Source organism: Brassica napus, chromosome A8 (assembly GCF_020379485.1).
Source record: "Brassica napus cultivar Da-Ae chromosome A8, Da-Ae, whole genome shotgun sequence".
Lineage (NCBI taxonomy): Eukaryota > Viridiplantae > Streptophyta > Magnoliopsida > Brassicales > Brassicaceae > Brassica > Brassica napus.
This window is the reverse complement of record NC_063441.1, coordinates 8,334,126-8,477,918: the sequence shown is the minus strand read 5'-3', so window position 1 is coordinate 8,477,918 and position 143,793 is coordinate 8,334,126. Positions and strand designations below refer to the sequence as shown.

The following is a 143,793-nucleotide window of genomic DNA, read 5'->3' as shown; positions in this document are numbered from 1 at the left end:
AAAATAGAGTGGGGTTGGAGATGCTCTTAGGAAGCGATGAGATTAGTTCATGCTTCCATCCTAAATTCAGAAACCCAGAGGAAGTAATAAAAGGGATACCTTTTCATCCGTTTTTACAGCCAAGTCGGAGATTTGAGATGCACCAGAGGACATTTCGACTACTGGATGAAATCTATGCGGGTTTCAAAAATGTGAGTTGATTTGAGATGCACGGCCCTGGTGTATGACATGAACTATATATAGGTGAGAAGTTTGAAGCGGTTATGAAATCCACCCATTATTGAGGGTCTGAGTGATGAACAAAAAAAAACAAATTAGTAAACCTATTTTTCACTCTATTATAGAGTGAAAAATAGAGTACCATTGGAGCATTTTTTATTCTAAACTCTATTTTAGAGTAAAAAATAGAGTGAGGTTGGAGATGCTCTTAGGAAGCAATGAGATTAGTTCATGCTTCCATCCTAAATTCAGAAACCCAGAGGAAGTAATAAAAGGGATACCTTTTCATCCGTTTTTACAGCCAAGTCGGAGATTTGAGATGCACCAGAGGACATTTCGACTACTGGATGAAATCTATGAGGGTTTCAAAAATGTGAGTTGATTTGAGATGCACGGCCCTGGTGTATGACATGAACTATATATAGGTGAGAAGTTTGAAGCGGTTATGAAATCCACCCATTATTGAGGGTCTGAGTAAAGATTGGGAGATCGTGAGATGTATAGATAGAGGAAGACTAACAGTTAATGTGTTTAATTGGAGAAGTAGAAACGATAATGTATGTGAGTGTGAGAAAGTTAGGATATGCAGCATTCAGCCATTCTCGTCGCGATCCGTTACAGGATACCGAGCACAATCGATCGTCGTACTCGCCGCCGTAGTCAGAGAAACGAAGAAGACAATTAGGTTAGCGTCATATGAGATGTTCCAGGGCCTTAAAAAGTACGAAATAAAGCCCATTATCGCAGCACACGCACATCAAACTTAAGCCCATACGGTCCCTAAATTATTGAAGCGCTGCATTTCATTTAACAGGACAAGTGTCAGCTAGGCAGCTAGGCAGCTTATGAACTTGTGCGCTGGCAGCTGAGGTGGACACCCTAGGAGTGCAGGAAAAGTGTACTTTATAGTTTTGGATATACATTTTTTGGAATATTAACATTTAATTTGATTTGTCATATTTTTACTGGTGGTTTTAAATCCTATATGAACGCGTCCTATGGATTATAGTCTTTTTACTTTTTCTTTTTCATTTTATTATAACAATTAACATTTTAAAACAAGTTAGAAAATTTTAATATTTATTCTTTAGTTTAAATTATATATGGATTATTAATTTCGTTTTCAATACAATTTTGGAAATTTTGACATTTTAAAAACTATTAAACTAAAATGCTGATTTGTCATCATACTATTAGTCGTTTTAAATCCTACGTGGACGCCCTCAATGGCTTATAGCTTCAATTTTTATAGAGTATAGATTCATAGCTCCGAAATTAATAAATACACATTAATAAACAAAAAAAATATCAAAATTCATTTTGAATTTTGTGAAAAAGCATGTCTTTTAAAATTAATAGAGAAGTTCTCACATGAAGTATGAATAAACAATATATTGTTAATCTCGTCATTATAAAATATACTAGGTTACACAATTTGTTCATAATTTCCCCAATTCACAACAAACACGAATGAACAAAAAAAAATGTTCAAATTCATTTTCAATTTAGAGAAAATTCAAATTTACAAAATTAACAGGGATACTAAGTTTTATTTTTAGGTTATTTTTGCAATTTCAAATTAAAGAAAAAAAGGTTTCTCAGTGAGTAGACTTCTTGAGAAGTCTCAATTTCTAAACTAGTGGGTTAATTTTTTATTTGAAAAAAAAAACAAGTTGCTTAGAACAGTCCTTTGATAATTTTTGACTTTTCGTAGCTTTTGAAGAAATTTAAATTTTCATAGAATACATCAAGTTTTCTTCTAGGTCCTTGTTGTCACTAAATCTTCACAGCGCCTTGATAAGTTTATTCTGGTTTATTTTGCCATTGAATTTTTTTTTAACGTTAGATAATTATGCTATTACAAACTTTGAGAAATATTACAGACGATTCTACAGCCGACAATTCTACTTGTTTTATTAGGATTCACGTCTAACTGCATCATCTGAGCTCCCTATCGGATCCACGCTTGAAGGTACTCCTTGCGCCATGCTGCAGATCTCTTGTAAGCATTTTCTCCATTAATTCGCATACTTTCGCCTTTTCTGGAAATCGAAACCCAGACCTCCTGGTGTAGAAGTATTAATGAACCTTTAGTCAAACCACTGGTCCAAGGGGACTTCCACCAGTTAATTTTGCAATTGAATGTACTTAATTTTATACGAGTAGACCTCGGGAGAAAAAGACTTTCCTTGAGTAGATTTCTTGGTATCTAACTATCTATGAAAGAAGACTTGTCGATGAATAGACTCTTTGGTGTCTATGATAACTGTTTAGAAATTAGAATGAGAAGACTTCTTGGTATCTATTATAACTGTTTAGAAATTAATATCAAAATATAATAATAAAACAACATGTCGTAAAATATGTTAAATCCTAAAAAATCATATACATTCAGATATTTAACAGATAAATCAAATAAAATAGCTAACCTAATGATTTAAAAAAAATTAACTTAAACTTTAGTATATAAAATTTTCTGTTTAAAAAAATTTGTTCCTGGTTATAAATAATTATCTTAATTTAAAATCGAGTACAGAAATTTCTAAAACAAACTTAAGCAATTGGTGGTTTTACTTTCTTTTTTTTGTACATATCTTTTTTGGCTTTTAACAGTTTTACAAAAATATTTCATTAAGAAATCATTTAGATAAGAGATGTCTAACACGTAGTTTATTTATGAGATTTATATTACTTTTTATCTATTAAGATGAATTAACAAATTTTTTATTCATCACCAATTAAATTTTTATCACTACTATTACATTCTGGTTTTAACAAACATAAATATAGTCAACTACAGTACGCTGTAGTCTACAAGAAAAATGTATGGTCGAACAAAAAAAATACATATTGTTTTTTCATAAATTTATAATTCAATCTCTACTATATAAAATGAACCATTTTCAAATCTTCTTAGACTGTCCACATTGGATGAAATATTCATAGCCAATCATTTGTCCATGTCATCAAAAATTCTTAGGCCATGAATCTGTGTTTTCATTTGGGCTGTGTTTACATTTATTAAACTACCCGAGTCAAACCCATCTCGCCATTTCTGAAGCGTGACTCTTCCCCGACTATTCCTCTTCGTCATTACTGATCAATTTCTCAGCACCAAACACTTCGCCGCTACAGTTATCCTTCTTCATTAGTATATTATCTCTTTAATATTGATTTAATGGTTTCGTTCCACCTTCCCCCTTTCTCTCCTTCTATATAAAGGACTCCATCTCATCGTCATCCCAGCCCTAATTGAAACTCTGTGTTGGGGTCAAAAACGGTTACGACGGAATTACCACCCGAAAATCCTCAGAGATCGTATTTCCGAAAGAGTTAGTAAAAGAAGGGATATAATTTCCTCAGCCAAGCTCGGTCGCTACGTAGCGACCGAGCGATCGTCCCGCTCGGTCGCTACGTAGCGACCGAGCTCGAGCCAAAGCTCGGTCGCTACGTAGCGACCGAGCGATCGTCCCGCTCGGTCGCTACGTAGCGACCGAGCGATCGTCCCGTTCGGTCGCTACGTAGCGACCGAGCACTCGTTTCGCTCGGTCGCTACATAGCGACCGGGCTCGAGCCAAAGATCGGTCGCTGTATAGCGATTGAACCTTTCCGAACATCGATACGACACCAGTCATTGCATTCTCGTCAAACCTTCGAATGCTATCTCCCGAAGACCGTGGCAAGCTCAGTCTATGTTTCCCGCTATTCTAATTCATCGATCAAACTTCGCGGATTAGAAACCGCGGAAAACTCGTAGTAAACGTGTCGAGTCGGAAGACGGCCCAAAGGGACCTAAAACACGACTCGAGGCCCATCCTACGATTTTTCCTAACCAAAAGCCCGTGAACCACAGCATGGTTCACGCTTGGCCCGCGAGGAAGGATAAATGTCAAGTTTCCGCGGATAAATACGGAAGTTTTGAAGATAATTGTGAAGATCGGGAAAAATGGAATATCTCCATTTTTATGCTATGACGGCTTAAGGGCAGAAGAGTAAAAGCGTAAACCGACCTTGGAGCTAGTATATAAGGAGTCCTAGGCGAGGAGCAGAGGGAGAACTTTTCAGAGCAAACTTAGCACTTAGAGCGATTTAGGCAACTTTCCGTTTTTGTTATTTCGAGCTGCGACTCAATTAGGTTTAGCCGTCTTAGGGTTGCTAGAACTAGGAATCTCGCCGACAGCTCTCGAGCCCAGGCTTATACCTTGTTGTAACGCTCATACGCAGATTCGGAATAAGATCTACTTTGCTCTCTTTTCGATTTCTTATTTTTATCGTTGTTATTCTCGTGTTCTGATTGCTTGACGTGTGGCAATTAACAGATATCCGGGTCCTCTGGGAAACTAGGATCTTCTTAGTTTCCTTATTTAAACGGAAATCGACAGTGCGAATTTCGGTTCCCACAGTTTGGCGCTAGAAGGAGGGGGACTTACGGATCAATCTAACCCGCAAAAGCCACACACAGTCAGACATGTCAACCAACGACGCGGATAACGTGCAAACTCCCCTTAACGGAGGCAGCTGCACCAATCTCCACACTCCGGTAGCGGATGTACCTGCGGCCAACGCGCAAGCCAACGCCGCGACTCTCGAGGAGTTTAAAAAGATGTTCGCCACCTATGAAAAAAGGTCGGAAGAACAGGATAAGCTCGTGAATACCTTGACCAAACAGGTTGAAACCTTAACGGCAAGGACCCAAGCTATCCGTCCCCGCGGAACCACCAAAATCCGCGGGAAGAGGCTCGATTTCGCCACCCCACTCGATAGGGCAGGAGTCGCGCGGGAACGACCTTCCGGTCAAAACCCCAGCGAGAAATCTCCCATCGAGAAGGGGAACGCTGAAAATCTTCCGCTCCCTGCAAAGGACTCGGAAGCCGAACACATTGACTTGGATCCTAGCGATGTCTCCAACGACAGCGACGAGGATGTCGACAGACATCCAAGAAGGACCAGAAGCCGATCCGCTCGGGAAGGCTCCCCGTTCGAAAAACCAATGACGGAAGAAGAAGAAGTCGCCTATTGGAACGAACAAGAGGAGTTGGCCGAAAGGCAAACCGAGCTCACTCGCAGTAAGCACCGACAGGCTCGGAAATCCACTGACGAGACATCGGATATCCGCGATCTTCGCGACTACATCACCAAGACTGCGGCAGAAGTGAGAGCCGTAAAGTCTCAAATCCATCATGCTACTAGTGCTGCCCCCGAGATCGATCGACTGCTGGAAGGAGCTCGAAAGACCCCCTTTACCAGTCGCATTTCGGACATGAGGGTGTCCGATCCGGGAAAGATCAAAGTACCAAAGTACGATGGTACGGCCGATCCAAAAGCGCACCTTCAGGCTTTCCACATCGCGATGGGAAGAGCAAGACTGAAGGACGGCGAAAAGGATGCCGGCTATTGCCGCCTGTTCGTCGAAAATCTTGAAGGAGCAGCGCTCGAATGGTTCGCACGCCTTCGTCGCAACACCATCGGGAGTTTTCGACAGCTCGCATCGGAATTCCTCAAACAGTACTCTGTATTCATAGACAGGGAAACCTCCGATGTTGATCTCTGGAGTCTCTCCCAGAGGGAAGACGAACCCCTCCGCGAGTTTATCAGCCGGTTCAAACTGATAATGTCCAGGGTCAGCGGGATAAGCGACAAAGTGGCCATCGACGCGCTGAGAAAGACGCTCTGGTACAAGTCGAAATTCAGAAAATGGATAACTCTCGACAAACCGCGAACGATCCAGGACGCCCTCCACAAAGCAACAGACTATATCATAGTGGAGGAAGAAACTAAAGTCTTATCGCAAAAACATAAGCCGACAAGACCATCCTCGAAAGACGCAGATCCGAAGGGGAAAAAGAAGAACTCTCGTAACGACAAGTACGTCCATCACGAGGGGGAAGATGGCCGGACCACGGGCAACACATGGACTCGCAATCAAGGGTATGACGAGAACACCTTCTGCGAGTTCCACCAATCCCGAGGACACTCCACGACTAATTGCAAAGTCTTAGGAGCAAGACTGGCCGCGAAGCTGCTCGCTGGAGAGCTTTCGGAAGTAACTAGCGTCAAGGATCTCATCCTCGATTCTGATCGGCCTCCAAAGACGGACAGAAATCCGCCCGCCGAAAAATCTCCTCAACGAAACCAACCTGGGGATAAACGCGGTAGGAGGCCGGATGACAAAGGGAACGATAACAATCGTCGCAGAGTCAATATGATCATCGGAGGATCTCAATACTGCGGCGATACCGTGTCAGCTATCAAGGCTTACCAACGGAAGGCAGAATCAAGCGCAAAATGGCCTACATGGTCTCCTCCTCGAGACGGCCAAAATTGCTCGATCACCTTCACGGAGGAAGAAGCCGGCGGTATCGACCAACCTCACTGCGACCCGCTCGTCATAGATCTCGTCATACGAGATTTAGAAGTCGGAAGGGTACTCGTCGATACGGGAAGCACGGTCAACGTAATCTTCCGCGACACTCTCAATCGGATGAGTATCGAACTCGGAGAAGTGATTCCGACGCCAAAACCACTCACGGGTTTTTCAGGCGAAGTGTCGATGACTCTCGGGTCAATCCAATTGCCAGTCATGGCCAAGGAGATCACGAAAATCGTCGAATTCGCGGTAGTCGACCATCCCGCTATCTACAACGTGATCATGGGAACCCCATGGCTCAACGCCATGCAGGCAGTTCCGTCAACTTACCACCTGGGTCTCAAGTTCCCAACGCCGAGCGGAGTCGCGGCCATCTGGGGATGCCAAAAACAGTCGCGACTATGCTTCCTCGCGGAGCATAAGTTAAGGCAAATCACGGCTTCTGCAAACGGCAAACGCGCGAAGATAGATCGATCTTCGGCCAAAAGCACCCCGCACAAGGACGAAGTAAAATCGTCTGTCAACGCAAACGCGTCGGACGTCGAAGCTCGACATAAATCCGAAGCCCACGCGACAACTCAACCGGAACATCCGGAAAATAGCGTCGACCCAGCCACGATCGACACGGTCAAGGCGGACATCGCGACAGCAACCGCCGAGTAAGAACACTCGCGGCATGAAACAGAACTACGAGATGGCTTGATCCTCGAAAGGGGTACGTAGGCAGCTTGTCAAAAGACGAGTTCAGCTATCCCCCTCTCTAAAAAGGGGGGGGGGGAGTGGGTGCGTATACTCGTATACTCCCACAATCGCCATTATTGTAATCGAGTTTTTAGAAACAAAAAAAAATTTTACAATATACACTGTCTTTTTATCGAAAACGCTTACGCTTCAGTTTACGCTCGTCTGCGGCCTCATCCGGCCCAAAAATCGTAAAGATTATCACCATTCAAACACGCATAATCCTCGAAAATAACTGCGAGACGTCGCAAAAAGTTAAAATTCGAGGACAATGCTAAACAAATTGTCCGAACGCGACCACCAAAAACCTTACACCCCGTTCGTCGATTGGCCCCGACGAACACGCCAGCCGTCTTAAACAAACGCAATCCGATCACTCTTTTGATCTTTAAAAATGTCCAGCACAAGGACAAAAGCGCGCTACAACAAAAATCCGAAATTTTGGTTTAGCACTTCCAGTTGATTCTGAGAAGATGCTCGATTCGTACCATACAAGTCATATAAGCCGAGAACATATCGCGGACTTTAAATCGGTGCGAGTCAGGAAGAAATCGCAACAGGAAAAACGATAGCCGGCTAGTCACCGCACAAACCTTAACCGAAAGTAAACCTAGGTCTTGCCCTAAACCCAACGCTCTGGTCTCAAACATCTCAAGGCATGATATCTAAAAGATACGAGATCATAAACCATGCCTCTCCGTTCGTGTCTCAATGTTCTCAGAATCGTAAAGACAGATAAATTTTACGAAAATCACGAACGAACCAACAGATTGAACGTCTAATTAGAACTACATACGAGACGACAACTCGTATTTACTTCAACCCTACTCAGGAAAAACTCGAAACGAAACATTTATCATATAAATAAACCGCATAAAGCGGCAAGGGATTCAAAGCCACCAACGGCCAGTCCCCGAAATACAAATACGGCCATCTTGACCTAAACGAAATCCAAATTCAAAGGGCCATATTCGGCAAAAACAAGGATAACTAATCCATCCCTCATAATCCAAAGTCGAAGTCCCCGGACAACGAAGCACCAAACGCATCCGCGGGACGATCCACTTCCTCGCCACCGCCCTGAAAATCGATCGGGACCTCCTCGGTATCAGGAGAAACCGGGATGGAATCCCAGAACCCTTGAATCCTCTCGTCGATCGGAGGGATAAGCGCCTCAGCGTGGGCACGGTCACTCATCCCACTCTTCATCAAGCTCATTTCCTCTTCAAACACATAGTCGTCGGCTTGCGTCCTCCAAAGACTTCCGACCGAACCACGGCACTCGCGAAAGTCGCCCACCGAGTTAAAGGCATTCTTAAGATTCCCGTACTCAATCTGGAACTGAGATGCGCGAGTCTTCATCACCTCGCCGATCTCTCTTTTGCCTTTCCTCTCCGATCTGCGAACAGCCCGCGCATGATCACGAGTAAGCTGTGCCTCCCGCTCCAGCATCTCGCCTTGCACACGGGCGAGATCCCGCTCCGCTTTCTCCGCCTTGAAACGGTAGACCATGGCTTCTCTATGACCCGCCTCGATGGCCGAGCCCAGCAAGCTCAGGCCCTGCAAAATCAATAGGCGTGTTACAAATCCATACATAGGATAATCACTTAAAAATTCCCAAGAAAAAACTAACCCCATTGATGATGCGAGATCCTTCCGCAACGACTCTCGGCCTCGCCGATTCTTTCGTAGGAGGAGGAGCATCGAAACCCGATGGCAGCCCAGCAAAGAAATCATCGAAGTCCGGAATGGGGGCTTCGCTCGAACCGCTTCCGTCGCCGTAAGCAAGGTTCGGATCCCATCCTGGAAGCATAGAGTCATCCATCGAAAACTCTATGTCGCCGAGATCGACGTCTTTTCCCTTCCAAGAGCTCGACTCCGGCGCGGCTGTCGGAGCTTCAACGGGACTCTGGCCGTCGGGTTCGGAGTCACTTCCCGTATCCGCGTCCAAAGCTGGACCAGGTTGCACAAATTTCAGCGCCTTCCGAACCCTTCTCGGCGTGAAAGAAGTCCAGAAGAAGGGACCATTCCTGAGAAGATCCCTCACCGCGATAATATCCTCAGGGAACGGAGCAAGAGGATTGATGAAGGGACGATTGTTCGGCAACCTCCGGAACAGTGGAATGCAACTCTCTTCGACGGACGCAGCGTCCAAACGAACAAAGAAAAAGAACTTCTTCCACGAGTTGAAGTTCGAAATGAACTTCTTAACCACCGACATAAATTTCCGAGGGACAAACCTATGCTTATCCGTATCCTTGACAAGTTGAAGCCTCAAAAGCGCTTCATAATGATCGACGGAAAGGGAAAGGCCATGCTCATAGCTTAGGATCAAGATCCCAATAAGGTGCTGAATGGCAAGGGGTGTCAGCTGACTTATCGCAACTTCAAAACGGTCCAACACTCGGACGAGAATTTCGGGTATGGGGAACCAGAGGCGACAACGCACTATGAACACCTCATAACAAGTAAAGTAACCCTCCGGGGGGTTGTTAGCACATTCCCCGCGGCAGGGAACCCGGAACTCCACAACATCCGGGATGCGGTAGAACGACCGCATCGTCGCGAGAAACTCGTCAGTGGTCCTACTTGCGTCCTTTCCCTCGACTCCACGATGGACCAGGACCGGGAATGGCTTCTCCTTGGGAGGGATCAACGAGCCGTAATGAGCAACCCACCATGCCTCGTTCTCGGCAGGATGCACCGAGTGAGGCACGAACTCCGTCTTCGGAACGACGAGCACTTCGTAAGGACTCGCGGACGAAGACCCTTTTTTCGCAATCTTTTTCTTGCTCGACATCTTTACACTTCTCTTAAGAGAATAGAGGAAAAGGGTGGAGAGAAAGATAGAAAGTTTTTGAAAGATCTTAGAGAAAAACAAGAAAGTGAAAAAATTATGGAACAAGTTACCTCTCTTCTTATAAGACATGAGGATTTACTATTCAAGCTCGGACTTTCGTATATTAATTCCATCCATCACGCCTAACTTGCCAAACATGCCTAACCGCACGCTAGGATCCCCCATGCATGATCCTAACGGGCTGGGGGGCTAACTGTTGGGGTCAAAAACGGTTACGACGGAATTACCACCCGAAAATCCTCAGAGATCGTATTTCCGAAAGAGTTAGTAAAAGAAGGGATATAATTTTCGTAAAAATAACCTATACGAGGTTATTTCTACGAAGAAGTATTCTTTGGGATTCAAACCAAACGATCGTCCCGCTCGGTCGAGCTCAGCCAAGCTCGGTCGCTACGTAGCGACCGAGCGATCGTCCCGCTCGGTCGCTACGTAGCGACCGAGCTCAGCCAAGCTCGGTCGCTACGTAGCGACCGAGCGATCGTCCCGCTCGGTCGCTACGTAGCGACCGAGCGATCGTCCCGCTCGGTCGCTACGTAGCGACCGAGCTCGAGCCAAAGCTCGGTCGCTACGTAGCGACCGAGCGATCGTCCCGCTCGGTCGCTACGTAGCGACCGAGCTCGAGCCAAAGCTCGGTCGCTACGTAGCGACCGAGCGATCGTCCCGCTCGGTCGCTACGTAGCGACCGAGCTCAGCCAAGCTCGGTCGCTACGTAGCGACCGAGCGATCGTCCCGCTCGGTCGCTACGTAGCGACCGAGCTCGAGCCAAAGCTCGGTCGCTACGTAGCGACCGAGCGATCGTCCCGCTCGGTCGCTACGTAGCGACCGAGCTCAGCCAAGCTCGGTCGCTACATAGCGACCGAGCGATCGTCCCGCTCGGTCGCTACGTAGCGACCGAGCTCGAGCCAAAGCTCGGTCGCTACGTAGCGACCGAGCGATCGTCCCGCTCGGTTGCTACGTAGCGACCGAGCTCAGCCAAGCTCGGTCGCTACGTAGCGACCGAGCGATCGTCCCGCTCGGTCGCTACGTAGCGACCGAGCTCGAGCCAAAGCTCGGTCGCTACGTAGCGACCGAGCGATCGTCCCGCTCGGTCGCTACGTAGCGACCGAGCTCGAGCCAAAGCTCGGTCGCTACGTAGCGACCGAGCGATCGTCCCGTTCGGTCGCTACGTAGCGACCGAGCTCAAGCCGAAGCTCGGTCGCTACGTAGCGACCGAGCACTCGTTTCGCTCGGTCGCTACATAGCGACCGGGCTCGAGCCAAAGATCGGTCGCTGTATAGCGATTGAACCTTTCCGAACATCGATACGACACCAGTCCTTGCATTCTCGTCAAACCTTCGAATGCTATCTCCCGAAGACCGTGGCAAGCTCAGTCTATGTTTCCCGCTATTCTAATTCATCGATCAAACTTCGCGGATTAGAAACCGCGGAAAACTCGTAGTAAACGTGTCGAGTCGGAAGACGGCCCAAAGGGACCTAAAACACGACTCGAGGCCCATCCTACGATTTTTCCTAACCAAAAGCCCGTGAACCACAGCATGGTTCACGCTTGGCCCGCGAGGAAGGATAAATGTCAAGTTTCCGCGGATAAATACGGAAGTTTTGAAGATAATTGTGAAGATCGGGAAAATGGAATATCTCCATTTTTATGCTATGACGGCTTAAGGGCAGAAGAGTAAAAGCGTAAACCGACCTTGGAGCTAGTATATAAGGAGTCCTAGGCGAGGAGCAGAGGGAGAACTTTTCAGAGCAAACTTAGCACTTAGAGCGATTTAGGCAACTTTCCGTTTTTGTTATTTCGAGCTGCGACTCAATTAGGTTTAGCCGTCTTAGGGTTGCTAGAACTAGGAATCTCGCCGACAGCTCTCGAGCCCAGGCTTATACCTTGTTGTAACGCTCATACGCAGATTCGGAATAAGATCTACTTTGCTCTCTTTTCGATTTCTTATTTTTATCGTTGTTATTCTCGTGTTCTGATTGCTTGACGTGTGGTAATTAACAGATATCCGGGTCCTCTGGGAAACTAGGGTCTTCTTAGTTTCCTTATTTAAACGGAAATCGACAGTGCGAATTTCGGTTCCCACACTCTGCTGAAACAGCTACATTTACCGGCATGAAATCCACTGGGTACTCTCCCCTCTCCACCGACATGTCTTCTGTTGCTGTTTCTCTCTCCAATTAAAAATGACGGGCTCAAACGAGGAGGACCATCTTAAAAGAAGGAGGAGATGAAGAATCTACTCCTCCGTGATGATGATAGCCCGAGAAGTAGAAAAAAAAAACATTTCGATCCAACTTCTTTTGGTATGTTTTCTACTGTTTCATATGATCAAATTTCAGTTAAGTTTCAAATTTTGTGTTAGATTGTGGTGACAAAATATGATTTCGGGTTTTGAACCTATCCTCCAAAATAAGTTAAGAGGCTACACGATGGGTTATAAAGTTTATGATTTTAGCATTGGTCATTTTAATTATGTCGTCATAGCTTACAAGTTCTAACCATTTTTTGTCTTCTCAGTTTTCAAGATCATTGACTTGGATGGATATGGACCTCCACCTAGACGTTTCCAACCAAACACACGAGCAAGTTGAGTGATGAAGAGCTTACCTACTTACAAAAACATTTTTCTCAAGCTTTACCATTTCATTTCATCCTTGGTAATTTGCTTTACCTTATTTTTACCCAACTTCCTCGCCACTTTGTGTGTCTTCTCTATAGTTAAGCTTCTGGGAGAGTTGTGCATAAGCATCTTGAAGAATTCATGAGAGAGTGAGGTAACTTGCTCAAACGAGTTCTTTTCAGAAAAATAAATCAGTTCATGAGTAGGTTTATAGAATGGGAAGAGATAAGATCATGAAATGGTTCTAATGGTTTATACAAGTTGCAATATTTCAATATTTGTGTTTAAATTTCTGCCTTTTGATTTGATGATACTAATCTTTGTTCTCTTTACTTTGGTATTAACTAAGTTATGATTCTTCTGCATTTGGCCTGAGGTTTTCTTCCTAACAGTCTTTTCCTTTTTCCTTAATCTGTAAAGGGAAGAATAACGGGCTAGCTTCTGCCATCGTGAAACTGTGGAAGAAATGTGTTACTGCAATCAATTAATTACTGTTTATCGTCTTTATATTTTGTTACGCACATAAATACAGAACTGTTAGAATAGATATTCGGTAGAATATTGTATATGTCTATGAGTTATGGTATTTACCATATATAGACATATACAATATTCTACCGAATATCTATTTTAACAAGAACAAATACAGAACGGCAAGGCATCAACCGGAGACTTCAGAGGCTACCGGTATATACTTTCACATAACAATTTTGTGTTTTTCTGAACTATTAACCACACATGTCTCTAGAAAGTTGCTTACTCTTTCGAAAGCTAAAGTCTCGAAGGCAAAACATATTACAAATATTTCTCTTTTTTTTTTCTTTCACAGGAGAACCTCAAGTGAAAGAAGAAAAAGATGACATCTATCAAAATATCAAATCTCTTGACATTAAAACTTAAATTTCTATCAAAGATTTCAAATCTCTTGATATTCTTTCGTATTTGTTCAGAATTTAATTGTTATAATATTACTTACATGTTTAATTTTGTCACTCTTTCTTTACAAGGAGCTTCGAGATCACATAAGCTCCAATGTCACAAGTGGAAGCTTAGACCATCTCCAATGTATTTTGCTATTTTCACCTCTAAAATAGGGGAACTCTATAATAGAGGTGAGATATGCTCCAATGTATTTCCCTAAAATAGCAATCTCTAAAATATAGAGTAAAAAATAGAGATCTCTATTATAGAGGAAGAAATAGAGCACTACAAGAAAACACAAGTTTTACGAGGGCAGTTTTCCTCGTTACTTCGTCGTAAAAGCAGTGTTACAACGAATTAGCGAGGAAACCCGTTTCGTCGTTATACGTTTGTCGTAACGCATATATCCTCGCTAATTCGTCGTAAGGTAGCGAGGAAATAATTTTGTCATAAAAGCGAAGGAGGATATTTCGTCGTAAAGACCACGTAAAGATTCCACGTAAGGACGTCGCTAAGTTTCCTCGTAAATACCACGAAAAACTTTCCTCGTAAAACCCACGTAAATAAATACTCGTAAAATAAACGTAAATACCTTGACAGCTTTCCACGTAAAGAAAACGTAAAAACCTTGAAAGATTTCCACGTTATTTCCTTGTAAATGTTTCCTCGTAAAAACCACGTTAAGCTTCCACGTAAAGAAGCCGCAAAATTAGCTACGAATTTACTTCGTTTCATTATTTTATAGAAATATAAAAAATTATAATTATAAATATAATTTAAATTATTTAAATTATTAATAAAATTAAAATTCTAAAAAAATCAAAACCAAAATATTTTATATAAAAATAAGTTTTGAATTCATAATACAAGAACCGAAATTAAAAAGAACTAAGGGTGGTCGTTAATTAATCGCCTCGTAGAATTCATCACTCCTCGCCTGAACATCTGCCTCGGCATGTGAGTCGTCGGTCGGTGACTGGCCTGGGATAGGATTTTGTTGTCGCATGGTCCTCAACAAAGTCGCCCATTCCGGATTTGTGGCCGCTACAACGTCCAAGAAGCCCTCGAGTCCACCCATACGAGATCGCAGCTGAGTAGACTCTCTACGCAGCTGAGTAGACTCTCTACGCAGCTCTTCGGACTCCCTACGCAGCTGAGAGACTTCATCATCCCGTCGCTGAACATAAGACGATGTCGCTCTCGGAACATCGTTGACGGAACCAATCCCCAACGTCCGTCCCTTTTTTTAGGGACAACCTTAAAAACAAAAAATAAATTTTGTTAGTAAAAATTTAAAGTTAAATTAAATGAATATTTAAAAAAATTAAAATTTTAGAAAATTTACCTCCTCGTAAAGCTTATCCACTTCAGGTGTGGATAAGGTGACGGGTAATCCATCGGTGGACTGTTGGGTCAGCTGGGTCTGGCGTTCTTCAACCCGAGCAGCCAAATCGTTGTAGATTTGCTCGGACTTGCCATCTATAAATCGGCCCGCCTTGTTCTTGTGGGTCCTCTCGTAAAGTTGCATAAGAGACGGGAGAATCTTTGGCCTAAAAAAACATTTAAGAAAGTTGTTAATTAGAATATATATAAAAATATACTAAAAATTTAATATAATTAAATTTTTAATTACCATTTCCAAACGGACACCGGCGTGGGGTTTTTGGCCCGTAGTGTGAAGCATCGGCCCGTTCCCGTGCTCATCGACTGTGTTACGGGAGTTAGAGCAAGACTGGGCGATTCTAATGGAATCAGGAAGACGCCAATATCGGATGAGGCCATCCCAGACATCCGTGGTGAGCTCAGCGGGTTTGCCACGCTCATACCCCTTCACGATCCAGTCACCCTTCCAGTTGGAGACCGTGTCCAACAAGCGAACTTTCGCCTTCGCGACAAACTTCTTCCTCACCCTCTCAGTGATCCCCAAGGCCCAATTATATTTTTGCTGTTGGAAAAAAAAAATTATAATTAGTTTTTCAGAAAAAAATATATATATAAATAATAAAAAAATTTAAAGATATATATTTAATTAATAGAACTTACAGCGTAAATTTTGAACCACGTCTTTCTGACGTAGTGGGGCGTCGTTTTCCAGTTCGGATGTGGCATGGAGAAGTAACCTTTTATCGTGTCGGTTACGTCCGATGCAAGACATCCGTCAATCCCCCACCTGAAAAATACAAATTTAAAATATAAATTATTTTTTAAAGTTATAAAAGAATTTAAAAAGAATAAAAAAATAATGAAACATACCATAAAGTTCCGTCCGGTCGGTCGGGGTCGATGACTGGTAAACCTTCTCTGCCTGGCAGACGGAGAATGTCCTCTACGGTGTACTGCGAGTAAGGAGCACTCGGAGGCACCATCAAATCGGGATGAATCTCGGCCGCGGGCATCGGAGGTGCCGGCATCGTAGGAGGCACAGGAGGAGGAGCCATCTGGGGAGGCACGTGAGGAACCGATGGTGCACTAGAAGAAGGAGATCCAATGACTCTCTGAGTGTACTGAGTCTCGGGGACAGTCTCCTGACCCGAAGAACCGGGAGCTGAAGAAGACGACGGGTCTAAACGACTACCCGGCTCACCGAACATCTCTCTGTAATGGGCAGTAAGTCTACCTTTTCGAACCTGAGAAAAAAATTTAATTTTTTAAATTTTCGTGAACAATATACTTCCCAACATTATCCACCTAATCAACACTAAATAACATAAGATCCGTAAACCTATCTAAATTCCCTATACTAACCACCTAATCTATCCTAAACTAATCAAACTAGAGAGGAATTAGAGAGACTTACCATTGCTACGAATTAGGGAGGAAGTGGAGAGGAAGTGGAGAGGAAAGACGGAGCGAGCTCGCTCGGGATATATATAAGATTACTTGTCCTCGTAATTTCCTCGTAAACTTACGAGGAATTACAGAGGCCCGCGTTTTCATTTACGACGAAATAGCGACGAAATACAAAGGCCCGCGTTTTCGTTAACGACGTTTTTACGACGAAATAGTTACGAGGAATTAGCGAGCCTTTATTTTCTATAAATACCCACAACTTTCCTTCTCAAACCACACACACAAACTCACAAAACACACCCTATCTCAAATCACACTCCTCACCAAAATACTTTTCAAATTAGAAATATTTGAAAAAAAAAAGAAGAAAAGAAGATATTAGAATTTATGTGGGTGAGACTTAAGTCTCGCCACATATAATTCTAGTATCTTTCTTTTTTTCTTTTTTTCTAGTTTTTATACTATGAGGAAGTAGCTAGTCTCGCTTTTCACCAAATTAGAAATATTTGGAAAAAAAGAAAGAGAAGAAGATATTAGAATTTATGTGGGCGAGACTTAAGTATTATAATTGCTGGAAGTCTTGCCACATGTAAATCTGGTGTCTCTCTTCTTTTCCTTTTTTTTCTAGTTTTTAAGTCTACGAGGTTTTTACGACGATTTCTGTTACGAGGTGTTTACGACGAAATCATCCTACGTGGAATTAAAGAGTGCCTCCTTCGTCATTTACTTTACGTGGTATTTACGTCAATTTACCTTACGAGGTCTTTACGACGATTCCGTCCTACGTGGAATTAAAGAGTGCCTCCTTCGTCATTTACTTTACGTGGTATTTACGTCAATTTACCTTACGAGGTCTTTACGACGATTCCGTCCTACGTGGAATTAACGGGTTTCGCTTTCTTTTTTTTTTTACTTTCGTCGTTATTTCCACGTAAGCTAACGAGTTCTTTACGACGATTCTGTCCTACGTGGAATAAACGAGGATTACGTCGTACATTCGACGTCAAATTACGAGGAATTAACGAGCAGTACGTTTAAATCCCTAAAATCCGAAACCCCAAACCCCAAAACCCCATATTCCTTATCTTCTACTTCATATATTCCAAACCCCATCTTTATTTCCATTCCAAACCACAATTCCCACATTTACTTATTTATAAAACAAACTCCCACAATTTCTTATTCATAAAACAAACTCCCACATTACCTTATTCATAAAACAAACTCTCACATTACCTTATTCATAAAACAAACTACACAAAATCAAATACATCAATCGGATACATCGACATTCTCGTCATCACTAGAAATATCATCATTTTCATTAAACTCGTCTTCTACAGCTTCGTCTGTGGCATCATCGGTAAGATCTTCGTATTCGTGATTATGCGGATCAATGAGAAGGATGTCATCAACTTCTTGTTCAGGTTCCTCGACTTCATTTATCTGTTCTTCTTGCAATGGTGGTTCTTCTCCACTGATGATTCGTCCTCGAGGTGTAACTTTGATCACTGCTAACCAATTTATACCCGAATCTCTCATCCGAGGGTATGGAAGGAAGCTAACTTGGTCTGCTTGTGAAGCTAAGATGAAAGGCTCGAATTTGTTGTACCGACGTCCACCGTTGACATCAACTACACCAAATTTGTTAGACCGAACACCTCTGTTGACGACGGGGTCGAACCATTCACATTTGAAGATGACGCATTTCAGCTTCAGTATCCCTGGAAATTCGACTTCAATAATCTCCGTCAAGATCCCGTAGAAATCTGTTTCCCCTTTCACACATATTCCATAGTTACTGGTCGCCCGCTGTCTACCATACTCATATGTGTGAAAAGTGTAGCCTCGTGTGAAATACATCTGTGATGTGGTGACCTTTACAAGTGGAGATTGAATTACTTCGTGTAACCACTTAGGATAATCTGCATCGTCGTCATAATCAACCTGCAAAAATAAAGAGAACATTAAAATACAAATCATGTATGAAAAAATAGTTTGAGTTATAATACCTGATTCCGCAACCACTTAATGAAGTGCTGATCTTTCCTTTTGTCTACGTCACTTGTGGATATACCAGGAAATGTTTCTTCGACTTGAGAAACAAATAGGCTGTAAAATTAATCACATTTCATAGGAATGAATCTCTTGCAATTATATAATTAATTATATGTGTTTTGAAGTGTCCATATATGTTACCTTTCAAAATAACGCATCAATGGATCCTCGCAATTGAGTAGAATATAGGTGTGTGCACTATGAGCGTCTTGTTCACTCGACCACCAAACCTCTTTAGACTTCCCACCGAGTCGTCCAATCTGGCTAAAGATGTCTGGAACACCAGCAACTGCATATGTTGGCGCAACTCCACCATCATCATATCTTCTTGGAGCTCTTCTACGGGTACGTACTTTTGACGCAAAGTAGTACGATGTGAAGTGAGAAACTTCTTCCGTCAAACTTCCAGCAATTATAGAACCTTCAACTTTGGCGAGGTTCTTTGCTTTTCCCTTCAAATATTTCATGGCTCGCTCATACTGATACATCCATCCGTAATGTACAGGTCCACGAAGCAATGCTTCATATGGGAGGTGGACAGCTAGATGCTCCATGACGTCAAAAAATCCAGGAGGAAATATCTTCTCCAAGTTGCACAATAAGATGGGAATGTTCTCCTGAAGCTGTTCTACAACTTCTTCTTTAAGAGTGCGTGTGCTCAGATCCCTGAAAAATGCTCCAATGCCTTTTATATTCCAAAAACAATTAAACACATTGTTAGTCGTATATTATTTTGCAAACTAGACCGTTATAAAATTATTGTGATATAAAACACTACGAACCTGCAAGTGCTTCATGTACGTTTGTTGGAAGTAGCTCCGCAAATGCAAAGGGCAGTAGTCGTTGCATAAAGACATGACAATCATGACTCTTCATCCCAGAGAACTTTTGACCCTTTTCAACACATCTAGAGAGATTTGAAACATACCCATCGGGGAACTTCACTTCTGATGCCACCCAGTTGAACAACACCGACTTTTTTTCTGAAGACAGTCTGAATATCGGAACGGGAACTTGTCCATTGCTTTTAATATGTAACTCGCTTCTTGAGCAAATATCCGGCAAGTCCAACCTCGATTTTATGTTGTCTTTTGTCTTCCCTGGGACATTCAATATTGTATTCATGATGTTCTCAAAGAAATTCTTCTCTATATGCATCACATCGAGGTTGTGGCGCAGAAGAAGATCCTTCCAATATGGCAACTCCCAAAATATACTCTTCTTGTGCCAGTTGTGATGAACACCGTAAGAATCAGGCATATTACGAGGGACATGCCAATTACCACCCCAACGAACTGTTTCGTTAGCTCCGTAGTAGTCGATTTGTGCTTCAATTTGTTCTCCAGTTAGATATGGTGGAGGAGTGTCTCTCACAACCCTTTTGTGCCTAAACAAATTCTTGTTTCTTCGGTAAGGATGGCCAATGGGAAGAAATCGACGATGACAATCAAACCAACTTGTCTTCCTACCATTCTTCAGTTGAAACGCATCTGTCGTTCCATTACAATATGGACAAGCTAATCTCCCATGTGTAGTCCATCCAGACAACATCCCATATGCAGGAAAGTCACTTATGGTCCACAAAAGCATAGCTCGCATCGTAAAATTCGTCTTCGTTGAACAGTCATACGTCCTCACCCCTGTTGACCACAAATCCTTCAACTCTTTTATCAGTGGTTGTAGGAAAACATCCAGGGACCTTTTTGGATGGTTCGGACCAGGTATCAATATCGTCAAGAATAGCAACTCCCGTTGCATGCACATCTCCGGTGGCAGGTTGTATGGCGTAAGAAAGACTGGCCACAATGAATATTGTCTCCCTGACATTCCGAACGGACTAAATCCATCTGTGCATAATCCGAGATACACATTCCGGCTATTGCTAGCAAAATCCGGATGTACTTTGTTGAAATGTTTCCAGGCTCTTGCATCTGATGGATGAGTCATCTCACCATCCGTCTGAGTATGCTCGGCATGCCATCTCATCTTTGCAGCAGTCTGCTCTGATTGATACAATCTTTTCAATCTGTCTGTAATTGGTAGGTACCACATCCTTTGGTACGGTACCCTATTACGTCCCCGTCCTTGCGGCTTGAATCGTGGCTTCTTGCAGAATCGACATACTTCTAGCTTCTCATCATCTCCCCAATAGATCATGCAGTTGTCGATGCAGACATCTATCATCTCCGAAGGCAACCCAAGACTATAAACTAATTTCTGAATCTCATAATAAGAATCAGCAGACACATTGTCTTCCGGCAAATACTCTTTAAACAAGTCCGCCCATTCGTTCATGCAACTTTCAGGTAGATTGTGATCAGTTTTAATATTCATCATTCTAGCAGCCAACGACAATTTAGAGAGACCTTCTCTACAACCACTGTAAAGTGGTTGATTCGCCGCGTTTAACATTCCGTAAAACTTTTTTGCATCTATATTAGGTTCTTCATCTTCATCATGAGCTACGAATGCATCAGCTACCATATCATGAACCCTATCATAATCTACCATCTCCTCCTGATGGTAACTATGTTCATTATGCAAATGATGATTAACCGGTTCTTCCTGAAAATTGCTATTACTACTACTAGCTTCATTCTGATCATAATTATAACCTTCCCCATGTTGAAACCAGATATAGTAATTTGGCGTGAAACCTCTATTTATTAAATGCTTCCAAACATTTTCACGGTTTGCCAATTTCGAATTGTTGCATTTCCGACAAGGACAGAACATCTTACCACTTTCTTGGGCGAGCGGTGTTGAATCTGCTTGGTGCATAAATGTCTCCAGCCCCGCAAGGTATTCTTTCGTCACTCTCCCGTTAGCATCTCTATGCATATACATCCAATTCCGCAACTCGTAAATAGTCCCAGAGCCAGCCATTTTTTTTTCTTTCACGTTTTTTGTTGTTGGTGTGTTTAAAATGATGTTCCAACATCCATATTTATAGAAAATTTCGAATCTGGTAGTTGTAATTTTACTATGAAATTACGACGAAAATTAATTGTATGGCCAAAAAAAAAACGTGAGCCACCTACTAAGTTGGTGGATTCAAAATTTCCTCGTTAAGTACACGTAAAATATTTCGTCGTAAAGCACTCGCAAAATTTACGTGGCTTTTACGAGGAAAAACTATTTCCTCGTAAAAGCCACGTCAATTTACATCGTCTTTACGACGAATATGTTTTGTCGTTACCTTAGGACGAAATAACGATGCTTTTCTTTCTCCACGTACTTTCCTCGCAAAATCAACGTTTTTTTACGAGGATTATTTTTCCTCGTTAAACTTCCTCGTTAAAGTTACGTTTTCTTGTAGTGGAGGTGGGTTGGAGCAATTTCACCTCTAAATGCTATTATAGAAGTGAAAATAGCAATGGGTTGGAGATGCTCTTAGAAACGTTTCTTTGAGCTGATCGAGGTAATTATATCACATGCATGGCTGCCAAAAATAACCTTTGTCTGCTTTCTAACCAAAAAGAGCATCAGTCCTATTATATTTGATGTTGTTTTTTTATATGCCCCATATTCAAAGCTCCTTGCAAATACAAATTGAAAACTGGGTGGTACCTACAGATGATGTTGAAGAAACAACAGAAGTTACAAGAGACCCACGAGCTTTTCCTCAATGACATCGCCAAAGCAATGCAATGTCATATTTGCCGCATTCGAATTTGGTTTCAAGACAAACTGTGAACCAAACTGAATCTTCTTTGGTATCAATGAAACTAAGTCCATTCAATTATTATTTTTCAATTCAGGTACAATTAAGGAAATATTTTATGTTGGAAAAATGAAAATACATATATATACACATTGGTATAACAGTCCATATAAGAGAACACAACAAAGAAGCTAGGTTTTTTTATATGTGTGTATACTTAGAAGTAATATAGAGCTCAAAGGTTAAGAATGTGTGGAAGTTCAGTTAGACAAGTTTTTGTCTAAACCGAGAAGAAACAACTACAAAAACAAGACAAAGATAACAAGACACCACACATAACCAGAGAATATTAGTACATTAACATTTAAGGTTGATTTTGTTTGGCTAAACATGTTTAGTGGGAATTATTTTAGATGGTTTGTTAAAATTGAGAGATTCAACAATACCATTTGTGTTATAAGAAAATTGCCTTTTCTTTGCTTTGAAGCTCATGCAACACAACTGAAGTAGTGAAGATGAGCACCAACACTACTAAAACTTTATATATATTATTAATATTTAAATAAGTCACTCTTTTGTTTATCTTATTATGATATTTATATTTCATCTTATAAATAATATTAGATTCATATAATATACTAGCTAATTTTCTATTTATAAAGTAACCACACTACAATGATTACTTTAAACAATATTATGTTATTTTAATTAGACATGTGCTTTGCATATAAAGTATTTGGTCGGTTTGGTTATTATTAAGGTATGTTAGATTATATATATTTTTATGAATTCAACCATGATATTATAATTTTTATAAATTTGATTATTTTTGTTAATGCATTTAGTTTAGTTATTTTGTCTTAGATTTGTAAATTTGATAGAATTATATATGATTTGATATATTTTGTAGTGAGAATTGAATATACAAATTAAATTATTGATCAATTTAAAATTTATAATCTCATGCTTATATATAAATTTTCAAAAGAATTAAATCATAACAATTTAATTAAAAGTTCATTTTCATTTATCAATGTATCTTGAGTCATTTTGTAATTTATATGTATGAAATAAAAAAATATAATAAAGTTAATTTTTTTATTTTTTATAAGAATCTAGATTGATTCGGTTATTCATTTTCAGATATATTGAATTACATATCTCTCTAAACGGAATTAAAATATTTCTGATAATAATTCGGCAAAATCAGATTAGTTTTATTCATTGCATTTAGTTAAGTTCTTTATCTAAGATATGAATCTATCTTTTCATAAAAAAAAATTGAAATTTATATTTACTGATATTTTTAGTTGATATATTTTGAAAAAAATATATAAGAAAAATGTATGTTTTTTGAAAATTAATATGCAAAATAAATAAGTATATCCAAAAAATACTTACATAATTAAAAAAAAAATCAAATAGTTATTATTTTAGTATACAAAGTAAATATTTTAATAGACGTGTTTAAGTAAAAGATAATAAGTTGCTATATTTTCAAAAAAAAGTTATAAATTCATTAAGCTTTAGATAGTTTTAGAACTAATTAACAATAAACCAAATAATTAACCCAAAAATACTATGTTAATTATTTTGCTTCTGCAAAGCACACATGTCACAACATAAAGTTGTCTTCGCCGCAAGCTAATCAAAAATTATGAAAATTAAAGCATATTAGTTTTCAACCTTAAACAATATCTTCTAACTACTTTCATTAATATTAGGGAAATTAATATCCTCTTCTATTTAAGAGCTCCAATTGGTGTTCTACCCACTGGAATTCTAAACTTGCCATAAATATATATGTATATATTGTATATGTGTATATAGATGTGGGGTCCATTATTTTGTGGAGAATCCCTCCAAAATCTCTTAAAATCTCTTAAGGAACCTGATTTTACTTCAACAAGAAGATGGAGAATGCTTCATACAAATTTGTGAAGATAAAACCAGAAATAAAAACAATGGAACTAAAGTCTACTCCACCACAAATCCACAACTTGATTTAACAAAGCCAATGTTTTCGGCATAATTTCTTTCACTATCCTATGTTCTTTATATTTTGACATCATGTATTGATATTATTCTTTGCTTAACAAAAATTCTATAATAATTTTTACTTTTATGCAAGACCAAGTAGAATCACTAACCATCTCTGACCAATTATATAATTTATTTCTCACTCAACCCTATTCAAAATGAGCAATACTAAGTTTACTCTACCATTATGTGCAGATTGGTACTTATATACATGAATTTAGCGTTACAAATAAAATTTACGCCCATATGAAATCGTCAACAAAACATTAACAAAATAGAACCCAAAATCTTATCGTACTTTTCATGTACAAAGTTTGTAGGTTTTTTTGATACAAAATGATAAAACTGTCAATAACACATATTCATATTTTTCTAAACAGAAAAAAATATAAATATATAATCCGCGCGTGGCGCTGATACAAACCTAATTTATTAATAAAAGTAGATATAACTAAAAGGAAAATACCCAAGGATAGCACTAAAATGGTTTTGGCCACAAATATAGATTCTAAGAATCAAAATGATCAAAATGTTTCGTTAAAGAAGTAAATATACATTTATATCCCTAGGGTTAACTAATCCAAACCTTAGGGTTTAGAGTTAAGGGGTTTGGTTTTGAGATTGAGGTTTAAAATTTTATAAAATAAAAAATAAATATTAAAAATTTGAAAATAAAAATTTTAAAAATAGTTTCAAAAATTATTTTCGAATTACAAAAAGAAAATTTGAAAATAAAAATTAAAAAAATTCAAAAAAAACAAAATTTAAAAAAAAAATTTATAAAAAATTCAAATTTGAAAACATATGATCTAAAACTATAAAAAAAGTTAATTTATTTTTATTATTTTTATATATCTAGGGTATTAGGGTCTTTTTACCTATTAAATGGAACATTTTGGTCACTTTCTTCCTTGTGGTGTATTTTTGTGACCAAAATTTGAAAATTGTCTATTTATGAGAATTGCCCTAGCTAAAATGTATGATGAAAATAATCACAATAGTGTACAAGCAGATTTTATGCATCGAACCATCTATATAATATTAGGGAGTAAAATTTATATTTTATAAATAATATAATTATATGTATAAATATAAATAAAGAAATAGCTAGAACTAATTATTTTAAAGAATATAAAATAATGGAGAAATTTTATGTTTATCACTTTCAAGGTACCACTTTTCATCTTTACCACCACTAAAGAGACATTTTCAAAAATATCGTTTTTATTAAGTGGCAATACACTCTTAGACCCTTGTTATCTATATATATAATAAATTATTATATAAATAAATAAATAAAATAATTAAAATTAAAAAATAAAAATAAAATATTTTTTTTTATATTTTAGAATTATACTTTTTCAAATTTGAACTTTTTCTATTTTTTTTTATTTTTTTTTTCCAAATTTCTTTTTGAAAATCGAAAAATTATGTTTGAAACTATTATTTTATTTTATTTTTATATATTTTTTAAGTACTTATTTAAATATTTATTATAATCTTAAATTTTTTATTCTAAAAATCCTACTCCACCCTTCAACTCTAAACCCTAAGTTTAAATTAGTTAACCCTAGAAATATAAATGTTTTTTACATTTCATTAAAATTGAGGATAAAAGTAGTTAGTGTAAACGTGAAAAGTGGTACTATGAATGTGTTATTTGTGGCAATTTCCCTAAAATTATAAAAAAATAAAAAAATTAAGAAATAAGAAAAATTAATTTATAAATATTTTGGTATTAATATTAATTTATAAAAGTTACTAATATTTTGGTTTAAAAATTGTAGTTTTAGTATTAAAATAAGCATAGATTTAAAAGTAAATGTTATAAAAATGAGTGAAATAATTAGTTTGAATTAAACTGAATATTTAAAAGTTTAATAAAATTTATTTGGAGTATGGAATTTTCTAGTTATTATTATAAATAACCACGTAGCGTGCAGGGCGGGGTGAATAATCTAGTGGTAATAACATGACTAGGTTTTTCAGTTGTCTTTTTCCTCTTGGTAGCTCAAGAAAAGTTGGTCGCGTTTACTCAGGACCTTGACTTTCTTATAGTCACGCGTCAACGCGTCGTAACTCGCCACAACCCCCATTATCGGTTTCGCGCCAATATCAACTTTTATTTCATATGAATTTTCCACAAACGCAAATCGAAGACACCCGAATCATGTCTTCTTGCGCCTCTTTGATTTTCCTTTTTCTTTTCTTGTTCCTCAGAGCTTCTGCTCAAGATCCCACTTACCTGGGATACAACTGTCCAGACACGGCAACTTATTCCAGCCGCAGCACCTACTTCACCAATCTTAGAACCGTCCTGTCTTCTCTCTCTTCCCAAAACGCCTCCTACTCCACAGGGTTCCAAAACGCCACCGCCGGGGAAGACCCGGACATGGTCAACGGACTTTTCCTTTGCCGGGGAGATGTCTCGGCGGAAGTTTGCCGTAACTGCGTAGCCTTTGTCGTCAAAGACACCTTAGATCGGTGTCCCGAGGAGGAAAATGTCGTGCTCTATTACGATCAGTGCATGGTCAGATACTCTAACCGAAATATTCTCTCGACCGTAAACACCGAGGGATCTCTAGTGTTAAAGAACACCAAAAATGTTACATCTAACCAAAAAGACAGGTTCAGAGATTTGGTCTTGTCGACGCTGAACCCAGCCGCCGTTGAAGCCGCGAGCAGTTCCAGAAAATTCGATGCGAGAAAAGCCAATTGGACTGCATCCCAGACTTTGTACGGGTTGGTTCAGTGCACTCCAGATCTGTCCAGAGAAGACTGTTTGAGTTGCCTGCAACAGAGCATCAATCAGTTATCCATTGACAGAACTGGAGAAAGATTTGTTGTGCCTAGCTGTTCCGCAAGATACGAGCTTTACCTGTTTTACAATGAATCAGCCACTATAAAACCATCACCACCACCACAGCTGCTTTCTACTCCTCCGCAACCTGGTCAGAGCTTTGTCTTCTTCCTCTGTTTATTCATGTTTCAGAAATTAATGTACACAGTTTCGTCCTTTCCATTGTTATTCGTTGATGAAACACAAAATTACCAAACCTCAGCACGCTAATTTTTATTTTTATTAGGAATTTTGAAGATGTTTACAACACCCTTACTTGAGTTTACACACCGGCTAGGGACACACAGTAGCTTGTGACCAAACGATCTCTAACTTAACTTTTAACACCAAATCTTGTAAGCATGTTTCGTTTAACAACCAAACTTGTGTTCCAACAAGTAATTCACTTGTATTTTTACTATCTATAAGAAAGCAACAACTACTTTTTCAATATTTTCGGCTAACCTTAGCAATACACGCCTCCTTTATATCTTATATCTATGATCCCATAAGCTCATAAATGCAATATTACATTCATCTAGGTATAAAAGAAAAAAAAATTCTCCAAAATTAAAGGAATACATCATAAACTAAATATTTTCTAAACATATCTATAGTTGCACGTTTTCTTCGATTAAACTCTCCAAATATCTTATTGACATTTCTCTCTCTCAACTTCACGTGCTACATTATCATCTTCATCGATACCTTGAATGATTGCCTTCATATACACCTTCCAATATCTATAGTTTCAGTGTCAACTTAAGATTTTTTTGAAGCGAACCCATCAATCGTACTATATCATCCATCTCTTTCTCCAGGGTCCTCACATGTGTATTGAGTTAAACTTTCTACAGATGCCCACTTTGATACCAATCGAAAGTGCAAGTGATATAAGTTTCCACCTCATTTTTATTTGTTATTGATCTACATTGTTGTTTGGAAAGCAGAGAAAGGTGGGAGTTCAACTGGGTTAGTGGTAGCCATTGTTGTGGCTATTATGGTGGCTGTTCTGCTTTTCATAGCTGGTTATTGTTTCCTTGCAAAGGGGTCAAATAAGGCTTATCACATATCATATGCACTCGATGGTAAATATTTCTAGTATTAACATTCTTTTTTGGGTTTGAACTTTCAGTGGTATCAATCCTCAGCATCTTTTTCTTGCATCTAAGAGTTTCACTGTGCAACAGGAGATAATATAACAACCGCAGACTCACTACAAATAGACTATAGATCAATTCAAACTGCAACAGCTGATTTTTCAGAGAATAATAAGATTGGTCAAGGTGGATTTGGTGAGGTATACAAGGTAATATTTGCTCCTTAACTGCCTTAAGTTGTGTTTTGTCTTCAAATTTTGTGCCAGCACGTTTAGATAATGGGATGATGCTGATGAAAACGGTAGGGTACACTATTGGATGGGACTGATGTTGCGGTGAAGAAACTGTCAAAGTCATCAGGACAAGGCGAAGCAGAGTTCAAGAATGAGGTTGTCCTTGTTGCAAAGCTACAGCACAGGAATCTGGTTAAACTTCTCGGATTTTGTCTACAAGGAGAAGAAAGAGTACTAGTCTACGAGTATGTGCCGAATAAAAGCCTTGATTGCGTTCTCTTTGGTTAGTTTCATTTAATACTTTGTTTCAATGATTCTTGAGTCTTGGGATGCATATCATTATAGCTAACTGTAATATATGGCTGTGCACAGACCCTGAAAAGCAAGTCCATCTTGATTGGACTCGACGATACAATATTATAGGTGGAGTTGCTCGAGGGATTTTGTATCTTCATCAAGATTCACGACTCAAAATCATACACCGTGATCTCAAAGCAAGTAACATTCTCTTAGATACGGATATGAATCCTAAAATTTCAGATTTTGGAATGGCTCGGATCTTTGGATTAGATCAAACCCAACAAAACACAAACATAATAGTTGGTACCTGGTAAGTCTTTTTCTTAACTTCTCATACATTATGTTTTTGTTTTTTTTTTTTTTTTTTTTTTAAATTTTGGAGACTTAGTTTTTGTTGTGAGTTTCAGTGGTTACATGTCTCCCGAGTATGCAATGCATGGTCAATACTCAATGAAGTCTGATGTGTATAGCTTCGGTGTGTTAGTTCTTGAGATTCTAAGCGGCAAGAGGAATAGCAGCTTCTACCCAACCGATGGGATACATAACTTTGTCTCTTACGTAAGTTTTGAGCTAATCAAGTTCTATATTTACCTGACCATGATTGTAAGTATTGATTGATAGATTAATAATCTAGGCGTGGAGGCTTTGGACTAATGGGACACCTCTTGACCTCCTGGATCCAGTTATCGTAGATAATTGCCAAAGGAATGAAGTTGTTCGATGTATCCATATTAGTCTTTTGTGTATTCAAGAAGATCCTGTAGATCGTCCTACCTTGTCAAACATTGTTCTGATGCTCACTAGTAATACTGTGACATTGCCCGTGCCTAGGAAACCAAGTATTTTCTTTCAGAGTAGACCCAGAAAAGACCCACTTGATTCTGTTGATGATGCCTCGATCACAGATCTATATCCTCGCTGAAGACGAATGTTTGTTTACCATCATGCCTGAATCCTAAATCAATCGTTGTTGTAAAATAAGTGGAAAAGTTGTCTATTACTGTAGTTGCTCTCCATAGCCACAATTATACGCACAACTCTAAATCTACACTAATTTTGATTTATATATTTTTTTTTAACTCCCAGTCTTTTTTTTTAAGTTCACAGCATTTCTTTAAATCTATGTCTTTATAATTTCTCTGCAAAGACAAATTTTTACAGCCCAAATTGAAATATTTTTAAAAGTTAAAAATTTAGAGCCAAAGCCAAAAAAGTCACAGCAATATTTTTACAGCCAAAAAATGAAATTACAGCTCTTACCAATCACACCGGTTATTGCTATTTGTAGTGTAACTGTAAGCATAACATGTATGTGATGTAATACTATTTACGTGGTTTTCGGAGTATTGAGATCCCAATGCAATCTATGAGGTATTCATTATGTTTTGGGTACATTTTCCTGGAAATAAATATGTGTACCTTGTTCACTTCGAGGATGAGGATCTTTGATGCTCAATCTTACAAATCTTATGTTAAGTGTAAGGCATGTTTATTTCACCATATAGATGAATCATCTGGACGAAGATGAAAGTTTTGTTTGCTTAGATGTAAAATTGTAACTTATCTGAATGATTCATCTGAATGAGTTTCAGAAATTTAGGTTAATTTTAAAATTCATCCAGCTGAACCAATTTGAACATTTGGATGAAGATGAATCTGTCAAAATGGTATAATGTCTATTATACCCCTAATATGATTTACAAACTACAAACATAAACCTAATATTATTTTGTTATTCACAGAAATGACAAAACCGCCAAAAACGAAAAACGCGTTTTTACGCCAGAACCGAAAAATACGTTTTCCCGCCAAACAGAAAAATATGTTTTCCCGCAAAATAAAAAAATGTATTCTCCCGCCAAAAACGAAAAAACACGTTTTCCTGCCATATACGGAAAATATATTTTCTCGCCAAAACGCAAAAATGCGTTTTTCCGCCAAAAACTGAAAAATAAGTTTTCCCGCCAAAAACTAAACAACATGTTTTCCCACCAAAAAAACTGAAAAACGAGTTTTCGTACCAAAAAGAGAAATATGTGTTTTCCGCCAAAAATGAAAAACATGTTTTCCCGCCAAAAACAAAAAAATGTGTTTTCCCGCCAAAAATGCGTTTTCCCGTCAAATTGCAAAACATGTTTTCTCATTAAATTCGCAAAATCAAATTTCTGCTCAAACTGAAAAATTTTATTTCCCTCCAAAACTATTTTTATATTTTAGACAATTAAGAAAAATTAATTATGAAAAAAAAATAAAAAAATCAATAAATCAAAACAAGGATATTTTAGTCATTTGTTTACTAAATTCATTAAGATGGAAATGAAAATAAAGAAACAAACATAAGTCTATTTAGATGATTCATCTAGATGAACCATCTAGACATACAAACAAACAGTCTCATAAAATCTGGATAGATCATATAAATGGATCATCTGGATGAAGATGACATATGGTGAAACAAACATCCGATCCCCTAACTCGATTGCACTGGAGTTTTCTTAGAGCTTACTGACTCCAGGTGGGATTATGAAAGCATCTCCAACTTGGCATTGTAGTTAGGCAGGTCTATTACCTTGTTTAACCCTTCTATAATTAAGTCTCATGTTCTTGGACCATTTCATTGGAGCTTCCTTAGCCTCTGGTATATGCTCTTGATCCATACATGTGTCATTCAACACAACTCTCTCTCTCTCTCTCTCTCTCTCTCTCTCTCTCTCTCTCTCTCTCTCTCTCTCTCTCTCTCTCTCTCTCTCTCTCTCTCTCTCTCTCTCTCTCTCTCTCTCTCTCTCTCTCTCTCTCTCTCTCTCTCTCTCTCTCTCTCTCTCTCTCTCAATTTCTCTCTCTCTCTCTAAAATCTCTCTAGAACTTCTCTCTCTCTCTGTCTGGGACTTTGAATTTTTATTAATTTATAGAGATATTAATTTACAAAAGTTAATAGAGTTATTTGATTTTGATCAACAATAATTGTCATGTGGTAAAATGCAGTATTTACATCACCATCAACCGTCCACTGAATCCTTGAGTGTTTTTGTAGGAAAGAGTCTTCAGCCTTTGCAAGGATTAGCCATTTACCTCTTATTGTCGCCTCAGCCTCAACAGCCTGGGGTGAGGGAGAAGACAGAGAAACCTATTGGCAGATGGCTCTTCAGCACCTTTAGATTCTTAACTGTTTTGAACCAAAGAAAGGAATGTCCTTCAGCAACCACTTATCAGTTCTGAAAAACCAAGGCGGTTGTTTAGATGCACATAAAACTTGAGAGGCCTTTTTGTTTATTGTTTAGCTGATCCAAAAACACACAACATGTTCTGTGATCTGAAATTCCGGGCTAGCTAAAGACCCTAGTAGATTCCGAAAATTTTGTGAAACAAACATCATTAGTAAGAATTTTGCTTAGTTTCTTATATATATGGCGGTTTGACCAAGTAAAAGAATTGGTCAAATAGATCCCTTTGAAGACAATCCCTAAAGTCAAGTGTGCCTCTATGTGAAGAGAAAGAAGCAGAGCTAAAGTGATCCTTTGTAGAAATAACCTCGTTGAAATCCTTCAAAACAATCCATGGAGTATCAAAAACATTTTGTATGTTAATAGGGTTTCAATTTTTTTTAATTAGTTTCTTATTCTGATTTGTTAAAAAAGAGTTCATTGTAGTATGAGATATGAATAAGATTTAAGTTATTTGAATGAGTTGGCTAAATATTTTCTAAAATAATTGAGATCTGTCAAGCGTTGTTAAAATAGATTTGGAACTTTCAGTTTCCACTGGGATTGACCTAATATGAGTTACCATAATAATTGTTCAGGTAACAAATTATTGTGTTTTAGCCAACAAAAAAGTACTCTCTGCATTTCACAAATATACTATTTTTTTCGTTTGTTTCTCACATATTAAAAAAATACATTAAGTATTTATATCACAAATGCATCATTTTGTGTATCAATTTTCAGTAAAAATAATAGCAACTCAACAAAATCAATTAATTGTTTGAAATTTACGATTCACTATTATTCATAATAGAAATTTACAGAAAAAAAGTCCATATTGCAGTAAATTTAGCACTTTCTTTTGTTTAAATTGATTTGGAAAAGATTACATTATAGAAGAATTAAAAAATAATAATATTTTTGCACTAGAAACTAGCAAGGACAAGCATCATTGATTTTACCCTTTAGTTATGCTGGTTTGTTTCGAAATAAGGTGTATTAGGTGTTTTCGTTTGAACAATAGCAGACAGACTTCAGATACCATTAACATAACACGACACTAATTCTCATAGTTATATAGGTTTTTCTATTATGTTGATTTTATCAATTTTGTTTCAAGTTAATTTTAGTTAAGATACAGTTGAACGAGGTATGGGCTGCAAAGAACAAATCAATATATAGTCAGGCTTGACAGTTCCCATCCAATATCACCATTGCAGAAACACAATATAAAAACCAAATCGTTCCCAAAATGAAACTTGATCCATTTCCGGAAAGATGTTCCACAATGAGAGATTTCAGAAAGAAAAAAAAAACTTAAACACAAGCTACTAGTCAGTGCCGGCTTAACGTTTTACAATGCCCTAATCCAATTTAAAACTATGCCCTTTAATATATTTATCTAAATTATAGAACCACTAATATAAAAGTAACTGGAATTTGAATAAAACAATCGAATCACATCAACTGTTTATAAAAAATAATAAACTTTAAACAATAAATTATATATATATATCTTTTTTTTGCAATTGTCCTTGCAAAACCATTCATTAAACTAATGTAATAAAAAAATTAACCATAGCAATCTTTTGTTTACAAGAAAATTAATCTACTCCATGTAATCCCTTGTGTAACATGTTATACCACAAATAACTATTTATTAGTTTTAACTTAGAAAAACTCCTTTTACATATGGTTATAGATATTAAAATATTCAACATGAGACACTTAACAATTTATGTATGTTAGATAGTGACAAAAAACAATCATCCATTTACAAAAAAATATATATTTTAATAGGATTTCTAACTTTTTGGTATTGATCCTCATAAAAAATTTAGTTCCATAAACATATCATCAGTAGGTATGTTTGAATGCATATCATTTAAAAAAACATCAAATTCAAACATCGTGAATTCAAATTATCATAACTAAAAATGTCCAATATATATTATTTTAACTAAAACTTAATCAATTTTATTTATTTGTAAATATTAATAAAAAAATAAAACTAAAATTCAGTAGAACCTCTATAAATTAATAATGTTGGGACTTTGAATTTTATTAATTTATAGAGATATTAATTTACAAAAGTTTCCTTAATTTAGATTTTTATTTTAAGATATATTTATTCTATGATAAGAAAAATATTTGATTTTACTGTATAAATATTAATTGTTATTTTTTTGAAATTTCACATTTATTTTAATTTTATTATATTATTTAGTGTATATAATATATATTGCATATAACTTAAATGTGGTTTTAGATATAATATTACTAAATCTAATAAAAAATATATTAAGTGTTAAGAAAATATGTATACATATAAATGATTAATTTATAATTTTAATGGAACCATATATTATATAAAATTTTCTAAAAATTATTATCTTATTATTTTATCAATATATATATCAAATTTTGAACCGGTCCAAATTGGGACCGGCATAATTTATTAATTTATAAAAATTATTAATTTATCGAGTATTAATTTATATAAGTTTTACTGTATGTCCATTTAAATTTAATGATATAATCGATTTTTTGGATGAATTATCCTCTAGGCCGGCCCAACTAGAAGTCGAGCAATCGATGTTTTGGATTACTTGTCTTCTGGACTGGCCCTTATAGCAATGGTTACTCAACATCCATGTGAAAATATAATAAAATTATCTCTTATAAAATATAAATAAAATATATGTAGAAAGGGAATTAAAATATTTGTTACACTATTTTATAAATAAAATATATGTAGAAAGGGAATTAAAATATTTGTCACACTATTTTATTAATAAAATATATGTAGAAAGGGTATTAAAATATTAAAATTTTGACTAAATATTTTAATTCCCTTTTTACATATATTTTATTTATATTTCATAAGAGATAATGGTGAAATGCAAGTTTTACACAATGAGCTTGCAAGAAACATATATGTAAAAAAGGTAAAATATCATCAAAGATATTGACTAAAACAGGTGAAATATGTAAAATATCTTTCTTAAACAGGTAAAATATCCTCAAAGATTTGACTAAAACATGTCTTTTTATGCTAACATATTTATGCAAAAAGGGAATTAAATCATTTTATATCTCTCTCTCTTTTTATTTATATGTCTCGACAACAGCACCCAACAAATCTAAAAGCTCTTGTTCGAATTGGTTCCCTGAGATTGTCGGATTATCAAAATCTGTAGAGGGAGCCTTAGCGGATTCTCTCCGAAACCCATCTTCTCTTCGTGTAATGATCCTTCTTCTCCTTCTCCTTGAACATTTAATCTTTAGATGATATGTGTAGGGATCTCGTCCTCTCTTGTTGGTTCCATTTATATGGGGTTGATGTCAAAATCATTTTGAATGAATCTGTTCATTTTAGGGTTTAACTCGTAACGAATGAGCTGATTCTATATTTTCAGTGTGTTTCTTGCATACATGATGTGAACTCTTTTTTTTTTTTTTTATCATTTTATTACAGGAGGTGGTTCTGTATTGAGTATGTCGTCGCAATCGTGCCATGGGAATGAATCAAACAGTGTAAACAAGGAAGGAAATGTTGCCCCTTCCTCTGTGAGCGAGAATCAGTTGGTTCTGTATGACCCCAGGGGGAATGAAACCGAAGAAGAAGGAGCCGAACCTAACCAGTCTCAGACATCTTCGCACAAAACACAGTGTCCTTCCATTGGGGCTTTTACGGTCCAGTGCGCAACTTGTTTGAAATGGAGGCTGATGCCTTCGATGGAGAAGTATGAAGAGATTAGGGAACAGATTCTCGAAAAGCCGTTTTACTGCGAAACAGCTTGCGAGTGGAAGGCGAATGTGACTTGTGATGTTGCTGAAGATATCTCTCAAGATGGAACCCGTGTCTGGGCTATCGATAGGCCTAGTATATCTCGCCCACCCGCTGGCTGGCAACGCCAACTCAGGATTAGAGGTGAAGGTGGTACCAAATTTGCTGATGTGTACGTTTCTTTCCCCCTCCTCCTCTCTTGTCGTTTATATGTTACTCTTCGTAATTCTTTTTGTTTTTTTTGTTTTCAGATATTATGTTACTCCTTCAGGAAAGAAGCTTCGATCGAATGTGGAGGTCCAAAAGTTAGTTTTGTGACAGCTTTATTTATGATTGATTACCAATTTTGTATTGTTGTTAGATAGCACCCTAGTAATAAGCTCATTACTGGCTTGCAGGTACTTGAATGAGAACCCGGAATACATAACCCAAGGAGTGAAGCTTTCCCAGTTTTCGTTCCAAATCCCCAAACCTCTGCGGGAGAACTATGTAAGGAAGCGCCCAGCTCGGCCAATGGAACCAAGCGACGCCCCTGTACCTATTGAAGGTATGTTCCCCCTCACCTGACTTGTTCTGTATCCAACTGTTTTGTTGAGAGTTTTTATAAGGAAATATCGGAAAACCCACATCCTTTATTTTGTTCTTTTTTTTTCATGCAAATATCACTACTTGTATGAGTTGGAAAACTTTACAAACCACTTAGTTCTCTTCAGCAGCTTCATCTTGATTTTTGTGATAGTCTTAGGAAATGTACTTAAGAACTTTGCTTGTACAAGTTCTCAACATCTGGGTTGTTTTGCTTCTTTTCAGCTAACCCACTCGCATTGGTATCCCCAGATGCTCAGACACCATTGCAGCCAACCGAGCCTGGACTTTGCACGCACTTGAAAAAGGCAAGAAGATCAGAGCCATCTAGCTAGACAAGACTCAACTATCCCTCTTCGTTGTTCTTCGATGTAAATTGAGCATATATTTAATTTTTTTGGGTTGGGTACATTGAAGAAATTGAAGAGGACATGTGGGTTTTAGCTTGTTTTGTGTGTATTATCTATTTCAAACTCCTTTAATAGGCAGAATATTCGTCTTTTGTTACAAAGTTTCTGGATATCCATGGAACTTTTTTCTTTCGTTAATGTTTTTATTAAACTCAAACTTGATAGATTGCCAAATTTAACTGAATTCACAAACCCCCTAAACCCTTGTATCTGCATATAAGGTCTAGATAGCTTTAGGAAAAGTGATTTACTTGGTTGATTGCTTCTTTTGTTTCCACCCTTTAGTGATCATGTCATAGAACATATTTTCTACAGCTTTGAAATGCTTCAAGCCTCTCTAAATTGAAGAAACCATCGAAGAAAAAAAAAATGAAAATATCCCTTCTTAAAAAGAAAAGTTTACTGTTTGACCCAAAAAAAAGAAAAAAAAAAAGAAAAGTTAACTAACACTTAAAATTGAGGTCTTGTTTTATGCTGGTTTAAGTCTGTGGGAGTTCTATAACTCGCTAGCTTTGTATTTTCCCTTGTGTAATCACTATGTCAGTCGTATTAAACGCATAGCATCGTCCGTTTCCGAAATTTCTCACACATGCATGATGCGTTATGTCAGAAATTCATACAACTAAGTGTTCCTCTCAGGCAGTGTCTTAAGAAAGTTATCAACAAGAAAACACCGATATTTCCTTGTAATCCAGGTCTTAAATTCTATAACACTTGTGACGTTTTCTTATTCACCACTGACATGGACATCCTCAGATTATCAGGTAGCATTTAGGCTAGGTAAGCCAGCCGAGCTTAGGCTTCACATTTCATGTCAAGAATCCTAAAGTGGTAAAATATTATTGTATTTTTTAGCTCACGAGGCAGATTCTTATAAACAATTATTCAAACAATGATATTCACATGACCTAGGTTATGAGTAAAAAAGTTGATTTTAACATTGCCGCCTAGGTTCCAGTATCCCCTATCCCCTCAAGGTGGATCTTGAATTAATGTTACAGTTATCCAGCTTGAGAAGAAAATATCGAAATTATGTGTCCCAATACCTTAGTCAATATATCCGCAAGTTGAAATTATTCTAAACATGCTTGGTAATCATGGCACCACAAATGAGTTTGTCCCTATGAAATAACAACCCATATCAACATGTTTAATATGAGCATAAAATATTGGATTGTAGCAAGATGAATTGCGGATAGACTGTCAGAATGCAAAGATGTTAATTTTAGATTCGGGTTTATTACGAGCTGGAAGAAGATTGTGTAACACTTGTACAGTGGACACCAATATCTGGAAGAAGATTGTGTAACCAAAACATTTCAGTGACAGTATCAGCCATGTCCCTATATTCAGCCTTTGCAGACCATTTGATAAATACCTCGGGGAAGAAGCGGGGTAGAGGAATTGGTCAACTCTTTTTGAAGGTTGAGTAACCTACCGATGAAGATTCTCTCTACCAACGAATTCTTGTTTTGTTGTCTTCCTTGATTATGGAGAACCCCGCATTGAATGGACCAATGATGTAGCGTACATCATAATCTGATTGAGCGTTGGTTTTATATTTTCTTTTTCTATCATTAGTATTTTTTTTATAAAACAATACTTTCTTAATATTGTAGAGATAAAGAATAAGACTTTAGGATAGAAAGTTAGATCTTAATCTTTTAGGACTTAGAGCTTAAGTTTGCATTGATATTTTATAAAACTTAGAGCTTTGCGTTAAAACAACTCTTGAATCCTTACTTCTGGTATTCTCTAAAAATTCAATAGACTTATGATAAAAATTCAATAGACTTAAGAAGGCTAAGATAACAGGCATTCTCAAATTTTAACGTTACTTTCACATTAATGACTAACGGTTATTTCCGCTCCGTCACCCAACAACTGAATGACCGTCGTGACATAGGGCATGCACCCCAATAAGAATCACACCACACACTAAGAGTAAGTGGATTGATAGTACATTTTTGAATATCTTGTACTTGACTATTTTCCAAGTATATAACAACTCTTAAAGCAGCCTCATAATGATCTGGAGTGCTACATAGAGGAAAATAACCGTATGTTGAGGAAGAATCAGAAAATTTGGTATTTGGCATTGATATTTGGGCGAAACTGATATGACTTTAGGTGTAGACCACTCGGAAGAAAAACTAACCCTCTATGATCACACAGTTGATCAAGGCAACCATCATTCATAAGAAGAAGAGGAACATAGCATTAAAGATGATGCAACAAATACACCAAGAGTTAATCGATTTATTACAGAAGAAAGCTATCACTTTGCTCGATACAGAGCATTGATAAGATGTAAGAGCACCAAGAAGGTTTGATATAAAGATACTTAAGTGAAGATACTTATGTTGAGAGGGCTACTTCGATTTTAAAGCTCTCATTACCACAGTTGATGTAGATTCTATCGAGCTTGCAAATTATAAGAATGCTTGAGGAATGTCAATTGGGTATAACTGAAAATAGGAATGGGTGAAGAAATGAACTTTCTAACTAAGAATCACATATGGGCGGTCGTTTCCAAACCCAAAGTGCAACATGTTGGAAATATCAGTTTGATTTATGAGCCATTGTTGCCTCAAGTGTTTCTATGGCCGTTTCGTTGTCCTCATCAACAATATGTAGGGTTGCATGATTAGCATCCAGAGTTTGTCCATCTACGGCTTGTTCTATTTTCCCATTGGAGTCTAGTGGAGGACGTTCCCTGGGTCATTTATAAGGCTATTAGGGTTTGCATGGGTCAAACTCGAGTTCAACCTCTGAGCCGTTACGGGCTTCTTCTAAGGCGGAGTTCTCTCCTTGAGGAGCCACGTTATCTGGCTCGAGTTGGGCTAGACTTTGTGTGCTTTCTTCCATCCTTCTGGAATATCTCTCCATTTTCTCATCCAGGGTTTGGACCTTTCACCTTCGTGACGATCCATTGGTTGCAAGTGGTGGCATTTTTCATATTTCTATAGCTGAGAACATTTCTAAGTCTTGCTTTCAAGGGCTCAAAATGTTATTTCAAGTCGGTGTGTGTCGTGATGGCCACATTTTGATCATCTTTGATTACACTCATCATCATTAGTTTCGGCTATCCTCCTTCCTTTACCGACAAACTATTAGGGTCAAATAAAGTCAGTTCTTGGTGATACTACGAAAGACAAGAGATGAAAGATCAAAGTAATTTTTATTGATCAAATAGAAAATGTACAACACATAAGAGTAAGAAAACTTGTTTTAGCCGCTTGCTTTTTGTAAAAATAGGTCAAATGTGCTAACCTCACTTCTTAGGTTTTCGAGCTTGTATTTATAGTATATAATCATGTGTACCCCCTTGGATTAAGAAAGATTCATATATATCTTTAGATATAATAAGATTTCCATTTATCTACATGAACTCCTTTTATCCTTAGGCGTGAGTTTCCTTCCGTCCAATAGGCATTACGAATTCCTTCTAGCCAGTAGAATAGCGTCTGGCATATTACTTTTAACCAATAGGATTTTTATGGTTTAGTTTATACCCAACAGGACCCACATTTGGATATCTTTTGGTGGTGATTAGGCATGTTGATCATATGTTAGATGCAAGTGATTTCAAGTCATTTGAGTCTGTGGTTAAAAAGAAAAATGTGGAGGAATAAGACATTCATTTCAGCCAAATGCACCTCACCCGGAGCATGCATTATCATTAGCCCAAGGAGAAGATCACCTTGGTAAGAAGCAGCATGCCTCGGTCTACCAAGTTACCAGATCGATGTAAAGACACTTTTGGGGATTTTTTGGTCCAAACTTAACCCTAGCCAACTTAGATAATTTTTTTTTTGAACATTTCCAACTTAGGTACCTATAACACATGTAAACTATCCCTTCACTAAAAGAAATTTTTTTTTTGATGAAATGTTAATTTATTAACATCACAAAAAGAATATATGTACAACTATAAAGAGTTCAAAAACTGAAAATTGAAATCTGTTCAGAAAACTAAAGGAATCTATTGAAATAGTTAATGATTTATTTTGTAGCTATCAAACACAATTTGTCGCTAAAAATAGTCGGAAAACGGATAACCCACAAATAAATTTGCTGGCCTTACCTCCACCGCTATTTATGACCATATAGCCAATCTGTTGCCAAATAGCAATGAATTAGCAAGATCAAGTTCCGTAGCTACGAGCGACAATATAGCTGGAGCTTGTTATGTTTCTCATTAGCGATAGTTTTAGCTACCGATTTTTCTTTTCTAGGTGGCTACATAAATTAATGAGTAATTCTTCTGGAATATTTGTAGCAAATATGGCCACAAATTTAGCTAAATATTATTTTGGCTATATATTATTTCAGATGTAGCAACAATTATTCTAATATATCATCTTTCTTGACAATATATAGTTTTCAGTTAAAACATATAAACAATAAATTCCAAATATTTAAGCATAATATAAATTCTTAAGCATTAGAAAAGTGAACAATCTTGTTGTAAAAAAATGTACCTGAAAAGTCAAAACACATACATAGAAAAAGTTCAAACTGAAAAGTATCATAACAACCTATCATTTCAAGCTTCAGCATAATTTTTTGGAGAACATATTTGCATATTATGATATGTAAAACCTGCGATTTTTGTCCTGGAAAAACAGACACCAAATAAGAAACTAAATCAGTCACTAATTTCAGTGGAATTCAAACGTCCATGAAGACTGATCTCATTAAGTTACAAAATATTGAGAATTTCTATTCTAGTTGATGAAGGAAACACAGAAATAAATTCTGTTCAGCAAGTTTAGTTGAGAAATTACTTTCATGCAATTGCACTTCTCATTTGTTTTCTTTCATTACCCACTATAATCACACGACCATAGACACGGCAATTCCTCTCTCTTAGGTGGAGCAGGGCCAGCATTAACCCGCAAGCTATAACCCTCAAGCGTCAGCCTTCAAATGCCTGGAATGTTAATGCTGCCAACATGATTAACAAAAATAGGCACAATGTAAAAATCTAAAAAGATTATCTTGCAAAATATGAACAACAAACATATTCGACAAAAAAAAAAATCCCTGCAACTTGTATCGCTAAGTTGACAAACAAGGAACAACCTAGAAGTTTGACAGCTTTCAGTAAGGAAGAAATTGCATCTTATAAGCATGATACAGAACAACATAACAATGAAGTCTAGCCTAACCAAATAGAGGATAAACAACGATTCGCACAAGCCAAGAACAAAAAAAATGACACAAGTAATTCAATTAACAATAAATCCTATGAATATATAAACAAGCAAAGATATAGTAAATATTCCTTACAAGCAAAGATATAGTAAATATTCCTTATTTATAATTCAATTAACAATAAATCCAAAATGGAGTAAGGTTTTACTCCAATGTATTACTCCATTTTTTACTCTAAAAATAATATTTCTTAAATAATTTTATTTTATTTTATTAATAATTGCAAATAAAATCTTATACTTATAAAAAATTTACCAATTAACCCCAACTATTTTATGTTTACGATAAATAATTAAAATACAAATTATTTGAATTAAATATTTATTATTAAAAAGTACAAGAAATCATTAAAAAGACAACATATATGTGGGTTCAACAATGAGCATTAGAATATTTTTCCCACAAATGATCAACTAATGCATTTCGTAATAAAAATGAGCTTCTTTATCTTTGATATTCCTAAATCGAGCAAGAAAATTTTGAAATCGGACATTTTCATCTTCTCCAATTTTGATACCCGAATGTGGAGCTTCTCTTCCAAGTTCAATTAGTGCATCGAGTTCACGCTCATCCATACAAGATCCACATCTTCGTGCGTATATTCAAGCTCAACAAATACAAATAATATCAAAGCGAAATGTTGAATCACAAGATCAACAAGCTCTTTCTCAGACTTCTCCGTTTGGGCAATATTTCACCGACTTTAGCGAATCCGGAACGGATTTTCTAGATTATTAAATTACTTATTTTATGTTATTTTTATTTTTATTTTAATTATTTATTTTTTCTGTTATTTTTATTATTTTTTAAAAATTATTAAATAATCATTTGTGGAATATACTATTTTCATGTTAATGTATCATTTTAAATATTATTTAAGTAAGAAATAAAAACATTAAAAATTGAAAGGACCATTTTATAAATAAAAAAGTTCAACTCCAAAATGGAGTAATGAGTAAGATTACTCCATAAATGGAGTAACCCTAGCCATTACTCCATTTTGGAGTTAAAAATGAAGTGGGATTGGAGAAGATTTTACTCCATAATGATGTTTGAAGTTGAAAATGGAGTAGAGTTGGAGATGCCCTTAGGATTCATCTCATCGTCTTCTTCTTTCTGTAACTAGGTGGACCAAAATGAAGTTTCTTCAGCTTATGGGAGAAGAAACTTCATGACGAATCTCTTTAGCTATCTCCGTTCGTCGTCTCAGATTCTTCTCCCCCCGGACATTACGGGATTCATTGATTCAGCGCCATTGAAGACCGTCTTAACTCCTTAGCCAAGATCAAACTTCAGTTACTCATTCAAGGCATCTTCTCTTTCTTCAAGGCAGTGGAACTCTTGCTATAAAAAGGTAAGCCTTCGTCCCTTAAACGTCATCCTCACAATTCTTTGAAACACTAGAAACTTGTTTTTAAAGGCGGGTTCCAATAGTAAATTTGTATATATGCATTTCAGTTTCTATTCTATTGGTGACGTTACAAACACCAACTTCTAAGAAAAGCTCAAATCTGTACTTAGTAGTTAATATCTCATCTCTTTGCACATAAATAAATATTGTTCGTAGTTGTTTTACTTAGAGATTAAAAGCTTTGAGAGGTATAAGAAACAAGCCCCGAATTCCTGTACATACGAATCATGTTTCTTAGTAAAAACCTTTTACTCTTTGTCTTTGCTGTGTTCTGCTCAGGTTCAGTGATCTCAATTTTCTTTTTCTTTTTCTTACAGAGCAAGACAGAGACCATGAATGGGTAATTCAAGGAGAGAATCAGAAACTGAGTCTTCATCAAGCCTTGAGTCTTGAGACCCTCCTCGCAGATCATCTGCTTCTGATAGCTTACGAAGGCACACATATCTCCCAACATCATCTTATACATTAACTGACACTTTTCTCACGCACCATGGAAAGGAACACTATCCAAGCAACACTGGTTTTGGCCATAGCTGCAACAGACGATCAAATCTATGACATCAACCTCCACCCGTTGACTGTCACTCCATAGTGTATGTTGTATGTTTACATGAATTAAACATAGCATGTATGCTGTGTATGGCCAAAACCAGTGATGTGTATGGTTCATCATTTATGTGTACATCAATTAATATTATTATATGTCATCTAATATTATATTTGACATTTTAATATTTTTGAAGTTCAAACTTTCTATTTTAATAAAGCGATTCAAATGTAGTACACAATTAATATATCTTCTAAATAAAATATATATTATTAAAATAAAAATTATTTAAAAAGATAAATATGGTCAAAAATTTAAAGTAAATAATAAATTAATTATATATATTGGATAAGACAAATGTACAAAAATATTCTGTAAAATCTAATTAAATAAAAGTAAAAAAATCAATCATACTCTAAATCTAGCAATAATATTTTATTTTTTTTAAATCTAATCAGTTAGCATGATATAGTACTTTATTTAAAAGTTTCTAAAAGTATGTATATTTTAAAATAGCAACAATAAATATTAGATTGTTATACTATCTACCTAATTTAAAAATCTAATCAGTTTGCATGACATAGTACTTTGTTTATTATCAATTCACTTTGAATACTCCCTCCGTTTCAGAATGATCTTTTTTCGACTAAAATGGTTTATATTGATTGATCTGTCATTACATTGGAGATTAAAATTTTCAGACAAGTACCGAACACACTCCATAGATTTTCAGAATTAACTGACTTCCTAGCTAATAGATCAGCACATGAGTTTGAGGCTCGATTCCTATAAACAAATTGAGTTGCTTCAAAATGATCCTTCCAAGCTGGGATGGTATGAATAAATTGAGCAAGGATTAAGTTGAAAGCTTGACCCTGGATGCATTTATTCACATGGATATTATCTCCTTCAAAAATAACTTTCTTGTAACCCAAGGAAAATGTAGCTTGCATAGCCCAAATCAATGTCGTTGATTCTCCTTCTTCCACTGTGTGACGTCCTTCAAATTTACCCATACCACATTCATGTACATTTCCTAAATGGTTTCAGAATGATCTATGTTTTAGAGTTTTCACACTTATTAAGAAAACATGTAAATTTTTGATAATAAATGTATTACTTTCCATGTTTAGTTATTTCCTATAACATTTAACCAATTAAAATTCAGTAAATATAATTAATATTTTTGAAGTTTACAATTTTACACTATTATATACATTGAAAATGTAAAATATTGATCTTTTAGAAACAAAATATTTTTCTAAAACATGGATCATTTAGAAACGGAGTGAGTATTATCTAAATCGATATATTTAAAAGAAAATATATAAGAGAAAAAAGTAACAATACATTCAGAAACAAATGTATAAGATAGAAAAATAATTCCTAATTTATGCATTGAACTTCAAATTAATTCCTTATTTATGTATTGAACTTTATATTTTCATAATATAAGTAAAATAAACATTACAATGAAAATATTTAAAAAAAATATATTTTCTATTGTTTTTTATTTACTCACCCGCACACCGTAGGGTGGGTTTTCCCTAGCATGTAAATATATAAGTGAGTTAAAAGTGTCAATGCATCTCTCTTCAAATTTTTAAGTATGAGCAGTGGATTGATTGCCTGTTCTAAATTGCGGGCGATGAGCCGCTTAATCGGCCGCTAACTCGTGAAAGTATAGACTCCCTGTGGCGAGTTGAGCCAATACAGTTGGGTTCTACGCCAGACCGAGTTATATCCGCCTAGAAGTTATTTTTGTGTTACGCGGCCGTAGAATTTGAAAATCGTGTGAGTTAAAGTCGGTTATATTGTGTTCCCATCTGTACAATTTGGGTCGAGATAGTGTTTTGGTTTACAAAAAACTTTTGATTTCTTCTCTTTTTCACCTCTGCTTATTGTTTTCACAGTCTTCATTTTCCATAAAACAATGGAGGATGGAGAAGAGGAGTTAGAAGAAAGTGGTGTGACTATTTTATTTTTGTTAGAGTTTTATTTTTATATGGACTTAAATATTTTCAATGGGTTCTAGTTCCCATTAACTCAGTCCATGTGTCTTTTTAGAGACGTTAGATTTTTGCCATTTCCCCAAGACCATTAATTTAAAGGAATTCTCTAGAACTAATAATTCATATTTGTAGGAAACCTTTTTTTTTTTTCTCATTCTCAAGTTTAGGCCATGGTGTATGAATAAATTTCACATATGACATCTATGAATGAAAAAGCAAAATTATGATATATGATTTAAGTTGGTAACTATATTTTTTGTATAATTAAAATTAATAATTTGTTAAAAATTACTTTCCGCGTACGATTTTTTCCCGATTTTTCAATAATTCGCTAGGCTCGTGGTTGCTGCACGGATAGCGCGTAGAGTTTCCAAATAGGGAGTCTATACTACTATATAAAAACTTAACCTGTAAAGGTTATCTAATGAGTCATGGGTTCAATTTCGTTGGTAGGGGTCTGCTCCCTATGGAAGTTAATTTAAAATGGTTTAGACTTGATGTACGGGCTTTCGGATCTAAAACCTCTAGACATTAAAAAAAATACACATTACATGATATAAATCATAGTTGCAATATTATGTTTGTAGAGAAAGGACGGCTCAGCGGAATATGGAGCTTACAATAAAATCATAGGCTTGTCGAAATGATAAAACATTTCCATACACAAAAGTAATATAACTGTGGTCCATAGCTTATGTACACAGCGGAGCGAACCGGTGCGTGGATGCCATTGCTCGTAGTGTTACAAGGGATCAGCGTTATCCTTCGTATGTGGGGAGAGATGGACCTTCTTGGTTATTGCCTATGATTCATGCAGATGCTGTTCGAGCAGTCAATGGGTATTAATAAGGAACTAGTGTTTTGCTTATAGCTCATTTGAATCATTTCATTACTCTCTCAACGGTGATCGGTGCGCACAAGGGAGATGATGTTGGTTCTTAGTAGTTTCTTTAATTTAATTTCTGGAGTTGGGGACCCTGTTGGTTCCACCATACTCTGTTTCTTTCAAGATTGTTGCTCTGTTTCTTATAAACTGATTACAAAGCGTTAAAAAAAAAAAACTAATATCATTTAATTGGGTGGTGTTGGGGGTGTAAATCTGAATCCTGACCCAACATGGCAAAGGCCTAAAATCTATCATGTAGATTCTTGAAATGAAGTAAAAGTATCACCAGAGTGGAAAGGCTTATATATCAAAGGCGACCACAAAACAATGATTGTAGATCTTTTTCACATGATACTAACATATAAGATCACAAGAGAACAGCAATATCTTGCAAGTGTATACAATGAGAAAGATCGTCACCATTATAATTGTCTCTATCCATCAAATCATTTCGTCCAACTCTGCTGTTTTTTCAAGAACCTTCTCATCATCATCTTCCCCCTATTTACATATCTTATTAGTAACTTAATTTGTCGCTTCTCTCAACCCCATGTCTTCTTTTTCTGTTTTGTTGTTATCTTTTCTCACAAAGGAGAATGTAATACTCCATCTGTTCCAAAAAAAATAATTTTATACAGTATTCACGCATATTAAAAAACAATTAATTTTTTATAATTGAATTTATTATTTGTTTTACTATATATTTTCCAATAAATATCAACCAATAGTATTCAACCAATTCAAACATTTTCAATTAATATTTCTTAAAAATATACAACTTTTTAACATTAAATACTAAAAGTATCTTAAAATTTTAGAAAATCTATCATTTTAGAACAAAAAATAAATCTAGGTTATCCTACTTTCAGGATTAACTAATAGGATTAGAAACTGAGTTAATAAGTTGGAGTCAGGAACCAAAGCAACACCAACATTTTTTGAAATTAGATTAAAATGAAGAATTAGACCAACAAAAAAAACCATGAATTTAAAAAACCCTTATATCAGGGAAGGTTTTCCCATCCCAAAGAGAATTTAGGTTAACGTTAGGATTTGGTCAATTTTGGTTTACTTTTAGTAATAATAAATAAATGATGCAAAACAAAATAAACGCTAATACCATGCTTAAAAATGAGTTTTAATGCAGATTAATTAGCAAAGATTGACGAGTATTTTCAAACATAAAAGTCAAGCGATGGACCTTTCTAATAATAAGATGTTTCTTTTATAATAAAAAAAAAAAAAACAAAAGAATATTAGTCGCCGCCGAAGGCAATAAACCAAATTAAAGCGAACCACGTTAGCTCTTACCTCATTTTCGCTATCACTTTTTGTTCTCTCTCTCCGTCTGCGGAACATACAACGAAGACTCTTGACTCTGTACCTCTCTCTCTCTCTCTCTCTCTTACTACATCGATTCGATTCGATTCCATCTTTATATTCTTTCTCCAGTTTCCAAACCCCTTTGTGATTAAAGAGGCGGTTGAATCTTCTTGAAATTCTACTGTTTTTTCTTGAGATTTGCAAGAAACCTTGATCAGGTCTGTCTTCTTCTGATTTTGTCTAATTCTTAGGGATCTGGATTCATTGTTCTTTCTTGAGAAAAAAACCCATGTTTCTTGAAGTTGCTCTTTGGTGGCATAAGGGGTTCTTCTGTGATTTGATTGAAGTTAAAAGTTGACATCTTTAGGGCTTTTTGATGCAATCTAACGTTAAAAGGTTTCAACTTTTGTCAGGTTTATCAAAAGGAAATGTCAGGATCACAGAGCAGTTTAAGAAGGTATCTTGGAGCTATCAAAGATACAACAACAGTTTCATTAGCAAAAGTCAATAGTGGTTACAAGGTAAGAGATAAACTCTTTAGTTTTTTCTAAGTGAAAATCATTTTTCAGTAGCCTAAGAAGCAATGATTTGGGGTTTTCAGGAATTGGATATTGCTATTGTGAAGGCTACTAATCATGTGGAGCGTCCTTCTAAAGAAAGATACATCAGAGGTTAGTGTCCTAATTGATTTCTCTCTATACCAGAAGTGTCTTTAAACACAAGTTCTTGTTGTTGTTGTGCAGCTATTTTCATGGCTATTTCTGCAACAAGGCCTCGTGCTGATGTTGCTTATTGCATCCATGCTCTAGCTAGGCGCTTATCAAAAACACATAACTGGGCGGTATTGCTCTTTTGTTCTCTGCTTTTATTTTGTCTATCATTGTTAAATCTGTAAGAGCTGCTTCAGCCTCATTGATCATTGTTGTTTTTTTATTTTCAGGTTGCTCTGAAAACTCTTATAGTGATTCACCGGGCCTTGAGGGAAGTGGACCAGACGTTTCATGAGGAAGTTATTAATTATAGCAGAAGCAGGAGTCATATGCTTAACATGTCTCATTTTAAAGATGATTCGAGTCCCAATGGTACCACTAGTGTCTTTTTGTTGAATCTTTTGTATTAGAGAGAGCAAGCTATTTTGGTTCACTTATCTTTCCTTTTTTTCAGCATGGGTTTACTCTACTTGGGTCCGTTTCTATGCTCTATTCTTAGAGGAGCGACTAGAGTGTTTCCGTGTTCTCAAGTACGATGTTGAGATCGACCCACCAGTAAGTTTCTGTTTTCCAACTCGAGATACCTCACAGTTTTGCTTTCCTTTTAGAAATCACAAGCATGTGCTGTTAAAATAAAATACAGAGAACCAAAGAGTTGGACACTCCTGATTTGCTCGAACAACTTCCAGCACTACAAGAACTTCTTTTCCGTGTTCTTGATTGTCAGGTGACATCTCCACTCTTTCAAACTTGAGTAGTCTTTTGAGTTGATTCTGTTAGCAATATTAACATTGGTGTTATCTTTGCAGCCTGAAGGGGCAGCAGTTCAAAACCATATTATACAATTGGCGCTCTCAATGGTATGATTAAAGGAAGTTAACTGGTATTGATCGCTCTTGTGGATTATAATAAGCATTTATGATTTTCAATCTGCTTCTCACCAACTAGGTTGTAACGGAGAGCACTAAAATCTACCAAGCACTGACAGATGGCATTGACAATTTGGTTGATAAGGTATGCTAACGTTTCAAGCTTGTGCCTACATGGTTTTTTTTATTGGGCCTTTCCTGAAAGTTTCTTTGTTGACAGTTCTTTGAGATGCAACGGAACGATGCTCTTAAGGCGTTGGATATGTACAGAAGGGCTGTAAAACAGGTAGACCCAACAAACTCTACTACTTGATATATGGTGGCTTCTCCTTCATAAGAACCACTGTAATAGGGGTTACTTTGATTGGTTTGTCTCTCTCAGGCAGAGAGGCTTTCTGAATTTTACGAAGTTTGCAAAAGTGTTTATGTTGGACGTGGAGATAGTTTTGTCAAGATTGAGCAGGTTGGTTGTTTTTTTCATACATGTCTTGCATATATTAGTTCGGTTATTTGTGCGTCTTCACCTATATATATTTCGTTGTATGAAGCCTCCCACTTCTTTTCTACAAGCAATGGAAGAGTATGTGAAAGAAGCACCATTAGCAGCAGGTGCCAAGAAGGAGCAGGTACTACCAGAGTGTTTCTTTGTTAGTTTCTTGGTCTTTGACCCACCAAGCTGCTGTTAATGCTTACTTTAACGATAATGGTAGGCAATGGAGAAGCTTGCAGCTCCCAAAGAGATCTTAGCCATAGAGTACGAAAAGCCACCAGAAGTTGTTGAAGAGAAACCAAAATCACCTGAACCTCCGGTTAAAGCAGAAGCAGAGAAGCCCGTAGAGAAACAACCTGATTTGCTGGTATTTTTCCATTTGCTAACTAGTTACTAGACATTTATTTTTCTATTTCTTGGATTTTGCTGCTGACTTTTAAACTTCCTCTCTCGCTTGTAGTCTATGGATGATCCAGCTCCAGTGGTATCTGAACTTGATGAGAAGAATGCTTTGGCTTTGGCTATTGTCCCTGTTACGGGTAAAACCACTTTCAATATTGCATGAAGTTATCATCAGCATGTATGTATGTATCTTGTCTCATCACATATATTTGTTTCTTTTCAGTTGAGCAACCAGTTTCTACAATTGATTTCACAAATGGGAATTCGTCTGGCTGGGAATTGGCACTTGTGACTGCCCCAAGCTCAAATGAAGTTGCTGCTGCTAATAGCAAATTGGTAAATAAATAACTCCCTCCCTCTCTCTCTCTGTCTTATATTTATTTTGGAAAAGGTGACATTAGATTTCTTCCTGTATGAAAAGGCGGGTGGATTGGACAAGCTGACACTTGACAGCCTATACGAGGATGCAATCAGAGTGAATCAACAGCAAAACAGGAGCCACAATCCATGGGAACAGCATCATCCAGTTCATAACGGTCCCATGATGCACCACCAGCCTTTCTTTGCATCTAATGGAGTCTCAGCTCCTCCTCCTGTTCAAATGGCGAATCAATATCATCAGCCGTATGGGTTTCAGCATCAGAACTCAGGAATGATGATGGGACCTGTGCAGCCTTATCAGCAGCAGCAACAACAACAACAGAACATGAATCCCTTCGGCAACCCGTTTGTCTCGAATGGTAATCCACACCAACCGTATGGCTCCGTTCAAGGAGGTTACAATCCATATTCTAGCCTTATGTAAGATGTGATACTAATGTATGTTTTTGTGTACAATCTATATATATACAAGTATATGTTGTGAGGTGATTGTAGCTAGAGAGATTCTTTCTTTTTTGTTGTTGTTGTTGTTGTTGTTGAGTAAATACATACATTACGTCTCTGTATGTGTGTGTATGTATCTGTAAGCGAGAGAATATATGATTCTTGAGGACACCATTTGGTTTTGATAAACTGATAGTCTTGAACTCCGATCTCTCTAAAACACTCCGTAACATCGTCTTATTAATAACACTAACCAATTACAAGAATGAATGAAGCTTTTAGTACGATAACAACTATGCGCTCATGGCGAACATACGATCATCAGTCTCATGGTAACTGAGAAAAGAAGACTCATGGCGTCTATCTCATACAACATCAAAGCATAAAGATCAAATGAAGAAGAAGAAGAACAATATTTATATATCGTATCGTGAGTCTTCTCAACCGCAAAGCTACTGAATCAAGTAGAGGCTTTCTTCCTTGAGTTCCTTCTGCGTTTGGTGCCATTCCTCTGCCAGCTCAGCACAGCCGATGTCTATCATAAACATATCACAAAATGTTGTAAACATTTTGTTGTAATATAACACAGTTTAACCCTAGATTTAAAATTAAGCTAGGCGTGAGTTTTAGTACATGTTTAAGTTTTCAAGAACATATTAGCGCATTTTTTTAATAAGAAGCGGGTCCCTCTACAAATGACATGACTCTCTAATTTATAGTCTATTTTCTGGTTTTGTAAAAATCATAGGAAATGTTGTGCTAACCTCTCCTTGTATTTTTGGTAGGAAGATTGTTAAGTTATTCTCTCCTATAAAATTTTATTAAAACTGGTGTGTCATCCATTTCCGGAATTTGTCACCAATTTCTGAAATTCATGTAGTTCATCTACTAAGTGCACCTGTTTTGATTAACTTGGAAGTATTAAAGTCCATCTTCAACAATATTTTTTTCAATTTATTCAAAAAGTTTGTTTGAAAATTTGTGCAAATCAGGAAAGTTTATATATATATATATATATATATATAGAATTTCCAAAAAATGCTATATAATAATTTATTTTATCTAAGAAAATAGTTTAGATAAACATCTCTAGCTTTAAGATTGCTTTGATTAGAGGGAGAGATAAATATGTAACTTTATTTTTATGGAGAAATACATTTGAAACTTTTATTTCGGGGAGTTATAGCATGTGGCAATAGTATAAGAGACATTTGATGTTATGCGATACTTCTCGTAGAGAAATAGCTCGTTGGGAAAGCAATCGAACATGAAATAAAACCCCTCAACTATATTTAGTTAATGTAGAAACTCTTAAACTAAAGATTTACTGGTAGTAATGGTAATTATGACCTACTAGGGTTTAATTCATTAAATAAAGTTAGTTTATGAGTTTTTTCATTAAATATTTAGTTTGGGGGTTTTTACCCAAAACAAACTTAGTTAAGAAGTTTTAACGTTAAAAATCCTGGTAATTATGACATGTGAGGTTTATTTGGGTTTTTTCCGTTAAATACTTAGTTTGTGACTTTTTACCCAAAACAAACTTAGTTGAGAGGTTTTAACATTAAAATCCTATAAATAAAATCAAAAGAGAATATTACTTAAACGAAACTACAGATGATGGAAACACCAACAATATCGCCCATAAGAGACCCTCACAATCTCTACGATCAAAAGGAGGTGATATTCGACGAGCTGGAAATGACGACAACAAACTCGCTGAAAGATAAATAATGTTAAATTAAAATTAAATGTATCTAATTAGAGATTTAGAGGAAATGATATTTTGCTAATTTGACCCATTAAGTAAATGTAAATGGATCATTTTGACTTTTGTGTGATAGTTTAAAAATAAAAAAGTTTGTAAGAATATCTCATCCATTTCTCAATTATACATTCTTGATTTTATATTAACATGTAAAATATATTATATTTTTTCATATATAAATTATTCACTAAATTTATATGTTACATTACAATTTACTTAATTTGAAATATAAGATTAGATTAAAAAATATTTTCCTCACTATATTCCAAATATTGAGGCTCCAATTGGTGACCATATTTTAGAAAAAAAGAGATCATGAATTCTTTGTTCTTCTAATTTTATACCAATTATATTAAATTTTTTTGTCATTTTAATTACATTTAGGTCCCACTTAATTCCACTTCTTTCTTCATTGTTTATATGAATTAATGAAGAAATTTATTCCTTCTAAATTTTGATGAGGAACTAATGATTTTTTTGAAAAAATAATAATTAATCAACACCATTCATGTTATGTATTTATTCATTTCCTCAAATGAAAATATGTTCATTTATTTTTTTATTTCTTTGATTCATCAAACTATTTAGTGAATAAGAATAACATGATTTGTTTAACATCTTAACTTTATTGATAGCAAATCAACGTAACTAATTACATTAAACATAAATTACAAAAAAAAAATATGTTAAGAAGAACATTAAACATAGACAACATTAACACAATGCTGTCTAACTCATTCATAGGATGAGCTGATTCGCTAGTTTTCCTTAATTTGTTCTTCATCTTGTACGATCTTTCTTGTGTTTCTCAATTGTTGTGAGTAAATGCTTGTATCTCTGAGTAGATCATAGGATGCAATCCATTTTTTACATCATAGTTCATCCCCAACACTCCCTCTGCAGGAGATAACATACTTTGTTGTAACTGTCCACGGCATTGATTTTTTTACGCTTTGAAAGCAATAAAGCCATATTGTCAATATGTTTTGTTATCAAAAATCTATGAACTCCTTATTGCTTTAAATCCTTTGCTCGCCCATCCTTTTCTCAGTATCGTAATCTCGGCTGAAGAAGATGTGTCCCTCAATTCATCATAGAAGAGTAAACCCTTTGTATCTGGTAGTGAACTCTTCGTTTGGTAACAAAATCTAACATCTTCCACTATCTCAACTCCAGGGGATCTTGAAGGAATGCAAGTCGAATAAAAAAATGAAGATCACTTGCCATCGTACAGACCCAAAAAGGAACCCCCAATAAGAGCATACCATGTCTTCAACCCCGAGTGTAGATCTTGCGTCAATCTATTAAAATACCCTGGACATGGCGGTTTTTATGCTGATTCTCTAGGTGCACGAGTCAAGATCCTCGATGAATTATAATATCTTGCAATATGTGCAATGAAAATACATTGATCTTGTAACTCCTTAGGACTAGGAATTGCAATATCAGATAATAATAATCCCGGTGGGAGAAGAGACGCATGTCAAATGATCGACGAAAATCATTTAATTTTCTCTCCCAAATCAAATCCTAAGGATTGTCCGAATAAGTGATGATATATATCTGACTAACATCATAGTTGATATTCACCGGTGAAGACACGAGGATGATCACAAATGGTGAGACGGCAACAAACGCGATTTAGTTTTCTCCAAATCGAAATATAAACGCGACATAATTTTCTCCAAATCAAAATATTTGATGTCGAATTCGACATGAATTTGTTTGATTACTTAACTATAAATAAATATACAAGATATTCCGACTGTCGAAGCCACCAGGTAACGAAAATAACCAGTGAAAACTAGAGTGACAGTGTTTTGAGAAGAAACGATAGAGAGCAGTTGTTTAGTCTCAAATATTTTTCTTTTAATATAATTCTTTTTATAAATGCAGATTTCGCTTGATAAAATATTTTTTGAAAATTTAATAAACTTATCTACCAGCAGACTTTAAGATATTTAAACATTTATATTTATTTATTTCTTTCAGTATGATATTTATTTATTGTTTTGCTAAATGGAATATGTAAATTTTAAATTAAAAAAATGTATTTTTAATCAAGAAAGAGCTAGATTTTTAAAAAGAAGATAAATAAAGGGTACTTTCTAAATTATAACATACATAGGGTATCATTCAAAATACCCCATTGTATTATTCTGAAGGTTTAATAACTAGTCAAAATGAAGACTTTATATTCTCGGAATTCAATTTTGCTAATCCAATCCACAAGTTTGGAAGAAACAAAAATCTTAAGTATCTTTTGTTATCCCTTTGTTTGTCTACATTTCGCCAAGTGATCCATAAGACACATGTTTTAGTAGTCATTGGCTGTTCTTCATTCTTGCATCATAATTAATTTCAGTTGAGTCTATGAACTACAATCTGATTGTTGCAATTAGATAAAATGTTTTTTACTCAGTCAAGTATCAAACCTCAAAAGAAACGGCTAAGGCCAGCTCTATTCGGTTAAGCCTAACCGTTTCGAGAATATACTCAGGCAACTCTAATTTTTCTTTTTTCCTGCATTAGCATTTGGTAGTTGAAGAAAGATGTTCAATTATAAAACTGAAAATATCAGAATTTAATCGAAATAACCGAGTTTAACCAAAAATATCCTAGTTTTTTAGAAAACTATACCGAAATTAACCACAAACCATTTTTTTTTTGTTATTTTCGGAAATAAAAGTGAAAATAAAAAAAACCAAAAAATGAATCGAACCGAAATTTAATTCGATTAATTTCGGAATTGGTTTTCAAAATTTTAGTTAACCAAAACCGACGGCTCGGTTCGGTTTCGGAAAACTGAAATCGCAAGGCTAATTTGAAGCGTGAAATTTTGAGCATCAATATTTAAAATGCTTCCTTCTTACAATCTCATGGTTTGAATGCAATTTTCCCATAAAAAGTTTATTCTCATAATATTTTAAATATTTAATGATTTCTCTTTAAAAAATATTGAGTGAATAACAGTAAAATGATTTTTCTATAAATGAGATTTAGCTTGATAAGATAATTTTTAAAATTTCATTAATTTATCTACTAGCATACTTAAAGATATTTAAACACTTATATTTATTTATTTCAGTATGATACTTATTCATTGTTTCGCTAAATTGTACATGTAAATTTTAATTGAAATAAAGAAAAATATTTATTTTTAATTAAGAAAGAGCTTCATTATTTATTAGAAAGAAGATAAAGAAAGGGTACTTTCTAAATTTATAAACATACATAGGGTATCTTTAAAAATACCACTTTGTATTATTACCGAAGGTTTTAAATAAAGAGTCAAAGTGAAGACTTGATATTCCCTGAATTAAATTTTGCTGATCCAATCCACAAGTTTGGAAGAAACATAAATCTTAAGTATCTTTTGGTATCCCTTTGTTTGTCTATATTTCGCCAAAAGGGTGGGTAATAGTAGTAGCGATCCGTAAGACACATGTTTAGTAGTCATTGTCTGTGTTCTTCATTCCTGCATCGTTATTAATTTCAATTGAGTCAATGAACAACAATGTGACTGTTGCAATTATATAAAATGTTTTTTACTCAGTCAAGTCTCGAACCTCAAAAGAGACGGCCGAATCTAGCTCTATTCGGTTAAGCCGAACCGTCCCAAGAATATACTCTGGCAACTCTGTTTCCTCTTTTCCCTGCATTTGCATTTGGTAGTTGAAGAAAGATGTTCAATTTCAAAAGCGATCACACTTTCCTTTTAAAGATGTTATGATAAAGTCTAGCAGAAAACTAACCTCAATCAAGATGGCCAGATCAACAATGAGGCTTGTGACATAACCAAGTACCAGACCAATAACGCTCCGGGCAACAGCCGATGATCCAATATCTACATCAATCTGCAATACCATCATTTCATGAGACATGTGTGTCTATTGGACGACATGCACTTTAAAAAAATTCTAATATACCTCCAGAAAATTATCTTTCCTCAGGTACTTGCAGGTTACAGCTTTACCAAGCAGGCAGGCTTTTGTTCCAACAGCCCGCTTGACCATCCAGTACCCCTGTGATTCACCATGACTGTTAACATGTAATCAAATTACTATATTTCAGAGACAGCCAGAAGAGTTTCATTACCTGAACAATACTTGGAATCAGCTTAAATCTTGAGTCGCGGTAACTGTCACTCCCATTTACAAATTTTCCAAGCGAGGAAGACTCGCTTACAGGTCGATCCGCAGCATAGTACATGACCAAACAATAGTTCGGCTTTGCTGGTACCTGCAAAGAAAAAAAAACACAAAAAACTTTTTAGTTATATACGTGTGGCATATTGTAACTTAGGAAGTAAACAAAGATGAACAAGAGGTTTAGCTCACAAAAGAAATATGTATCGACACATAATACGGAAAAGATTGACAGATATATAGAGTTTATGTTGCATATAGTATTATTATTCACACCTGAAGATTGATGACTAGGATGAACGGCAGCTTTTTCCCCGGTTCTGACTACAAATACGCAAAAAAAAAATTCAAATCGGGCTCCTTCAACCACGGAAGAGTATATAGACAAAATTTGTATGTCTATTCTTTTCTCAACACTCTTTAACTACTCCTTAACTAAGAAAGTACAAGTAAAATTGAGGTACCTGGACAAGACATTTCGGATGCAGAGCGATGTTGTCTACAGCTTTATCAACTTTAAGCCAATCCACTGATACAAGTGTCAGAAGGGGCTGCCCACCCATTACCTTGAATTTTTATCAAACATTTTATTAAATTTGCACGCAGTTTAACACAGAGGGAACCTCAATGAAAACAGATAATCCAATTCACGAGCTCAATTTTTCAGAACCAGATATCAATTTGGAAACTAGATACATGCAGTTGAAAAATATAACATTATGGAAATATATGAACAAGTTCAGAAACATGGTTGGATCAGGGAGGACCTGAGCATCTACGGAACATCAACTATTGACACATTGATGACGATGCATTTAAAGTTACCTTTGCATTATCTTTCAGGTAGGTCTTTCCCCTGATCATAAACCCCATGCCACTAGGAGAATTCCAGCAATTTGAGTCCTTATCACCATTTCCTTTGCGCAGGGATCCTTGGATCTGACTTGGATCGATATCCACAGGATCAACACTAGTGTCTAATTCATAACTTGCGCCTGGAGCTGATGTCAAAATAGAGCTGATATATTAACAATACTCGCTGAGATTTGGAAACAAAATAAAAAAGGAGGTTGTAAATTCTAATCTGTAACACAACTCATGAAGCCATTGATATGATTAATGGACTAGACAAAAAGATGCAAAGAGAGAACCTTTAGGCTGCTTCAAAGATAGGCTGGCGATTGCCCATGAAACATTCTTGAGTTTGACTTTTATCTCCTATTTTGAACATGGAAACAACAGATTACTAACTTCGCATGCAAGTTGCACACCTCATGGGCTGTACACAAATACTTATATGGACTTTAAATACTAGCTTATAACTGGCGGTTCTGATTTAAGATATTATTTAGTAGGGATGAATTCTCGGCTGTGACGAGACTCATCTAAGATAGAAAGTGCTTCGGAAGTATTTATCTTTTTTATACAAAGCGAAACACTTTCTGAGTTTTAGGTGTTTTAATGTAATCATTCTGATTTATATAAAGAAGAGCTTTAGGGATTTGTATTTCTATTCGTGATTATTTACTCTATAGTTGTGACTACGATATTATAAATGGACGAGAAGAAAGCAAAACCAAGTTACCTTTTTGTCCTGCTCCTCATCATCCTCATCGCTTTCCTCCTCATCAGATGATGAGTCTGTGGCATCATAAAACTGCTCCTCCATTTCCTCATCTACATATTCACCACTCGGAATATCTGATAACTTGGACTGTACAACAGTTGAGGAGGCTTCATACTTGAAGGCCGGGTTTGCTCCAATGTACTCCTTCAGGCCTGATATACAATTAACAAGAAATTGAAACAAAACTCATGTGGAACTTGTGACATCTCTAATGTAAATCGGAGGTCAGGCAGTTACTATAAACAGCGTTCCAACTATATTGTATAAACTTCTGTGCCACAAAAAAAGCTTCCCATTTGTTACAACAGAGAAAAATGATACATTCCTTTATCCCAAACACGTGCGGATTGCGATTGCTAATCTACATCATTCCACTGATATATCTTCGGATGTGCTCACATGAGTCTCCGTCCCTCAATAAATATTTACCGGTACCACAAAAAAAACAAAATCACATCTCGACTTCCTACTCATTTTTAGTGTTCATACTCTAAAATATGAATGGACAGAAGATAAGGCATGCATTTAACCTGCCACTTGGAGGAGTAATGCATATGGAATAGTCTTTTCAAACTTTGAGTAGCTAGTTCTCTTCCATTTGCACCAGCGTTTAGAGTGGATTTCTAGCATGTGTGTTACAAGACAACTTGGAGGTTCTGCATCTGATCGCTTTTTCAAGTTTCTGATTTCCCAAGTAGATGCTGCAATCACCAGGAACGAAGAGAGATGTAAGGTCTTAAACGCAGAGGGAAAAATGCCTTTCTAGGCGTTCTGTAAGTCTATGGTAAGAATGTATATTATCTGATCCAGTGAGAAAGAAGAAAGTCAAAATGGAATAGGAAAGAAGAATGAAATACTAAAGCAGCAACACAGGCAATATGGTTTACAAGCCTAACGAGTCAGTTCTAGATTTTGTGAGTATTAAAGAACTTAGTCTCTAAACCAGCTAGTTGACTGAAAGTTGTAGCTGCAGAACTTAACACTATTGCGGAGATGTAAGGACGAGGAATCACAAGGACCAAGAACCTCTGGCTATCGAAGTACACTTGGTAGAAATGTCTTAACACGAAGAATTTATCTTGACATGCATCATAGCAAAGAAGGTAATGCTACATAGAGAAATGCTATCACAAGAAAATATCTTACGAGTTATATCTGTACGTCGATATCCGGACTTTGGAGGCCGCTTCTTATGCACTGCTGGAAACTGTAAGATTGCTGCATACAAAGTTACAGAATAAGAGAGTAGTTCTATTATATGGATGGCTGTTTTCAAAAGAATGATAATGAATTAAATTAGACTCTAGGTCGCATGAGTCCAAAAAAGATACTGTGAGACGGATGAATAACTAAGATTTCGAGACGGCAGTGGTGAGCTAACAGATATTTATAAAAATCTGTAACTGTGAAGTTCAGATTCTAGATGTAGGTTTCCTTACATGATTAACTATTGATATCCTTACAGCTCAAAGAAAATGAAATAAACAATACAATATTGATTCTCCTTTACATTACTATTCTCTCTTTTGCATTTGATCTTGCAACCTATGGGACAGAGTTTATAGGTGGGAACTGACGTTTTATGTATTTAGTTCAGCAATTAAAGAACAACATTAACATAGAAAATTAAGCTAGTATAATACAATTCACAATTAAACGTGTCAGGGTTTAAATCAATATCCACCTTTGTGCATAGGCGAAACAGACATCATCAGAAATATAAGAACAAAAGAGTAAAACTTACTATATGTTCCATCTTGCCCACGAACCCACTGTCTAGAGAAGATAAAATCTCTCTTTGATTGCCATCTGAAAAATATACTATTTAATTCAAGTGTAAATCTACCCATTGAATTAAGTGATACACGGAAAATATGTACATGTCCAAACTGGTGAAAACAGAGACCTCATAGAGGAAAGATACCAATACATTAAAATATATACATCCTTCTCACTAAATAATACAGAGCGATCAGTGTGACATTAAGGACAACCAGAATTTCAGTTGACGAACATACCGTGAAAGATACTTAGGATCATATACGCAGTAAATGACATCATAGTGGCCCTCGTATGAGTCTATCAATTCCGAATCACCTGTTACTGTATCCCACCTGTGTTGATAATTAGAAACATCTAAGTAAAAAATGATACTTATAACTGTAAGAATATGATCTTACTCGTATCTTTGGTGTTTGTCAAGCTTTGAAATCACTTCGAACACAGCATCCGCACTAGCTTCAACTACCGCAACTGCTTTCACAAGAAATCCTCTACCAGCCTACAGAAAAATTCAGTTTGACCAATCTGAGAAGCATTCAAACAGGCATTGAATACAACCAATTACAGTATATTTCAAGTGCACTACAAGTTGCAAACAAAAAACAAACAAACTAGTTGTCACACCTTAGCATAAATTATTGCAATTATTCTGGTGCAATCTGTTCTAGCGTTTACAACACTTAGTAATAATTACCAATTGACTTTTCTGAATCATCGCAAACAAAGGAAATAAGTCACTGAGAGCTCCCTTGCAAAGGCATAAAGCCCATTCATTTACAAGTTATAAACCAATACAGCACTTGGCCATCATGGGATTCAAACACAACACCAGCTTTCAAATCTAACATCCAAGGAAACCCACTCCTAACTCATTCTAAATGGCTTTCTCAGTCGGACCAGCTTAATTTCCCCCTTATTTGATAGCTTTCTTAAGATCAGGCTGTTCTGCAACATGCACTCTTGCATGGAATTTAGGTCCGGACAAATTGCTATGGACTTAACCCATACCACATGTCCAAGTACAAAGAGATTACGAATGACTTCCTTTTGTAACTCATCGACCACCAATCTATTATGTCATTGGTTTTAATCTTTTTATTCTGTCTATATAGTTAAAGATATATTTTCAGAATAAAAGTAAATATACCTTGAAGTTAGCCACATCTTCAAAAATCCTAACACCTGCAAACAATATACAGAAAAAGATTTAACTGAAAGTTATATACCAAAGACCAAGGAAATCATAAGAACATATCGATGCTTTTAGGCCTTATAGTCTTGAAATTCTGAACACCCAAGACTACAATCCTGCCAAATAACCTTCTGATTTACAGAAATGAAAAACGGCCAACCAAAAAACACTGGACAAGTATTGTCGCAACTTTTTGGTTATTTTAAGTCTTGTAAAAACACATATGTATAACTGATGGAGAGGTATACAAAGTCAAAAGGAGAAACCATGAAAATACATTTAATGCAAAATTGGTAGATGAAACTAAGTGGGGACATTCTACTGGCGCATTTCTGGTTCTCTGGATGAATAATTTGTAATGTGTGGATTGTTTGATATCAAAGCTATACAGATTACCGGCAAGCATACCATTGATTGTACGAACACATTTCCATTCATGTGCCTCGATTGCATCTCCATTGTCTCCACCTCCGTAGAAACTATCACCCCTGACATCATTAACCAAGGTAGAGGATTGCCTCAAAAGAGTCTCCGGACCTGTAAATTAAGAACATATTCACACATCTCTGTTTTGAAAGAAAAGTAATTTTCAGGTGAAACCGATGTCTTGAAACATGAATAACTACTAGATAAAACCTTTATTAATTAAATTAAATTATAACCATAGCATGGAACTCAGGACTATCAAAGTCGAGAGCCATAGGAGCATAATGTCACTAACATACAAGAAAACATATTATTGAACCCAATGTTGATCTCTCTTTATGAAGAAATAAATACAATCTTCAGGGAGCACGATACTAAGCGCGAATTACAACACCCATAACTATACAGTAGATACCGACCAATGAAATTTTGACATTTTAGACGCTCAATTTTGAAGCATTCAGAATTAGTAGATGTACTAAAATGAAATAGAAAAATGACACCAGCATCTAACTGCTGCTTTTGAATGCTTATGATGCTAAGAGAGCCCACAAATATTGAAAGGCAGCATATTACCTTGCCCAATTCGGATAAGCTTTTTTAACCCATAAGCATAACGCCTTACTCTAGGTCGATGTCCTTCAAGATCAATGCTTCAAAAGAAAATAGAGAGTGATTCATAAATCGTAGAGTAGCAGTGGATTTCTACTATTTAAAACGCTTTGAACATGTTAAGAATAGAGGACATTGTTATTCATATTTTGTTGGAGAGATCCTCATATTTCCAAAACATGAACTACGTAGCTTCTAAAAATAACGTCAGAGGCACTAATCATATGATAATTATAACATACTTGGCCTCCATGCTCAATTTTGTTCTTGTGCTTCCCCCTCTGGATAGTGCATATTCAGCCTTCCAAACCGGAAAAGAAATAATCAGAATTGAACAAAATAACTGGTGATACCTCATCCCAATAATGCTCCAATAACAACAAACAAGATGAACACTGAAAAAGTAGCCAAATGTGTGCTATATAAACTACAAAACTTCATACATTACATGATGCTAGAAAACTTCAGAGAAGTCGTCGTAATACCTGTTGTTTTGCTTCGTCAAAAGCCTCAACCCATTTCATGGCTTCTCCAGCGGTAGCACAAGCAATCTAAAGTACAGTTTACAGAAGAATAAAAAGTTACATGATGCAAGTGTGTCTGGCAAACATACATATCAGTAACCATCTAACTTTATATGTTGAAATGTACCTTCAAAGACATTTACTCTACAATAAAACCGTTTGGGTCATACAAGTGTGCAAAAGAATACACACAAAAAAATCAATAGGCCTTCCTAAACAAACTTCTAGTGGCCATCTTCTAAAGCTATTGGAAAGAGGGAAATGTAACTTACTTCTCCTTTTTTCCGCTCGTCCAACCGGTTAGAGAACCTAATGACGTAGACATCCTACAAAATATAAAAGAAGTAAAAAGTCAGAAAATATGGTTGTATCACTGACTCTCATTCAAATTCAAATTCAAATTCAATAGATGTGTATTCTACAGACACTGCAATTGACTAGAGAAGCAGAGAGCATTACCCCGTGACTAACTTTGCGACGTCCAAGCTCTTCAACCATCATTGTAGGCCCTATGACACCACGTCTTATGGGTTTCTAGCCAAACAAAAAGATAATAGAAAACCAAAACACATTTAGTTTTACACAAAGGACAAAGATAGAGACTACTATCCATCAAAGATTGCAGAATGAATCAATTATTAATAAATATGATCAATGTGGCCAGCTTCAATTCCAAAAGTAAATCTCAAAATGAAAAAAGAGTGAGTAAAGGAGGATGATACAATGTCTGGGTTCTCGTGGGGATCCCGTTTGTACATCTCGACGTATTTGCCTCTGATGAAAAGGAAACGAAGATGACAGTAGTCGTGCCCGATCTTATTCGAACCCAAATGATAGACCTGTCCGAAATACTCAAACGTGCCTCCTCCTCCTCCTCCTTCTCCCCCACCGCCACCGCTGCTGCTGCTTCCACTTTCATTGAGATCCCCCCTTCTTCCCAGGTTCCCTGAATGATTCTTCTCCGATCCGTCCCCGGGAACCACTTTCTTCGACCCAGGCGATGTCATCGCCTTGATTCTGCTTTTTTTGGCTCTCAATTATGGAGGTTGGTTGGTTCCTATCCTACTACTACTATACGATCATTCACTCACATCCACTCCGAATCAGCCACGTTAGCTAATTTTATTGTTTGCTTTTTGCCATTTCTCAGATCACTACTAAATCAGGCACATTTGCTAAAACCAACCCAAATACTCAAGTCAAATGTAAAAGTGTACCCACTTTCAGTCAAATGCAAAACCAACCTAAAGGAGTAGTGAAAGTACTATTTAACCCTTATGACCAAACAAAAAACAGAAATGTATTTTACGTTTCTATCCTTTGGAAGTCTACACGTAATAAAAGAAGTCTACATATATATAGACTTCTTACGAAATCTACCTTATAGACTTGTTTTGTAGTTTACACTCTAATTTGATCTAATAATTTAATTTTGAAAATGTATAAAAATAATTATTGTGATATTTTTAACTAATCATCAATATAATGAATAATATGAAGTAAATAAATTAAAATTTCATATAATCGAACAATTTTGAAGAATATATACTAATTTGGTTATCATGTGTTAGACTATGTTCATAGTTTAGAAACAAAAAGGTTCTAACATGTTATGTCTTTTAGTAGTTGATTTCATAGGGTTAGATTTTAGATTTTTTTTTTTATTAACTTAAATCTGCATATTAATGTTTAGTAGTTTATATTTTGTATAAATGAGACTTTTTGATTATCAAGCAGAACATTTAGGGTTTGAGATTTGTGGTTTAGGGTTTCGTAGACCTACAATAAAGTCTATTTATTTGAAGACGTCTTTTTCAGTCTATATTTTTCAATTTGTTTTACAAAAAATCATTATAGTTAAACTAAGTTAAGTTCCTTACGAATAAAAAAGTGAAATCATATACTATAACTATTAAAAAATAAAGAAATAAATTTAATAAATCATATATTAAATTATTAAAATAATAAAGAATAAACAATAATAATTAAATTATTATAATAGACTTCCAAAAAAGTCTACTATGTTATAGTAAGATCTACTCCAAAATTTTAATTTTAGTAGACTTCAAACGAAGTCTACAGTATCGTAAATCTTAACCTAGTTACATTTTTGTCTCACTATATAAACAAAATTTATACAGTCTCTCTCTAAAGTGGCTGCACAAGTTTTTAAAACTCTTTCCCTTCTCTCTAAAACTCTCTCTTTTCTCTCTAAAATTCTCTCAATTGTTTCTAAAACTCTCTCATTATCTTCTTTTTCTCTAAAATTTTCTCAAGTCTTTCTTACAATATTATCTTGTCATTTTAGATATTATGATTCATGGTTTTTATCTTCTCCTTTAAAAAATGTAAGTTTTAAATCTATAGATTTTAAATGTGTATTTTTATGTTATTTATTTCTCACAATATTATCTTTTTTTTGGTAGGTATTATCACTCATGGATTTCATCTTCTCCTCTAAAAATGTAAGTTTTAGATTAATAGATTTTAAATATGTATTTACATGTTTATATTCAAATAAATTTATAGATCAAGCTCTCTACATTAATTTGCTACTAGTTTACCTTATAAATTCTATTATGTAAAGTATTTTCAGATTTAAAATTATTTTCACATTTCAAAATATATAGATTTTTTCAGATCTGAAAATTATGAGACAGTGTAGACTTCTAAAAAAGTTTATTAAAGCTTGCAGACTTCATATGAAGTTTACAAAAATATGACTTTAATTTTTTTTCTATGTTTTTTAATAGTTTTATCTTATTTTGCAGGTATTTTCTTCCATAGTTGTTCTTTTCTCCTCCTAGAAATGTAAGGTTTACATCTATAGATTTAAAATATGTGTTCTAGTATTTATATTCAAATAAAGTTACATATTAAAATTCATATTAATATGTCTTTAATTTATAACTATTTTGTCTATTAAATCATATTTTTAAAAGTTTTTTAGATTTAAACTTATTTCATATTTTTAATGTATTTATTTTTCACATCTATTTTTTTTTTGATAGAGTAGACTTCATTTGAAATCTACTTAAAACTTACGGCTGGTAGACTTAAAATGAAGTCTACTAGCCTTGACTTTTAAGCATATTTCATTAGAAGTTTACTCAATTATGATTTTAATTTTTATCTTATTTTTCATAATTTTATTTTATTTTGTATGTATTCTCTTCCAATGTTTTCAAATCATCTTCCCAAAAATGTAAACTTTTCTTCTTTTTTTTTGAACAACTTTCCATATATTCATTATAAGATATTTTGTGTTTATAATAAACTAAATTTATAGATTCATACATTATCTTTTTGCTGAGTTACAAGGATGACAAAAAATCATTTTTGAAATATTTTCCAGAACAAAGTATTTTCAAATTTTCTAAATGCACACTTTTAGATATGAAAATTTTCTATTAGTGTAGACTTCAACTAAAGTCTATTAAACAATAACTTTACGTAGACTTAATAAAAAGTCTACTAAAATATGATTTCATTTTTAATCTTATGTTTTTCTCATAACTCTATCTTATTTTGCAGGTACTTTTTCCAAGACTTTATTTGAGGCATCAAGATTATGAAAAATCAAGCATACTCAAGAACACTTTTTTAATATATTGCTCTGTAATAACTTTCATAATAAAATATTAAATTTTAAATAATTTTTTAATGCATAATCTATAAACATTGTATTCATTTTTGTTGTTTTCACTTGTATGACATTATTAATTTTTTGTTAGATATCAATTTTTTTACAAGATCTAACCAACCAAACAAGTAAAACCACCATAAGCTAAAATAATAACTAACACACATGTGAAAAGAAGAAAATCTATACCAAATTTTCCCAAAAATTTTCAAGAGTAACACTAATCAAAACAATGTGCAATAAGTATCAAGTGTATAATTATAACACATTAAATTGTGAAATTCATCCAAGACCATTAAAAATTTACTAACATACACTGTAAAATAATTAAATCATGAAAAATATGATGAATAATACACAAATACACTTTTAATAGAATTTACGACGTAGACTTCAACTGCAGTCTACATTTGTAGATTTACAAAAACGTCTACACTTATTATCTAACATATAGTCAATCCAAAACATTTTAGTGTATTTGGCGCAGACTTGATACACAAAGGCGTACAAAGTGTGTCTTAGATAACTCGATCAATTTCCGTACTTGTCGATTATTCGTGACTGACATAAGAGGAGTATTTGCCTATTCAGAGTCATTTGCTTTAAATGATGTTTGGTAAGGAATAGGTTAGCACCATCTTCTCAATTTTGTTGTCCAGATCATAATCTTCTTGTGTCATTTCAAGAAGTTTACCATGTGTACAGCCATCATGCACAAGGAACATTCTTCAACCTTTCCGATTCTTCATCCTTTTCGAATATTTTGTCACCCAAAATGTATTTGGCCCATGCTTCACACCCGCTCTAAGTTTCCAACCACATCCTTGAATACGACACTTAGCCACATACAGAATTTTCGTTGTCTTATATGCTGAGAATGTAAATTTATATTCCACATCCACCGACTTCAGCTTTGAAACAAGCTCAGCCTTACTAGCAAAACTATAAACGAAGACTTACAAATACGTCTACAATTATTAGCTAACAATATTGTCAAATCAAATGAATTATACCTTCATAATTATAAAAAACTTTCTTTTCAAAATCACTCATACCCATTAGGATTAACTAACACACACTGTCAAACAAAAAAAACTAGAAAAAAATTAATGAATAATACACAAATTCACATTTTTATAGATTTTTCTATGCAGACTTAATATTCAGTCTCTGAAGATGTAGACGTTCTTTTCAGTTTACAGATGTAGACTGTCAAATAGGTCTACTCTTTGGGTTGGTTTTTGCAATTGACTATTTTACGGGTTGTTTTCTATAGTTGAATAAAAGTTGTGATTTTGTATATGTAGACTTTCATTTCAGTCTACAATTTAAAAATGTTACTTTTTGCAATTGACCAGAATTCATCCAAGATTTGACTTTCAGAACTAGGCTTCATATGCAGTCTACATGTTTGAATTTTTTTGAAAGAGGTTAGTTTTGCAATTGACCAAGTTTGACTTCCAATCAGTAGATTGAAATGAACGTCTACGGGTGTGTAGACTTCTTGTGAAGTCTACTCTCAAATCCGACGGGTTGGTTTTGCATTTGACCAAAATAAAAAAGTAGACTTTATACGCAGTCTACATTTTTTTTTAAGATACGAAGACTGCATATGAAGTCTACAATTTAATAAATTTTTGATTGCTTTTTAAATTTTTTGGTCAAACACAAAACTAACCTATTCCACGAAGTCAAAGTTTTGGTCAAATGCAAAACTGACCTTTTATAAACTTCGTTGGCAGTCTACATTTTGTAGACTTCCATTGAAGTCTATTTTGAAAAGTCAAAAGTTCGGTCAAATGAAAAACTAACCTCTTTTAGGTAGACGTATTAGTAAGTCTACCGAAAGTTTTATTTTTGTTGTCAAAGGTAAAGACGGAGACTACTGGAGAAGTCTGCGTTAGAAAAAAAATTTGTTTGGTCAATTGCAAAACTAACCCGTGCTTTGACAAATAGACTGCATCGTAAGTCTCCACGGAGGCGTAGACATACAAAACAGTCTACCGTCACGACATAGATCTGAAAAAGAACGAAAACCATGTAAATAGTTACCTTTTTCCTGTGTAAAGCTTGTTTCCAACCTTTTCAACCGTCCAAACTCCAAATATGAGCAAAAAGAAGCATCTTTATCGATTCACTAATGAAAAAACTCGAAAATATGAAGGTTGTGATTATGAAAATGATAGTTATGGGAGTTTTTTAGATGGAAATGTAGAGGAGATGAGAGGAAATGAAGTTTTTTGGGTTAGAATGAGAAAAAAAAATGGTTGAAAATTGAATTTTAGAGCTTTAGAGCTCAAAAATGGTGGTTCATGGTGGTTGAAAAAATTGATGATGATGGTATTTTTGTAAATAAGAAGAAATAGTTAGGGTGTATTTGGTTTTTTGTTAATTTCGAAATTAATAAAAAAATAAATAAAAATGACAATTTTGTAAATAATTTAAAAACATAAGGATAGTATGGAAAGTTTATTGATGAATAGTATGGACAAAAAAAAAGGGGTTGGTTTTGGATTTGACTTGAAAATATGGGTTGGTTTTGAAAAACACCCACTAAATCATAATCACACCTTTAAATTAATTTTTGTTGGTAATTAACGACTTAGTTATTTAACTGATTTAACTAAATATTTAAATATTATTAAATAGTTATGATAAATTAATATTAACTTATATATATATAATTAATTAATAAATATTTAATGAAATAATAAGTATAATATAAAATTAAATATAACAAAAATTCATAATTTACTACATATTTAATTATATAAAATTTTAATTGTTAAATCAATGATAATTAATTTTACAAAATATAGCGATAATGTTTTCATCAAAATAACACATGAAAGTAAAAAGGGCAATTGTCAATAATAGCACATTTTGAAGTTTATGTCTCAAAAATAGCACTAGAAGGAGAAAGTCACAAAATGACATTCATTAAAGGGTAAAATATCCCTAGTACCTTGGTTTAAAATTAAATAAACAAACAAAAATAAATAAAAATAAATAAAATAAAAATAAAAAAAATGAAAAAAAATTATTTTTTTATAGTTTCAGATTATGTGTTTTTATATTCAAAATTTTTATAATTTTTTTTTTGAATTTTTTTTTTCGAATTTTTTTTTTATTTTTTTTCAAATTTTTTTTTTATAATTTAAAAATACTTTTTGAAACTGTTTTTAAAATTTTTATTTTTTATTTTAGTATTTATTTTTTATAAAATTTTAAACCCTAATTCCAAAACCCCACCCCTTTAACTCTAAACCCTAAGGTTTGGATTAATTAATCCAAGGGGTATAAGTGCATATTTACCTGTTTAATGAAACCTATTTTTGTGACTTTGAGCCTTGAGTGCTACTTTGGGAACAAAAACTTGGTTTGGTGCTATCCTAGTCTTTTTCTCAAGTAAAAATGACAAAAATATGCTACATTAAAGAGGTAAATTATAATTATATCCCTATTCTACAGATATATAAAATTAAATAAATATTTTAATGTTTTCTAAAAAAATAGAAATTATTATTTCCATATACATTAATTATGTCAAAGTTTGTGATCATGTGTGTTTCGTGGACAATCATTTTTCTTTTGCATTCATTTAAACTAAAATAAGTTTTAATATAAATTAAAATAATGTATAAAATAGATTAATATAATAAATAAGTGGACATAAATTAAGTTTTTAAGATAGTTTAGTTTTGCATAGTTCATTTTATATATTTGTTAATTTCTTTTTGGATTGATTATTTTCGTAGTTATCTTTTAACAATATTTAATATTTTCTACTCAAATTTTAGAAGATACAAACCCAGTATCCTTTTTCCCAAAAAAAAATAAAAAATTCATCAGGTTTTAATAGTGACTTCTTGTCGAACCAAAGGAATAGAGATTCCTTTTACTTAATAATCTCCCATATGCTAAAGCGTGGAGTCGTCATGGCAGAAGGCCTAGCTAATCACCATCACTAGAGAAGATGTAAGCAGTAAGCAAGGGAGAAAGTTAATCTAGAATGGAGGTTTAAAGGAAGGATCTAAATTGGTGTTGCTTGAGTATGCAAATTTATTGGTGGTAGCATGGATCCCTCATATGGTTTCAAGCAGACAATAGAAGTAAGAATTATGGAGGGCACCTCGTTGCACAGCTCCTGAACGGCCTGACGCATAGCTAGAAAAGTGAAGAGACAACCTTGCTAGGATTTTGAAGTGGAGCCAAATCAACATGGATTCAAACAAGGGAAAAGTGCCAATTTCGACCCAAACTATTTCAGTCGTGCCAAATACGACCCGAACAATTGATCAGTGCCAAATACGACTTCAACTCAATTATAATTCAAAAAAACTACCCGAACTTCTTAAAACGTGCCTAAATCTACATTGACTCTAACAGAAGTTAGTCAACCGTTAACAAAATAAAACGACGTCGTTTATATACGAGGAAAAGTGCCAATTTCGACCCCAACACTCTCAATCGTGCCAAATAAGACCCGAACAAATGGTCAGTGCCAAAAACGACCTCAACTCAATTATAATTTAAAAAAAAATTATCCAATTTTTTCTAAAACGTGTCTAAATCTACATTAACTCTAACAGAAGTTAATCAACTTTTAACAAAGATAAGACGATGTTGTTTTGATATATGTATTTTTTTTTAAAAATATGTTCATTTCGGGATTCAAATCCGTGCTGGGATATCCTTTTAAAGGGGCACACTAACAACTAGACTAAAATAATTTTTTGAAATATTATTACAAATTAAAATTCTCCATTATATAAACTACTATTCTTGTTCATCTTATCTAATTTAAAACTTTGGTGATTGCTTTATATATTTTAGTTATTGTTTAATTTGTCTAATATTTTGTACAACATATCTTAGTGAAAGAAAGGTAAAAGGCCTCTTAACATTTTTGAACAAAATATCAAAATATATAATATCAACTTTGAAAACTAAAAAAATTTCCACTTAATTTTAAAAATTAAAAATAATTTATATAAGAAAATTGTATAAATAAATTCAAAGTTGTAAGCATATTTAAGATCGTATAATAATAAATATTTATTATTTATATTTTAGTAAGATATAATTTTATTAAAGATATGATAAATAAGAAAAACACGTTAATGTATTTATATAAATCAGAAAAAATTGTCACCAAAATTTTTAGATTGGATAAGATGAAGAATAATAATAGTTTATATAATTTCAAATTTGTAATAGTATTTTATGGAATTTTAAAACCATGTTGTGATACCCTTTTAAATGGGCACACTAACAACTAGATATAAATACATTAACGTGTTACAAATTTAATTTGAATCCCGAAGATGGTCAGTGCCAAAAACGACCTCAACTCAATTTACCCTGTTAGTGTGCCCCTTTAAAAGGATATCCCAGCACGGATTTGAATCCCCAAATGAACATATTTTTTTAAAAAATACATATATCAAAACAACATCGTCTTATCTTTGTTAAAAGTTGATTAACTTCTGTTAGAGTTAATGTACATTTAGACACGTTTTAGAAAAAATTGGATAATTTTTTTTTAAATTATAATTGAGTTGAGGTCATTTTTGGCACTGACCATTTGTTCGGGTCTTATTTGGCACGATTGAGAGTGTTGGGGTCGAAATTGGCTCTTTTCTTCGTATATCAAACGACGTCGTTTTATCTTGTTAACGGTTGACTAACTTCTGTTAGATTCAATGTAGATTTAGGCACGTTTTAAGAAATTCGGGTAGTTTTTTTGAATTATAATTGAGTTGAGGTCGTATTTGGCACTGCTCAATTGTTCGGGTCGTATTTGGCACGACTGAAATAGTTTGGGTCGAAATTGGCAGTTTTCCCATTCAAACACCAACCAAGAACACTGACAAAGTAAAGGCTATAATATATGTTAAATCAAGATTCAAGAAGCAAGAAGCCTAAACCCCAAAAGGGAACTACATTGGAACAAAGTAGTTTCAAAGCCATTAAAGATGCCATGGCTGCGGTTAGCCTAATGTTATCACATGTTAGGGAAGAGGACAAATGGCTAGGAAATGTCCAAATTTATGAGTGATGATCCTCATTGTAACTGGAGACTATGAGTTCAAGACAAGAAGGAGGAGAACCACGCTGATCCATAACAGAAAACATTTGCAACTTGCACTTTCCTTGACTTAATTCTTTTGTAAAATAGTCAGATACTTTGCTAAACAGACAGTTACTTTGTGCCCTCTGACACACATTACACTTTGGTGGAAGCCATAGATATCTCACCACAGTTTCTACCTTTGAACCACCCTTGTCTTAAATGACATATTCTGGTACCAATGATTTTTGTAAGTCAGCTACAGCTAAAATTAGCCATATCTAACCTGGTGCATCAATCTGTATTGGCAACAACAAAGCACTTAAAACCCGTCTGCGAATAGAAATGACAAGTAACGGCTTTAAGATCATATTCTTCTCAGTAAACTTATAGATCAATCTTCCCACTTCCTGGATTGTAGTCTATGGTGCAACAGACCTAAATGAAAACTTATCAGCATAACTGGGGAGGTTCTGAAAACTTGTAGACTAAGTTCTCGGCCATAGTGAACCAAAGTTAGGTTACTCTTTGGTTGTGTGAGACTAATAATCACAATATTTGATGTGGCCTACATTGAGATCATCAAAACATTGAGACCTAATAAAATGGGCCAAAAGTAGTATCACACAAATTTAGCTTCCCCTCCTCTAGAAAAATCCGCTGCCTAGGAACCCCCTGCAAAAGTATTCCTCACATTCACATTCAGCTTCACGAACACATACATGAATCATTATTTAAAATGCTTTAAGTAATGTGGGAGTTTTTAATTACCAGATTCCTGAAGGCTTCTTGCTTTCCTCCCTGTATGTGGAAAATCCTTATTAGTTAATTATTAATAAACCGAACAGCAAGCACCATTGGTACACAATAATTTACCGAGATTTTCCAGAGAAGGCATCGTTGATTTGGTCAGGGGTTGGCCTTTCCGAGTATGTTGATATCAATACATACTTTTCTTTTCCATTTTCCTCAGTCACCCTCTTGTAAAGCTCATACCGATAAGGATAAGACATCCTTACCATATTAAATTTAAAAGATTCAGACTCGATTTTCGTGGGTTTCTTGATATTATATTCACATCCAAAAGGTACCTTAGAGCGCCCATAATCGGGTATTGTGTTCCAGCATAATAAAGTAGCCGAAATACATAGCAGTTGTCAAATGTTAAGGCGTATTCCAGCCTTTTTTCCCTGCCCATTGTCTGAGACACAAAACTAATAACGATAAGCAACCTAACTTTCAGATGGTTTTGTGTAAATCACTATGTGTGTGCTTACTTGCATTATGCCACTTGAAGCGGGTAAGTCCTGAATAACAATGTATATTACCCACAAGAGAGTGATGTTTACCAGATAGCCCTCTTTATCAAAAAATGCAAGTAGAAAAATGTACCTTGAGGCGAGGATTGATAAGTACAACTGGCCTCTTACCAGCAGCAGTAGTCATCGCTTGTAGATCCTAACCAAATGTAGTAATTAATACGTTGAAGTGAATGAAAATGAGTAGAAGTTTTAAGCTCCTTACATCTATAATACAGTTTCCAACGGCATTTTGTGGAGCCACTAAGATGAAAATGTCGTCTTCTTCATCAACTTCTTTACCACCTGAGAATCAATATATAGCAGGATCATTTGTATCCAACTTGATTATGCATCAAAATTTTCCACACACAACAAATTCTGAAGATTGGTGCAGTTCTGTAAGATTTTCTTGTGGTTAAACATGGTTTTATCTTGAAAAGTACTCTCAGTTTCGGATGTTACCAATTGCGCCAAGCTTGACGAAAGTTCCCAAAGTTTCATCATCACCCCAGTCCATATATTCTAAAATCTTTCGAGTGCCCGCCAACTGCAGTGGCATTCCAGCGAGTGCACCTTCCCCCATTGACCCCTGAACACAAACCTGGAAGAGGAAAGAAGCTTAATGAAACAAATAATTTCAAAAGTCTTCAGACAACCATGTCATGTCTTACCTTCACTCTTTTTCCATCATCTGCGAATGATAAAGCAAGAGTTCGCACCAGTTCCATCAAGGTTCCTATCCGGTAAACATCCTACGTATATCACAAATAGCTCATGATTGTTAAATAAAATTAAAAACTATATAATAAGACAGCTAGTAAAACGAATAACTTACCATTTCAGGATTTAGCTCAGGGATATTTATGTCTACCTATTCATTTCTAACACATCAGTCCAGTCAATTGTCAAATAAAGACAGACAAACTTAAGATTCCTGAGGATTGTCCTCACCCGAAGACGAGTGTTTCCATCTTTGATCGACCTAACTGTGGCTTGCAGAACATCTTCATAAAAATAAGATCTGATATCCCTCGAGTGAGGAATGTTATTCAATCTTGTCGGTATTCCTCTCCAGTTATCCTGAAAAAAAAAGGAAAAAAAATCTTAGATAAATAAGATCAGCTCAAATTTTACTTGCTAGCTAGGGTATTGTTCAAGGACCTGAACAGGAGATGCTTTATCTGCAAGGACCTGTTTATTAATTAGAATCGCTAGCATGAAAACAAGAAATAGAAGGAGTAGTTTAGTCCTAAAATTGTAAAGATCGACCATCAAACGTATCTAAGAGTCTATTGTTAACAAGGCCTGATTCAAAAACGGTAAGAACACCAAAAAGAGGGTTGTTTCTGACTTTCTGTGGAAGGAAGAAAAAGTATTTTCTGAATGATCTAATAAAGTTAAGACTGCAGGTACTGAAAACATATATTTATAAAGAAATGTGTGACTACTTGCCAGTCTTTATCATTCTATTTAGGTTTATCTGAGACAGAAGAGTCTGGGTCTCCTCAAAAACCATTTCTCTTGCCCTGTTTGCATCAATCTGTATTCAACAGAGATCAATAATAAGTTCCTAACACTTTATTGAACCAGAAAAGTGAGAAAGAAACAAAATAGTCCACTACCTTGATCATAACATCTGAGTAAGCGGAAATAATAGCTTCCGAATTTTGTTTGTATATCTGCAGACGTGCTTTTACCTTCAACAAAAACAGCCTCGTGAGTAAGGCTTAAACATTTGAGAAAGCAAGCAAGCAACAAATCCAAAAGGCAAAAACCTTTTCTTCAGTATCATCAGGGCGCATAACCAGTCTTGCTTTAACTTCGTCTGATTCGGGAGGGTAACTTTTAATATGATAAATTTTTCCAGTCACTGGATCCAACCTTCTACCAACACATCTCTCAATTAGAATTTCGTCAGGAACCTGTAATTAAGAATTGGCATTTAAGCAAAGATACATATATCCATTGATATATTGCCTTTTAACAATAATTGAGGAGAGTGATTTTTCAGGTACATCTAATAAGAGGAAAATGTCAGGTTTGACGTTTAGTTTGTCCAGGCTTTGCGCCTGAGCAAAAGTCCGTGGAAATCCATCGAGAAGCCATCCATTCTTTTTAGCATCTTCACGTGATAATCTTGCTGCCACCATCTATAGAAAAAGTGTGGAGGATAAGATATCAGACGAAGAATAGTAAAAACAATTTATACATGGGAATCAAGTAATAAATCATCAGTACCGCTATAACAATCTCATCGGGAACCAAACTACCCGAGTTCATAAACTCTTTTGCTTTCTTCCCAATCTCTGTCCCAGATGACACCTCTGCCCTCAAGAGATCCCCCGTTGATATGTGCACCAAACCAAACTGCATGGTGCAGCTCAATATTCAAAAAAATATTTAATGATGCACATTAAGCGTTTTATGTGCATTGTTCAGTATCATAGAGAATTGTAACTGCATATGCATAGTCACGCCACTCCAGAGAGAAGCTACCAGGAGTCAGAAACTATAAGATAAGAGACCATCGAAGAGTATATACCAGTGGTTTAATTCAGTGTTTTGAAGCTGTTTTAGTTTCTTCAAAGGATTAGTTAGAGAAGCGTTCAAAACATATGTAGTCAACTAACTAACCAAACACACACACGTTGTGGTAGAATATGTTTTAATAAATAAGTGTTGCGTTATGACAAGTGCGATTAGACTCTAAAACCATTCTTAGTAGCATGCTTTACCTTTTGAACGATGAGCTCACATTGAGTGCCTTTGCCTGAAGCTGGAGCACCCGAAATCATCACCTTCAATGGCTCCTTTACACAACACTTTACCTATGAAATCCACACAAAAAAAAAACACATTTATATAACTCTGCTATGAAATTGAGTTGTTTAATTAAATAGAGGTAACCAGAGAAGTGCATGTTGGGAATGATTGAGGAATTTGGCGTGGGGTGACGGTGAAGAAGATACTACTATTGCGACGGATGATCGGTGATTGGAAAAGAGACAGAGGAGGAGAAAGCAGCGACGAAGTGGGAAGAGAGGAGCGAGACGGAGTTGAAGACAAGTGAGCGGAGCAGAGAGAAAGAGACGCCATCGTCAAAGCCTCTCTCTCTCTCTTCCTCCCTTTGATCAAATACAAAATCTTTCATTTAACGGCCACCACATATATTTTTGGCAGAGGCCCCTCCTTCTTAAACAGAGTCTTTCCCACAACCACAACCAATTAGTTTATTTTTTGTTCTAAAAGATGGAACATTTCTCAGTATCATTCCAATTTTTATTGATTTCCCGAAATGACTTTGGTGATGATTGTTTTCCTGTTTTTTGGATTTTAGTTTCTTGTTTTTGGATTTTAGGTGATGATTGTTTTCCTGGTTTTTAGATTTTAGTTTCTGGTTTTTGGATTTTAGTTTCTAGTTTTTAGATTTTAGTTTTTGGTTTTTGATTTTGCAGTAGATTTTGGTTTTTTGAAAAGCATGAATGGTTGTTTTAGATTTTAGTTTTTAGTTTTTGATTTTGATTTTAAAACTAATAGAATAAAAATATTATTCATAGTATTTAAAAAAAAACTGTAAACAGAAAATAAAATTGTGTTTAAATACTAAAATATTTTTTATTCATTGATTTCTATCGTTATTTTTCTGTAATTTTTTTGGTTTTTCTAAAATTAAAAATAATAAATATTTTTTTTAATTTTTGGTTTAACTATATTAATTTATTATTTTTGTTTCAAGCTGAGATATACTAAATACTAATAATAAAATTTGACTTACTATAAAAATAAGAAATATTACATACTTTACCACAGTAAGATAAATTTATTTATCTTAGAAAATGTTTAAAAAATAATAAAATAATTTTATTCTTTGTCTTGAACTGATATAAATGAATGAACCTACATTCATATATATTATATGACAATACACAATTAATCATTATTTTTAAAAACAAACTAAATAAAAATTAATTACATTTTAAAAATTGTGCTAGAAGTAAATAAATTTACGAAATTCAAATATATAAATAAATATCAATAGTTCGATCTTAAAGTGATGTTTAATAAATATAGAGAATCTTTTAGTTTAATAAATCAAAAATAAATATCTACATATTATCAGTAAAAATATTTACATTTGTTTATTTTGAAATTAAAAATAAATAATTATGTTAATTTAAACTTTGTATAAGAATTTTATTTTTCATATTAGATTCTAGATGTAAAATATTTTATTTAACTTTAATGATTTGGAATAATTACTATTTATCACTTTAACCCTTTCTTATTAATATTTGCTTATATTAATATATAAATATGGAAATAGTTTAATAAGAAACAAAAAAAAAAGTTTACAAAACCCACGTACATAGTTTAGAAAAGCAACAAAACATGGTTTTTGGTTTTTACTTGAAAATAGGTAGTTAACCCAAAATCTGGTTTCCCTATTTTTTAGGAAATCTATTTTTATAAAATCTTGATTGGTAAAATAATGGCTTTTACAAAATCAAAAACCAAAAACTAGTTTAGAATCTGCAAACAATCAACCTTGTTCCCCACTTCATTTTCAAATCAATTTTTTTTTAATATTTAAAAAGAATTGAATATGAAAATTCAAAAAAAGAATTGAATATGAAAATTCAAAAAAAGAATTAAAAGTTCAAAATGACATCTACTATGAACCTCTGGATCCCCTATATATTATTTGAGAAGCATTACAACTTTTTTTTGTAGCCACATGTCATCACTAGGATGATTCTTAGAATCATTAGAGAAATATGTTGGTCCATCTAATTATATAATAAGTTTTTTATTAAACTAACAATAAATTCATTATTAATGTATTTCATTATTTCCTTAAATAAAATTACGGAATTGCCTAATGTGGTTAAAGTATATATATGACAATTAATGATTTTGAATAATAAAGATTTGATAAAAATAGTGTATATTCTATCATATTTGTTTAATTTTAAACTATTATATAAATTAAACAACCACAATAACCATATAATAAAAAATTTAGATTTTTCTATATATGTTGTATTTTGAATTTTGAAAAACGATTATAAATTACTAAAACTGTTAAAAGTTTCACATTGAAATGATTACAAAATTATATAAGTAAAAAGTATAATTTAATTAATTATTAATATATATATATATATATATATATATATATATATATATATATATATATATATATCGTTTTAAATTAAACTATAAACCATATAAAATACATAAATCGTTTAGTTTCAAAATTTACTTTGAACAATTTTTTGGTAAAAGTTTTGAACGAACATTGACAACTTATTTTTTAAAAATTATAAATTATTAAAACTATTAATCTCACAATGAAAATTTTGTTGTTAGTAATTTAAATCTTTTGCTATAAAAGATACAAATGATCAAAAACACTATATGAGTAGAAATCATCATTTAATAGACATTAATATTAAAAATATACTAAAATATACTATGTATGTTAGTATCATTTAAATTTAATTACATATCCTATCAAATATTAAAAAAAAATTGGATTAACAAAATTGATTTATATGTTCACACCAATTTAATTATATATTTAATAGTTATTGGCTTTTAATTATTCAATATATATTTATTATTTCATAATATGTAAAAATATTTAATACATAAAATAATTTTTATATATAATGTTCATCCCGCGCAAGGTGCGGGTCTTAACCTAGTTGCATAGTATTTCTCATCTTCAAGAAGTTTAAACAGCCTCCTTAAACCGTGAGCCTCCAATCCTTAGCAAAGTTTCACCCAAAAAAAACAATTAATGCACGAATCACGACATGAAACCAATAGTAATTGTCGCATGCATAATAGCCAAGACAATGACGAGAGAATATCCATGATAAAGAGTCGCTGAAACGGGTCTACTCAAGCTCTTGATGTTGAAACCGAGATAATTTATAGAATATATAAAGCTGTACATATTCTAATGCAAAAAAGATCTCCACCACCATTTGTAGTCTTCTACACATAAATGAATGTATGTAACCTCATCACATACCACCACAAGAAGGATCATGATAACAAAGAGGAACTTAGTAGAAAAGGCCCATCTAGATGCTGGCCACGATGAAAACAAGCTCGATGAATAAGGTCCCAAATGGAAGTGTTCCAGCGCCAAAAACGAAAAGCCATGATGGGTATTTTTGGACTGCGACTTTTTGAGAGATTTATTTGGTTCGAAATGAAAATTTAATGTGAGACTCCAAAATAACCACTGATTAGAGTGAGATGCAAAACCACATGAGGATGAGGATGACAAATAGAAAAAAAAAAGGAATGTCCTCCAGTATTGTGGCTAACCCATAGAGGGATGTATCAGAAAACGCAATACCCAAAAAAGCAAGCAGCTTTCCATGCAACAAACATTCATCCAGGGTGTTCGCCAATGACGAACAGAGACGTAACCATCATCAATACCAAGAATGATGCATAAGAAGAGTATACCCGTAACGTGTTCCACGTGAACCAACGAATATCAAACAAGATAGTTACAAGAACCATGCCAAGAATCTGCACACAAGAGCGAATTGTTTGATGGAGCCCACACAACATCACCCAAGACAACTCTTCGTTCATATGAGCTTGAGCATCCTTGTCCAGCTCCTCATAACGGGTCAAATTCTGCCTACCAGTCCTCAAGAATATCACAAGGAAAATACTCGTCAAGAAAGTGATGACCATAAGAGAGTTCAAGATTGAGACCAATATAACTTGTAACTACAGTATCTAAAAAGCATCTCTATTTCGATTGGAGTAAGAAATTTTTTTTTTTATCAGCAGAAAATTATTTTTAACAAGTGAAATAATCACCAACTTCATACTTGTGAGAATAACTACCCGAACACTGGATGGATGCCCCTCAAACTGAAAATTTTATTTTAAATATCCCCAATTAAAGTGCTAAATGACAGTTGCAACCATGAAAATTTGAAGATATTACATCATCCAACCAGAAAATATCAACCCATTTCAAAAACCAACAAATAAAATTAAAATCCAACCCATTCGATTAAAAAATTTGCAATTGGGTCCCAAAATTAAGTAAAACCATCCAACTCGGTCGAGTCCAATCCCAAATTCCAAGCCTTATTTACTTGTCTCTTCACTTTCCCTCATCCACATAAATCATTTCGACAGTGATTTAGGTTTTTTTTGTTCCTATTTGATTTGTGGACTTGAACTTCTAAAAGGGAAAATACATGGTTGGTGGGTGTATGTGTTGTAGTCGTAGAAAGGGGGTATCGAAGAAATTCATATCGGAACTGATTTCTCCGACCAGATCAGAGTGTGACAGAAAAGGGCAAAAGAGTTGTATGGTTGTCACCATCTATGTTCCCCTAGTGGGGGCGAATGAAACCTCTCTCAGTGGAACCGACTGAAAGCTCTCCCATAGTGACAGCTCATGCAACGGTACATATTTCACGTAGATAGAAGTAGATAGTAACTGAAATCACTACATATACAGTGTGGAAAGACTAGGTATAAATGGGAAACACTACTCTCTTCGTCCTTGAACAACTAGGTGGGACTTGATTTTCGTAACAATATATATATATATATATTGCAGGAAGAGGAGGATGAAAGTGAACCAATGCAACCACTGCGAATGTACTTCACATTGATGGCGTAAAATAAGCAAATCAAGATAACAACGAGGTGTTAGATCATAAAGGCGGTGAAGACACTGAATTCATTGAAACATCCACTGAAAGAAGGCGACAGGAGATGGATTGAGACTTTCCCAACTGAAACACAATCTTGTTATTTGGAATCGATGGTCTGAAAAAACTAGGAGAATTAATGGATTCTTGAGACAGGGTTGAAGGCTTCTAGGGCATATCCAACACACAATCTACATCCAAAGGAATTTTAGATTGACGAAGAGAACAAATGGCATAGATGAAGAGGGAGTCGTCGCAATTCCGTATCAACTAGGTCAGCTCGTTGTTGCAGCTTTCGTCAACACAGTCATAAAGAAAAGTGTGATTAGAGCTATCAAATGGTCAGGCCGTCTGTGGGCTAACCCAATCCAATTCATTTTGGACGGGTTGTGGATGTGCCCAATTAAAAAATGGGCTAATTGGAGAAAAGACTAACTGGTACATGGTTTAACTCGGCAAAGACCAAATCGACAATGGGTGTCCATGAGCCTCTCAAAAACATACTTCCATGATTTTGACAAGAAAATTTAGTTTTACAGCTTTGACAAGTAAATGTAGTTTTACGGTTTTGGCCAAAAACATTGTTCTAGTGGGAAATCAAAATTTACGGTTTCGATGAAAATCGAAATTTCACAATTTTGAGGAAAAACGTATTTTTACGGTTTTGGCGAGAAACACACAATTTTATGGTTATGGTGGAAAACATAATTGTTTGGTTTTGACGGGAAAGCATAATTATATGGTTTTGGGGGGAGAAATGTAGTTTATGGATTTGACGGGATAAGAAAATTTTATTAATTTGGCGGAAAACACAATTTTATGGTTTTGAAGGAAAAACGTAATTTTATAGTTTTGATGGAAAAATATAATTCTTTAATTTTGGCAAAAAAACATAATTTTACAGTTTTGATGAGAAAATATGATTTTACGGATTTGACGGCAAAACAATTTCTTTAGCGAGAAAATGTAGTTTTACGTTTTTGGCGAAAAATGTAGTTTTACAGTTTTAACGGGAAAATATTATTTTACAGATTTGACGGAAAACATAGGTTAATAGTTTTAAAACATAATTTCAATGTTTTGGAGATAAAAAATTATTAATTAATAGTTAAAATTATAATAAATACTATTGGACGTTCATGGATCTGTGTTTATGACATTGTCTCTGGTCTTCGGAAATATTTTGGACGATTGCCCATTCTCAACCACATTAATGCTCAAAATTAAAATGGTCAATCTGGACAAAGCTCAACTGCGTGCTAAATGAACCATTTAACAAATCGCCAATCTTGTCGCCATGGAGCCGTCAAACCCTGTGTAAAATCAGATTTAGTGAAAGAATAATGTGTATATCATGTGTAAGTACGTATTTATCAAAAGAGTTTTATGTTATTCACGAAACTATCTTAAAAATTTGTGATAGAAAATAACACTTTGGTAACACAATATAAACTATTTTAGATAATGATAATTATAAAAATGATCAATATTCAATCCTTTATATACTAAAGCACAAGTTACTCAACCAATTATATTCTAGCATTTTGCCACATAATTTAAAATTTTTAAAAAAATTAAAAAATTAAAATGTAAATGGCTAAACGTTCACTTACGTAATATAAGTTTTTACAAGAAAATCAAAAATATTCTCTCAAGTCCACACCTCCACGATCTAGCATTTTCCGAATAACTAACTACTTCCACTATATCATTTAGACTTGTGCAAGGTTATTCTTTTATTGCAGGTTGCTTAAGAAACACTTTTTTCTCCTTCTCTAATCCAGTAATCCACAAACTCGATGTGGACATGCAAAGCTTATTCTCAGAGAAAATTTGTTAATTCATAGCATATTTTATCTTATTCTACTCTCCATTAATCTCTTTAGATTTTACTCTTTTTTCTATTTTTGCTATGATTTTTATCATTCAGACCTCACTTGCTCACATAATGTTTTCTTCGAAAAGGTCAAGGTTATACTTTTTTCCTCATGTACACAATTTTTTAATTGTAAATGTGCTAATGAACAGGAGACACCAGACAAGGAAATTGATCATTCTTAAAACTTCTTTACTTTTTGTGCAGTGTAAAAGAACAAGAAGATGCTTTGTATGGTGAGTGGAAATTTTCAGAAGCAGGCGCGACTGAGCAGTCTCAGGTATTTTGGTATGACCAATTTATATTAGTTATGTACTTTTCAGACATCGAATTGGTTTTATGTTCAATCCTTTTGAATAATCTTAAGTGCTCTTTTTCAACTATTTAACATTCTGACTTCTGTAAACTTTGCACGTTGCAGCATATTCAATTGAGTTTTTGTATGATTTTCAGGTTTCTGTGATGTTGAATCTATTGGAATGGATGAATTGACAGCTCCAAGTGTCCTATACTTCTACTCATCATTCATCTTCACTTGCTTCATTAATCTCTTATTTCCAAAAGAAGAGTGAATAATTTTGTTTGTATATGTTATCAGTTTACGCAAATAATTTTGGATTTACTACAAATTTTATGTCTCTTATGCTGGTCTTCAAAAATCTCTATTTAGTTTGTAGCATTTGCATAAGTCACTCAACCAATCCTTTATATACTAAAGCACAAGTCACTCAACCAATTATATTCTAGCATTTTGCCACATAATTTAAAATTTTTTAAAAAATTAAAAAATTAAAATGTAAATGGCTAAACGTTCACTTACGTAATATAAGTTTTTACAAGAAAATCAAAAATATTCTCTCAAGTCCACACCTCCACGATCTAGCATTTTCCGAATAACTAACTACTTCCACTATATCATTTAGACTTGTGCAAGGTTATTCTTTTATTGCAGGTTGCTTAAGAAACACTTTTTTCTCCTTCTCTAATCCAGTAATCCACAAACTCGATGTGGACATGCAAAGCTTATTCTCAGAGAAAATTTGTTAATTCATAGCATATTTTATCTTATTCTACTCTCCATTAATCTTTTTAGATTTTACTCTTTTTTCTATTTTTGCTATGATTTTTATCATTCAGACCTCACTTGCTCACATAATGTTTTCTTCGAAAAGGTCAAGGTTATACTTTTTTCCTCATGTACACAATTTTTTAATTGTAAATGTGCTAATGAACAGGAGACACCAGACAAGGAAATTGATCATTCTTAAAACTTCTTTACTTTTTGTGCAGTGTAAAAGAACAAGAAGATGCTTTGTATGGTGAGTGGAAATTTTCAGAAGCAGGCGCGACTGAGCAGTCTCAGATATTTTGGTATGACCAATTTATATTAGTTATGTACTTTTCAGACATCGAATTGGTTTTATGTTCAATCCTTTTGAATAATCTTAAGTGCTCTTTTTCAACTATTTAACATTCTGACTTCTGTAAACTTTGCACGTTGCAGCATATTCAATTGAGTTTTTGTATGATTTTCAGGTTTCTGTGATGTTGAATCTATTGGAATGGATGAATTGACAGCTCCAAGTGTCCTATACTTCTACTCATCATTCATCTTCACTTGCTTCATTAATCTCTTATTTCCAAAAGAAGAGTGAATAATTTTGTTTGTATATGTTATCAGTTTACGCAAATAATTTTGGATTTACTACAAATTTTATGTCTCTTATGCTGGTCTTCAAAAATCTCTATTTAGTTTGTAGCATTTGCATGCTAGAAGAAATTATATTACATGACTAATAAATATGATTGATTCATGCAGATTTTAAAAGATGGGGAAAGAGTAGAAAATCTCTATACAAAAAATACTATTAACAAAATGAAATTACAGGTATAAGTACTGTATTCTACTTAAACATTTATCTAAAAAATATCATATTTTACATGAATTCATTCTGATTAATATTTGCTTTTTGCAAAATTAAAATAACAGTCATGAGATAACACTATCATTTTGTGATTTCTTTTGAAAGGCTACTTGAATATCAAGTATATATTATTCGTTTATTTATTGGTTTTTTTAAATTATACTATATAACTAGAAATATATTCCTTTCTATATAAAATATAATGTCTTCAAACGTTCAAAACACAAAATTCAAGAATATATGAAGAGTCCAAAGTAGAAGACATTTGAAGAGTTGACGGCAAATGGATTTTCCGTATTATAGTGTTTTTTTGTGCCCAAGAACCAAAAGTTTGTACTGTTAGAGGAAGACGGCTTTGTATCTATCAAGCAAGTACATATCAATTCTTTGGTGGTGTGAACAAAGAAAAAATCAACTCTTTGGTGGAGCTGAAAATCAAGTTTTTTTTCTTCTTTAGTTAAATTTAAGTACATCGGCAACGTGTGTGTTATATATATATGAAATTCCACGGTTAGTAATGCTTTATAATACATGAATTAGTTTATGTATATATAAGCATAATGATCACGGGAACTAACACTGTTAACTGTTGTAAGAGAAACATACCAAAGACTACACAAACCTTGCAATCAAATAAAATGAATTTGAAAATTATAATATCACTTTGTCCGTCAAGAAAAAGAAGAACAGATTGTTAGTATCATTCTAATAGAACTCAAGTATTGCACCACACGGAGAATTAACATCCGATCGACAATCAATTTTTGCTACAAATAATACTATTTTAACTCCAATCATTTTCTTTCCCCGTACGCAGTACGGGATAGAATACTAGTTTAATTATATATTAGCAAACATAAATAATATTAGTATTATTCAATCATGATAGTAGGTTTAGTAAGTCAACCTTCGTATATTTTAGTTATAGTTTAGTCAACTAACTTTTAAAGCACGTTTTTATTTTTTTGGAAGAAATTGTTTAATTATAATATTGTAGTTATATAAAAAAATTAATTGTTCATTAAAAGTATTAATAACTTTAACCAATATAACTTTTAACTTGAGTACTCAAAGTCGAAAAAAATAATATAGATATTTTCTTACTAATCACATATGATATTGATCACTTATTCATTAAAATTCGCATTTGTCTACACAACATATGAAACTTTGATTTTTTTTACAACCTGAACCTTTGTTTTCTACAACCTGAACCTTTGTTAAACTGTATACAACTATCAATCTAATTTTTCTATTACCAGATACTCGGTTACTTTTAGACCATTAGTTTTCACCAAAAAAAATTAAAATTTCAACAATATTTTGATTAAAAGAAAGAGACTGAAATTAGACGCAGAAATACTAAGAGGTAGTTTGGTCAAAGATCCCGAAAAGAGAGCCATAACACACACGCACACGCTTCTCACGATCGATCGCCAACTTCTTCAACCACTATTTCTGCTTAACTATAAAAAACATTAATAACCCCAAAATCAGAATTCATTCATCTTTGACAATAATAAAAACTCTCTTTGTAAACGACAACGCGTTCACAGTGATTCTCTTTCACGGTGAATGATGGCTGCTGGATCAGTGGATGGGATCTTCCGTAACATCTTCGAAGGATGCATCTCTAGCTGCGACGCTTCCATCGAACGACGTCCATACCACAAAAACTGCAGCTGCGCGCTTCATAAAAGATCTTGTCGCCACAAAAGGTCCGAGGTTGCCTGGTTCCCTATCACACGGTCCTGGAGCGAAGGCAATAGTATGGCTCTGCATCTCACCTCGTCTTCATCTTCCTCTAATCTCCACTCGCTTTCATCGTCTTCATCTATTTCTACGCTTGCATCGTTATCTTCTACAGCTTCTTTGACCATGTCTGATATTGATTCCTCCATTGAAGGCTTAAAATATTAGTTAACACATTCAATTACCTATTTTTTGAAGAGAGTCAAATGATTTTTTTCGTTCTTGTGTAATTAGAAAGGTTTCTTGGGTTGCTTCCCAAATAAAAAGAATTTGAATATCATTTGTTTTATTATTTATAATTGTAATGGTCAAATATGTGAATATAAATTGTAACGGTCAAATATATGTGAATAAAATTTGTAATTGTCAAATAGATATATCCTAACCCAGGAAAAACCTGACCTCTCCGAAAAGCCCAACCAACCAGAAAAGAGGTTTGGTTCCAGTTCGGTTATACAAAATAACTCGAAGACTTTCTCATCAGAGATTCCGATTCAGTTCGGATTAAAACTTGGAACTAATCGGGTACCTGACATATGAATAAGTCATACGTTATGTGTGACTACTAGGATGGATGTGATTTTCATAGTAAAATTTAGTGTGGGTTACCACTAGAGCTACATCTACGAGTAAAGAGATTACTTTATTAGCTGGAAGTGATTTTCATAGTACAAATTTTCCTTACATACTAAGGTTTTTTAACCCTACAGATATAAATATATATAAGTGAATTTTTTTGTCTAACTTTTTTTTTTGGATTTTGACAAGGATGGACTGATCGTTGTGCTACCGATCGGCCAACCAAAGCAAAATATCTAAAAGAAAATTTCGTAAATAATCACCTGGGATTGACAGTCCTCGACAATCAGATCGGCCGATCCCTACCACACAGATTCAAAGCATATTACGACAAACCAAATAATTAAAAAAAATACAAAAATGTTCTATACAAAATATGAAGAAAATGAAAAGGGAAAAAGAGATGTTGGAAATGCTTGTGTAGAGGGTAGTTCAGATGTTCTGATATTCGAGAGCATGGTTAAAATGTGTATTTTAAACATCAGTTTGACAATAAATTTATTAATAAATTTCAAGTATGTTTATTATGTCACTGTAATCTATACTATTATTTATGAAGTGATTTGGCTTATTTGTCATGTTCTCCATGATTTTAGGTAATTTTGCTTACTTGTCATGTTTTTATTAGTAGGTTTTAGCTAAATCATTGATTTATTATTTGTTATTAGCTGAATCATTAATATATTAATTTAAAATTATCCTTAATGAATCTTGTATATAATTAAAAATGAATGTTAATAATATTAAATTTCTATGTTATATTAAAAACGAATTTTAAACAATATCTTTACTGAATTTTATACATAATTTAAAATGAATTTTATTTTAATAGTATAAAGTTTTGTATGTTATATGTTACATTAAATATTGATTATAAAAAATAAGATTATTCTTATATATATTGTGTTGCTATATGAAGATAATATTTTATTATAAAAGTTAAAAAAGTTAAGATAAAAAAAAACAATTGATAATTAAATATTAGTCAAGCAAAAAAATTATATAAAGATATTTTCTAAACTATTTCTAAGATATTAGTGTTTTAAAAAAATTAACACAATAGTAAGTATATATTTTGATAAAAAAATATTTGACATGTATAAATACTTTGATATTTGATTTAACTATTTAAAACCATAAATAATAACTTATTATGTTGGTTTTAGATTAATAAAACATAAACTAATAAGTATTCATAAGAAGTTTATGCCCGCATGTGCGGGCTAAACACCTAGTTTTCTAAATTTATTAACTTTTTAAAATATTCTAATTATTTTTTCGGATCACTACAAGGGTATAATGTTTAGTGTTGGTCAAATTTGAATTTATTGCTTAAGAACAATAATATTCTTTTTAATTTTATTTTATAAAATATCCAAGTTCTATCTTCAATCAAAACAAAATTTAGTTTTTCTTAATCACATCCACATCGTTAAATTTTCTAAAATAATATTTTAAAAGGTGTATTCAATTGAAAATTTTAGCTGATTTTTTATTAAAATGATAATTCATGTTATTCAAACATTAATTTAAAAGATTACTTTAAAATTCGGTGTTATTAACTACTTCAAAATCTATTGTTACTGAAAATATTTTAAGATTTGAATTTTAAGATTCATCTAATAATTTTAATGTGTTTTGATAGAGAAAACAAAAATCACAATGCATTGACAATCATGTTGCAGTGATTAATTCAGCTATGCTGGAATGGAAGTCTTTTAGAAATTATGAATAGATAGATGGCTTCATCTAGCATGCATTGAAGAGCAGTTATATTGGCATAAGTCTATAATTCAATGAATGATCTTGGGAGATCAGAACATTAATTTTTATCACAATGCCTGCCAGGAACGGATTGTCCGAAACAATATTAATCTCTTTATTTTACAGAAAAATGCAATTCTCACTGATTCATCCGCCATCAAAAGGGAAACAGTGGATTACTTCCTAACGGTAGACACAAGTAAACTGTTGTCGATCCAATAAGAAGTTTGATGCGTAGACACAACAGTAGAGAAATTGTTCACCTCTATATGAAGTAACCCAAACGGTAATTCATTGGGTACCTCTTATACAGCAGTGAGACAGTAAAATTTTGGTCTCAGCAGATCTTGACGAGACGGTGATGATCATAGTTATTTAGAAAGTTCCAATTAGAAAAAAGCAGAGTTAAGAACAGGCACACTATAATCTTCTTGAACATGTGTTTCAATTAGACAACCAAAAGATGGTTTGGTAAACTGAATCCAAAATCGAACACCCGTATGTTTGTGCCTTTTTCTGAAACCATGGGTATTCGAAGATGAAAATCAATATCTTCATATATAGTGTCTCCGTGAGGAGGCTTGAATTGTTTGTTTGTTCTTGACACCTTTATTCTGATATTTATTTGTTCCATTGTTCACACTTGGATTGCTTTTCTGATTCTCCTTACTACGGTCCCCTTTATTTGTTTTCCATTTATTTTCTCTTGGCTATTGCAGCTTGAGACTCCACTTAAATATCCTCATTAGAAATGTCTTCCTCAACCTCTCCTTCTTCCAAGTCGTTGCTGAGCAGATGGTACTAGAACAGTGAGCTAGTAGCAGTACGATCAATGTCAGTATACTTATTAGATTGCTTATTTTTATGCGACCAGATGGTGACTTATTCTAAGGTACTGTTGACCATTATTCATTGTCTTTCTGAACTTTGACATTATCATTCACTTCCTTAACTGGGACCTCACCATTGTATCCAGTTCCTGGAGAACTTTCCTGATCATGAGTTGCCACTATTGCAGGATATTGGGTGATGCTTTTATCCGTATTGAGGTTTAGTTTTGCCACTTCCAGCACAGTTTTTTTTATGTCAATCAACTTTGAATTCTCACTGGCTATTGCATCCTCAGTATCTGAGGTTTTCTCCATGGTATAGTCCCCACATTCTTATCTTTTAATTTTTTTTTTGTGTTGTTTATTCTATAATTTTTTCTTGATCTATTTATTTTTGGAGCAAGTCTTATATGTGTTTCCCCATTCCTGGCATCCCTAGCACTATGGTGGAAGCTATGGATAGCTAACATGGATAACAACCCCTGAACGAAGGAAGAAATACTCACTAGGAGGGAGTTTTCAAGATTCAATACAAGCACTAAGCAAGCAACCTCAAGTCTAACACAACACTCCGTGTTTGGGTGAAGTTTGAATGTCTTCCCGATAAAATTACCAAAGAATGTGAGGTCCTTATGGGAGAAAAGATGAGCTGGTACTCCTCTTAGGTCAAGGGACGGTTGTGATGTCGGGATGATCGAAAGTTGTTACAGGGTTTCATTCCCGTACAACCAGAGGGACATCTGTAATATGCCAGAAGTTTCTTTTGAGGACCTTACTTTGAGTTAAGGATTGTCTATGTGAAACAAGATCGTCATAAGGCTGATGAACTATGCATCTGTTGTGATTGTTTGGGATTATGTCCAACTCTTTATTATCCGATTAGTGTAATATTGTCCACTTTGGACATAAGAGGCTGGCCCGCATGGATTTATATTTTGGTGTCTTTCCCAAAATGTCTCGTACAAATTAGAGTTAGACTTCTCTTTATATATTAGACACTCCTTGTCTAAACTTCCGATGTGAAACTTGGAAGACATCTCTCATTATTCTCCTCAAACTTAGGACTATACACATCTTGTGTGTTTTTGCTTTAGTGAATCATCTTGGTACCACCTTGTACCAGTAATCGCAGGGTTTCCTTTGAGAATGTTTTTCCCACAAACGTTTCTGCCACAGACCTCCTCTTTCGATTTGAAGGGTTTCATTCCTACCTGAAGGGTATTTTTGTCTTCTTGCAGATCTTCGTCAAACTTGGTGTTCTAATACTAATTGTTAGGACTGTGAAATTCCATGTCCAACTCTTTAATGTCTGATTAGTACGATATTGTCCATTTTGGCACTAAGAGACTAGCCCACTTGGATTTACTTTTTGGCTTCCTTTTCTAAAGGCTTTGTGCTAATTATAGTTGAACTTTTATTTATATATCAGATACTCTCTTTTTTAACTTCTGATGTGGAACTTGGATTGACATTTCTCATTCTCCTTCTCAAACTAAGGACTACATCATCGATCTTAACAGGTTTGTCTGGTAAGGACTAAATCCTAATTACCTACATGGAGAGTACGTCCCACAAAATGTCCCATAATATACGCTGACCATAATGGTTCAGAGTCTTAACAAAATCTTCTCTGACAATTCCATATTCACAACTCTTTCCTGAAAATCAACCAAGGGTGAGAAATGAATGACATTAGAACTTTAATTTCCAAGAGCTTTTGATTTTGGAAAATCAGTTTATGAATAGGTTTTAGACGGGGAGTGGTGGAGACATGGGCCACCAAGCGGGTCATTCCATTCTCACAGCCGTCTCTCAACAACAGAGCCATGAAGTTTAGGGAAGATGGCTGGGGGGGGGGCTTCCAAATTTCAGATATATAAATTTCCAGACTATAATTTTAATGGTAGAATGTGGATCAATAAAAATTTGATTTAGGTCTTTTCCAACATCTAAAATCAGAATATAATTTTAAAATATATAATTTCATATCATTAATAATTTTAATATATATATTAAATCATTTATAATATTGCATTATATTTCGTAATATATATTTATATAATTTTATATTTTATTTTAATGATATTACTATTTCCATATTGAAAGGAAAAATTCGATGTCTACAAGTATTTTGATATATGATAAAAAATATAAAATTCTGATTGGAATATGATCCAAATAGTTAAAATACAAATCAGGCGAATCCCATAAGAAATGCGGGTTAGAAGAGAAAGAAAAAAGAAAGAGCGAACGAAATGTGTCGGCCCGGTCCAGTAATCAATCATACGGTACCTTGTTTAAACGGCGTCGTGGAAGAAAGCTAAATATCAGAGGAGAGAGAGACGTTGCAATCATTCCACCAATGGCATCATCATCATCCATTCTCATCCCTCCGATTCTCTCCGCTTCCATCAGCCGTCGCAACCTCCTCCTCTCCACCACAATCGCCACCGTCTCCCCGTCCCCTCAGATTCCTTCCCCCGACGTAACAATCACCGACCGCGTCTTCCTCGATTTCTCCCTCTGTCCCACTTACTTCCGCTCCGATCCCTCCGCCACACTCTCCTCCACCACGCCTTGCCCCGACTCCACTCCTCTCGGCCGCGTCGTTCTCGGTCTCTACGGCCGTCATGTTCCCCTCACTGTCTCCACTTTCAAGCTCATGTGCACTTCCTCCTCTACCTCTTACAAAAACACTCCCATCCACAAAATCTTCCCCGGTCAGTTTTTCCTCGCCGGAAGGCAAGGATTGCGGCGAGACACGGCGGAGGATGGTCCTCTTAGTTTGCCTCGAAACACCGACGTCGTCAATTCCAAGTCGTTCCTCCTCCCTCACGCTCGTCCTGGACTCGTCTCTCTTTGCTTGTCTGAAAACGACGACGACGATGAAACCAGACTCGATCCTGAGTACAGAAATGTCGAGTTCTTGATCACTACAGGACCTGGTCCTTGTCCGCAGCTCGACGGTGGCAACATTGTCTTCGGAACTGTGCTTGAAGGTATATAATTAAGTTGACATTTTTCTTAATGTTAGAGTTTAATTTCAAGAAATCAAAATCTCTGTGCAGGGTTAGATGTGGTGACGAGTATAGCTGCAGTGCCAACGTTTAAGCCGTCGGAGAAGATTCGACAGTTCAACGATTTTGCAGAGTTTCTGGGAGATGAAAGAGCTCAGAACGCAAGATCATTGTGGAACAGACCTCTCAAGACGGTTTTCATTAGTGACTGTGGAGAGCTTAAGGTCACTAAGCCTTCTCTCTCTCCGTCTCTGCCTTGAGTATATATGTTGTTTGTGTCAAATCTTTTCTTATTTTGTGTTTATAGTAATCCTCTGCTTCTTCTACTCTCAACAATTATAATTCAATTCTACTCGAGAGTTCTTCTGCTGGTTGCTAAAGATTAAAATATACAAGAACTTATAGTTAAAACACTGAGAAATATACCTGAAACACCTTGTCATATAAAATCTGAATTTAGTATTAACCTTTGATGTTGTGGTGGTTCTTACTTGGTGTCTGCTATTATATTATTATATTATCATGACAAATTTATCGGGAAAACCCGTGAAGAATCAAAATCATAGCTTTTTCCAGAATTGTTATGCTTTTTACCTTTTGATTCTTCATGGTTTTGTTTGTTTGTTTTTTTGCTAAAATTCATGGTTTTTTTGCTGCCTTCTTGTAATTGAACTACTAGGTGGACCGCCCGCACGCATGTGCGGGTACTTATGTTACATGTATATGGTTAATATGAAAAATTCGATGTTACATATTGATATTTATACTATGTTCATATGAACAAAGAATACATTAGAACGTTTAGAAAACGATCACATTTAACACTAATCTTAAAACATCAGAAAAATATAATTGAGAAAAAATAAATATTTCACGCATAATCCCAATAAAAAAATCAGCCATGAAATATAAAAGAGAGATTTAAATTACCTGAGATTTATTATCATTGGTTTTATTGTAACAGCAGAGATGATTTACGGTTTCCTTCTCTAAGCTTTGAGTCAGAAAAGAGGTAATTCTAACAAAAATATTTAAAGATAACAAATTATATAATTGATAAGACAACATCAATGAGTTTCACAGTTTTTAAAAAGCTTTGAAATTACTTTTAGCTCTCAGACGTACCGAAGAGGATCACGCACAATAAATAAATTGCACTTGATTATGATACATATCTTATATTATATTCTTGATAAGTGATTTAACTTTATAAAAAAAAGAATTACCTTTTTCGAAATGGATGATCAGTTCCTGGATAAATAGAGTTGTCTCTTTTTGTTAGTTGAAACACTACTGATGCAAAAATATAGATAGAGATACAACATGGAGATGAAAAGAACAAAAATAAACGGAGAAGAAGAATCTCCCATAAAATTACCAGTAATGGTGTTCCCGTCTATGAGTTACTTATTGATTATCATAGACCTGCGCAAGATCACAAAAGTATAATTTAAATTATAACGATCAAAAACATATGAAAACTTAAAAGATAGATGCGTGAAACTAATGTGGGTGGTGCGATATTTATATAGCAAATTAGTTTAAGTTTCTAAATGACCTAGTTTTCAAGAGAAACAATGAGATATAATATCCTCTAATAAATTTTAATTCAGCTATGAGATAAAATATCTTCTAATAAATTTTTAAAAATATTATGGTTATAATATATACATAATTTTGATAACTCAAATCTTGTTATATATATATATATTTAAATATTATATGCATGATATTATGAAAGAAGATATTTTGTCAGTTGATTGAAACTGGTTTTTGATAAAACAAATCTTACTATAAGGATTTAAATAATAGATAATAAGAAAAGAATAAGGAATTTTAACGCTAAAATCCCCCAACTAAGTTTGTTTTGAGCAAAAACCCCCAAACTAAGTATTTAACGAAAAACCCTATAAACTAACACTACAAGAAAACGTAGCAGTAACAACGGCATTTTACGAGGAAATTATTTCCTCGTAAATTTACATAAGCTTTACAACGCAATTACGACGCGACATGACTTCGTCGTAAATTCGATGGTAATTTACGACGAAATGTATTCGTCGTAAAGTTAATGTAAGTTTACGACGAAAGTACGTGGAATGCAAAATAGTTGTAAACGTTACATCGACATTACAACGAATCATGTTACCGTTACATAAAGGTGAAAACGTGTATTGAAAGTGCTTTAACTTACCTAAGTTCGTTGTAAACACGTTGTAAATTTTCCATGTAAAATCCATGTAAAACTTACCATATTTCTCTATATATATGTCATTTCCCACAACTCTCTTCCTCACAACACACAACTCTCTTCCTCACAACACACAACTCTCTTCTTCTCGAACCACCAATTACTATTTCGAAGATAACGATAACGAACATGAGTCATTCGTCTGTCTGCCAATTCAGTAGAGCGATAAGGAGAAAATGGAGGGAAGTGAAGTTGGTTTATACTTGAGTGAAACCTCCGACCATCGTCAAAGGTTCCTCTCAAGTACAAACCAGCTGCACTTCCGTCCACTTTCTCCTTGTCGTTCCACTGAATTGGCAGACAGACGAACGACACAGGTTCCTTATCGTTGTTTTAGAAATAGTAATTGGTGGGGTAACAACGCAATTACGACGAAACCAAATTTCGTCGTAAACGCCATGTAATATTACGACGTAAGTACGTCGAAAATTAAATTTTACATCGATATTACAACGAATCATGTTACCGTTATATTTAGGTGAAAAACTTATCGAGTTTCGTTGTAAAGTCGTTGTACAAAAACTATGTAAAATCCATGTAAACTTTCCCTTGTAAAATCGTTGTTATATTTCAACTACCCAACTCGAAAATTTCTCTATATATATGTCATTTCCCACAACTCTCTTCCTCAGAACACACAACTCTCTTCCTCACAAGACACAAACGGAAAAAAAAAAAATTTAAAAAAAAATAGTCTCGAAAATGGTCGGTGGCGGTAGTATTTACGAGTTACGAAGTTGGATGTATTTGCACAAAGATTCCGACGGGAGAGTGACGAATGCATTTCTGAACGGGCTAGAGACATTCATGCACCAGGCGGGCTGTACACCGATCACGCAGGAAAGCGGTAAGATGTTCTGCCCCTGTTCAAAATGCAAAAATTCGAAATTTGCACGTAGTGAAACTGTATGGAATCATTTAGTAAACAGAGGATTTACACCACAGTATTACATTTGGTATCAACATGGAGAGGGTTATGGGGGAAATGAAGCTAGTAGTAGTAATGCTAATTTTGAGGATGCTCATCATAATGAAGAACCGAATCATGTGCATAATGAATATAATTATCATCAAGAGGAGCAGATGGTAGATCATGATAGGGTTCAAGATATGATTAGTGATGCATTTTTAGAAACAACTACAACAATAGCAGATGGAACTGGAAATGTAGAAGAACCTAATTTGGATGCAAAAAGATTTTATGAAATGCTAGATGCTGCAAATCAACCAATCTACACTGGTTGTAGAGAAGGTCTCTCTAAATTGTCTCTAGCAGCTAGGATGATGAATATTAAAACGGATCATAATTTACCTGAGAATTGCATGGATGCATGGGCGGAGTTGTTTAAAGAGTATTTGCCAGAAGACAACGTGTCTGCTGAATCTTATTATGAGATTCAGAAATTGGTTTATAGTCTTGGGTTACCCTCGGAGATGATTGATGTTTGCATCGACAACTGCATGATCTACTGGAAGGAAGATGACAAGTTAGAAGAGTGTCGATTCTGCAAAAAACCACGATTCAAACCGCAAGGCCGTGGGAGGAATAGGGTACCGTACCAAAGGATGTGGTACCTACCAATTACAGACAGATTGAAAAGATTATATCAATCTGAGAGGACTGCTGCGTCGATGAGGTGGCATGCCGAACATGTCCAGAGAGATGGTGAGGTTGCACATCCATCAGACGCAAGAGCGTGGAAACATTTCAACAAGGTACACGGAGATTTTGCTACAAATATTCGGAATGTCTATCTTGGGTTATGCACCGATGGATTTAGTCCATTTGGAATGTCTGGTAGACAATATTCTTTGTGGCCAGTCATTCTTACGCCGTATAATTTACCGCCGGATATGTGCATGGAACAAGAATTTCTATTTTTGACCATATTAATCCCAGGGCCGAAGCATCCAAAACGGTCTCTTGATGTTTTTCTTCAACCGTTGATAGAAGAGCTAAAGCAATTGTGGTCAGAAGGGGTGAGGACGTACGATTGTTCCTTGAAAACCAATTTTACGATGCGAGCAGTTCTGATGTGGACGATAAGTGATTTCCCTGCTTATGGGATGTTGTCTGGCTGGACAACACATGGAAGATTATCTTGTCCGTATTGTCTTGGATCCACGGATGCTTTTCAACTGAAGAATGGTAGGAAGAGTTGTTGGTTTGATTGTCATCGTCGGTTTCTTCCACTTGCCCATCCGTACAGAAGAAACAAGACATTGTTTCGACACAAAAAAATTGTCAGAGACAGTCCTCCTCCATATCTCACCGGCCAGCAGATCGAAGCGGACATTGATTATTACGGAGCTCAGGAAACAGTTAAGGTTGGAGGAAATTGGCATGTTCCTGGAAATATGCCTGATGGGTATGGTGTATCTCACAATTGGCATAAGAAGAGTATATTTTGGGAGCTACCGTATTGGAAGGATCTTCTCTTACGCCACAATCTGGATGTCATGCATATCGAGAAGAACTTTTTTGAGAACATCATGAATACATTACTTAACGTCCCTGGAAAGACAAAAGATAACAAAAAGTCAAGGATGGACTTACCTGATATTTGCTCAAGAAGTGAGTTACATATCAAGAGCAATGGAAACGTTCCTGTTCCCATCTTCCGGTTGTCATCAGCAGCGAAAACAACCTTGTTTGACTGGGTTGCATCGGAAGTTAAGTTTCCTGATGGTTATGTTTCAAATATGTCAAGATGTATTGAACGAGGTCAAAAGTTCTCCGGAATGAAAAGTCATGATTGTCATGTGTTTATGCAACGACTGCTTCCATTTGCTTTTGCCGAGCTCCTTCCAGCAAATGTCCACGAAGCACTTGCAGGTAATTATAAATTTATATATATACCTATGTTACGAAATGTTATTAATTTGATTCCTTTTAAAATATACAGCCATCGGAGCATTTTTCAGAGATCTTAGCACACGTACGTTCAAAGAAGAAGTCATCGAACAACTTCATCAGAACATTCCGATCATATTGTGCAACCTGGAGAAGATATTTCCTCCTTCATTTTTTGACGTCATGGAGCATCTAGTTGTCCACCTACCGTATGAAGCATTGCTTCGTGGACCTGTTCACAACGGATGGATGTATCCGTATGAGCGACAGATGAAACATTTGAAGGGGAAAGCAAGAAATCTTGCAAAGGTAGAAGGTTCAATAGTTGCAGGGAGTTTGACAGCCGAAACATCTAACTTCACATCATACTACTTTGCTCCAACTGTTCGTACGAGAAAAAGAGTTCCTAGAAGATATGATGATGGTGGAGTACCGACATCATATCCAATTGATGGTGTTCCTGACATTTTCTGCGAAATTGGACGGTTTGGTGGTAAAACGAAAGAAGTATGGTGGTCATGTGAAGAAGATAAACATAGTGCCCACACTTATATTCTGCTCAACTGCGAGGATATAAGTGTGGGCACTATGTTTATAATTACTATTACTATTACTACCAGTAAATATTTAGTTTAGGGGTTAAATGAAAGAAGTATGGTGGTCAATATTCTTTATTAAATGAATTAAACTCTGATAGGTCATAATTACTATTACTACCAGTAAATATTTAGTTTAGGGGTTTCTACACTAAGTAAACATAGTTGAGGAATTTTACCATTAAAATGAAAAAAATTCAAAATATTGTAATAGGAGGATAAATTTTCAAAATAATTTTATAAATTAATGTATAAGCTTCTATAAATGACTTAGAACCTCTTATAATAATTTAAAACGTCTGATTTTTATAAATCTATTTATAATTTTATAAATGATTTATAAAGCATGCATTGAATTATTAGACATTAATAGTTATTATGATAATTTATATACAAATATAATTCTTTCTATACGAATACAAAATCATTATATCAATTCAAATAAACACTTTTGTGTATTATTTTATGTAATTTATAAATATATAAAAAATTGATCGCATTATTACTCTTTCATAGTTTCAACAATTAGTTACCGTAAATAATTATTTCTAATATTATGTAGATTATTTGGAAAGTGGTAATTGAATTATCCTTTCCTTTTAGATATAATTATAATAAATAAAATTAAAATTATTGGTCCATCAAATTTTAACAATTTGAAGATTTCATTTATGATCAACACGTAATAAAAAAATCACTTATGTGACTTCTCAATCAATATATAGTAGGATTTATATTTTTATAAATAATTTATAACATTATATAAATAATTTTAAAATTCTGATAAATTTATTCTGTAAACAACGATAAATAATTTAAAAATCATATTAATAAACATGTTTGGATTTTGTAATATTTAAAATAGTTATTATATAATTATATTCGAATACAATTCATCAAGTAGAATATAAAACTATTATAATTATCTTATATAAAAATTTGTTCAGTATATTTTATAGTTTATAAATATTAAAAGTAATAAAATATAACATTATTAATCTTTCTATAATTTCGAGATTTAGTTGCCATAAATTATTATTTGTAATATTCTTTAGATTATATGGTAAGTGATGTTAAATATTTTTAGACTTACCTTAAATTTTTAGATCTAATTTAAATAAATAAAAATTAAAAACAATCGACCAATCAAATTATTATAATTTTTTTGAAACTTCACCTATGAGCGACACGTCATCAGAAATCACTAAAGTGACTTCTTTTTTAATGTATAGGGGGATTGATAGTCTGTGTTACAAAAAAAAAAAAAAAAAACTATTGATAATTCTCTTTTGATTTCGTTTTATTCCATCACTTAGATATTACATTAAATAATAAATAGAATAAACTAAGGGTAGGTTTGCTTGATGTTTATTTGGAATAACATGATATTTAATAATGGTATAAATTTGATTTGGATAAAACTCTAATTATTATACATTAATATTATTTTAACTTTAACTTATATATGCAATATAAAATTTATTATATTATATATAACTTTATTCCGTTATAAAATATAAAATTAAATAATAAATAGAATAAACTAATTTAACTTCTTAATTAATTTGTAAATTATAAAAGCAAATTAAATTAAACTTTTTAAAATTAAATTACATATACACACAAAATAACAAAAACCCTAGATTTTACAATATACTTTCATTTGTAAATTTAGTTAAAATTAAATATTAAATCTATGATAATTAACTATAATTTACAAAGTATTTTTTTAAGAAATTAGATATTGAAAATTAGATAAATATATATTCACTTAATAAAAATAAAACACTAAAGATTTAACTTTTATTTATATTATTTTATAGTACAGTGAAACGGATTAAGGTTGATATTTTTACAATTATAGATTTTTACAGGTCACTTCATCAATCATACAATACATTAATCAAATACAAGACAATTTTAGCAAATACATTTACTCATTTATATTAATAGAAACAAATATTGACGAATGTAAGACATTAAAAGAGGTACATTTCTGTTTCAAACAAATGCCAGACACACTAAGAAAAAAATTATTATTCCTTTTTTAATTTTTTTTATTATTATATAGTTTCTATTTATAAAAAAATGTAATTAGACTATAAAATATTAAATACATAAATAAAATTTGTTTGAACATATGTTATTCCGTAAAACAGAAATATTATAAATTAACGCAATACATATTAAACTTCTAATGACTACTTTATAAAAGCAAAATATTTTTAAATTATGATATTGTGTAATAATATGGGTTAGCTAATATAATAATTACAAATATTTTTGAATTTTATATGAATAAATACTCTTCATCAAATCTAAAACATTTAATATATTAACATCTCAAATTAATGATTTTGGTTTATTTCAAAAATTGAAATCTAAACTTATACACATGTAATAAAACTAAAAATTAACATTTCTCTTAAATTATTTTCAATAATTTTATATATTTAAATTAATAAAATCCACATAGAGTAATAATTATAATTTCCTTAAAATTTAAAGCTTAAACTTTCTAAAAACAAACTAATATAAAAATGCGCAAATTTAAATAAAATTATAAAAAACTCAAAGTATATAAATTATGAATGTAGTTATAATTTACATAATCTCGTGTTTTCAAATGAAGATGAAAATCTAATTTTAGTTCAAATGCATGGTTGTAAATTTGTAAACATTTGCAAAGAATGTAATTGCCAAATATATAGTTCCAATTGAAAACCACAAATGGAAAATAGGAAAAAAGACCGTTTGCGGATTGAGTATTCTACGTTTTCGAAGGAGCCAGAGAACATTTCTTATAGCTGTAACCAAACTTAAACATTATGTGGGCTAAAGAACACATGGTCACTTATGACAAAGATAGAGTCGTGGAGCTAACTTGAACATAGCTGCTAACTAATGATCCTGTATTAGGTACATAATAGACTACGGAAAGTATAACCATTTCCAGTTTGATTGATGTGTTCATGGTCTTTGATTACAGATTATGTGTTTTAAAGCAGCCAAAGAACATTCTTCATATCTAAAATAGAACTTGCAACCAATCTTTGTCTTGATGTGAGCAAAAGAACATATGTTACCTTATTACAAAGATAGAGTTGTGGAGCTTACTTGAACAGAGCTGCTGACGGATGATCAAATATTTGGTGCAAAACAGAGGAGGTATAAGCCATGTTGAGTTCTCCATAAGATTATGAGTTATTACTACAAAGAAGTTTAATTGAAGTTACATAAGGGAGAGATAAGAGATTAATCAAAAGTTTTTCAAAACATTACTGTAACTGATTCAAATAAAATACACATGTACAGTTTATCAATTAGGCATACAATATCATTTTTTCAACTCTTGTGAGTCTTCTTAAGTATGGTAATTTGATAGAGTAAATAAAAAGAAGGAAGTTGAGTGGTTTTGTTGGTATTAGCCGTCTGCCGGTTGAGGCAGTTGCGAGCAACCAACATTTGGTCGAAATGTGGCAATAACATAATTGAATGACTACAACCGTTCAAAGAAGATAAATAGTAGATTCATTTTTGTACATAGATTCAATCAGAAATATCCATCGTAATTCTTCTCTTGAAATCTAATACAATCCGTACTTCGTTTCATTTCGTTTGAAGGCTCTTCTTAATTTGTAACCTTTTATGTTTGAGCTAAAAGCTGTTGTTTTACAAACAGAAATGTGATCTTCATATATGGAGACTGTGTTTACCTCTGTCACTGTATTAGAGGCAACGATCTTGGCGAATTCCATGGTAGAAACACAAGCACAAGCTCTTTTGAGAAAAAAAGTGATGCACAAAGAAGAGAAAGCAATGGTGCATTGATTCAATCAAATTATAGATCAAGCTCTGTCACTGGATAGTACAGTAGCATCACATAACTATTAAATTGCTCGAGAATTGCTGATATGGTTGAAGCGATCAAGATGATGTCACATAGTGTGAGGAATACATCTAACACTAAGGATCAGAATAATTGTCGGCAATAACAGCGACGCCGAATATCCAAAGTGAACATCTTCTTCATTAGAATTTTCAAGGAATAATGCCTAATCACTATACAGGTTAACACAATTAACAAAAATTGACTTTCTGAGATTTGATAGTGAGAAATGGTAAACAAAGCTAACATTTTTGTGATTGATAATACTCGAGAAGAATTTGAGGTAGGAATCACATCCTTACATTTAGATGGAGCTACTTGGCATCACTATGTGATACATGATGATGAACAAAGAGATGTGAAGTTGGAGAACATATATAAACGGTTGATTAGAGAAGATCCGATGAAATTCTTGATTATCTGATTGCAGAGTTGAAAGAGTTAAAAGAGACAAAAATAATACTATAGTATCATGCTAAATTTGAGCTGATTAAGTCACATATTCATATGTCATATGATTTTTTGATGAGTGCATACTTGACGTTGTTGAGAAGTGATAATCAAATGCACATTCGTACCTTTAGACCTGAAACGACAAGAGAATGATTAGTTTTTGGGGCGTTTATATCATGAATAAGCTCATCTTCACAAAAGCCTTTTCAATTTTGATAATCATCTTTCACATACAAAGATCTGCTACCTTGAAAGAAGGATATGAAAATCAATAACACTAGAGATATAGTGAAGCCTAAAGAGCAATGACAACCTTTAAGGAATTTTTTTTTCAATGCAAAATGAGTGAATTCATTTTAGAAGGATTGTGTTACTACTGTAACGAGAAGTATACACCGGAACACTTCTTGAATATAAAAAAAAAACAATTGTTCTTAATGGAGTATGAGGAGTATGAAGAAAGCAATGTGACTAAGGATGCAAAAGGAACATATGAGGTGTTGGAAGATTGTGATATACTCATATTTCAGTGAACCAAATTGTAGGTGTCAATGATTAAACTACTATGAGAGTAATTGTAATGTATGGGAATAAAACGTCGTATACCCTCGAAATTTTTGAGTCAACATATAACTTTATAGAAAAGAAAGTGTCTCAGGTATCAATATCAGATGGCAGTAAGATTTCAGTGTGTGGAGCAGTTCAAATGGAAGTTCCGAAATTATCAATTTCAAGATTACATGATGGTAATACCATTGAGGATGTCATGGCATTGTTTTGAGAATACAATGGTTGCACAAGTTAAGTTTGGCCACATAACTTGTAATTTTTACGAATTGTAAATACAGTGGGTGAACAAAAGAATAACTACATGACATTAAGGTAGGATCAATACATGAGGTTAAGTCCATATCATTGGAAAATATCAAGGAAGGAGATGCTCAGTTACATATGAACAATATTAACCCGTCAATCGATGGTAACAACGACAATCAATATCATAATGACCCATTGGATGAATTAACCATGCAGTTTAAGGATAGCTTTGAGGAACTAGTAGAGTTGCCTCCATTCAGGAATAACCACAATCACAAGATACAACTCATGGATGGAGCTAACCCAGTGAACCATAAACCCTATAGATATTTTGTGTATTAGAAGATGAAATTGATTGCATGGCTCAAGAGTTATTGAAGGGACAATTCAGCCTACTGCTTATCCATATGCTTCATCGGTGGTCCTGGTTAAAAAGAAAGATAATACAAGGAGATTGGCTGAGCAAGGTTGCTCATATCATGGATTTGGCGCATCCTTATATTGTTACATCTATTGTTCAAAATTCAAATGTTCTTGGATCAAGGTTACTAGCTACATGAATTTTTGAGGTCAACTGTCAGTGATCGAGATACAATTTTCTTAGTGAATTTTGGCAAGAGTTGTTCAGTAAGGATGTTCATTGAACACTTCAATTCTTTGCCGGCATGGAGAAGAGCACATTTCTCAAGAATATTCATTAATTAACCACTCGGTATTTTCATTTCTTGAAGACAAACTTAATTTTTTTTCTTTTATATATCTAATCTATTAATTTAGGGATTGGTTTTTATCTACTGTTAACAAGTCATACTAGGACCATCTAAAAAATTAGTTAATATGACATATTTCATTATTTACAATAATAATAAAACAAATATAAATATCATTTTTATTTTTAAGTATAACAAATTCTGTCGAGAAATAATCTAACAAAATCCTACCAACCTTCTAAATATTTTTATAAAATAACACTTAATTAATTTCGTAAATACTAATATAACTTTACAATTCAATATTAATTAAAAAATTATTATAAAACAATAAAATAAAATTCTATACTATTTTTATATATTTTTTAATTATATTATGTATTATATTAAAATAGAAGTACTATATGATTAAATATGGGTAAATTTATCTATTTTTTTAAAATAGTTTCATTTAAATAAATTATCACTCATCATTAAAATGTGTTAAAATTCGTATACTATATTATATTTTTTAGAAAAATAAATTTATTAACATAAGTTAAATTTTTGTATCTACAACGACATATTATTTTATTTTTTATTTTGAAACTCTCAACAATATATTGTTTAAAAAAATTGATATACAAAAATATAATAATTTATAACTAACCTTTAGTTCATATACTATTTAAAAATATGTTATTAGAAAACTATGAAATTTTAATAATTCATTCAAAATATTAATGACAAATCAAATTTTAATTATAATTTTAATATTTATATTAATTATAAAAATATTCTGAGAGATATATAAAAATCTCACCGAAATTAAAATTATTTATATAAAATAATGTATTAATTTAGTAACAAATGTTTTTTGAAAATAATATAATCTCCCACCTCAAATATAGTTGTGTAATTTTCTAAACAATTTTGACAAAATATAAAAATTTTAAAATAAGTATGCAAACTTAAAATGATAATGTTTTAAATTTTTCAAAAGGTATAATCATAGATAATAAAAAATAACTTCTTGAAATGTAACATGAAAAAAAAACTATGTTATTAAAATTAAAGTAATCTAATATTTTGAAGTCTTAATTTAATAACAAAAAAACAATTTAATATCATAACATCCAAAAAATATTCTATATCAATAAAATTTACTAAAATAATATGATGGATGCTACCATGTATACAATTTACTAAAAAATTGGTTTATGTTCACAATATATAATACTAAAATTAAAATTATATACTTAAAATATTTATAATAAATCAAAAGTATACATTCATAAAATAAAAAATATTCGCACGAATGTGCGGGTCAAAATCTAGTAATCTATTAAATTAGAGTCTTGTGACTTTTTACGTGTGATTTTTTATTTTGACCATTCCTTAAATTTTTTTTTATTAAATTACACTTAATTTAATTACAATACCTTTTAATATCTTAACCTTTTATCTGAAATACAAATAAACAGCTTTCCTTCAAAAATTCTAACAAAATGTTAAATATTTATTGCAGTTTATTTTCATAATTAATAATTAAAATTCTGATTATCATTAAAATATAATTAAAATTTAAAATAATTTAAGTTTGATTTAAAAATTAAAATTAAAATCACATAAAATATTTCATTATATTTTACTGATAATTGAAATTCAAATTAATTGCTTTTTGGAAATAAATTTTTAAACTATTTTGTTAGAACTTTTTAAAAAAATATTCTTTTTGTATTTGAAAAAAATTAAAAAATATCTAATCTATTAAATTAGACTCATATTTTGGACCTCATATATTATATTTTAATTTTGAACTATCAAACACGATTTCATCTAAATCATCTAAATTTTATTATATAAAATATTTATAAAAGATCTCAAACCATTTAAAACTGGGTGGAAAATTAAGATTAGGATTAGTAGTTCAAGATGACTAATTTAGAGTCAGAGTTGGTATCGACTTCTGGCTGACACTTCATATACAAATACTTATATTCGGTTTTCAGATCTCAGTAACAACTTACGATACTTCTAGAAGATAGAAAAGAGGAACTCAAACAATCTATAGAACAAAATAAATGTTCAAATGAAATTTAGCCGTGCATGCACTGGTTCTATTCTAGTTTCCTTGTTGAATGAGATATTTAGATTTTATGTTTGTTTTCTACTTTCACTAACCTCACTTGAGCATAACTAAGCCTTCATTGCATTGCTCACATATAGTAATCCTCCACAATCATGCTTGTACTCTCAACCATTATTATTTAATCCTACTCAAGTTCTTCATCAGCTGGTAGCTTAAGATTAAGAGCTTATGGGGGTTCTGACTTGTTCTCTGGAATTAACCTTCTAGTGGAAGACGCATGGTTGTAAATTTGAAATAATCTATCTTCAAAAAACGTAATTGTCATATGTAGCAACTTTAGTGAATATCCAGCCATATACGCATTTTTAAAACTACTTATAAATATAGAAAATACTTGAGATTATCCATAAATAAAGTAAGTTTTTTTTTTTGCTAAATGATAAATAAAGTAAGTTACAAAAAAAAAGAATGTAATTGTCAAAAAAGTGGGACGAAAACCACGAACGGGAAATGACTGTTTGCGGTTTGAGTAATCGTGTTCAGGGTCTTTCTGTACAGTTTCTGCGTTTTCAAAGAAGCCAAAGAACAGTCCTCTGGAGAAAATTCTTGAAATCAGAAAAGTAGAGCTTGGGAACAAAAGAAAACTCGGCGCTATGTGGGCAACGGAAAGTAAAGGAATACATGTTCCCTTATTACAAAGTTTGAGTTGCGGAGCTGATTAGAACATGTTGCTAACTGGAGCAGGTCTCGTGTTCAAAACAGACTACGATCGTACTGATAAGCCGCGTGGAGTTCTCCATACCATTAGATTATGAGTTATTACTACAAAGAAGTTTTTACTCAAGTTACATAAGAGAGAGATAAGATATCGATCAAAAGTTTTTGAAACCCGCTGAAACTGATAAAAAATAAAATACATTACGTACAAGTTAGTTTTTATTAGGCCGACGATATCATTGCTCAGTTCTCGTAAGTTTTTCTTTCTTGAAACATAAAAGAATCCACAATTTTGGAAGAACGAAAACAACACAACGAAATAAAAAATCTGAGTCAAACAATGATCACCGCAAAAGGTTATGAATAGTGAACGACGATTCTGTCGCCGTGGCGGAGGAAGGCGGTGAACGAGGCAGCCTAGAGGAGAAATTGTAACGTGGAAAACGATTAACATTTTGATCCTCGTCTCCCCTGTCAAAGTTAAGCGCATAGCTCGACGGATCATAATGAAAATCCGTCGTGTGGCGTCTAATGTGCTTACCGTGTCCGCCTTCCCCGATCCGGTGGATCAGATTTTTGCATTTTTCGTGCGATTTGGACAAGGTTCGAGTGAGTCTAGGAGATTTGGTCTTGGTGGGGCTTTGTGTAGATGTCTCATTTGGAGTTGTCGGAGATGGTGGTTGTTCAGGGAGACTTTGGGGATGGTTGGTCGTTCGGAAACACCCGGCGATGGAAAACGTTGATTTGAGTTTCTTTGTAAAAGACATGTGATGATGGTTCATTGATTCGCTCATTGTTTTTTTTAGTTTGGCTTATGATCTAAATCTATGCAAAGAGAATAGAATGAGAAAGGAGAGACATTGAAACACAGCCAAAAGAAAATAAGCAAATGTTAAAAGAAGAACAAATCAAATGTTAAACTAAAACTTCGGAGAAGAAGTTGAAAATTTACTATTTTACGGGTATTGAAGTTTCCAATTAAAATGAGGGTTTTTTTTGTTTGAATTCGAATATTACATTTGTTAGTTGTGAGCAAGGGAATATTTGGGATTAAACTTTTTGAAATGTATCCTTTAATCTTATGGAATGGGTGGATGAATTCGCAATCATTTCACAAGACTAGATTTTTCATAGATTTTATTTTATTAATTTTTTATTATTATAGAATTTGTATTTGAGTTTATAACACATATTTATTGTGTGCATATGTTAAAAATCCATATGCTAAGATGAACCTAAAATTCGATATAAATGTGTACACCAATATGAATTATTTATTTTGTCAAAAAAATAAGAGCAATTGCACTCTATATACACGTTTGAAACATTATTTGCAAATATGGGCATGGGCACCACGTCGCTATTTACTGTTTCATTAATGACGCTCTTATCCCTATCTCGTTACAACACTAGTCTGAGTAGTCTATACCTTAGGTTATAGGCCCTAGACATCTAGACAGAGCTAGACTTGCAATAATACCTATTTATACCACTGTTTATCTCACGCGTCTGAAAATGTCGAAAGAAGCAAAGAATCGTTTGTCTACATTATTAGAGCAACTCTATTCAGTCTTTTTGCTTTTCTTAACCTACTTTTTTTATCCTACTTTTCGATAAGCTCGAGAGAACCGTTTGAGATCAGGCGGAGTTTGAGAAGAATCGATGGTTTCGTCGCGACTTGTTGATTTACCCGATTCACCGGAAGGACCGGCGAGGAAGCCGGTTCCGGAGATGATGTTTGCGGCCGGCGAAGAACCAGTCGCGCGTCCTTACTTACCAATCATCTGGAGCGATAAAAAGAATCTTAAATGCGTTGGAAGATGAAGAAATTGATGTTATCAGGGATTCAGCTTTTGGCAAAATCGTCGATATTGCTGCGAAACCGGTATTTTCCGGTCGCTTTGCTCGTTATATAATGTCTAGACAGTTGAAAACGAAGAAGAAGCACGAGGCGTGGTTCCGCTTTGCTGGAAAACCGATTCGGTTTTTGTTACGGGAATTTGCGATTGTCACCGGATTGCCATGCGGGCCGTTTCCACGGAGATCAAAGATGAAGTTAAAAGAATCCATAGCAGAGAAACCCTACTGGCCGGTGATATTTGGTAAGAGTGAAGTTGTAACGGTGGCTTCTGTGATCAAGATGCTTCGGAGGAGGACGGTAACTGATAGGAAAATCCGTATCAAATATGCTTGCCTGGCGATTCTGTCCTCCGTTCTTCTTCCAACAAGCTTGAAGATGAAGATTTGTAGAGAGCATGCAGAAGCAATCGAAGATCTTGGAGAATTTTTTGCATATCCGTGGGGAAGACTTGCGTTTGACTTGCTTATGGTTAGTATACGAGAGCGGGATGTGGTGGCCTTGTCCCAGAGCAACATCGCAGTTAAAGGATTTGTACTTGCTTTACAACTGGTCATGGTTGAAGCTGTCCCTGCTCTTACTGAAGTTGTTCTGGAAAGCTGTTCCTCTTCGGAAGCTGATAGTGAAGATGATGGTTTTAATCCCAGTGATAGATTTGGGAAGAAACAAACCCTTAATACTGCACATGCACGTTTTGTAGACAAGACAGACAATGTAAGTTAGTTTCGTTTGTTGCCATATCCGTTATTGTTGTGCTGTTTTGTTCTCTTTGCAAATATACCATGTAACTTATTGTGGTATGTATTTAGGTTCTGGTGCACAGTTTATTATTGGAAGACCCTGAACGTCCAATCGACGAGTCGACTCTAGTTTGGTCTGACGAAGAGCATGATGAAACTGTTGAAAACATGATTGATCTTATCAATGTGAATTATCAATTCAGTACTTCTCATTTTGTTGGCGGAGTTAGCAGAAGTGAAGTCGATCGTCTGCGAGAAGCTTCCTCAGTATCTTCGAAGTCGAAGAAACCCAAGAAACCCGTTTCAGTTCCTCAATCCAATGATGCTGGTTATATCGCAGATCTCGTCATAGAACGATTGAAGCCGCAGCTCCAAAATTTCAATAACAAGATCGAACAGTTCTCTACAAGGGTCGAGTAAATCGAGGGTAAAGTAATTGGAATTGTCAATTGTGTGTTGTCGAACTTCAAAGACGAGATAGGCAGATCCGTAAAGGCAATGGTTCCAGATTTGTGCAAAAACTACGCCGAAGTTCGTGGAGTTCCAGCACCTCCCACTGTTGTTACAGGGAATGGACAGTCTATATCTGCCCACCCAGACAAGCACGTTTTAGATGGTAATGCGAACACTATCATCAACATCATTCAGAACATAAGTGAGTACCCTACACCGCCTTCTTCGCCGCAAAATATTCAGGTACAAGAACATGTAAAAAGTAGGTAATAGTTCACCATTTTGGTTATGCTTGAATTTTGGTCATTGATTGCTTCTCTCTAATGATTTATAGGCCGGTAATAAAACTCCGTCGATCGAAGGTGTTGCAAAACCCGGATTTGCTAGTCCTGATCCAGCTACGGATTGCGGTGCTATGTCATCCCATAGTCAGAACCATAGTAGGCACACTGACAACATCATTCATTTGGTATGATTATTATGTTTTGTAAAGGATACCCAACGTTTTAATAGCTTAATTTACTTGTGCGTCAAGGCAGTGGAACGTCTTTTTTATTTACCTCGTTGTTGTATATTAAATAGGATGTCAATACGGTTCCGCCTCACTTCATCGAGGCACCTTCTTTCTCTCTAAGACTTACACAAGAGGAACATATCCGATCTGCAGAACCTCTAACACACCAAAAAGTAGCCAATGTGACAACTATGTCTGATATTAACGTTGGTGATAACATAGTGTACCCGCAATCTTTGCGTAAAAGCAAGCGTCAGAAGACTTTGCCTCCAGCCCTTGTACAGGATTACTTATGTGGTCCTCATATCGAATCTTGATTGCATCGTCCACGGGAATCGGTGTTTGTATGCTACGAGAGAAGGGAGATAGAGAGGAAAATCAACGTTCTTTCAAGGAAACTTTCCGTAAATGTGTTAGTGCTCTTATTCCTACAATGCTTTATTTTGAATACCAAATAGCCGTTTGTGTAGACAGTTTTAATCTAGGGTGGTTCTGTTGTGTTAGTGTTATCAACGTTGGTGGATTAGCTGTTTCCTCAAAAGAAATGCTTTTTATGGCCGAGAGATCACGGCTATACCCTGGAAAGGTTAGCAATGAAACGTCATGTATAAGTTTAATGTAATATGCTCGTAACGTACTTCTTTCAACTCTGTTTGAATCAGGTTGTTGATATACTGATTCGTCTTGTGCGATGTGTGGTATCACTGCCGACATCTTCGGAAAGGAATTATTATTTTCTGGATACCAGATTTGGTACTTCAATTGTCAGGAACTACCAAAAGTTTTCGAAAGCTAAAAAAAAGGAGTCCTTTAAGTTTCCCAAAGGAGTTGTGGACTTTTTTGGTGAAAGAGATGCCTCTCCGCGGTTGGGTATACGTTACTACTTCCCACTCAATTTAGGGAAAAAGCATTGGATTGGAGTATGCTTTGACACATCTAGGGGTAAACTCTATGTTCTTGACTGCAATGTGGCTTTATTCAATGAAACATCGATGGATAGATTTCTTTATCCATTCCTCTAGATGTTGCCATATCTGGCAAGACAATTTGGTAAAGAAATGGGAGCGCAATGTGTTACGCCTTATAAGTTTGATAGACCAAAGTCAGTTTTCCAAAGTGATAATCCCGCAGATGCTGGCTTGATCGCGGTGTTGTTAGTGGTTAAACATGCTGTATATGGTTTCGAGGCGTGTAGGCATTTATCTCCCGAAACGGTTGCTGATGAAGGAAAGAGTGTTGCTATAATGGCTTTGGAGTCGACAGAGAAGCTGTAGTGTTATATCTGTTGTATGATTTATTTTCTTGTCCTGCTTGATTAAGAAAAATATTAGATCTCCATTATGTTCAACTGACTATGTATGTGTTGGTTGTTTTATACTGTTATCTGAGACTCCTGTTGTGATTGAGAGGTGACTGTTTCAATTTTTCAGATAAGTTTTTATGCTAATGATTTTAGTAATCGGTTATTGTGTAGATTTGTTTTCCGCATTACATGCGTTTTTTCCCTTCGATGGGTTAATGGTTTGCATGGATACATGGGTTTGTTCACCCCAAATTAATTCAGGTTACTATCAAAAAACCTTACAAATCATTTATCCATTTTCGTCCCTTATATGTGCTTCGTCATGCAAATAGTTTTATTTGCTATAACCGGATATACAAATGCAAAATTAGAAGTGTAGTGAATACTTGATTTATGACAATACCTTACCCACTATTAGATGTTATTAAACAATACATTGTTATTTATCTTATAATCTCGGGCATTACAATATTCCTGCCTCATACATACCATGGGAAGTATATTACAAAGTGGTAGTTATTCTATAACTTATTTTCCCATTTATCCCCCATTCATTCAAACACTTTCATCATCCGAGATATACCATTTTTAACTTATAAATTGTTTTTTATATTGCAACCTTGCATGTTGCTCGGCTGTGTCCGGATTTCTTGCATCGACCACATAGATGTCTCTTTCTTGGTGTTTTCATCTGCACGGAAAAAAAAAATTATGATGCTTCTCGCAAAAAAGTGTTATTAGTTAGTATATAACCTACCCTTATTTCACCAGTAGACAAGATCCGGTTTTTACGAGGTTTTCCTGGTGGTCTTCGAGTTACAGGAGGGAATATTGTCACATTTCCACACTGCTCTTCCACGTTTAATTCAATATCTCCAGCTGCATCACAAATGGGGTATACAGCTTCTGCATATGAAGACTGAAGCTTCTCCAAATTGTAGAACTCAGACACAAGAGATTCGACACTGATTTTTTCCTTTATAACAGCTGCTATGGCATGTGAGCATGGAATCTTGAGCGACTGGAATGCAAAACAACTACACAAATTTGTTGAGAGGTTTACGTGGAATGAAATTTCATTCTTGTCTTTCACATCAAACTCTAATGCGGTGATCCGGCTAACAAAAAATCCCCCGCTCTGCTCGAAGTTTCCTTCAAGTATCTGTAGAACCCGTGGGCTCAAACGGCCACTTCCTTCGCTGATAACGTTGCGACGTTCCGCAAACCATGTCATCAGTTTTGAACGAATAAATTCTATCATAGACAACACAGGGTACTCCCTTGCCTCGCGAAGTACAGCATTCCAAGACTCAGCCACATTGCGTGTCATAATGTTGTAGCGATTTCCTTGAAAATGAGATCTATCCCAATGCTCAAAACCGATACTTATCAGGTAGTCAGCGCATGAGGGATTAATGGTCTTTATTTTATCGAAAGCGCTGTAGAATTCTGCAACACGAAACGCCCTAGCTGCCTTCCCTACCAGGAACCCAAGATGTTTGTTTTTGAAATATGTGCGGATGTTGCGTTTCAGGTGCAAGATGCATGCACAATGTTTAGCAGTCGGGTATACCTTGTCATATCAAAATAGTTAGCATATATATATTTTCTTAATAATATTTGTTCAAAAGAAGTAAGTTGGATCTGCTAGGTAAGTACCTTTGCAATTTCATAGTAAATTGAAGAGTGTCTATCCGAAATGAAGACAAGAATTTCAGAGTTGGGGACAAATTGTAAAAGCATTGTGAAGAACTACTCCCAAGCTTTGTCGTTTTCACTGTCTACAATACCAATTGTCAAGGGAAACACTTGGTAGTTACCATCCTGTGCTGAAGCTGTTAGTAAGCAACCGGCAAATTTACCCCTTAAGTGTGCTCCATCTACAATGATGACATTGCGCATGTGTTTAAACCCACTAATAGATGCACCAAATGCGAGGAACATGTATTTGAATCTATTGCCAATGGTTGGATCGTTTTTAGTATGAATATCTGCCAGTGTGCCTGGATTTGCAAGAACAAGTCTATTTAAATAATCAGGAAGCAAATTATAAGAACTCCCTGAAGATCCTTTTGCGTTTTCTTTAGCCACCTCCCTTGATCTCCATGCCTTCCAATACGAAATTCTCACAATGTGATCACCCAGCATAACTTGAACTATCTCATTTGGACGTGGGCCCATTCCATTTCCAACGAACCTTGCTCTCATCAATTCTCCTATAACACCATGTGTAGCCTGCTCTTCGTATCCTGGAGAAATTACAAAGATTCAGTTGCAAATAGTGGAAAGTGTCGGGTGTAACATTTTACATATAACTTTGCGGCAAGGTACATCATAATCTTGTATTTTCAAAAATCAAGCATTATTGGATTATAACTGGTTTTATATCTATATTGTGTTGTCTCATGTATAACTCGTTATGCGTACGTAAGTTAATTTTTGTTAAATTAATCTATGGTAGTTATTAAAAGTTACCAGCTCTTTCATCTATTGAACATGTATGTTGTAGTTGAACACGGCGAATTTCAAAGTTTTCCACATTCTTCAACTTAATGGCATGAACTCGCCACATGCACTTTAAACTGACACAACAAAGCACCATCCTGTTGGGTGAGCAACGAGTGTGTCTGAATCTGAATTTGTGTCGCAAAACATAAAGTGCCATATGGTGTTTGAAATCGTCCCTACTGTTAAATACCTTTCCTTGATAAAGATTATCATATCCGATTGTTTGGTTCCCTACAAATTTGTTGATATTTAGTAAACAGCCAGTTGGATACTTAAAACATATTTTACATTGATATTGATATTTCACATTACAAAAGGTCGTTACACTTAGCCGTTTCACCATTTTTTGCATCATTGGTTCACAAAGAGAAAACGTTACACCCCGTACGATATTTTACACAAAAAGACAACATGCAGCTTATTGAAAGTTATTATTTAAAAGTCGGGACCCAACCCACCGCTAACATCCTCGGCATCGGAAGAGGAATCAACGTCGTTCACCGAATCAACACGAGCAAAATTCAGTAATTATAGCAAGCGAAGGGTTGTCTATTTACGATGGTCACGCCCGTATAAGTGTTAGTTTTTTTATTGACCCTTTAAAACATGATTTGACAGTGTTAGGTTTCAAATGTAGGTGGGACAATAAATTCTCGTATTAACCTCACACGTTTTTCTACAAACCTGTCTATTAAATTTCTATAATCCCTCTCATACCAACCATAAAACAGACCACAAAAAAACTCCAACAAGTGACCCCAATAGTATGGAAGCTCACGTACTCCCAAATCTTCCCCAGGAAATTGTGTGCAAAATCATTGAGCTTGTCGGAGAGGAATCATTTTACAATCTTGGCCCTTTTCTGCGGGCTGGAAAACGCGGTTACGCCCTCGCACACGAGCCCTCAGTCTTGAAGAAGTGCGATGTTAGTGAAATGGAGGCTGGGTTCGTCACATGTCAAATACGCCAAGGTTGTCAGTTCCAGGAGTTTCATCTCAAATGTGTCAGTGCTGGCAACAGAAAGGCAATCTACTTCGAAGGTCTCCTTACAGCACCGAGCATAGGACTTGAGGAGAGTATTAAAATATTGGAACCAAATGTCCTAATGCATGGATTCTCAACCCTAGCTGTCGCCATATTCAATGTTTGTCTTGGCAACGACAAGGAAGCGAGCAAAGTGTTTCAGCTGTTCGCAGCATATCACCATGACCTTCGATCGGATGATACTTGTGAAATGGGAGAATCCATAGAGAACCAATTGAAAGCCTTTGGAGCGGAAGACCTGAACTGCAACAAATATGGTGAATCATTCAAGTTCCCGGATGATGGCGTTATCAAGACACCCAGGTGCGTGTATGGCCATGATTACGCAGACAACTTAGAAGGTGATTGCAAAAACTGCAGGCTATTTTGGATTTGCGTCAACATTGCAAACATCCTCTAGGACTTTATCTGTTTAATCTCGTAGACCTAAAGTATTCGTCAATGTTATCTCTTTAATCTCGTAGACCTAAAGTATTCGTCAATGTTCTATGTTTTCTCTCGTATACCTTAAGTATTCGTATACCGTTTAATCAATTGGGCTGTCCATGTCCAATGGGTATGTCCAAATTGTACGTAGTTCAAATTGTCCAAACCCAAAATAGAACCATAAACCATTCCATGTCCAAATGGTTTTAGCCCATCTAATTTGGACTTAAAAGGTTTCAGTCCAATTTCACAACTTTAAATTTTGTCCCAAATATGGACTTAATAGGTTTCAGTTCTTGGTTAACCCATGGTCATTAAGCCCATTAATGGAATTATTCGTAGACCTAAAGTATTCGTATACCGTCAGTATTTGAATACCTTCAGTATTCGTAGACCTTAAGTATTCGAATACCTTAAGTGTACCGTCAGTATTCGTATACTGACGGTATACGAATACTGTCTGTATTCGTATACCTTCAGTATTCGTAGACCTTAAGTATTTGTATCCTAATTTTACCAACATTAAACATGCAATAAAAGACAGCAATAATAAACAGAAATCATAAACTATATTAAAATATAATAAAGAGTTCGAAAAAAAAAAGAGTTTAAAATAATTACAAAAAACACTAAAATTCAAAATATTTAATAATATTAAAAGAGGAGGAGGTTCCTAGTCGGAGTCGGAGGTGCTGGAGTCGGTGCCGGAGCTGCATGGGTAGTTGTCCATCCTGAACTGCCCAGAACCCAATGTGTCGTCGGTCCTGTCGGACGCGTCGTCATTCACGTCCGTCTCCATCTGCATCCAGTCCCAGTATTCACCTTCTTCATCGTCCTTAAACTCCGACGCTCCTTCGCCGTCATATCCGTACCCGTCATCCTCCGGGTCACCTTTTTCCTCCGCCTTGCGAGCACGTTTGCTACTGCGGGGGTTGGGGCTTCTGCGGCGGCGTTTGCGAGGGGTGGATGGAGGTGTTTCCTTTAACCCCTCCTCGACTTCCTCCGCCTCCTCGAACAGGGCCTCGAGTGTGGCGAACTCATCAGTTTCCAGACCCTCGCGGATCTCTTCCTTCAATCCGGCCTTGGCCAACTCGATCAACTGCTGCTCGGTACGTTCGCCGACTATAGGCAAACTGTAAAAGAATCGCTTGTATTTTGCGACGGTCATTTTGCCTTGGCTGATATCATAAACTATTTTTGGAATGAAAGAGGTTTGCAGAGAAAGAGGTTTGCAGAGAATTTGTTTAGAAAGATGAAAAAGATATTAAATGACAACTTAGTGTTAGAGATATCGGTCGCAATAGCTTCGACGTCAGCAGCCGGTGGAGGGGTAGCCATGTAACTCTCGGCTGGGGTACCTCCTGGTTCAACGAGACGAAACATTTAGTCAGCTCTTAGAGTTTAAGCTAAGATTACAGATTACTTGTAATACAAGAAAAAAAAACTCACTGTTTCCAACATTTGCACGATTGTTGGTGGCGTCCGGTATGATAGGCGCCAATGGTGAGGTTGGAGACAGAGTAATGATGTTCTCATTCTCATTTATTCCATCGGAGGATCCGGTGTATGATTCATTATCGTTATCGGCGATAATTATGAGCGTTGGCGGAGGTAAAGCACTGACCCTCCTATTCGGTCCAATAGGATGACCTACAGTTCCATTGACAGGAGGAGGAGTTGGGTGCACATACACCTCGTAAGTCAGCTCATCTCCCGACATCTCATTTGTCTCTTCCCAAACCGGAGGAAGGCTCGGAAGCCCCCCCTGAGGCTGAACTCCTAAAGCTGTAGATTAGTGAACGGGAGGCGGGCCTTGGTGAGTTTGAAAGGCTCTGTCATACTCCTCGATTGTCATCGGTTTCCCATATAAGACTGCAAAGAATAGTCGTTTCTATCAGTCTAATGAAACGAGTTTACCACAATTAACTATATATATTTGATGCGAATATACATATATCTAAAACAAACAAGATGTTATTAGTCATATTAATCAAAGCCTATTTAATATTTGAACATATCCCTTATCGGTTTCTTCTTAGTAATCAGGTTTATTATAACATTAACAGCAGAGTAACTTCTATAATAAGAGGAAAAATTTAAATACCTTCATCGTCTGCACCATAGTTTGCTGGATCATCAGGGGATAAGGGAAAGCCTGGTTGCATCTCGATGATGTCATCCACAGTGAGACGGTGATAATTAACAGGAGGATCATCATCTTCACCGGGGATAGAGTACACCATTTCTATCTCGAGGGCCACACGGAAAACGACGAGAAGTTGTGGCTCGTTGAACATTATTTCCAAGAGGTGTTTGCTACACACTATCGTATGGGCTCCAACCAAATCTTGCACGTTTAAAACAATAATCAGATGTTAACACCTTGGACACAAAAATAAGGTATAAAGGTTTGAAAAATTAAAAAGATCCACAAACCTCTGATAGCTTGACGATGTTGTTCCTCGGTAACCCCTTCTTCAAGGTAGGTTTTCTCACCGATAGTGAAAGGGTAGCGACAGAGAAACTGGTATTTGGCAACTGGCTCAGGACCGCTAGTTACGTATACCACTGGTTCTGTCATGTACTCTCTCACGCTAGCTAATATCTCAACATCCTTGTCGCATGTGAGATTGATTGGAGGCGTTCTCAAAGCTTCAGGCAGGCGCATCCACTCAGGGAGCTGGTAAGTTAGAGCCACTGGTGTTAAGATTCCAAGGCAAAGCCTGATACGGATCATCTCAACAAGCCCCTCGAAAGAATCGGTCCCGGTTATCATTATGGTATCTCCACGAAATCCCGAGTCCTCTTCGAAAGTCCAATCCCCAGCAGCAGATTTAGTCCAAAGACCTTGGACGAGCATAACGACTCTTGCCATCTGCAGATCATAAGTTAGATTCTGATTTAGGGTTTCGAAACTTATGTGTATTTATTCCAACCGTTCGATAACTATAAAATAGTAATAAATGACAAAAGAATAATAGAGAGAGAGAAACCTGGAACTTCTTGTTTGTACCCGGAAGATTTCTGCAAAATCTGGATTTTCTGTTTGTTCACTAAGAGTCCTTAGCTGGTAGTCTCCATTTATAGCAAGAAGAAGTGATCTAACCATGGTTAGTTTACCATTTCCAGTTAACCCAAGCATTTTATGCGGCCGAGAAGCTATTCTAGGGTGATGATACCCTATATGAGCTAACAAAATATCTCTGACACACTCCAATATTATATGATTATATGAAGAGCATAACACGGACGATTCAATCGGTTTGATTGGGATTATCTCGGTTCTGGTACATTTTAATTGATTGGATTTCGTCGGTTCGACCCGGTTTATAACTCAATCGGAATTACAGTTTCTGTGCGGTTTGGTCTACGTGTTTCGAGTTTTTTAGGAGACTTGTGGAGCCACGTCGTCTACATTTACACCACACAATATTTTTCACTATAATTAACAGACGACATTATTTTCTCAAATCTCTCTCCTTCACAGAGAATACTTTCAATGGCGTCGACTCAGTATTCATCGTCGGAATCATCCTCTAATAATTCCACAACACAAGGTCCTTTGTGTCACTGCTCGCAATCGACAATTTCTTGCATATCATGGTCCGATGATAACCCAGGAAGGCGAAGCTTACGGGTTTGTTGTTTGGATCGACAAAGAACGACAATGTCTCTGGCAGAAGCGAAGTTTACTTGAAGCTCGTGACAAGATGCGGCGTCAAACACACGATATAAACGCACTGCGAGAAGCATTGGATAAGGCTAATGCTCAGGTCACCGCTTTGGAGGTTTCTCGTATCACCGGTCGAAGAATCGAGTTTCTGAAGGCGGTTGAAGAGCTTCTCAAACAGAACGTTAATGACTCTGACAAGAAATTTCGTAGATTCGTGGTCTCCTCCTGGGGAGGATTCCTTGTAGCAGCTGCTGTCCTCGTTTATGCTCTGAAAATGTAGCTACTTTATGCTTGTTTGTATTACTTGTTATATTGTCATCCAATCGGTATGTCTTTGTTGTTCCAGATAATTGTGTTTTTAATATTGTTGTAATATATTTGGATTTAATCCTTATTACGGTGTTGTCTAGATAGTACGTACATGTGGGAATCGTATTTGATCAAAATTTCTGTATCTATAAAATGTGTTCTGTTATATCTCAAGTTCCTCAGCTGGTTGTTGAATTATTTTGAATCTATGATATATATTACGAAAAATAATTAATTAATTTTTTGGTAACAGACGCGGCGTTCCATTACTACTCCTCGGTTTAAACCATGCGAATTAAATCGTTGCGACTCCTCCGTAGAATTAAATCTCCGACTGATTTGACCATACGAAATAAAGTAGGAAACTTTATTGTCGCAGACAGAGTTCACTTAAATTTATTTACGTGTTAAAACCATAAGTGTACGCGTGTTCGTACACCAACGAAGAGAGAGATGAGAATACCTTAAGTTCATACATTAATTAGTACAAATATGTATAAAGAAGATGTCTTCTCCGTGTCAGAAGGTAGCCCTAATTTCAAACTACATTATGAAGCTTACGTAACCGAGGGGGTATAATGATGACTTCGTACACCTTAACCGAGGGTGTATAATGATGACTTTTGTACACATTATGAAACTAAATTAATTTAAATGGGTTTGCTTTTTAATTGGATATGGATAGGCCCATTATAAGATAAACAGTTAAAATTTGATAGAAGAGTACAAATTAACCTTTGAAATGATAATAGATCCGAGAAATGCTAAGATGTACGAAAATTACATAACAGATCCGAGAAATGCTAAGATCAGCGATCCACCATAATTAATTGCTTAAGCTCTTTGATCTCCTCACGCATTTGCGCAAGTTCAAATTGCAGCTCACGGCGGAGCGACACCTCCTCAGCATACTGACTTCTCAAGCAATCCAGCTCTTCCTCGAGGGCAGTAAGGCAGTCATGACGGATGTGCAAACCATCGTTCTACAAGAAAATATATTAGATTTGTTAGCTAAAAACAATACCATTTCCGTTAACAATGGAGGCAAATTTAAGTATTGTCAACTCCAATATTACCTTAAAATCTTTGCATACGTAATAGTTTCTTCCTCTGTCATCAGCTTCCACGGTGATAGCTCCACCGCAGATACACTTCGTTGGAATTTTGTAATTGGCATAGACACAATTGCTCACCCAGTCATACTCCCTTTTGTGATGTTTCATCTCTTTATAGTAAGGATCCGTCATTTTGTGGTACTGGTGAGTGTGGTGAAGAGAGATTGTTGAATGTTGTGAAGAGAGATTGTTGGGTGTTCTGAATTATACTTAAATAGTGCAAGATTGTAACGGCTATATTTTACTTCAAAAGCATTTCTAACGGTAATATTGAGAGGGATATATTTATCATTTTTTTTTTCAAACATTGTTATTGGTTCATAGAATTTTAGTAGAATCATAAAAAATGACACATTACAAAAAACCACATCAAGAGTTCATTACTCATCCGATTTATTACATTACAAAATAAAGAGTTACTTGAATATGATCACCAACCCAAGTAAAACTAATATAATAACCATTCCACCAACAAAGTATTCGAAGCCATTGGTTAACCTTGTTCTCTTTTCAGCTAACTCAGACACTACCTTCTCTAGCCTAACCAGCTTCTGCTCAGTCTCATTCTGGAGTTCCTTCAACTTGTTAAGTTGTGGGTCATAGTCATTCAAAAAGGTTAGAGAATCTACCTTTTCAGACAATTGAAGTGTGTGCGTATCCCTGGCTCTCATCTCCTCCATAACCGCATCATCCCACCATTTATGAACATGACAGTCTCCATCATTAACATTATCACACGTGTAGTATCTTCTATCTGGATCATTTACAGTGCGAGATGTTGCTAGCTTAGGCCGACCACCACAGTAGCATGTCTGCGGGAATCCAAATTCGACCTCGGGTTGCGGAGGGTACTGAACCGTCGAAGCATAATTGTAATTTAGATCAGCTTGGTCCCGACGAATAAGATCTTCAACTTCACGGTCTTCTGTGCCGCTGGAGTCATGCCCACCATAGTCCTCTGATTCCGAAGGCTGGCTATAGCTATAATCAAGTCCCATCTTTAGTATAAAATTGAGAGTAAAGAGAGAATCACAAAAAATCTGAAATATAGACGACACAAGCACTCATACTTAAATAGATTGAGATTGTAACGGCTATATTATTATTGGATTACAATACAACGGCTACATTGTATTTAAATGTCTTTCTAACGGCTAGATTGGCTACACAGATATCGTACACCTCAAGTTGTAAACAAGTTACATCAAATCAAAAGTCATCAAATCTTCAACTATGTTTACCTCAAGTTGTAAACAAGTTGTAAACCATATTAAGGAATGACAAAAAACCATACATATCTAATAAATTCAAGAAGAAGCTCTGCGTAAAACATATCGCAAAATAGCATTATAGATGTGTTGTAAACCATATTAAATTTCCAAAAAACAAGAACTCTCTTGTCAACAATACATAAAATCTCCTCTATCCATAACCCATCATTGTAGCGGTTCTTTACAAGACTTTTTGTTGTGACCTGAGATATGACATCGACTACATGTGTTTAGTTTCTTCTTCTTCGGCCCCTCCTGAAAAAAACATAACAGCCTTTATTCAGAAAATATCCATGACTACAGTCAGATGAGATTAGGTCGTACCGGTATTTCTCCTGCAGAACGTTTACGCTTGGTCGGTGGACGTCCTGGTGGTATCTTCGTCTTTGGTGGTAACATGATAAGGTCACTAACCTCCGAAGGTATGAAAATATCTTGCGGATCTGGAACCGGGAGTGTAACACCCTTTGTTGTTTCATTCCATGTCTTTTTTAGATAGGCGTCTGCAACGAACTCTGAGTGCTTCAAGTTCCGAAACATAGCCGCAGCAATGGCATGTCGACATGGTATTCCAACCTTCTGGAATTCAAGACATGTGCAAGACCTGGTTTCCAAATTAACAGAACTCCCGAAGCCGGTTGTTTTTAGAGTTACCTCAAATTCAAAAGCAGACAGAGGCATCACAGCGTACGCTCTTGCGTCTTCTAGATTGTCCTCCATCAACTCGTCAACAGCCGGGGGGATCTCACCACTCATTTTCGATATCTTTCGCTGTCTACTCACAAACCAACGACTAATCATGCGTCTGATGAACTCAAATAACGCCATTATCGGGGAATCGCGCGCAAGAACTAGTGCTTTGTTGAGAGACTCAGCTATATTCGAGCTCATTAGATTGTACCGCTCGCCTTCAAAGTGTGACCTTGTCCAATGCCTAGGATCGATCTTCTCAAGATAATCCCAACAGCGCTTATCTGTAAGTTTGATCTCCGCGTAAAGTCTCTTAAAGTGGGATACCTTGAATACCTCCGCTGCCCTGCCAACCATTTGCTTCTGATTCCTTTTCTTGAATTTTGCGTCGACGTTTCTCTGTAGGTGTACGAGGCAGCACCCATGGTGTGAAAGAGGATACCACTTATCTTTAGCAACACATATTTGACTTGCTCTATCAGACACGATAGCTAAATCGGAGCCATCTTCTACGATCTCTTTCAGCTTCTCAAAAAACCAACTCCAAGACTCATTTGTTTCATTGTCTACAACAGCAAACGCTATAGGGAATACCTGATAATTGGCATCTTGCCCACTTGCAGTTAGTAAACACCCTTTGTACTTCCCAAACATATGAGTACCATCCACCACAATAACCTTCCGTAGATGCTTCCACCCGTCAATGCAAGCTTTCAGCGCCATGAACGCGTACTTAAACCTTGTCCGACCCTTATCATCTTTTTCAGTTTTGATATCAGTAATGGACCCAGGATTTGCATACTTTACAACATAAAAATATTTCGGCAGGAGCTTGTAAGAGCTCTCTTCAGTTCCTTGTGCAGCCACAGTTGCTAACTCTTTTGCTTTCCAACATTTCCAATATGTGGCCGTAAACAAGAACTCAGTCCGGAGCATCTCGGGTAATTCAGATGCGTGCGGTCCAGCTTGGAGCCTTTCATACTTCGATCTCATTAGTGCAGCTATTACTTTCAACGTCGCATGTTTCTTATATTGCGCTTTAGCATCAGATGTGCAGACATGCTTCAGTTGCCACTTCCTCACCTGATATGCCGAAGATTCCCCCAATTGCTTAGCCATAACATAAAATTTGCAGTTTTTATCAATGCATTTCGCTGCGACGTAGTTAAACGCATGTTTGTGGAACTTGAACCTGAACACCTGCTTTAAGGCATAAATGTGCAAACTGATCTTGAATTCTTGCTTGCTACTGAATAGTTTTCCAGTGTACATATCAGCATCTGCTAGAGTGAAGTCAATATCATCGACGGTATAGTCGTTAACTGCTTCGTTGTTAGACGAAGATTCTACATCCTCAAATCCATATAGCTCAACGGCTCTAACGGATTTCATGATTGATTCGTCATCAGTCTTATCCTTTTCACGACGTCTTCTTGCGTCTTCCTCACGGCTTCGAGACTGAGGTACCGGTTCGATAAAGTTGTTATCCTCGTCTTCTCTTACCAGGGTTTCATGTGTCTGACCACCCGAAACACACTGAGGTACCGGTTCGACAAAGTCGTCATCCTCGTCTTCTCCATCCGGAGTTTCATGTGTCTGACCACCCGAAACACACATAGGTACCGGTTCGACAAAGTCGTCATCCTCGTATACTCCATCAGAGGTATCATGTGTCGGTCTAGACGAAACACATTGAGGGACCTGCCCAACGAAATCATCACTGTCGTCAACTTCCCGAGTATGCATGTTGAACGGCTTTGGAGGAGTCTGGAGAACCAACATTTGGGAGTTGTTGTCCAAACTTGGGTCCTCTTCTTGATTTGGATCTGAATGATTCTCAGTGTCGGCCACTTGATCACTTGACTTGACACCTAAATTGTTACTTGCTTCTTCAATATTCTCCATCGAAATCCTAGATGAGCCTATGTAATCTCTACCCTCATCTACGTAATCTTTGAAAGTTGATGGTGGGTTTGCGGTATGCTGTTTGTTTGTAGATGGACCACTGCCTTTGTTTGAAGAAGGATTAGTTCGTCCACTCCTCATTTTAGTCATCACCTCACCACGTACACCTCCATATGTTACGTTCGTTCGACAACCACCACCTACCCCTCCATCATCATCCTTATCATCGTCCCATTCGCAATTTCGTCCAACAAAATCATGCCATAAATTGTAATCATAATCCTCATCGTCGTCATCTTCGCCTTCCCCTAACGCAGCATCTTCAGCCGTGTCCACTTTATTTTGAACTTCACATGTAGTTCCATCCACTTCACGCATCCCAAAACCATTTGAGGCATAAACTGCTTCAATTTCCGCAACTCCCATCAGAATTATTTCATCTTCGGTCAAATCAGTCTCACCGTCATTAACTTCATTCCGGGTGTGCACATCAGCAGACGTACTCCCAACTTGCATTTCGTTGCTGCTGGCAACTTCTTTGGACTTCAAAAGATTCTCCATTGGCCTCATATAAAGGATTTTCCCATCTACTTCCTCTTTGAATGTGACAAATACGTTGATGTACTTGTCCACCTTACGTGCCGAAGTGAACAAGTCGAAATCCTTGTCGTTGGAAATTTGAACAGGAGCTTCTCTTTCACCAACAGCACAAGATCCGTGTTCACGAAGCCAATATGACATCTCAACGGCAACAGACGTTCCAACTAGACCGTATGACTCAAGAATGGCCCGCTTCAAGGCTTCAACAGAAGTTATCAACTTCGCATAGACAGCCCTCCCCATACGGTCGCTATCAAGTTTAAAATCCCAGTCACCAATGTCGTACATAATCCACCGTCCAGAGATTACAACGATGTATGAATCGTGAACACCTACGAAAAATAGAACATAAATTAATTTAAAAATTCAATGTGCTAATCAGAAGCAATAAATATAGTTTCGTACAAAAAAACACCTGAATTCCGAACACCCTCAAATCTGTAATAAATGATTTCAGCCATAACTATAATGTCATAAATGCAATGGTGTACGGCTTATATATGATTTACCTTCGATGCTAGATACAGAACACCCACCATCCGCCATACCCTTTCCTCCCTCACCATATCGGATGCAGCTCATGCCTCTGTGTGTAAAATTCGCAGCCTCAAGTTCCCGAGTTCGGTAGCCTTTTTTACTCATCAACAAGGAGACAGGCAAAGAGATAGGGTTCGTACGTTTTTGTATTAAATAATTAATATTTGCCCTGTTTTTAATTAATAAATTAAAGTAAAACACATGTTTTTCAAAGTCACCAGTCATTAATGGCCATTCGTCCACCTTGGAGCTGTTGTTTCCCGCGAGAAATCATCACATATAAGGCTTTCAAGTTTTGGGGTCAAATAGCCCAAAAACGAAGCCCAATACCATGTTTCCTTCTGAAATTAAAATAATATAATATTAAAATCGTCTCTTACACGCACATCCGGCGCGCGTGTGTCGGTTTTCCAGAGACAAGTTTTTCTGGGCAAAAAAGTTAAAACTGTCCACTTTTTCTTCTCTCCCCTACTAGATTACCCAACAACCTAATTAAAACATGGACTTGCCCAAATTTCTAATTCAAACTTGAAAGTTTGCCCTATCTTCTAAATTTCCCTTGATTTTTTTATACTCTATCCAGTCTTGTGTGTACAAAGTTGAGCGTCAAAGAATGAGTCTTCGTTTTATGACATCTTTTTCAAGTTGACTTATTCCCCAATATACGTTTTTCGAATCCACTTAATAATAAAATATAGTTAACACCGTACAACAGGATCATTCAAAATTAAGTAAACAATTTATTTAGCATTCAGAATTCCTAAAATATTAAGCAAAATTTAATAAAGACTTTTCTGGAATCAAACTCAAAACTTCCATGATTATATATAAGATTTCAAAATGAGTATAACCTCTTCTACATGCAGCTCTCAAGAGTGAGGCAATGCACATAGTCGTCACGACAGCCAACAAAAATCCGGCCACCAATCATCACTGGTGAAGAGAAAATGTCTGCCTGCAACTCCAACTTTGCTATTTCTCCTACTTTTGATTCATGTGAATCTCTGCTGAGACTAGCTCTCACGCGAAGGACATGAACTCTTCCCGAGCTAGAGCATACAGACACCAACCTAGAAAACATATGTACCATCATCATATATCCATGATGATTAAATACATTCATATGTGCTTAGATTCATATACCTGTCTGATCCAAGGAGCTGATGCGATTCAAAATGCAGATTCTCATCGATGTATGCAGATGCCGTGATCGGGTCACCGATATTGTATTCCCACAGATGACACCCGGACTCCTGCAGTAGCAAATTTACACAAAATAGTCATGACTCGTGATACTGAAGAATTGAGACCTGACGAGTACCATAACAACTAATACTCATGAACGTCCCTATCAATGTCCTTGTGGAATATAGCGAGACATCATGATATAGTTGTACTTGCTTGGAACTAAAGTCTATCGCACTACTTAAAAAAAGCACATCTCTCTCACAAAATAAAAAAAAACAGTAGACAGCAACAAGTGAAGTATATTAACGTCCAAAGAAAATAGGCAAGTACCGGTTCTAGTGAATAAACACTTCCATTTCTACAGCACACGAGCACCTGCAGAAAAATAGACGTGTAGTCAACAAGGATAGATTGTAGCTGTCCTTAAGAAGCAAGTGATTACATGAATTAACACACAGAATTTACCACAAAAAAAAAATACCTGAGAAGGAAGCACATATGACATGCAAGGCCCAGCAAATATGGGCCCGCCAGTCCTATACTGCATCAAAGTAATAACTGAGTAGTTGGACAACTGCGAGAAGACCAAAAGAAATTGCCAGGAACAAAAGATGCCTATACGACCATCATTCAGTATCTCCTAGATAGCATAAGAACCAAAGAAACGCTATATGATATCACTGAAAGGCACTAAGATCAAGTTATACACACACCTTCCAAATAATAGTTCCAGACGGACTTATTGCGACAACTTGGCCGTCAACCAAGCAGCAAATAACTGCGACAGAAAATAGAGAATAACAGTGATGCTGAAATCAAGGATATATAATGAGGATTTAAATAGAAAAAGCAAAAGAAAAGCATACATACCGCTTCGGCTTGATGGGATAATGGACAGGGAACCAAAAGTCGGTGCATCTAGTTCAAGTACCCACAAGGTGTGAAATGGGAAATCCTGCATTTGCTAACATTATCTGAATAAAAAAATTCCATCTCCAAGTTTGATCGATAAACAACAGACTCTTTTCTAGATCCAAGTAAAATGTAATGCAGAACAGATAAGCTAAACATTTCTATTGAGTAAGGCAGACCAGATTATTTGGTAGTGAACAATTACTCCAAGGAATATTTTGTAGATCTGACCTGCCCTATTCATATCATACATACAATAAAAATAAGGCAAATGAAATTCGTCATCAAATACTGTCCCTTTTCAAGTAACAACACATACGGCTTTAGCTAAGGTTATGGATCCCAAGGCACATACCTTTATTGATACAGCTGTCACGCGGCCACTTGTAGAAGCCACATAAAGTGAACTATGACCCTGGGTGAAGCAACCACTAAAGATGAATTAGGTGAGATCAATAGAACTCGTAATCATTAAAGATGATGTGCTTTTAGCTTTGGACAGGCAACTATTGCATAACCATGTGGAACGAGTAGTTTAAGACTTCACCTCATCAATTATAGGTGACGCAAATATGCTCCCACCACACTGCAGCTTATAAACACAGCGTTGGCTCCTATAGTCAAGGGCATAGAGAGTGTGGTCATGTGATCCGCACCTGCATGAATCGAGCAAAAATTAAGATTGGTGGTTGATAACTTTTAGAAGAACTTTGGCAAAATACAGTCTACAGAACGAAATAAAACTTTTAAGCAAACACATTTTTTACTTCAGTCGCTGCTCCTGATAATTATTTCCAAACTCGTATTAGTTTCCATTACAATTTTCAAGTAGCTAACAGGATAATATATGAAACAAGAAGAGCATAATAAACCATTGGTAACCATGAAAGTATGAATGTAAGGTCTACATAATGAAATAAAGCTTTTTTAAGTAAACACATAGTGAGATAAAACAGTAACAGAAAGGGTCATCAATCGTAGTACCATATCAGTTGTGAAGATGTGTGCACCACAGGTTGGCACTTTATCTTCATCGAAAAAGGAAAGCATAGTGTGTTAAGTCAGCTAAACCATCTAAGAACAACTTCTAGAAATGAGAAAGTATATGACACAGAAATTAAAGTTACAAGTATATAAACAAAGTATAAATCTAAGAAATATACTTGTAGCTTGGATTATACCTCACCACCTGCTTGGAATGTCCAACATAAGCTTCCAGTTGAGAAATCTAAGAAATATAATTTTCCTTTGTAGCATCCAATAACGACCTAGCATTGGAGATGTCCCCAAAACTGTTCAACTGAATTATATAGGATACAGCGAGCAATACAAAAGACTAACCTGAGAAAAGTCACCAACTACCATGGCTGAACCTTCGATCCTTCCTTCTAAAATGGTCTCCCAACAGATCGAACCACTAGTTAGCACAGTAAAGTGTATCATTTGTTAGAAGTCCAGCCTAAGAATTTAAACCCAAATCATCTCATTTTCTAACTATATCCAGTAATGCGTTGATATCGAAAATTAAAGATGCATACCTATTTGCATCGATGCAGAAAAATTTACGTGAATGAGACCCAATAAATAGATAAGTTTTGGAATGCTTCAACACAACCAGGGGCGAGGCATCTACACAAGACTCCATATGAACTTTCCATAGCTCTTGAATAGAGACCATTTGGTTCCTTGGCAACTCCACCGACCAGTTTTCTCGGTTTCCCCCTTCGTTACCACACGAGTTTAGATAATGTACATTGTTGCACCGACTGAATGCACACTGCATTTCAGAATATCCTGAATCCCATGATATTTTATCTTTCATGCTTTTGGAAGAGAACTGATCTGAATCAATTTTCAATCGCTTTGCAGAGACGCTGTTCTCACACTGCATTCTTGAAGGTCTACTAACCAACTCATTACTATCCTCAATCTCTGTCTTGTGGTCTGGCTTCTGAATGGTGTTGTGTTGCATATCTTCTCTTAACTTGCCTTTCTTCTCGGACATACAGATCACAAGCTTGGACGGACTTCGAAATTGGTAGATCAATCTCATATCAATACCAAGACTATGAGAAAGATGCGCTGCGGCTAAAGAGTCTCCACCAATGGCAAAGAAATCATCATCATCTGAAACATCTTTGACCATTAAAGCATCACAAACGGCCTGTACCAGAAGATCAAGAAATTATATATTTTCGTTTGTATAGTCAATCAAGGATAATGCCATAAACGCTCAAACAAATATTGAAATTCAAAGTTTATGTACAAACAGGATGAAAGCTTTCACACCTTTTTAATAGTATCCAGTAGACTATCAGTTTCATTGATATGCATCATATCTTCACCATGACTTCTACTTCTAGGACATTTCAACCTTGCTAGTGCTTCATAATCAACTTTCCCACTTGAAGTACTTGGCAGTGACTCCACCAAAACAAAATGGTTAGGAATCATCACCGAGGGAAGTTTTTCTCTCATCCCATTTCTGATAGAATATATGACATCTTCATCAGACTTGGTTTCCTTGTTCAGTACTAAAAAGGCATCAAGTGAAGCAAGCTCTGTCTGATCTCTGTTAAGTATAACAACAGCTTCAGTAACATATGGATTTAGTTCTAGAGTTGTTTCAATCTCTTCAAGGGACAGGCGTTGTCCATTGACTTTAACAGTTCGATCCCTTCTTCCAATAAAAACCAAATCACCACTAGAAAGCTTTCGGCCGTAATCACCAGTTCTATAATAAAGCTGACTTCCACAATCACTGGTTAAATGATTGCAGAGTGAGGTATTATGCAGCATCACGTAGCTTTGGGACTCTATCGAGGAATGCAGGTATCCTTGAGAAAGACAGAGACCACCAACACATATTTCTCCCTCACACGGTTTATCTTCATCACCAAGAAGTAAAATTTTGCAATTGGAAATCGGCTTGCCAATAGGAACACTACCGATCTTCTCGGTCTCTAAGAGTTTTGGCAAGCCACTGCAGTCAAAATAAGTGCAGTCCCCTGATACCTACACAATGAAAGGCTAATCGATACACAATCAATGTCTGTGAAGTGCTGCAAGAGAATGTGGAAAGGATAATATCAGAACTCTAACCAGCTAGCTACAACCAGTTACCCTCAGCCTAAATATCAAACAAGCAGAACAACGAAGTCTTCAAATTATATAACATCTTTCTAACACCTTTGAAACCATTAACACAAGTCTGGTAGAACAACTATCCGGCACTGCTAAAAAAAATTTTTAAAGTATACAAAAGCTTAAGAAGAACCTTGAGATTAAATCATAATAAGCATATTTTCTCACCTCTGTACTCCCATATAGGTTCAGAAAACATGTTTCCGGAAGTAGCGTGTGAAGTGAATCCCACAGGCTCAGAGGAAAGGTTTCGCCACTTAAAACTACCAGCTTCAGGCAACTTTGGAGCTTATTATGTCCACGATGTTGTAAAGTAGGTAGAATAGCTCTGACCATCGATGGGACAGCTACGAGCCTACTGATAGAATACGCCTATCAACATGGATAAAAAAAATATTTTACGACCATTACACGAATGGAAACAAAAAGTAATACAATGAAAGATAAAGCAGTTTAAATCTAATGAAAGAAACCTTAACTTAAACAACAAACAAGAGAAGCTATAACTGTTCTTTATCATGACAACGATTTACTTTGCTCCAACTAATAAATATAGTAACGCTATATGCTGTTCTTAAGGATAAATCATGACTATAGTGGAGTTAAATATAAGAAACTAGAAAGCTATCATGATGCAACATAGCATCCAATGGATTTATCATCACAACGATTAAGATTAAGATACAGTGGGACTCTCTGCATTGTTTATTGCTTTGAGTTACGTATTTGATCCCCAATATGCAACCTAGTGAAGATGCTTAAACCAACTTTTCGACTTGTAAATGGAATATTAGAAACAGAAAAACGAGAAACGACAAAGATTATCTATAAAAAAAATACTTTGATTAGAAAAAAAAAAACAGGGATCTCAACAGTCAACAGCATGACACCTGGAAAAGGTGGTTGTATATTCATATCCAAACAAAAGGAAGCATAACTATTACCTCCAGAAAATCAATGATGGATATCATATTCTGTTTAAGGAGAGTAAAAGGAGGAATGACTAATGGGGTGGAATTGAGAGTAGCGCCAAGAAACTCCTGCAAATGATCAATAAAACCAACTGAAGACTTGAAAGCGAATTGCTGCTCTCCAACAACAGGATAGTGCTCTTGCATCCACATGAAACGGTTTAAAAGTCCTTCGGAGATCAAAGGACAGAAGTTTCAGATATTCACTTTTCACGTAAAAAAAGAAGATGAGAAACGAAAACTATAGATGAATTTATCCAAATTATCTACAAAAAGAAAAGTAAAAAACTACTACCATTAGTTATTTTCTAGTACAATGAATAGAAACATGAATAACAGAATAATCACAACAAACCTAACCTTGCTCAGTGCCACATATTCCTTTAGGCTTTCCAGTAGATCCCGAAGTGTAGATGAGATAACAAAACTTCCTTTGCCTCTCTTTCTTGCAAGGCCAAGCAAGGGTTGAGCGGGGAGCAGCTTCAGCACTCAACCTCTCACTCATGGAAAAGAACAACACAGGGTGGTGGGCGCTGCTTTGAGCAAGCCAGTGCGATCTGCAAAGCGGCTCACACCCGAACTGATCGAAAGAAGAGCCGCAGGCGATAACAAGAGCAACATTCGAAGAGGAAAGAATGGACGAGACCCTATCTCTCGGCCAAGAAGGATCTAAAGGCAAAAAGGCTTCTCCAATCCTCAAAACAGAAAGCACAGAGATTATGTATTCAGCTGAAGGCGGCATGTATAAGGCCAACACCTTTGGGATGTATACACCTGACTCAGCGAGCTTATCTGTACCTGGAGATGATTGTTGTGGAGTGATGAGGTGAGGATCGTTGTGGACTGGAGCATCGAGAATGCGACGGAGACGAAGGCTGAGAGAATCGACGGATGAAGATAGGTCGGCGAAGGTGAAAGTTGTGTCACCGTCGTGAACAGGTCGAGGAGAATCCGACATGAACCTGGCCGAGGAATGAGTGACGGCGACTTTGTGAGGGTTAGAGGAGGCTGCATCGGCGAATTTGTGAGAAATGCAGCAGCAATTGCTCATCGGAAAGCTGTTTTGGGATTTCTCAGAGAAACTCGGACTAAAATCTGAAATGGAGCAAATGGCCAAAAACAAGTCTCAGGCATCCTAAAAAAATTTACATGGACCAAGTAGAAGAAAATTACCATTTTGCCTTTAATGATGGCTTAAAATGAACCATTAGATCAGATCATCTGTTTTATAATATGAGCCGTTAGATCTTCGGAAGAAAAGAAATAAGATAATTACAATAATACCATTAATGAAATTCATCTTAGCCGTCGGATCTTTTCTCTGTGTCGTCCGATCTTTCATTAAATCTCTCCTTCTCTCGCCTGGGTCCCACCATAAATTTAACCATTCTTCTTCTTCTTCTTTTTCATTTCACCTTCAACCAAAACAAAAATTCATTACATTCACCACCCAAAGCTATCTTCTTCAACTCTTCATCCACAAACATTTACATATGTTTCTTAAGGTCTTTCTACAGCTTATGACACCGTAAAACAGCACTTGTGCGTCGTCCTTGGTTCTGAAATCGCTTGGTAAGTGTATACTCTCACCCTCTATTTTTCACTCACTCTTCTATGTCTCTCTTTATTTTTCTAATGTTTTATGTTTCAGTTTAGTCACATAATATGTATGTTAACATTATGAGTCAGATTCTAAGGTTTAATATAATGTTGTTAAAGTATGAAAGATGATATTGTAGAATAAATCATTTTTGTGTATGGTACAACTGGTACAACTTTTGCCTTTGTATCAAACAATACATGTGATACTGGTATAATTGGTTCAACTATGTCTTATTTACCAAGTTAGTGATACTGATATATCTAGTACAACTATTCAGGTTCTAAAATTGATATATTCCATTGGATATTCTATATGGAAAAAAACAATTATCTGGCCAAATTGGTAAGTATTTAGATAAGTTTCTTTTTATTTGTGATAATTTTTTTTTTTTTGAAGTTTTTGCACCATCTCATAAGATTTGCCTGATCTACCTTATATTTTTAAGGTTTGTTAACTTCTTTGTCCACATAATTTTTAGAAAACATACATGGAATGTATTTTAACAAAATTGATGATTTCATTTTGTTGGAGCAAAGACATGTACACATAAAGAAGTGGTACAACTAAGGTAAGTTTAAGTTTTATGTGGTACAACTAGTTTTTTCGATTTCAGTGCCAAAGTACAACTATGTACAAACCGATACAACTCAAAAACTAGTACAACTGTGTACAAACCGGCACAACTCAAATACTAGTACAACTATGTTATTTCGTCTTGTATTGTGCATGAAGTTTTAATGTGTATCATATTTTAAACATTATGGTTGAACTACATGTTAATATGTTGCTTTAGTTGTATCAGTTCTACTAAAATAATCGGCGATGCATATAAATTACATCAATTCATTTAATCATTGATGTAAAAATATAAATTATTTGCATCAATTCATTTTACACAAAGTTAGTATCAATTTTAAGAAGTTATTCAAAAATATGTAACATTTACAACTGCTGATTTATATCATTTACTAATTAAATGTAATTTAAAAAGTTATTTTATTAAACTGATTTATTTTGGTAAATAATTCTTAATCAATATTTTTACTGATTATTTGTTGCAAATTTTTTTTCTTTCTAATATCTATTATATTATCTTGATAAACAAACTAAAATATTACAATTGTTGATAAGAATTGTATTAATACATCAAGATTAAAATGATTATTTGCAAAAAAAACACAAAAATCATATATCAAACCCAATATTTTTCTTCTTTCCGATGACTCGCGTTTTTAGAGCAATGGCTGAAGAATTTTTTGGCTCCGCATCTAGCTTTTTTGCCTCGAGACCAAAAAAATGAAGATGATTTTTTTTTCGAATATCGTACAACTAGTATAACTAGTACAACTTATAAACATATCAATTCCAAATCAAATATTATTAAAAATATACTATTCATATATTTGACACATGCAGGCAAGAGAGATTAGTCCAGTTAATTGTAAAGTTATACTAGTTATACACGTTCTAATTATATTAGTTATACTAGTTATATTTGTTGTATTAGTTATTCACGTTCTAGTTGTACGAGTTATACTAGTTTCAGTTATACCAGTTATACTAGTTTCAGTTGTATTAGTAATACTCTGTGTTTTTCATTGTCGGAAATTTTGTACATTGAACACGAGATTCAATTTTATATAAGAGAAAATGGATTGAGAAAGATGGAGAATTGATCGATTCGGGATAATAATGAAATTTCATAAAATTTGAAGAAATTTTTGATTTTGATTTGGATAATGAGATGAAGAAATTTTGATTAAAAAAATTAAAATATGGGTTCTTAACATTATGAGTCAGGATTGATTATGGAATAGATGAAATTGAGTAACAAAGGAGAAATCAGGTGGATGTTACATGATTTTAGTTTGATTTTGAAGAAATAGTAATGGAAGATGAAGATGAAAATCGTGAGAGGGATGATGTTTGAGAAAGAGAGTTTTTGGGGATTTAGGGATCCGAATTGAGTAGGATCGGGTTAGTGGGTTAGGATAATGAGTGGTTGGGTTAGTAAATAAGTAGAACTTTCTAGTCTTCATGGTCTTTTCTTCTTATTTTTGATTTAATTTTAATTTATTTTTAAAATAAAAAGGCAAGAGGTCCATATGAGATTATTTTAACCCCTTGTGGTCCATTACAGCATTTGTTCCGAGAAACTCGTCAAGTTTTTACTGATTGGACTCGGAAGTCAGAAGTTTGGTGGAACTATGGATTGAATACCGAAAAAATAACAAATACTCCTCCTTTAAAGATGTACATTTTAAGATTTTCGCACTTATTAAAACAAATATATCACATTTTGTTACCAATAAATTATTTTCAGTTAATAGTTATTCTCTATAAATTTTAACTAATATAATTTTAATAAACACAATTATATTTTTTTAAGTTTATAATTTGCAATTAATTTATGCATTAGAAATGTAAAAAATGTATCTTCTTGAACAAATTTTTTTCTAAAATATATATTTTTTAAGAAACGGAGGAAGTATGTTTTTTAAAATGACAAATATGTTTTTCAAAATAACAAAAAAAAAGAAATTAATTTTGTAAAGAATTTTGGTTGATTAATGAATTACGGTTTTTTGTTTGGCTAGTGAATGCAATTTCCATTAAATTATTCTCTCTTTTTTCCAATCCCTAAATTTTCGTTTATTTGAATAAAGATTATAAAGTCGTGAGATATAATTTTACATAAGTTGTTATTATGTCCATTCATTTATCTACGGATGGATGCAGTGTTTTGAAACCTGATCCGGACTCGCGGTTAAACCAGTAAACTCCGTGACCCAGAAAAAAATTAGGTTTATGTTTTGTGAAAAATCTAATATTTAGAAACCCGTAAAAATTCGCAAAACCCCACTAAAACCCGTAACCAAATGCCGGTTTAACCACCAGTTAAACCAATAAATAACTTTTATTTTTTTAGTTTTTAATTATGGTTTATATTTTAAGTTTCCAACCAAGAAGTTAGGTGTTGACATAAAAAAGAAGTTATGTTTTTCCTTTTTAGTTTTATTTGTGATTTTAGATTTTAATGAAGATTTTACTATGTCATCTGAAGAAAATGAAGTGAACGACTGATGTGATTTGGTGTTAATTTATTTTTGTTATTGACAATTTATTACAATGATCTTTTACTTTTGGTTTATTTTGGATTTGAAGTTTAATTTATTATTCATATTAGATATTTAAATATTTATGAATTTTATGTCTTGATTTTTTTAGATGTTATAATTCTTATCTTGTTACAGAAATTTTAAATAGTTTAAACTATTTTTTGATATTTTGTATGTCAAATAAAAATAAAAATATAAAAACTAAAGTTAAGTATCGTCTAAAAACATAAAATATATACATATCCAGACTATTATTTTATGTTTTAAAAAATATTTAGAAAATATTAAATTTTAGTTTCTATATTTTTATTTTCATAGCTAATATATTATTATATAATAAAATTAATTCATTTATTAATCTACGGTTCATCCGCGGTCGATCCAGTGATCCAGCGACCCGATAAGTTATCCGGTACAGTGTCAAGGTCGGGTTTAAAAACATTGGACGGATGATACACCATCCTAATACTTAATTTTTTCGATGGTTACACCTTTGCGTACGTTTTTTTTAATTTCCAAATCGCATGACTCAGGTTTATTGCTTCTAATAACAGCTATGTGATGCCACATTGATACCAATTAATTCGTATCAATTTATTTGATCAAATGTAACATTTGCGTTGATCTTGATTTGTATAGAAAAACTTTAGCGTAGAAACGATTTTTCCATATATATCATTATCACCAATTAAAATTTGGCATAAATACTAGTTACTCAGCTTATATTTGCTATTTCGCCCTGCTTCCGTCTTGATTTTTTAAGTAGTCGTCGTTATCAAGTCGAGTATCAAGTAATACTTGCAAGTATAAATGTAACAAGTATGAAAAAAAATTATTACTCGGTTTGTATTACTCGTTACTTGCCTATAGACATTTTTGTTGTAATGAAAAGCAAAAGATATCCGTTTATCGAGTTATTGATGTTTCTGATCATTTTCTTGTTTACAATATGCACAAATATTTGAATTAGAATATTTTCCATATTATTCTAACAGTATAAACAAAATAAAATATAAATTTATTTATAGTAGAGTATCATTTTTGAGGAAGTATTCGAAATAACAAATACTCATTTTTAGTAAGTCAAATACAAGTATGAATTTATATTATTCTTACAAGACAAATCAAATATCAAATATACCAAAAAATGAAAAGTATCCAACTTGTGTTCATCCCAAGAAGTTTGTTTAATAAACTAAAAGTGTTAAAAACACATATGTGACACTTGTGCTGATTTCACGCACACACAAATTATAAGGAAAAAAGTGTCCAATTTTGAAACAGATTATCAGAATGCCTGCAATACGTCAGGTCCCGTCCAGCACCATGTGACGCCTAAAGCCCAACAACTTTAAATCCTTTAATAAAATATATAGCCTATAAAAATGTAAAAGTATAAAATCAAAGCCACCACTTCCGTAACACAAGTTATACAGCACCAACTACTACACCATTGCCTATTTAGTTAAACTGTTGCCCCTAAAATATAAGTATAACATAATTTTGGAACCTAAAGCAAAGGTTTTATTCGTTTTAGCTCAGGACCGGCCTTATCATACAAATTAACTCAAGCTATGCCTTTGCCGCTTACTAATACTTGTATGCTTTCAATAAATAAAGAAAATTTACAAAGAATACACTCACTATATGTGCTTACCATTTCCATTAATATCTTGTTGACAAGTGATGCATAACGAATTTTTATTCAAAAATGATGTAAGCCATCTATATCTCTTCTTTTCCCTTTGTTGAGTTTCATCTATTTCCTTTCTTCAAGATCTAATTTTCTCAATATTTCTTGACATGATTCTCATCTCTAAAAGCTTTTCGATAAAAGGGAACTCTGCATTTCATGATGCACTTGAGATCGTTCAAGTTGCCTTTGAGGATCTCAACGACCTAATTTTAAGACAAAATATCAAAACAAAGGTGATATCTTTACTTGTTATACAAGACAGTTTGGTTGAATATGTACCTGACTCATCCCAGGCCTCTCTAAAGATGACTCTTGGATTGATAACGAAGCAGCCAAAAGCACAAGCTTAATCTGGGTCCATTCATATTCGCCCGCTAAAGATGGATCAATTAGCTCTCTAATTTTGTTCTTCTTCATCAATGGTTTAGCCTGAGAAACAAACACTAATGAACTATAAGAACAGATGTGGAATTGCAACTCTCACAATTATATTGGCTCTCTAGGACTAACCCATAGAACAAGACTTTGCTTGGAGTAGTCAAGAGCTCGTCGTCCAGTAACAAGTTCTAGTAAAAGTACACCCAAGGCGAATACATCAGTCTTTTCATCTACTATCCCATGTGTTAAGTACTCAGGAGCAAGATATCTGAAAGAAATAAAGATAAACCATGTCTGAACAATTATCCCAAGGAAGCATATATATGCTTAATGCACAGACTCACCCAAATGTGCCCTCAAATTTGGAAACTATATGGTGTGTCCAATGTTCAGGTAGCCACTTCGCAAGCCCAAAGTCGCATATCTAACACAAAAAGACATTTTAAGAACTGAAAATAAATATAATAAGTATCTACTGTACCTGAGGCAAAAAATCATGCGTGAGAAGAATGTTTGCGGCTTTGATATCTCTGTGAATAATTCTCCTGTGACATCCACTGTGAAGATACACCAAGCCCTCTGCAACTCCCAAAGCTATTTTGTACCTGATGCTCCATTTCATCTTCTCCTTTGAGCCTATCACATCATCAAACAATTAATTATTTTAATTTTTGAATACAAAAGGCATGCAAGGGTAGTGATGGAGGAAGAGGGTTTACTATAAAGCATAGAAGCTAAGCTCCCATGAGGTGACAACTCAAGAACAAGGTGCATTCCTCCTTCGACACCATAGCCTAAAAGCTTCGCTATATTTGGATGGTTAACATGTGCCATTATACCCATCTCTGATAGAAAATCTACAATGATCTCTTCGCTGTTTCCACGCATAAGCCGTTTTATGGCTACCATTTGTCCATTTGAAAACTTCCCCTTGTAAACTTCAGCATAACCTCCTTTTCCAATTAGATTATCTGCCCAATTTCAAAAAAACAAAAATATTTACCTACAACTAATGGTCAAACTTATTTTAGTTATGGCTTCATAACTAGACTAAGAATAATCATAATACGAAATTCTAATTTTCTTAAAAAACAACAAGAATCCTAACATCGTATGACATATATATATACCTGGAGCGAAATTGTTGGTGGCAATTTTGAGATCAGAAAAAGAAAAGATTCTTCGAGGAGAGTGTGCAAGAACGGGAGAATCACTGGAGGAGCCAAATCTGAGACTGTCTCTCAAGCTACTGCATCTTCTCAATGAGCTTGTAACGGCATTGTTGTACTGAAACGGGACCTTCAGATTCTCTAGCGATTTTTTGGACGTGCTTCTTAGAAGATGAACAACCCTGCGGAAACGGGAGGAGGAGGAGGAAGGGTTCTTATTGGTTGTTGTAGTCTGGGAGCTTTCGAATTCTTCGGTTCTGAAGAACTCTTCGAGAACTCCTGTCGGGGAATTCGAGTCTGAAACTTTCATCATCTGAGAACTGAGAGGAAGATGACAAAAACGGTTTTTGAATTTAGACAGACACATTCATCATTTAATTTGAAACTTCAAGCGGCCTTTTTCTGTTTAATAAAAGGGAAAAGTCTTTTTATTTTATCTTTTAAAAGGAAAATTTTATTTATTTATTTCTTCTTTTATAATATTTAAAGGAAGAAAAGATCGAACATGGAAATTTTCCAAGCAAAGTTATGATGAAATATCTTGTCAGTTAATACATTTTCCATGAAATAAATACTAAAAAGTAAATTTTGTTCCAATTTTCGAATAAAAACTGACAAATTTCTTTTATGATCATTGAAAATACTGCTCCTCTCAATTTGAGAGAGGGATTTGAAAATTCTGATTTTAGGTTTTCAAATATATCAAGAAAAGTAAATTTTTAGCTTTGTTTTTGTTAATAGATTCTACAACCTATTTTAATATTCTAGTCTATATTTTAATTTAACTTATTCTTAAATACAAAAAGCGTAGAAGAAGGACTTAGTGAATCAATAAAGGCATCTCTAAATCCGTATATTTTTATTTTAAAATAGAGTTTAGAGTTTGTTCAAAAAAAAAAAGTTTAGAGTAAAATTGTTTCAATAGAACTATATTTTTTACTTTATAATAGAGTGAAAAAATATATTTACTCTAAATATAGAGTTTTTTGTTTTTTATTTTTCATTCTATTTTTTACTCTACAATAGAATACTATTAGAGTAAAAAATAGAGGAAACTACTAGAGATGGTCGAAATCAACATCAATAAAAATTAGTTTTGGTAATAGACAATAAGAAAATAGATTTTAGCGAGAAAAAAAAACAAGACAAAGTAGAGGACATCTTGCTACAAAGAACAAGTCAGAAACACACCTAGTCTATTTCTCAGATCTACCATCTACGGGCTTTTGTCCATGCCGAAGACTGTAACTGTTCTAACGCCCGTCTACAGAATGTTCGGTGTTTTGATAATATTAATATAAATATTTATTTAAAATATATAAATAAATGGAGAATCTATAAGAATAAGAAAAGATATCAGCTTACCATGCGAGAAGAGAAACTGAAGAACATGTGAAACTCAATAAATTCAGAGAGGGGAAATGGTAGAGAGAAGGTACTATCACTTCAGTTACAATAAACCATCGCTTTCTCACCAGAAATATATAAAGACAATCCCATGGCTACTTTTTTTTGTTGTGTCACATCCCATGGCTGCTTTTCATATTACGCAAAACGGTAATGATAGAAATTAGAAAGAGAAACTGAGAAGACAATTTATATTTTTTCTTAGATTTGATAATTATCTAATACAGTACTTCCTCTATTTTAAAATGTATAGAGTTTTAGCTAAAATATCTATATTATTAAAATTGAAGTACACATTGAAATTGTTTGGCAATATGGATAGTAGGTAAAAAAATAATACTGTTTGGAAACATGGATAGTAGTAAGTTAGAAAAAAATAATGGGCTTATTCTACTAAAAATTAGAAATCCATTACATTATATTAAAAAGTAATGAGTCTATGTTATTTGATATATAATATATTCAAATCAAAATAATAATTTAAAATTGATTTATATCAAAAATTCATTCAAAAAATATATATATATATATTCAAAATTTGATTTTTACTAACATATTTTATAATAACTATTATAAAAATGTTTTCAATATATATAAGAAAAATACAATACAAAGCTCAATTTCAAACACCATCTTAAATTATGGTTTTTATATTTCATATTCAATTTTAAAATAAAATATATGTGATTATTTATATGATTGTACTTATAAAATATTATTAATTATAAGAAAACTTATTTGATTGTACGTATAAAATACGATTAATTATATGATAACACATATTTTGTAACCTATGATAGTGATTAGGGGTGGGCATTCAGGTTCGTTTTTGGGTCTTTTTGGGATTTCATGTTCAGTTCAGATCTTTGAGGATTTGGTTCGGATTTGGATAACCAATTTAAATAGGTTTGGTTTAAATATTTGGATAGAG

The 143,793-nt window shown here is 34.7% G+C and overlaps 11 protein-coding genes, 1 long non-coding RNA gene and 1 pseudogene across 27 annotated transcripts in view; 6 read left to right on the top strand and 7 right to left on the bottom strand.

Moving 5' to 3' along the window:
- LOC106418869 overlaps window positions 1–311 on the bottom strand; it is a 1,224-nt gene extending 913 nt beyond the window's left edge. Inside the window, exon 1 of the long non-coding RNA XR_007315645.1 lies at window positions 100–311. This is a non-coding gene — a long non-coding RNA (uncharacterized LOC106418869). The remainder of the gene's footprint in view (window positions 1–99) is intronic.
- Window positions 312–26,220: 25,909 nt separating this feature from the next.
- On the top strand, window positions 26,221–29,835 carry LOC106418759 (cysteine-rich receptor-like protein kinase 10). 2 transcript variants are annotated; one of them, XR_007315644.1, is made up of 7 exons: window positions 26,221–27,229; window positions 28,068–28,205; window positions 28,308–28,426; window positions 28,523–28,733; window positions 28,823–29,060; window positions 29,139–29,308; window positions 29,385–29,580. XR_007315644.1 is itself a non-coding variant. In XM_013859515.3 (7 exons), exons 1-7 carry the CDS (start codon window positions 26,410–26,412, stop codon window positions 29,670–29,672), a joined length of 1,965 nt encoding a protein of 654 aa, XP_013714969.1. In that variant the 5' UTR covers window positions 26,236–26,409; the 3' UTR covers window positions 29,673–29,835. The 2 variants fall into 2 exon arrangements, 1 of the variants encoding a protein (XP_013714969.1); XM_013859515.3 differs by having other exon boundaries at window positions 26,236–27,229; window positions 29,158–29,308; window positions 29,385–29,835.
- A 5,184-nt stretch (window positions 29,836–35,019) lies between these two features.
- LOC106418761 (methyl-CpG-binding domain-containing protein 2-like) lies at window positions 35,020–36,892 on the top strand. 2 transcript variants are annotated; one of them, XM_013859519.3, is made up of 5 exons: window positions 35,020–35,194; window positions 35,429–35,912; window positions 35,992–36,045; window positions 36,139–36,287; window positions 36,578–36,892. In XM_013859519.3, exons 2-5 carry the CDS (start codon window positions 35,449–35,451, stop codon window positions 36,658–36,660), a joined length of 750 nt encoding a protein of 249 aa, XP_013714973.2. In that variant the 5' UTR covers window positions 35,020–35,194; window positions 35,429–35,448; the 3' UTR covers window positions 36,661–36,892. The 2 variants fall into 2 exon arrangements, with proteins under 2 accessions (XP_013714973.2, XP_013714972.2); XM_013859518.3 differs by having other exon boundaries at window positions 35,021–35,194; window positions 36,551–36,892.
- An 11,151-nt stretch (window positions 36,893–48,043) lies between these two features.
- On the top strand, window positions 48,044–51,619 carry LOC106418941 (putative clathrin assembly protein At5g35200). 2 transcript variants are annotated; one of them, XM_013859678.3, is made up of 16 exons: window positions 48,044–48,191; window positions 48,548–48,655; window positions 48,736–48,805; window positions 48,878–48,975; window positions 49,075–49,216; window positions 49,299–49,399; window positions 49,488–49,571; window positions 49,654–49,704; window positions 49,793–49,858; window positions 49,934–49,999; window positions 50,096–50,176; window positions 50,262–50,339; window positions 50,424–50,570; window positions 50,664–50,742; window positions 50,829–50,941; window positions 51,027–51,619. In XM_013859678.3, exons 2-16 carry the CDS (start codon window positions 48,563–48,565, stop codon window positions 51,408–51,410), a joined length of 1,653 nt encoding a protein of 550 aa, XP_013715132.2. In that variant the 5' UTR covers window positions 48,044–48,191; window positions 48,548–48,562; the 3' UTR covers window positions 51,411–51,619. The 2 variants fall into 2 exon arrangements, with proteins under 2 accessions (XP_013715132.2, XP_013715131.2); XM_013859677.3 differs by having other exon boundaries at window positions 48,096–48,352.
- A 4,778-nt stretch (window positions 51,620–56,397) lies between these two features.
- LOC106418770 (protein ENHANCED DISEASE RESISTANCE 2-like) lies at window positions 56,398–64,589 on the bottom strand. Of its 2 annotated transcripts, none has more exons than XM_013859526.3 (23): window positions 64,232–64,589; window positions 63,969–64,043; window positions 63,782–63,835; window positions 63,471–63,536; window positions 63,228–63,286; window positions 62,950–63,026; window positions 62,356–62,484; window positions 61,903–61,937; window positions 61,154–61,254; window positions 60,992–61,087; window positions 60,718–60,782; window positions 60,120–60,191; window positions 59,504–59,674; window positions 58,932–59,125; window positions 58,498–58,564; window positions 58,172–58,347; window positions 57,811–57,912; window positions 57,623–57,670; window positions 57,297–57,440; window positions 57,128–57,223; window positions 56,954–57,055; window positions 56,768–56,854; window positions 56,398–56,676 (listed from the first exon to the last, which is right to left on the bottom strand). In XM_013859526.3, exons 1-23 carry the CDS (start codon window positions 64,514–64,516, stop codon window positions 56,671–56,673), a joined length of 2,307 nt encoding a protein of 768 aa, XP_013714980.2. In that variant the 5' UTR covers window positions 64,517–64,589; the 3' UTR covers window positions 56,398–56,670. The 2 variants fall into 2 exon arrangements, with proteins under 2 accessions (XP_013714980.2, XP_022545597.2); XM_022689876.2 differs by having other exon boundaries at window positions 60,718–60,794; window positions 64,232–64,560.
- A 9,075-nt stretch (window positions 64,590–73,664) lies between these two features.
- On the bottom strand, window positions 73,665–77,693 carry LOC106418928 (adenylate kinase 5, chloroplastic). 2 transcript variants are annotated; one of them, XM_048738570.1, is made up of 19 exons: window positions 77,434–77,693; window positions 77,262–77,354; window positions 76,765–76,893; window positions 76,542–76,676; window positions 76,302–76,448; window positions 76,149–76,223; window positions 75,979–76,066; window positions 75,688–75,737; window positions 75,478–75,606; window positions 75,362–75,397; window positions 75,198–75,278; window positions 74,989–75,127; window positions 74,750–74,829; window positions 74,618–74,683; window positions 74,503–74,532; window positions 74,317–74,426; window positions 74,102–74,239; window positions 73,997–74,026; window positions 73,665–73,900 (listed from the first exon to the last, which is right to left on the bottom strand). In XM_048738570.1, the coding sequence occupies exons 1-19, from the start codon at window positions 77,620–77,622 to the stop codon at window positions 73,873–73,875; spliced, it is 1,773 nt and encodes a 590-aa protein (XP_048594527.1). In that variant the 5' UTR covers window positions 77,623–77,693; the 3' UTR covers window positions 73,665–73,872. The 2 variants fall into 2 exon arrangements, with proteins under 2 accessions (XP_048594527.1, XP_048594528.1); XM_048738571.1 differs by having other exon boundaries at window positions 75,688–75,707.
- A 2,645-nt stretch (window positions 77,694–80,338) lies between these two features.
- On the bottom strand, window positions 80,339–81,387 carry LOC125576906 (annotated as a pseudogene).
- A 5,798-nt stretch (window positions 81,388–87,185) lies between these two features.
- BNAA08G07180D lies at window positions 87,186–88,159 on the top strand. Its single transcript, XM_013859619.3, has one exon. It carries the CDS (start codon window positions 87,606–87,608, stop codon window positions 87,948–87,950), a length of 345 nt encoding a protein of 114 aa, XP_013715073.1. The 5' UTR covers window positions 87,186–87,605; the 3' UTR covers window positions 87,951–88,159.
- Window positions 88,160–93,178: 5,019 nt separating this feature from the next.
- Window positions 93,179–94,339, top strand: LOC106418959 (peptidyl-prolyl cis-trans isomerase CYP28, chloroplastic-like). The gene is made up of 2 exons (XM_013859692.3): window positions 93,179–93,954; window positions 94,024–94,339. Exons 1-2 carry the CDS (start codon window positions 93,318–93,320, stop codon window positions 94,230–94,232), a joined length of 846 nt encoding a protein of 281 aa, XP_013715146.2. The 5' UTR covers window positions 93,179–93,317; the 3' UTR covers window positions 94,233–94,339.
- A 13,835-nt stretch (window positions 94,340–108,174) lies between these two features.
- Window positions 108,175–109,350, bottom strand: BNAC08G08060D. Its single transcript, XM_048738569.1, has one exon. It carries the CDS (start codon window positions 109,121–109,123, stop codon window positions 108,674–108,676), a length of 450 nt encoding a protein of 149 aa, XP_048594526.1. The 5' UTR covers window positions 109,124–109,350; the 3' UTR covers window positions 108,175–108,673.
- A 641-nt stretch (window positions 109,351–109,991) lies between these two features.
- LOC125576905 lies at window positions 109,992–111,347 on the top strand. The gene is made up of 3 exons (XM_048737429.1): window positions 109,992–110,065; window positions 110,172–110,901; window positions 110,997–111,347. Exons 1-3 carry the CDS (start codon window positions 109,992–109,994, stop codon window positions 111,345–111,347), a joined length of 1,155 nt encoding a protein of 384 aa, XP_048593386.1.
- Window positions 111,348–127,938: 16,591 nt separating this feature from the next.
- Window positions 127,939–134,965, bottom strand: LOC106418964 (putative acyl-activating enzyme 19). 7 transcript variants are annotated; one of them, XM_048738566.1, is made up of 17 exons: window positions 133,851–134,959; window positions 133,464–133,660; window positions 132,688–132,891; window positions 131,665–132,390; window positions 130,914–131,539; window positions 130,717–130,792; window positions 130,557–130,643; window positions 130,360–130,403; window positions 129,923–130,031; window positions 129,731–129,790; window positions 129,555–129,611; window positions 129,334–129,418; window positions 129,177–129,241; window positions 128,945–129,004; window positions 128,794–128,838; window positions 128,419–128,528; window positions 127,939–128,345 (listed from the first exon to the last, which is right to left on the bottom strand). In XM_048738566.1, the coding sequence occupies exons 1-17, from the start codon at window positions 134,539–134,541 to the stop codon at window positions 128,132–128,134; spliced, it is 3,456 nt and encodes a 1,151-aa protein (XP_048594523.1). In that variant the 5' UTR covers window positions 134,542–134,959; the 3' UTR covers window positions 127,939–128,131. The 7 variants fall into 7 exon arrangements, 3 of the variants coding, with proteins under 3 accessions (XP_048594523.1, XP_048594524.1, XP_048594525.1); XR_007315640.1 differs by having other exon boundaries at window positions 128,214–128,345; window positions 128,945–128,999; window positions 133,851–134,965; XM_048738567.1 differs by lacking the exon at window positions 129,555–129,611 and having other exon boundaries at window positions 133,851–134,951.
- A 4,311-nt stretch (window positions 134,966–139,276) lies between these two features.
- On the bottom strand, window positions 139,277–142,935 carry LOC106418860 (receptor-like cytosolic serine/threonine-protein kinase RBK2). Of its 5 annotated transcripts, XM_013859602.3 has the most exons (9): window positions 142,821–142,901; window positions 142,647–142,719; window positions 141,417–141,775; window positions 141,006–141,257; window positions 140,768–140,922; window positions 140,631–140,710; window positions 140,419–140,554; window positions 140,188–140,337; window positions 139,700–140,111 (listed from the first exon to the last, which is right to left on the bottom strand). In XM_013859602.3, the coding sequence occupies exons 3-9, from the start codon at window positions 141,766–141,768 to the stop codon at window positions 140,001–140,003; spliced, it is 1,236 nt and encodes a 411-aa protein (XP_013715056.2). In that variant the 5' UTR covers window positions 141,769–141,775; window positions 142,647–142,719; window positions 142,821–142,901; the 3' UTR covers window positions 139,700–140,000. The 5 variants fall into 5 exon arrangements, 4 of the variants coding, with proteins under 4 accessions (XP_013715056.2, XP_013715057.2, XP_022545585.2 ...); XR_001283761.3 differs by lacking the exons at window positions 142,647–142,719; window positions 142,821–142,901 and adding an exon at window positions 139,277–139,547 and having other exon boundaries at window positions 139,870–140,111; window positions 141,417–142,434; XM_013859603.3 differs by lacking the exon at window positions 142,647–142,719 and having other exon boundaries at window positions 142,821–142,935.
- Between the last annotated feature and the right edge of the window lie 858 nt (window positions 142,936–143,793).

Bases quoted from the DNA above. Each gene is read 5' to 3' on its own strand.
- LOC106418759 (XM_013859515.3), top strand. From the start codon at position 26,410: ATGAATTTTCCACAAACGCAAATCGAAGACACCCGAATCATGTCTTCT. The intron at 28,427-28,522 runs GTAATATTTGCT...TGAAAACGGTAG, and splicing joins GATTTGGTGAGGTATACAAG to GGTACACTATTGGATGGGAC. The intron at 28,734-28,822 runs GTTAGTTTCATT...GGCTGTGCACAG, and splicing joins CCTTGATTGCGTTCTCTTTG to ACCCTGAAAAGCAAGTCCAT.
- LOC106418928 (XM_048738570.1), bottom strand. From the start codon at position 77,622: ATGGCGTCTCTTTCTCTCTGCTCCGCTCACTTGTCTTCAACTCCGTCT. The intron at 75,738-75,978 runs GCAAGTAGTCAC...TTTTCATGCTAG, and splicing joins AAATAGAATGATAAAGACTG to CGATTCTAATTAATAAACAG. The intron at 74,684-74,749 runs GTAAGGAGCTTA...ACATTTGGTTAG, and splicing joins TTGGAAACTGTATTATAGAT to GATCTACAAGCGATGACTAC.
- LOC106418964 (XM_048738566.1), bottom strand. From the start codon at position 134,541: ATGAGCAATTGCTGCTGCATTTCTCACAAATTCGCCGATGCAGCCTCC. The intron at 128,839-128,944 runs GTATTTTTTTTT...ATTTTTCTGCAG, and splicing joins CATATGTGCTTCCTTCTCAG to GTGCTCGTGTGCTGTAGAAA. The intron at 128,529-128,793 runs GTACTTGCCTAT...TTGCTACTGCAG, and splicing joins GTGTTTATTCACTAGAACCG to GAGTCCGGGTGTCATCTGTG.
- LOC106418860 (XM_013859601.3), bottom strand. From the start codon at position 141,822: ATGTGTCTGTCTAAATTCAAAAACCGTTTTTGTCATCTTCCTCTCAGT. The intron at 141,258-141,416 runs GTATATATATAT...GAAATTGGGCAG, and splicing joins CACCAACAATTTCGCTCCAG to ATAATCTAATTGGAAAAGGA. The intron at 140,338-140,418 runs GTTAGTCCTAGA...TTTGTTTCTCAG, and splicing joins AGCAAAGTCTTGTTCTATGG to GCTAAACCATTGATGAAGAA.
- LOC125576905 (XM_048737429.1), top strand. From the start codon at position 109,992: ATGGTTTCGTCGCGACTTGTTGATTTACCCGATTCACCGGAAGGACCG. The intron at 110,066-110,171 runs GTTTGCGGCCGG...TGATGTTATCAG, and splicing joins AAGCCGGTTCCGGAGATGAT to GGATTCAGCTTTTGGCAAAA. The intron at 110,902-110,996 runs GTAAGTTAGTTT...GTATGTATTTAG, and splicing joins TTGTAGACAAGACAGACAAT to GTTCTGGTGCACAGTTTATT.
- BNAA08G07180D (XM_013859619.3), top strand. From the start codon at position 87,606: ATGATGGCTGCTGGATCAGTGGATGGGATCTTCCGTAACATCTTCGAA.
- LOC106418941 (XM_013859678.3), top strand. From the start codon at position 48,563: ATGTCAGGATCACAGAGCAGTTTAAGAAGGTATCTTGGAGCTATCAAA. The intron at 48,976-49,074 runs GTATTGCTCTTT...TTTTATTTTCAG, and splicing joins CAAAAACACATAACTGGGCG to GTTGCTCTGAAAACTCTTAT. The intron at 50,340-50,423 runs GTACTACCAGAG...CGATAATGGTAG, and splicing joins CAGGTGCCAAGAAGGAGCAG to GCAATGGAGAAGCTTGCAGC.
- LOC106418770 (XM_022689876.2), bottom strand. From the start codon at position 64,516: ATGACATCGCCTGGGTCGAAGAAAGTGGTTCCCGGGGACGGATCGGAG. The intron at 61,938-62,355 runs GTATGCTTGCCG...TATTGTTTGCAG, and splicing joins ATGTGTTCGTACAATCAATG to GTGTTAGGATTTTTGAAGAT. The intron at 56,855-56,953 runs GTTAGTTTTCTG...ATGCAAATGCAG, and splicing joins ATCTGGCCATCTTGATTGAG to GGAAAAGAGGAAACAGAGTT.
- LOC106418761 (XM_013859518.3), top strand. From the start codon at position 35,449: ATGTCGTCGCAATCGTGCCATGGGAATGAATCAAACAGTGTAAACAAG. The intron at 35,913-35,991 runs GTACGTTTCTTT...TTTTGTTTTCAG, and splicing joins GGTACCAAATTTGCTGATGT to ATATTATGTTACTCCTTCAG. The intron at 36,046-36,138 runs GTTAGTTTTGTG...ACTGGCTTGCAG, and splicing joins TCGAATGTGGAGGTCCAAAA to GTACTTGAATGAGAACCCGG.
- LOC106418959 (XM_013859692.3), top strand. From the start codon at position 93,318: ATGGCATCATCATCATCCATTCTCATCCCTCCGATTCTCTCCGCTTCC. The intron at 93,955-94,023 runs GTATATAATTAA...ATCTCTGTGCAG, and splicing joins CTTCGGAACTGTGCTTGAAG to GGTTAGATGTGGTGACGAGT.
- BNAC08G08060D (XM_048738569.1), bottom strand. From the start codon at position 109,123: ATGAGCGAATCAATGAACCATCATCACATGTCTTTTACAAAGAAACTC.